The 144,179-nt window shown below is 41.2% G+C and overlaps 6 protein-coding genes across 18 annotated transcripts in view; 4 read left to right on the forward strand and 2 right to left on the reverse strand.

Annotated features, from left to right (window-relative positions):
• Positions 1–431: 431 nt before the first annotated feature.
• Positions 432–63,370, reverse strand: BBS12 (Bardet-Biedl syndrome 12). 4 transcript variants are annotated; one of them, XM_080590540.1, is made up of 13 exons: positions 63,163–63,370; positions 59,954–60,030; positions 56,734–56,871; positions 51,809–51,952; positions 36,141–37,296; positions 33,384–34,911; positions 32,587–32,761; positions 29,486–29,604; positions 18,911–21,540; positions 12,248–16,461; positions 10,567–10,688; positions 7,674–7,743; positions 432–6,208 (listed from the first exon to the last, which is right to left on the reverse strand). In XM_080590540.1, the coding sequence occupies exons 8-9, from the start codon at positions 29,590–29,592 to the stop codon at positions 19,383–19,385; spliced, it is 2,265 nt and encodes a 754-aa protein (XP_080446666.1). In that variant the 5' UTR covers positions 29,593–29,604; positions 32,587–32,761; positions 33,384–34,911; positions 36,141–37,296; positions 51,809–51,952; positions 56,734–56,871; positions 59,954–60,030; positions 63,163–63,370; the 3' UTR covers positions 432–6,208; positions 7,674–7,743; positions 10,567–10,688; positions 12,248–16,461; positions 18,911–19,382. The 4 variants fall into 4 exon arrangements, with proteins under 4 accessions (XP_080446666.1, XP_080446667.1, XP_080446668.1 ...); XM_080590541.1 differs by lacking the exon at positions 12,248–16,461; XM_080590542.1 differs by lacking the exons at positions 29,486–29,604; positions 32,587–32,761; positions 33,384–34,911; ... (3 more) ...; positions 59,954–60,030; positions 63,163–63,370 and adding an exon at positions 23,963–24,090 and having other exon boundaries at positions 10,567–10,766; positions 11,015–16,461.
• Positions 23,975–28,243, forward strand: LOC308194519 (uncharacterized protein). Its single transcript, XM_080590551.1, has 5 exons — positions 23,975–24,109; positions 24,548–24,703; positions 25,797–25,925; positions 26,025–26,162; positions 26,382–28,243. Exons 1-5 carry the CDS (start codon positions 24,107–24,109, stop codon positions 26,469–26,471), a joined length of 516 nt encoding a protein of 171 aa, XP_080446677.1. The 5' UTR covers positions 23,975–24,106; the 3' UTR covers positions 26,472–28,243.
• On the forward strand, positions 39,793–51,795 carry LOC308194521 (uncharacterized protein). 6 transcript variants are annotated; one of them, XR_013950632.1, is made up of 4 exons: positions 39,793–42,103; positions 45,821–45,888; positions 46,071–47,023; positions 47,117–51,795. XR_013950632.1 is itself a non-coding variant. In XM_080590553.1 (4 exons), the coding sequence occupies exons 1-4, from the start codon at positions 41,973–41,975 to the stop codon at positions 48,259–48,261; spliced, it is 462 nt and encodes a 153-aa protein (XP_080446679.1). In that variant the 5' UTR covers positions 39,793–41,972; the 3' UTR covers positions 48,262–51,795. The 6 variants fall into 6 exon arrangements, 1 of the variants encoding a protein (XP_080446679.1); XM_080590553.1 differs by lacking the exon at positions 46,071–47,023 and having other exon boundaries at positions 47,117–47,203; positions 48,086–51,795; XR_013950635.1 differs by lacking the exon at positions 39,793–42,103 and having other exon boundaries at positions 43,351–46,233; positions 47,117–47,203; positions 48,086–51,795.
• Positions 63,371–68,853: 5,483 nt separating the features above from the next.
• On the forward strand, positions 68,854–81,014 carry IL21 (interleukin 21). Of its 2 annotated transcripts, XM_080590549.1 has the most exons (4): positions 68,854–75,680; positions 75,806–75,841; positions 79,641–79,778; positions 80,226–81,014. In XM_080590549.1, the coding sequence occupies exons 1-4, from the start codon at positions 75,414–75,416 to the stop codon at positions 80,322–80,324; spliced, it is 540 nt and encodes a 179-aa protein (XP_080446675.1). In that variant the 5' UTR covers positions 68,854–75,413; the 3' UTR covers positions 80,325–81,014. The 2 variants fall into 2 exon arrangements, with proteins under 2 accessions (XP_080446675.1, XP_080446674.1); XM_080590548.1 differs by lacking the exon at positions 80,226–81,014 and having other exon boundaries at positions 79,641–80,209.
• A 28,572-nt stretch (positions 81,015–109,586) lies between these two features.
• Positions 109,587–142,962, forward strand: LOC308194522 (uncharacterized protein). The gene is made up of 4 exons (XM_080590554.1): positions 109,587–133,227; positions 133,337–133,375; positions 134,877–135,014; positions 135,804–142,962. The coding sequence occupies exons 1-4, from the start codon at positions 133,090–133,092 to the stop codon at positions 135,912–135,914; spliced, it is 426 nt and encodes a 141-aa protein (XP_080446680.1). The 5' UTR covers positions 109,587–133,089; the 3' UTR covers positions 135,915–142,962.
• Positions 141,305–144,179, reverse strand: part of ADAD1 (adenosine deaminase domain containing 1) — a 14,197-nt gene continuing 11,322 nt past the window's right edge. For 3 of the 4 annotated variants that reach the window (XM_080590545.1, XM_080590544.1, XM_080590546.1), the window contains exon 12: positions 141,305–143,303. In XM_080590545.1, the coding sequence (XP_080446671.1) occupies positions 143,190–143,303 (114 nt within the window). In that variant the 3' untranslated portion in view covers positions 141,305–143,189. Of the gene's footprint in view, positions 143,304–143,937; positions 144,134–144,179 lie in introns of all 4 variants that reach the window. The other variant, XR_013950631.1, reaches the window with a different exon arrangement.

The raw sequence follows: 144,179 nt of genomic DNA on the forward strand, positions 1-144,179 counted from the left end.
TTTGTCCAGAAAATAAATTTGAGGGTGGTCGCAGTCAGTTTCACAGACTACAATTAGTCAAACACAGTTAGTCAAACTGTGTTGGTATTAAGTTGCATTTTAAAATTTCAGAGCCAACATCCCTTCTCATTTCTACTGACATAAGAAAATTTGCTCTGGAGTGATTTGAATAAAAGAAAGGAGAAAGTGATGAAATCATTTCTTCATTCTTTTTAGATATTTACTTCCCACAGTTTGAGGTTTTGTCTTCCCTAGCCTCTCTGAAGCTACCATCGTGCTGTTCCTCAAAGTGGGGAAAGCTGCGTCTACCACACAAAGGAAAAGTCTAAATGTATTGTTAGCAGGTCTATAAAAGTCTCCCTGCATAGCTGCATGCAGAAGGAGGAACAGGACATGCACAGCATATATCCCCAGGCCACCTCACCTATTTGTTTAGAATTTATGATAACATTCTTTTTTTTTTTTTTTTTTTTTTTTTTTTTTTTAACTCATGCACTTCAAATAGCGCCTCTGGAAATCTAGAAAGCATGATTAGTCACTGAACAATGGGTCTTCCTTCTTCCTTATGTTGTTAGCTACACTTTTGCCATTTTTTTTAACATAAAAAACTCTGATATTTATTTTCAGATTAAGAATAAAATCTTGTGTCCAAATTTATTACTAAACAGAGTTATTTTCAATCTTAGGAGATAATTATAATTAAATTTACTTCATAGGAATTGTTAGCTTGATTACAAGACTCTTTAAGTCATTTCCTGTCACTCTTCCTTAAACTCTTACATTCAACATCCTTGAGCATAACTTTCAAAAGAAATTATTTGGGAGAATCTCCATTTTGCCTACCATTCCCAAATGCCAACTCCCATGTTACCTAAATTAAGCATCAATAAAGCATTTCAGCACTCTAAAACTGGAGACAACTCGAGCCTCAATCCAAATCCTTTAAAACTGTACTGGACTCTTTCGATTGATCACAATTGGTTTTAGGACATTTCAGACTTCTCACTAGAAGTCCCGGCCCTATACATCACATCATGTATGTGAAATAGCTTAGTTCTGGGTCGGCAAGGACAGTAATGTAAATACAGGACAGAAATACTGATTAAATGATTTGCATAAAAGAATTATAGTCAGCATAATTAGTAGCTTTATCCAGTCATTTTTAAAGCAATTATACTTAGCAGATGGAAGTAATTTTTCTGAAGGAGAAAAGGAGGCCCCTGAAATTTCACGAAGGGGTGAGCAAACAATCCTTAGCTGCCACATGTCCAAAATGCAACATTCTTCAACCTAGTGTTCTGGGAAAAAAAGCTGTGTGTTACTACATCATATGTTAGGAGGTGACAAAGATGAATAGTTTTGATTGTTAAAATTAATAAAGCGGGCTACCCTTGTTCTTTTATTCACATACAATATAAATCAGCAACAAATAGTCTCTATTTTTATTGCAGTCTCTTTATGTCAACTTTTTGTAATGTCTATTAAAAAAAATTAGCATGTATTGTGATGTTTGAATTACTACCATGTGGGATAATTGGAAACATAATTATAGTACCTCTCCGACACAAGGCTTTTTTTCCAGTATGGTTACACGCAAGAAAGGCAGATCATGCTGTAAGCAATGAGAAGAAAATACTGGAACAAACTGTAAGCAATTAGCTTAGTTAACTATATGGAATTGGCCAGAATTCAAATGTGGTACAAATAAGTATAAAAAAAAGGAGCTGCATTTGCTCACCTCATGTCTGAATTTGATCTGTTTGCCTTAGCATAGAAAAGCAGTAGTAGTTTGAGCAATTTAGCTGTAATCCTTGCTCTGTCAAAGTTAACTAGACTGTCAGTGACTTCAACCTGAAGAAGATCAATCTCAGAATAGTTAAGAATTTTCCCACTTTTAAAAGCATTATCTTCAATACATTATAAAGTAGATGCAGGGCACAGAGATCTGATCCCAACTGCCTTTTAAAGAAAAACATCCATCAGATCTTTGCTATGAAACTTGGGTGGAATCAGGATTAAGGTTCTAGGCCACAACAAAAAATTACATGTAATAAAGTAACACCGCACCATTCCAGATGAACAGAAGAAAATTCTACTATAGCATACTTCTGTGTTTTAAGACAGATCAAATCTTGTTGAAAAAAATCTTTATAGATGTGCAGTAATATAAAACAACATTAAGAATAAGCACAACTCAAAGGAGAGTTACACATAGCAAATGAACAATGATCATAATGAAATGCGTGAGACGTGCTTTCACTCACTGGAACACATTTTATGATTTTCTAATCTATCTATTCTCACTAGGAATCACTGCACATAAAAAGTGCATGGCTCAAAACCAGACAAACTCATAAATTACTTTTTAAGGCACAGAGTTTGTGAGAATGAAAAAAGGAATATTTTTCTTAGACATTGTACCTGTTGCTGGCCCCTTCTGAGGATACAGCTGCCTTTTGCGTGGCAGTTGTAGCATTCAGTGGGTTAGGGTAGAGATACAGCCATAACAACTTTCTTTCCATCTCCCTTTGGCGCGTGGTTACCCTTGTTAATTCCCAGTTCCTAAGGGTTAGGAAAAGACGAGACTTTTGATTGCAGGGACTATAGTCACAGCCCATGGAAAGTAGAAGCAAGCAGAAGTCATTTGGTACACCCAATTCCCTGCCCAGGCCAGAGACACATCATTTTTTCAGATGAGACGCAACCCGGCATTCCACAAAACAAAAACAACAACAAAAAAACGTTAAGCCTATGACACAATGGAGGAAAGAGGTTAGTGCTGAGGGCAAATTCCAAATATTTCAGCATGTTTTCCTGGATCGTCTCTTACGTAAGCCACAAAATCCAGTCTCACAACAGCCTGCTGAGAGCAGAGGGGAGTGGGCTGGGAGCTCACTGACAATACCAGGCACATGTGCGCATACACACAGCCACCGCACGCACAAGGCAACAACAATTAGCTAGACCACTGCAAATGTCAGCCAATTTATGTAATATCCTTTTACTCAGCATTTCGTATTCACTTAAGGGTGAAAAATCTCAATAAACTGTCTCGGGGGCATTGAAAGTGGGGGAAATTATTTGGATTCAAGTCCTTCTCTGATCATTGCTGCTTCTGGCTGCTTGATAGCCTATACATTACTTCAGTCAAACAACCAGTGAACAAGCAGGCATTTATTTCATAAGATTCACCGATGCAATTGGTGTTAACATGCTCTAATTGTTATTAACAACAGCTGAGCAGCTGTCATTTTAATTTGACTAAGCACAATGGCTCTGGGCTGCTGCTGCTCATGTTATCCCATGAGGCTACTCCAGAATCCAGTTTGCCCAGAGAATAGCTTTACTGATGGTAAGGAGCCAGAAATTACAGACTGGATGACATTAGTGCTATGACTTGCTGATTTAACACACCTAGGAAATAAGGGAAGAGCTGAGAGTATGAAGATGAACAGGCTAGATATAAATAATATCGATGTCTTCCCCACAGAACCTTTTAGTAAACAAATATGTTGGTGGTATATGTCCACCACCTTCAAACAGGACCAAGAACCTTACCTGGTCAGTGCTTAAGAATTACTTAGTAGATGGGTCATGAAATACAACTTTTGTCACTGCACTACATTGCTTTTCTATTATTTTTTTTAAGTTACTTTCATCTGAGACCTCCAGTTCCCTGTACTTTCTAGGAAAGTGAGCAGCAACAAGCTGTTACAAATGCTGCGTCTTTTTTAAAACAGGAAAGAAGGTGGAAGAAAGCACTTTCCCTACTCGTCACAAAACAGAAGAAATTTCAGTTTGGCTTACAATTGGAAACAAAAGCTGTTGTGATCAAACCAAAGCTTACAATGCACATCAGACATCAGAATTCTGAAATTAAATCATATCTTCTCACAGTATTGACCAAAAAAAAAAAGAAAAAAAAAGGTAAAAAATAAGATTAAAGTTCCAAAACCAAGCACAGAAACTCACAATGAAATACTTGTTACTTCTGTAATGATGTCATAAGGGTAAATAAAATAATCTATGCAGCAAGCACAAAAATTTAAATTATTACGTTTGGTTTTACAGTAATTGTGTTTACCACAGGCACCTTTATTGATTTAGAATGTCCATGGAAAATTCACTTGATTAGTCTTCCCTTAAAAGCCATTGGTTTACACTCCTCATTGAGGCACTTAATTCAGTTTTCCTTAATCAAAAGTTCTTAGTAACCCATTACATATTTAGGATTATCTATAAAAGGGACAGCATTTTTTAAAAGTGATGAGAGTTCCAAAATTTTGTAATGTTTGGTGTACTAGTTTGTAGCTGACTGGTCAAACCATTTTCCTGCAGCTATTTAAAATCTTCATGATGAAGTACTCTGTTTGTTCAGTCTCATAATGGATCTGATCTACATGAAGAAAAGTTTATTTTGGACAGTGTTGTCATAGTCATCTGTAATTCTAATGAGTACTTGTGTTTTTGATGGAGGAGGAAGATTTACCATATGGATCTAACCTCCAAAACAATGGTTAGCATCATTCTCTGAAAGATAGAGGCGTGTGTAGGCAATTAAAAAATAAATCTGGTTTACATGAAAGAAAATGTCCTGCAATAATCTTAAACATCATGTCAGCATCCATCATTTATTTACAAGATTTGAGATCTTTTCCTGTCTTTTCTTTTTCAGTAACTGAAGTTTCCATTTGTTACTTTTGCTCCTCCTGGAAATCCAGCAGTAAATGATAACAAAAATTGTTACTACAAATACTTAGATGACTTTGCTGAAAGTGTGTTTACTTCAAGCATGTACCAAGAGACATCAGATCCAGTTTGGCTTAAAGCTTCTGTCTAACATTAGATGCAAAATTTTCCTTTAGATAAAAATGAGATATAGGATATGTTACCAAAAAAAAAAAACACAACACCACAGGAAATGAGAAAAAAAGAGATTTAAATGTTACACTTCTTTAAGTGTAAAAAGATTAGGTGATTCAGTCTCACCATATTATTGTCAGTGATCCTTTATTTAAATGACAGCAGTTGATATCAACTGAATATAGCATTTTCAAGAACAAGAAGCAGATTTATAGACGTCATAAATGTAGCATATCACTGTGTGCCATTGTGTAGTATCTCTAAAAAGACTGAAAGCTCCAGACTTGCTGTAAATACCCCCTGAATTCTGCAGAAGTCTCTTTTGACTGAAATATGGAGCCAGTATTGAGCCAATGCCTGGTGAGGTGCCCGCTCCAAGAAACCCCACTTGTAGGGAATGTGCAGACACCACAGATCTTTGAATACACAGGGGAGTGGCCGCTAGTTTCTAAAAATAAGGTTAACATGTTTCTCTGCCACAAAAAATACGCGAGGTCTGATGGATTTCTATTTTGCTTTCAATTCAGAATTTGTTTTATTTAGAGATGTTTAATTTATAATTATATCATGCTGGCTGAATGCTTAGTTGTGTTATGGAACCCTGCCCAGAGATCCTCGATGCTGCAGCTTTTAACAATTTTTTCGCATTTCACAGATAGTCTGCATTTGCATTTTTCTTTTTTTAGTTCCTTTAAATATTAATTATAAGATTTAAAAAATGAAAAAGAAAGAACAATAACAGCAGTGGAACAGTTTTAGGCTTCATGTGATTAATTGCCTCTAGAATGTATTGTGGAACTGAGTTGCTTTAGTTTAACACAAACTCAGCAGCATGCAGATTATCTTGTCAAAATCTAAGTATAGTTTGAAATATTAGCAATATTGAATGCCTTCAGAGTTATGCCTGACATAACAGAAACGTGCTGTACTGCAACAACTACAAAGCCTCTCATAAGGAATAGCCATTTATTGTTAGTCGCCAGAGTGCAGTGGATCTCTACTGCCTCAAACATACCCAAGGCAACAAGCAGACTTGTTGGCTGAGGTAATAAAAACCTTTGAAAACCTACTTCAAGGAATCGGGTATGGGCTTACATGGTTAACAACAGATACAGACTGCTGGAAAACTAGAAACATGGGAATGGTGATTTTCTCCCTGATTGGGAAGAATGACAATACAACCTTTCCCGGAGCAGCTGTTTCTGAGACTGCACAGTCCATGGGCAGCTCCCTGTATGGTACCTTGACATTCCCACAGAAAATCCAGTAGTTTGAAGAGGTCATATGGCTCCCACAGGTGTCCCAAATATCACCAGTAGCCAACTTCTTGTAATAAACTTACGTACTGAAAAAGAAAAAAAAGATTCATAATATTCTATAGCCTGACATATGTTATTTCACATAATACATACTTAGTAAAACTGTCTTACATAACTCCATTTGGGGTGAAATTTCTTCTACAGGACTGAAAATTCCTGATTTATTGCAGCAAACTGCAAGTAGCCCAAGTTCCTCTCAGAAGCAAATACTGAGATCTTGATCCTAAATACTTCATACTTGAGATGTTCCTGGGTTTGGCCTGAAGTCCCTCACTTTCCTGCCAATTTCAAATATGATTCACAATGGAGTTTATTTTCTGATCTGTTGTAGTCACAGGACTTTGTTAGATGCAGAATACAGAGGGGATTTTAAGAAAATTAATTAGAAGAATTTCTGAAGTTGGCACGTCCAAAAGGATTTTAGAGGCTAGATCAGATCATGAGGCCATCATTTTTGTATTAATCCCTTCCTTCCATGCACATTTTGGAGGCGTAGGAAAAATCCTCTCTTGTCTGATTTCTAATACGGAAAATTACTCTTGTAGAAACAAGCTCTGCCATAGAAGATACACTTAGTTTGATTCTCCTGTCAGTAATTAACAAGAAATTAGAAGCTAATAAGAGATGATGACACAGTAAGGCAATCCAAGAATAAATCCTATACCACTTGTGATTCATTCCGAGAAAGTTAAATTTCAGTGGGACTTTTGCTATTGTTCTCACAGGACTGCAGTGAGAAACTCCGTGATTTCAAGCCAAATAAAAACGAGTAAATAAGTGCCTTGGAGCCACAAAGAATCCTTCTTTGGCTGCTGGCAACAGCACAGCACAAAATTAGCCTCTGCTTATGACGTTCGACCAGATGGGTGTCACCCAGGTGGAACAGATGACACATTAAACAACAGACAGTCTCTCACTCTCTCATTTGACCCCAAAAGAATGACAACGCTCAAATTTAAGGAAGAAATTACTATTATCTGCTATGCATATTATGCAAGTCATCCCGTCTACATTTAGAAATAGATACAGAGCAGATTGTGTGATATAGGTGTGATATAGGGGTTTTAACCACATTCATTTACCCTACAGGTATTATGGAAAGGTAAGTTGGTGGCCTGAGCATCCCATACAAAATAAAGCCATTTTGATCTGTCGGTAAAGAGGTATTTGGTTGCACAAACAGGAGGAGGGAAGATTATTAATTCAATTAAAAACAAACAAACAAACAATGAAGATATAAAGTGCTGGGAAAGAAAAGATACAGGCTAAAGATAGAGTTACCTCAGAAGATGTACAGTGCTTCTGCCTTTAAGAAGAGAAAGCAGCAGATCAATGCAGGTGGGCTTAAAGGAAGTAAATTGATGATGCATGTGGGAAGTACATTTTTCTGTGGATCCCACAGTTCTGGCCATACAGCATAACAGCTGATCAGGCTATTTATCTGATTATTAACAGCACATTTCAAGTATTTTGCTGAATGAGGCCCCTTACCGGGTCAGATCCTTGTCCTTAACGCTGTTTTGGGGAGTGGAGATATCCCAGTAAGGTGACAGCTCGGCTCCTGGGGATGACAAAACACGCACAGGAGAAACTCAGCGCAACACTGACCATGCTAGGAGACCATTTGCTGTACAGTGCATACAAGTCTTACAGGGTAAGTGAAATTTCAAACAAAGCTGGATTAGTTGAGTTAGAAACAGATTTAAACTCTGAGATGTCAAACCAGGTAACTTGTAGTATATTTTCTCCTCAGGAAATTTTTGTTGTTGTTTTATTTTTTTTCCAGATAAATGTTTTAAGTAAAACTGGTAGGTTTTCAGGGCTTCCTGCTGAAAGCAATGAATTCGTAAACAAGGGGAGCAAAATATGGTATGAATTCATCCTAGAGGAAGCATAATTAAGAGCACTTTATTTTTACAGCCCAGAGTATAAACCTTCAACAGCTAGAAACGTTTGCTGTTTTTCAAAGGCTGAATATTTCAAAAAGACTGTTTTCCATCCAGTATCACAAGAGGGAAATAACCAAGACCAAAATAATGTCTCACAGATTTTATTTTATGTATGAATCAACTAGTCTAAAGGAAATACTACCTTCTTTGACTGGAAGCATGGGAGAGTTCAAGGATACAGTATGTATTTTTAAAGAAAAAACTAATACACATGTTTGGAAAGGAAAAGGACAAGACTTAAGCTCCTGGCAGTACTTGCAGACATCCACAGACATTTTGAATAGAGGTATTCTTCTGGGGGCTTTCACCTTGTCTGAAGGTTTTGTATTTGTTCCAGGTCTTGCACTGTTTATTTTAAAAAGTCAAGTTATTCTTTCCTACTGCACTGCAAACTAGAACATTACTCCTGCTAATTTTGGGGACTCGAGCAAACAGGGTAGAAGAGCCAGGCACAGATGAAAGCATAATTCTAAAAAAGTAATTTAAGTTTCCACTTTAAAAAGAAAGAAATAAACAAGGAGAAGAGGTAAGGATTTTCCTCAAACCTGCAGCAATCAAATTAGTTAAAGTCAGTACAGAAAACACGACAAGGGGCAACTTTTTATGCTTTTGTCAGACCACGACTAATGAACAGAGATCTGACACTGAAGATTAATATTAAAGCCATAAATAATGATCTTAACTAAAGTAAGTGATCACAGATTATAGGGAATCATTTAAAACACATTAAAAAGAATTAGTGAAACTCCAAACACACACACAAGAAACACATACGCTGCAGTCTCAGTTCATTTCCATATGATTTAAAAAGAAGACATTCATTCCATCCTGCCAAGTATGCCAATTTGTATGTAGAAAAACCATTCTGCTGTGCTAGGTTTGCGCTGTATGTTATATGACTTCTGGTAGCTCTACTTGGCACACTGTAACTACAGTGGTTTAATCTTCACCCTATATTCCAAAAAAAGAGCTACTGTGTTCATTGTCAAGGCTTACTACTACCCTCCAATAATTACTCTGTCCTGTTATAATCCTTACAGAATACAAACTTCTGGTAACTCTGTACAGGCAAGCAAGGCAGAAGGCTTTTAGACAAAATCGATCAGCTTTATCAGATTTGCAAATCTGAAAATGTCTTTGAAGGTGAAAAAGCCGAATCTTAGATGACACCAAAACTTTCATTACTACAATAATTCTGGCTTGTGGCATTATCCATGGCCTCATTCTATTATGCGCTGTATGAACACAACCGAGTTTCTTCTCTACAGAGTTTGCAGTTTTAGAAATAAGAAACAGACTGATAGAGCTGAATTAAGATTGTCTCCAAAGCTGATCTCTACCTGACATTCCCTGCAGGGGACATCCTTTTACCACTAAGGATGCCAGGCTCTTACTCCACATCACGTTCTTCAGTGGAAAGGATGGTTTGACCTCCTGTATCTCTGATGCAATTTTTTTTCCAGGTCATCATTAAGTACTTAATTCCTGTTGCTGTCAGAGCTTATTAGAGGTTCATCACAGAAAGAGCTGCTTTTAATGAATGTTGCACTCCTCATCAGAATATGCAGTTCACGATTTTACATTTGTTTCCCCTGAGAAATAATCAGAAAGTGACCCTTTTCCAGCATTTGCAAGAGTGGGGAAAGACAACCATGTTTTTGAAATAACCTGTTTGTTAGGGACCGAGGCTTTTACTCCCCCAAGCAACGGAAACTCTACTGATGTTTTTAATGAAAAAGGGATTGATTCCTGTATTACTTTACAACCAAAGCATGATTCCCCCTTCCCCTTCAGCCTCCTGAGAATAACATATCACTGAAGGAACATCTTGTCACACATGCACATCAGCAAAAGCATCTGTAAATTCTCGTTCAAAAACTGAATTTGTGGTAGAGGCTCATAGCAACACATAAAACAGAAAGAAAACAACCTGACTGGCCTTTTAAACGAAAATCCAATTCATGACAAGTCCTATTTTAACTTGTTAACTGAGGTAATCGGACATGAACATTTGAGTGAGGGCAGGGAACAGAACATGTTATTTGTATAATGCTTCTTCATATCATGGCCACCTGTTAAATTCCAAGTATCAAGATGTAGGGCAGTCTAACATCCTATTTTACATATAATTAATTAAAGCAGCACCTCTTGGCACATACAGAAGTCACGTACTTTTAAATTAGCTCCTGTATTTTGGCAGACCTTCCTTAGGCAATTTAGCAATAAGTCTGTTTAATAATCAGACTGGAGCAGATAGGAGACACTGGAACAATCAACTTTAAGTCAGTTCCTCCAGCTTCTGCACAGTTACTCATTTTTGCCATGACTTACCACCCTCCCAGGCAAGTAAGGATCAATATACATTATCTTCTACTAAGGTTACAAGTGAATTAATGCACTCAGTTGCAGGTGAGGACAATAAAATCCTTCCTTACCTGTTGCCTCCAAACACCACACAGGGGGCTTATAGTAAGTTACTAAGAGCGTTTCTTCTGGCCTTGAAGCTCCTCTCTTCTTCCATAGTTTCACTGGTCTTCTGAACGGTTGTGAAAATAACCTGGAAGGCAGAAGGTTATTTTCAAGAAGGTGCTCTTCAAGCTCTGTTTGAAACAGTCCCTAGAATCCATCACTGGAGCTGAAATTTAAAAGGTATTCTTGTATTAACCACATATACTATTTACTGCTAATTACTGAGCTGACATTTGGTAATTCTGTTAAGTTTATTTAGAGCACTGTTTTGAGATGTCAGACGCTTTAAAAATAAAGGCTAGAATAACTGCACAGCCAGGTTCACACACCATTTTTTTTTTTAATAGTTAATTGCCTGGTATTTCAGATAAACAGAGATAAATTTGGGATCCTTTTCCAGTCAAGTTCTCTTACTGTTGATTCCAACTGAGTTTCTTGGCTTCTGGCAACCATCAACTTACTGCCACAGTTAAACAGCCCCAGAAAACAAGAACATGAACTTGAATAATAGGCTTGGGATGGTTATTTAAACCATGCTTACATAAACTAAGAGATGAAGGGAGTGAGAAGCAGGGTACTGAACACTGACTACCTCTTACATTGAGTGAGGCATACCCGAGGAACTGGAACGCTGGTATGAGCAGTGGCAGTAAATGAAATACAGGAATTAATACCCAAAACAAGACCTAATTCTTTTCCATTTTCTGTGGCTTTTATTTTTTTTTGGCAAAAGACTGTTCTTGGACAAAATTAGGATTTACTGATAACAGTCTGAAAAAAGAGATAGATGGTCTTCTGTGATGCTAACTGAGAAAGTATGTCTGTTCTGCTGCAGAATGCCTGTATCATAGATATATCTGCTTTCTACAACTCCTCTGGAGTTGCTTTGGCTCTCTAGCATTAACAAACAGATGTTTTGTTTTGTTTTTAAAGTCACATTTAGTCAGTGAAAGCAGTGACAGATTACACTTTGGAAATAAATCACTTCAGCAACTGTTCTGTCTTATTTTTAGTCATCTCTCAAAATCTGCAATGCTGGTTAAATATTTGGTCTCGCAACATAGCAGACAAAAGCTGTGAATAGCACTAGACTCCAGCCTACTGATTGGAGCTGAAAGTGGTCAGGGAGCAATCTTCCCACTATTTCTAAATAAAAACTGCCTGCTGTCTTTTATGCTCTTGCAATAATTAAAGAATAATCCTATTGTTTGGAGTATCACTGGGTCCCCAAGGAAAGAATTCCTTTCCATCTAAACAGATTTTTACTTTTTTTATTTTTATTTATTTATTTCAATCTCTGCAAGGCAGATTCCTCCCACTTGATTCTTCCCCTTCACATGTGCTCATTCGCCATCTGTGCATGATCATGGCCCAGCCTTTCCTTCCATCCCTCTGAAAAGCACGCAAGAATCCCTCTCACACGTCTCATGTCCTTGTTATATCCCCTGAAACAGCTCTAATGTGACACTACTGACCTGGACCCTATGCTGTAGCAATATTTCCTACCTGACCCTGGAGGGCAGACCTACCTGGGAGCCTTTTTACAGTATATTAGATTTAATAAGCAGAGTATATGTACCACGAAATATATTAGCACACATTAAATAATAATAATAATAATAATACAGGTGTCTATTCACCACTCACCAGAGGTACATTTCCCACTCTGACGGAAGACGTGTATTTTGTAGAGACATCAGGCAGCCAGCAATCCAGTTACCTTTCAACTAAGCATTTAACAGAATCATCCTCCCTAAAGGTGCAGCTCTGTGAACAGCAGCCTTTACCTCAGTGGTGCAACATCTCCGTACAATGCAGCAACCTCAGCTCTCATTGCTCTGTTCTACCTACATGCCACTATCGAAAACAACACCTCAGGTACCTTCCCACTGCAAGAGCTGGCTGCCATGCAGGGATCGTGGCCATCAGTGAAAAAACACGTTGCAGTTTTCCTGTGCCTCCAGTGGAGCAAGCTGTCTGGCAGCATGACCCCTATATTGCAGGTCCCGAAGGAGAGTGACACATGAACACGTGGCTGCCAAGGACGGTGCTGGCGAACACTGGGGCAGACCAACCACAACACAGAGCTGGGGCCACCTGGGGCCTGATGTGCAGGGAGAAGTGAGGGATCTATTTAATCCACTCACTCTGGGAAGCACCTGTTCCCCTGAATCCCACTGTACATCCCCACTTTGACTGCTCTAAGGACTGCTACAGCTGTTCTGCAGGGTTTCAGCCTGTAAATCTATGCACTCGCTAACCACTCTCCTACATGGTCCTGCCAAACCACCACTCTATTATGTAACATCCCTCCTCACTGCTCAGGATGTTCCTCATCCTGTCCTCCGAGGGGATTCAGTGCTTTGAACTCAAAGGCATTAATGTAAGGAGATGGTGAACGCTGTGGCCAGCGCTTGGCTCATACAGATCACACATTAGTTCTTCACTGTGCTTAGTGTTTACCCTGACAATGTCTTTGAAAAGCTAAAGCTAGAAATTCCCTTCTAAGAAAAACTGGCTTTTCAGAAGCCACTCAGCACTGTAGACACGTGACTACTGACTTCATTGCTGTTCCTCTGCTAAGTCTTGAAATGCACGCTACATGCCCGGAAAGGGAGTATTTGCAGGGGAACAGAAGTGCAGTTGTGCCTCAGACATTGCTCCTCTGCTTACACGCTCCTCTCTACTCCCCGATGTATCTGTAAGTATTGCAAGTATTTGCCAGAGGTTCCAGCTCTGATTATGTCCTCAGGGCTTGCTGTAAAGCACGTAACCGTTCCAGCTCTGCAGGGCACTGTGCGGTACACAGCGCAGAATCTGCAAAACCTGCGTGCATGGACAGCCACAAACACTAACACCAACTGCAGCTTTCAGAATTGAAACAGCAAAAATAACAAGGCTTTCATGAACATAATGCAACAAACAGAATCACAGTGCTAGCACCGCTGTGGGTGTTTCCAAATTCTAAAGAAACGGGTATTACTAATGGAATAACCAGATAGAAAGCCAAAATAGATGGAGCAGAGTGTTCTTTTATTTCTCCACCACTTAGGATCAAAACCAGTCTCCAGTCTGTCCACTTGCCTGAGTTTTTCTCACTCTCCCTTCAACTGCATCCCTACAAACATCAGGTTTTGGAGTATTTTTATCTGCAAAGAAAAATTCCACTGAGTGCAGATCTATCTACACCATGTTGACACACTGCAGAGAAAATGGTCTGGTCCTGCACCTGCACAATAGCTGATGCAGCAATGCTGGTGGCAAGTGGCAGAATTTAGTTTGAGATTTTTTGATTTTCCAAATGTGTGTCATACTAACTGCTCTAATTGTACTCGTGTGGAACTGATCTCAAGAGGATTGCTGATCTAGGATCTAAGAGACTGGGGAATAAAACTGGAATACAGTCCTTCTGCTTCAAAATGCTATCAGCAAATTATATTTCTACAACTGAATTTGAGGAAAGAGTTGTAGAAATAGCACTAGGGATGACCACGTTCTGGAAAGTACCAAAAGCTTAAAGCTTAGCTTAACTCCCAAGGCGAAGAATTAACACAAAGAACTTGAGCAAGGGGCAGAGTAATAACACAGTGCCATGCTTTTGAACATCCTGTCACACCCTAATCCCTTCAAAAAAGGAAACATATCCCATAAAACCTGTGGCTTTGACACACACAAAAAAGAGCATTTCTAGTTGGTCAGGATCGGATCCATGTTTTAGATTCACTGTAGAAAAACTACTGAACAATTTAATATTCCCCGACAGAAAAACTACTGAACAATTTAATATCCCCTGACAATCTCCCTCATGTACGTATGTACAGAATGTATCGCTTGTAATGTCTCTGTTGTTAAAGGTTCAGCCAAAAGTACCTGTTATGCACAGCACTCCTGGCAGCAATTCAGGCTCCAGTAACGGCAAGCACACCCTTTAAGTGGAAGCTCAGACCCATTTGAGTACAATGCTGGCATGTAACAGAGTGTTACAGAGTTTAAACACAGTAAGTTTTGTTTTTTGTTTTGTTGTTTTAATCAATAGTGAGACATTTAATGCATTCATTACCTGGCAGAGCTGGTGCAATTTTAGATGTCCTGCCTGAGCTGCTTATGGGAAGCTGACCTACTTTTCCCAGCAGAGGGCCAGTTCTTGATGCCAGCCTGCTGCAAGGTCCCCAGTTACTTTGATCCACAGCGGCCAGCCTTAGAGAAGGAAAATTCTTAACATCACAGGGCAAGACGCACGCTGGGAACATTTGTTGTAAATCAAACACTGGCAGGAGTAAATCAAGAAGTTCAAAAGCAAAAGAAGAGGTTAGCCAGCTTCCATACATAGACACCAGAGTAAGCTTATTTCTTATTCAGTTAGATGATGCTATTAATAACTCCAAACAGAGATGGGAGGGGGGAAGCTATGGGTGCTTAGAAAGCACACAAAAATAATTTATACCTGGTAGTAACATTTTAAAAAGTTGTGGATTTTTTTTGTTTGTTTGTCTGTTTTTGGAGCCAGTTTGTCAGTATCAGTTTCTCAAATTTACACAGTCTCACTAAGGACAGACCCCAGCATGTGAAGAGGGAACACGCCAGGCAGGTGGTGTTTCTAAGTAAAGGAACAAACCATGTTATTCCCACTGAATGAGGAACACAGGACAGCAGACTGATTTTTGAAATGTTGATCTGGTAAAAAAAATTCCACCCCAATCCCCACATTTGAATGCACTCCACAACAAACCGAAGCGGAGCTAGTGCAGCCCGGAAGAGCTCCCCAAACAGTCTGCTCCCACAGCCTCCCCCCAAACCCACCCAAACCACCGCGGCCCGATGCAAGCCAGCCCCAGCTATCCATGATCCCACACTTCCTGGCTAAGGAATGTGGAGTTTCACCTCTGGTGGAAGATGCCCAGCACCCCCTGCCTGCCTCCCGGACTCGGGCTGGGCAGGGCAGGCAGCACGGAGCTGGACAAGGCAGCGGGCAGCTCACGGGTGGGATGGCTGGCTGGGGCAGCAGGTGGCACCCACCAGGCTGCTGCAAGCCCCAGTGGTGCATTCAGCCTACTGCAAGCACCATACCCCCTTAAATACACACGATTTACTGCTGGTTTTCTGTGTGAGCATGTAGAAAGTCCAATGGGAAAGAGAGGGAACCATGGCAGAAGTGATTTGAGACACAGCCTGTCCCAGTTCTCCCAGGAAAATAGAAGTACAACAACAAGTAGGAAGTGACGGAGTGAGGGTGCCATACACCCGAACCCTGAGTTAACTCCGCTTAGGGATGGGCACACCTCTGTAAGGACTGCGGGGTTATTTCCTTCACAGAGCACACACATACGTGCTATCTGCGTCGTTAGCCCTTCTGCTGCTAACCTCCACGGCAGCCTCAGAAGCTACAGCTGACAAGTGCCGAAATACTTCAGCAGAGTCACACTAGTGGTAGCATCCTAGCTGCTCCCCCTCCGTGCCTACACAGGATTTTCTCCACTCCGAGCAGCACACTGGAGAAACCAGGCACCTGGCTAGGACAGGGTTTCAGCAGGGAGTCAGATCCTGTCCACTTCCTGAGCCAAGCCCTTCCCTAAAACCTCTTCTGCCTTCCAATACCCCAGGCACGTCGCAAGCAAAAACTTAGCTCCTCCATCACACCATACCCGACACAAACGACCTCTGTGTACCCTAGGAGGAGCATCTGCCAAGAGGGAAGCTGAAATCGCCCGTGGCAGCTGCTGGAGTAATTCCCGTGCTGAGAGTCGTGCCAGACGCGCACAGGACCCAATTCTGCGTTGCTTCTTTAGAGATGAGGTGCTGAGGAATCCACACGTGCACACCGTACTTCACATTGCCTTGAGGGCAGCTTGCATGTTCATCCTCTGTGCATATCAAAGAAATAATGTTGAGTAATCCAGGATGCAGTATCTAGCTAATTTATAAAACAGCCCATTTTGTTGGCCTGTAGAAAAGCAACTGTTAAATAATCAAAATATAACGTCCGAGGGCTTTTGAGAAAACCTCCGCGTCGCAATATTTAAATACACTGTTATGTACTTTTAAACAGCCTGATTGGAAAAATTACATCATTTGGGATTTTCTCAACATTTGGTGCGTCAGCTCTCGGTGTCTTAGAGCCCTATAAATAGACATTTGGACCACTTCAGTACAATTCATGTATGATTTTTTTCCATAATCCACTTAACTCTATTATTCAAATAGAGTGCAACTGGATCTTTTCTTGGGAACAGGGATTATGCAATGCTAAGTATAGGAGGTTCAAGAAAAACAGTATAAAGCCAAATCTGAGCTGCAAACATTTGAAAAGAAGCAGAGTTTCTCTGTATTTATTTATATGCTGGGCTTTGATTTCTTTCTCACCTAACACTCACTAGCTCCTTTTGCCTCTTTTGATCTACCAAACCGTTTTTCTCTCGTGTCTTGGTGTATCGAGAGCGTGGCCGAGCTCTTACACATCAATTGTCCAACTGATTAATAATGAAGATGTAATCGGAGAATGATTACGATTATAATTAACTCGATCCTTATCCTGCAAGGAAGTATGGTTTAAAATTAAAATTACAAGTCTGTACGTTACTGAAGAGATTTTGCCAAAACCCACTGGAGTTTGTTAGAAAAACAAAACATTTATGTTTTCAAATCAGAGATGACCAAATACTGTAAGCGTAGCTCTCTACACACAGAAACTATTTTCTCTAAAATTTCTGACAAGTAAGTGCAATTCACATGCTCCCTTAGCCTCTCTAGGAGCTTTCCATTTACACTAAATTAGAAAAAATATTAAATTCGGCAATGAGAACTCTCGATGCAACGTTTACCATAGAACACTACTTTCATAAACAAACACGCCTACATGCATCTAAAACATGTTTGAGGATGAACTTCGTTATCTGTGTCTTTCTTTGCCTTGCATACTGAATAGATCAGTTACTCGCTTAGTGTGAACCACTCAGGTAAACAGCACCATGAAAGACCTGCATATGCAATATGCTAGAATATGTACAGTGTAGAAGAAAGCTCCAGCTTAAAATGCATGTAGGTGGATTTTCTTCTTACTAAAAATTGAGTTAGAGCTTCTGGTCAGGTCAGGGCTCAAAAGCTGTTTCTAAGGATCCCAATTCCATCCCATGCTTAAGCATAACTGAGAATGTCAATTCTCAATTAGCAGCTCAGGATTTCACCTCTCCTCACAGCTCCCAGCTGTGCAGACTCCCAAGCTGTCTCAGGAAGGGCAATTTTTTGCAGAGCATGGTGTAGGCTATGGAGCTCTGTGTTACAGAGATGAAGACATCAAGGGAAGGATCACAGGGATTTGAGGTAGCTGATGGCTCTTCTCTAAAATGTCTTCTGGGGTGGGGACCTACAGCAAGGAAAGCCCAGAGGGAAAAAACAACCACTTCCAGGAGTAAATGAGTAGTGAAGGCTCTAACAATCAAGTTACAACCCCATTTTCTGTCTGCCTTTTCACTGATACAGGATGTGGAAAACATACACTTAGCCCATCCCGTTTCTTAGCTCTCACCACCACAGGACTGTCTGCCACCAGCAATTAAAAGGGATAAATTCACTATTTTAATGAGAATCAACTCCTAAGAGCAAGAATTCGCTTTAGTAATGACCATTTCCATTCTTTTTCCATCCCGTTTTCACCTGACTCATCAGACACTCACTGTCTGATTCAAATTGCCCATTTCAGAAAAAAAATATCCCTAGAATTACATATCTCTTTCTTGCAACAAAGTGCCACTTCTGAATTGCTCTGCTTTTAGACGTTAAGTGCAAGAACACCATACCATGGTTGTGCTTCAAACATCCCGGGAAGATTAATTTTCAGTTTTTGGCCAATAGCTGATACAACTACAGTATTCCTCTCAGCAAGGGTAACTGAAAGAACCCAAATGAAATAATCTAGAAATCCAACTTGTTATGTAAACCAGACTGCGTAGAGATACATCCACTCCATAATACCAAAAGGGGGGATTCAGCCTGAATTTATATCAAAGCCATAGAAGTTTCAAAAGACAGATATTTCAAAATGGAAAATATATTGCCCATACAAGTATGCGAAAGTAGGATCTACCAATACAATCTCTTAGCTTAAGCAGAAACAGTCATAAATTATCATAATCATAATTATCTCTTACACTTGTGACATACAGAAATGAAGAGCAAGGTAATAATTAAAAATTAATTACATCTTATATAACTCTCATATCACACAGACAAGTATGAGAATGTTATGTAAGAAATTCCTACCCTTCTTTAGAAGTAAAAGACATTAAATAATTCACAGGATACAAGTCCCAGTACCTTATACGGGCAGCACACGTTCAGAATAGGAGTTTATCCACGGAAGCAAACTTTTCTCCAACTCGACTTGACAGATACTGCCTCTTTCGACTTGACAGCACTCCTCTTTCTAATGAGAACAGAACGGCACATCTGCTCTGCTGAATGTTACGGACATCAGACTGGATTAATCTATCCATATAGACAATATCATTAATTAGAAACGCACAGCTGTAGTTAGAGGTTAGCCCACAAGTGAGTTTTGTTTGCTATTTAACTCATTTCTAGAAATGGGAAATTAGATCTACCTTGTTACTGTTTCACAGACAGATTTCCACTGTTCCACACGCTCAAGTCATAACCACACCTAAATGCTTGCTCTATGACTTGATGAAGAAATGTAGATCGTACCTGGACTTCTTCCACTCACTGACTCATGGACTTGTTAAAAAACAAAACAAAACAACAACAACAAAAAAACAGCCTACAAGTCCTACAAAAACATAAATTCACTCGACGCATGTGAATTTAACAGCTGATTACTTTGGGGACCCGAGATAATTTCAGCATCTGTTTGAAGCACCAGCAGCACCAGGTCTAGAGCTCTGCGCCACGCCTCTGTCTTGGCTGTAACGTTATCATAAACCCTAAAACCCTCTGCACTGCCTGTGAAAGGAACAGGTCCACCTCGGAACATACCACCCATTTGAAACTCTTTCAGTACATATGCTGAGGGAGAGCCACAGTCAGTTGCTTGTTTGAGGTGATGCTCAATTAAGGTCCGTGCCTCAAAAAGCGATGCTGCTTTTGCGGTGTTGCACATAATCGCTGAGAGGTACTGGCTCCAGCCACTTGCTAACGCCTGAAGCACAACTGATTTATACTCTGCTGAAGATGCTGCCAGCCAAGGGCCGTGAAATTCTTTCACAGGCTTTTTATTTGCTAGCTTTAAAGACTGCTCTGCCAGCGCCTGACTGTGACTCAGGCATAAGAGCTCAACTGCGCCCCCACCGAGGAAAACCTTCCCGTCACTGAGAGCGTGATGCAGTCGGTACACAAAAGTCCAGAACTGGTCTTCGACGAGCTGCATCTTTGCAGGCACGGCTGTAGTAAGCACGGCCGTGAGCAGGGCGATCCCTCGCACCCTTATCCTGACGGGCACCAGCTCACCCAGGTCCGTCGCACGCCCGTCACTGGCCGTCCACAGATCCAGCTGGGCGCCGCTCCCCGCGCAGGAGGCGCTCCGCTGGGTGAGGTACGTCACGGGCCGGGCTCCGCTGACCTCCCCGAAGGCACACAGCACCTTCTGAGCCACAGAACCGATCACCAGAATCTTGTTCGCCACGCACCTTTCCATTAAGTTTTCGCACACGTTCCCTTTGACCAAAACTAAGTTCACTTCAGAGCGTATTAGAATATCTAACGTAGTATTTAGCCACACGTCTCCTGGTCTGCCTTCCTGTAGGTCAGGACGGTCCAACACGGTCCTTACGTTACGTGGCTTAGTAAAACCTAGGTGACGATACTCTTCCGTTAGGTCACCATCCATCAGCAGAATCCGAAGGGGTTTGTCTCGAAAGTGTTTGATAATTGTGGCTTGTTCTGGTGATACTAAAGTGACAAAACCCGGGCAAACACAAGAATAGCTTTCAGGCAGACCAGGTAAACAGCATGTCACAATTTCTGCAATATTGAATTGGGAAGAGCCACTACATTCTGCTCTCTTGTGTTGATACGCAACGATGCTTTTAAGCAATTTCATGTTAGGCTCATTTCCATGGCTCAGAGCTCTTGCCAGGTGTCCTAAACCGTAACATTCACATGGATGTGCTGACTGTCCTGAGAGGCATACCCGAGAATCATCGAGCTGACTCGAAAAAGGGCTTGTCGCTAGAGCACCGAAGTATCTGCTATGGGTTAATCTTTTCTGCTTGCAGCTGGATGCAGTAACACCACTTCCAGAAATCACAGATGCATTGTTATCATCTGCTGATCTGACGGGGGAAGCTATTGATCCAAAGCCAGCCAAAGGTGAAACCAGGCCCTTGTTAAAATTACTGTCAGCTTCTTGATGGGAACAAGAATTTCTTGGAACAAGTTCTTTTGATGGAGAAACTTCTTTCTGAAAGCACAGAAAAATCTGAGGATTTAGAAAACTGTCACATGCAATCTCGTAAGTTTTACTGTTAGAAGTGTTTGGCCTAACACTGCTAGAACACAGCTCTTTATTTACATCATGTACTGATATTTGAAGACACTGGACTTTCTCACAGCAGGAGTTCAACCCCTCAGACATGACCGACACTATTGCTGAAACAGGAACGTTCTGCTGGAGACACTCCAGGATGGCATTGCTCCATGCACCAACAAGAAACAACAGGGTGCTCATCCCAGTTTTAAACTCCTTGTTTTGCGCCTGAATGGTTTCATTAAGAAGCTGTCCGGCAGCACTGGTTAAGTCCAAACTTTCTATCAGTCTGACAGCAGAACAAATCAACATGCTTTGGTTGGTGCTTTCATCCACAATGAATTTACAGGATTTCACTGGCCCCAGTAACGTTCTTCCAGTTGATGCCAAGGATGAGAGCTGCTGAAGTCCTATATGTCTTCTTGAATTCACATCCCTGAAAGCCATGGCCAGAGGGCAGCATCTGTGAACAGAACACAAACTTATTGTCCCAGCCTCACAGTACTCCAGAGGACACATCACAAAATAACTAAATTAACAGCTGAATACTGAACAGAGCTCTTCTGTGAGGCACTCTGTATAAAACAGTCCTTTATGCTGTGCATTTACTATGAGATACATAGTTGCTGAAATGATGCATTACTAAAATACCATGGATTTTTTTTTTCTGGCAGATAGTAAAATGCTGTTAATTCCAGTGGTTTCTTAAACGTGAAGCAGTCCAGATCTTACAGAACTACCAGTTCTCTCATGACTTGCTATCTGGAATTTCAGCTGTCTTCCTTAGGGCAAAAGTTCCCTAGGGCAGAACGGACAACTGCATGCAAAACTAAACGCTCCCTACAGATGCATCTTGGTACCAATAGCGATACCACTGAATTTACCCTCCAAATCTGGACAAACATAAAACTTACTTTATTACGAGTTTATTTTATTCCAAATTCTATTTATTCATTTAACATACATAAATACTCCATTTAATATGCATGAAAAGGAATGCCGTCTCTTTATACCTCACAAAGCAAACTGCCAAGACTTCTAGGTTTTCGTGTACTACTTGGTTTTAACGTGCCAAAAATACATCTTCTCTCCCTTGAAATACTCCCCATACCACACTCCTGTGGCAGACCGCATGGATTAAACTAAAGCGCCTTTTTTTTTTTAAAATGAAAAAAGTACACACACTAAGAATTAAAGTCATAGCTCTTACACCTTTTATGTTCAGATTCAAGTAATAATTCATCTCCCTAAAGGTCTCTTTGTAGAACTGTTGTAAAATCAAAACCTCTTTTGCTACCCCACTTAGTGAAAGGCCATCCAAATACTAATTCAAATGAAGACAAAGCAGGAATTTAAAAAGTCATTAGATTTAGGCAGTCAGAAATAACCACTGTGTGCTAACAGCCCCAAAGTTCTAGTCCAGCCTGAACTGACAAAAAAATTCTCTTTATTTACTAGAAGTATCTTCAAGTACCAAAATAACCATTAATCAAGAAATTTTATTTTTTTTAAAGTTATCTGTAATCAGTACTTTTGACTTTGAAGCTGCACTGAAAATCTCCATCCAACGTGCTTAAGGTTTTTTCTGGAAATTTTTCTTGGCAGTCTCTTGTGACAACAGTCTCAGCATGCTATGTATCCATGTGAGTACTCCCAGTAATACTGTTTTTTTAAAAGCCTGTTTTTTCTTAATGGGAATCTTAGTTTAATACCACAGCTAGTTTGTTTTGAAACAGACAAACAAAAAAATCATCAGCCCACAGAATCTGATAATGAAACCTATTTCCCCTACTTCCCTAAAAACTCATTCCAGTTGAGTTCTCATAAGGATTTACTAAGACAGTGGTTTTTTGACATCACTGTTTCAGAATTCAAGAAGTTCTCAACTACTGATGATTGCTTCTTGGAGTGTGCTTGCTTTGACAGAGAGAGTAGATAACCAATTTGTGGTTCTCTTCATAAAATTTGAGAAATAGTTAAGAGTAACTACGTGGACGCGCCAAATAATGCTGTGTTGCTCTCCAGAGGCCCTGGACACCCAGCTCTGTGCAGAAGGCCATGCTGCCGCTGCGTGGGTGGGAGACACGGAAGGACTGCTGGGAAGGGCTTTCCATTTTCCAGCACAGAGAACTTCGTGCTCTTCAACCAGTTCCAAACAAGGGTTCGGCTCAGCAACACGTGCTGCTGTTGTACCAGTATGGCATCGTTATCTCGATGAACGCGGAGCCAGGGCTGGTTATGAGCCAGAGCAATGTTTGTGCAGCTCCTTCTATCAAAGCCATGTGCTGCCACCAAATCTCAGTGCAGCCAACTACAAGCCACTTACCCAAAACCTTCTGAAATCGTAGTTGAAAAACGTGCCTCTCACTTTCACCTTATATTCATACAGTAAAACTGTCGCTTCGTTTGGGATGCCAGCCCATACTCCTGTAGGTATGTAAACCTGAACCAAATGGGCCAAGGGCTTGGCTGCAAAAACAGATTAAGGCATGGCACATGCTGATGGGACAGACTGTTTTTATTTCACTGCTTGCACAATCCGTGGCGTGCGTGTTCTCGGATCCTGTGATACTTCCCCACTTTGCCTTACGCACGTTACTTTGGCAAGCTCCTACTACAAGTTAACACGCGGTAGGAACCAACAGACCCCAAATTCAACTTTTCTCCCTCCCCGCCATCCCCTGACCTCTTACCTTTTTCCATCCCGTGTGAGGGTGCAAGATAACGAGCGGGAGGGGGAGGTTTTGGGGTCAAAATGAAGGGATCAGCCAAGGGAGAGGGGCAACCGCCACCGCCATGAGCCCAGCCCCCCCCCCCTCCCCGCCGTTGCTAGGTTACCGGCCCGGCCGCCATTTCCCTGCTACCCACCCCGCCTTCGCGCTGACCTCACGAGCCCTCCGAGCTTCCCATTGGCCCGGGCTAGGGAAGGGGGCGGCCCCCCGGCGCGCCCCAGCTCGCTCATTGGTGGTTTCTCGTGGCGGCGCTGAAGCGTCTTCCGCCCGGCGTTGGGAAGCGGCAGCGGCGGGCAGATGGTGAGCGCCGAGGGGCGGGCGGGGCCCGGCGGCCGCGGAGCGCTGAGCGCTGAGGGGCGCGGGGCGGCTGCGTTATAACTGTGTGGCCGTTAAACGGGCGGGACGGGGCTGGAACCCGCCCTGAGAGGCCAAAGCGACGGGCAGGAGGTGCGAGGGGCCTCAGTCACTGCCAGAGCGGTCACCTGCAGCCTGCCTGGCTCCTCTCTGACTGGCGATCTGTTTAAAACATGAAGGCCAGACGCTTCTTCCCTCCTAACAAAGTCTCCAGCTTGGTTTCTTTCTAGAATCATCCAGGAAAATGCACAAGAGACCCAGCTGCAATCTACCCGTTGCCATAAAGAACGTCTCACTTTCCCTACAGCTTCACTATGGCTGTTTACACGAGTTGTGTTTTGAATTTTCTCGAAGGGGTGATCTCTCATTCTTCTCTTTCTGAAGGCATCCAACTACAGGAAACCTGGCTTAAGCACAACCCAGCGGAAGAAAAGTGGCTTGAAACCTGAACTTACAGAAGAGCAAAAGCAGGAGATAAGAGAAGCTTTCGACTTGTTTGATACTGATGGATCTGGAAGCATCGACATAAAAGAACTCAAGGTTTTCTCACTGTTTTTCCTTGGATGGAAGTATCATTGGTCACAAAATCGTAGCTGCTTTTTCTGTGTGCCCAGCCCTAACTTGCTCTGTTTTAAAATGGCTTTAGTGTATGAACAACAGTAACGGCTTGCTCTCATGGCTGAATTTGGGGTGTATTTCACAGTTATCACAATACAGAGCAGGCAGGCTTCTCTAATACATGGACAGTTGGCGAGGTAGCTTTCAATATCTGAACATGTGAAATTTTTGGTGAGTTGGCACTTTCCACTAGAAAAGTGTTCAGCAAGAAAATTTCTGCCCTGCCCTGTATTTCCACTAGATCATATAGGAACAATGAATGTTCACAGGTCAAATCTTCCTCAAGTTATCTGGCGAACCAGGATTGGGAAATTACTAATAGTTTTATCAGTACTGAAGTCGTTGTTATAGAGCTTGGTTTTAAACAACATTAATATTAAGCACTACCTGTCCTTACAGTAGTATTTTGTTTGTGTTGTGTAAGCCTCAGAAAGTCTCTTTCCTTGACTAGCACAACACTCACCCTTTGATTTGCTGAGGCCGAGAAATTTATGGAGTATCGTCAGTTGCCTCCCCATGTAGCCAAAAGTGCCATGAACTATACATCTGGATTTCTTCTACTCGTGTACTGGATTGCCTAAGTTAACCACATGTAATCAAAACTAATAGGCATTCTGCCCTAAATGTCAGATGAAGTGAAATCACATCCCTGATCTCTCCCTTGGTGTCCCATTTTGAGAAACCAGCCCTTTTAGGAACTAAGCTGAAAATCAATCTGTAGTTCAGAGATGTAGTTGGAACTTTTACGTAATTCTGACAAAAAGTTTCCCTTAGTTTCAGAAATAGATCCATGTTCCCCATAAATCCAAAGACAAAATAAATCTTGAGTCTTACAAACATCAGACCTACACTACTAGTAACTGGAAAGAGGAAACAAGCAAGTGAGAGCTGTCAGAAGGTCTTCCTTGCAGTGAGCTGTCATTATAGTTTTGGATGAGGAAATTAAATGAGCTTTAATGCAGCTGCTGCCACTAGACTTTTGGTAGTCTCCTAACAGAATTGCTTTTTGGCACAGGTTGCGATGCGTGCCTTAGGCTTTGAGCCAAAGAAAGAAGAAATTAAGAAAATGATAGCAGATATTGACAAAGAAGGAAGTGGCACCATTGACTTCGAAGACTTTTTGGCTATGATGACACAAAAAATGGTAGGAATTGTTAAAAAAAAAATCTTGGAATAAAAAATACCATAAAGGGACATATCAATAGCAGGTGTTTAATTCATACACATTGTACTTTCATTTTAGAGCGAAAAGGATTCAAAGGAAGAAATCTTGAAAGCTTTCAGATTATTTGATGATGACGGCACAGGAAAGATTTCATTTAAAAACTTGAAAAGAGTCGCCAAGGAGCTGGGAGAAAACTTAACAGATGAAGAACTTCAGGTAAATTCTCACTTGCCAGAGGTTTTCTACTAGGAATGGACCAATCCTTGTGGGAAATTCATGCCTATACAAAAAGAGCTGAGAGGTTAGAAATGTGCGGAATAATCAAATACAGAGTCATGGTTTTGTAAGAAGTACTTCTGATTTGTTTTGTAATGAAAAGGTCTTGTGTTTAGAGTCAAGCCTCATGCCTGACCAGGTGTACAATATGTTTTGTAGGAAATGATCGACGAAGCTGATCGAGATGGAGATGGAGAAGTGAGCGAGCAAGAATTTTTGAGAATCATGAAGAAAACTAGCTTATATTAGTATTTGTTGCCTTGCTTTATGGCTGCTCTGAAAGATAACCGGGAAAAGACTTAAAAAATGGGTTTGTCTCCTCTGCATATTATATGCCAAGTCTGAAACGCCAGAATTTTGGCTCATTCTTCTTTTTCAGCAAAGTTAATCCGGGAAGGGGGGCTTCAGTACCCAAAAGAACTGTTCAAGTGAGGTACTGCAGAAATGAAAAGGAAGGATGAACTGAACCTGCAAGGTAAGGTCCCTTTAGCCCTGGCCCCCAGATCAGGATGTCAGTGATGCCATCTTGGATAAAGAATGCTGTGTCCTAACCATTTAACTGAAAAAAGTGAATGACATCTTGCCTAAGACATGAAGGTTACCACTGCTGCTGGGAAACACCAAGTCTGACTTTCCTAAGGCTACATAATAAAGAGATTAGCTTGTAGCACCTTAAAGAATGAATGTACAAGCACAGTATTTTTATTCCTTTTAAGGCTTTTAGGTTATCTTGTGGTATTTCTGTCCTTTTGTTGATTTCCGTAAAAGACTCTGAAATCAGTTGCATATTTATTTCTGTATGAAACACTGTATTCTCGTGGCGATTTGGTTTTGGACCTCAAGGGAAGCAAATGTAGGCAACCAGTTTTAGTTCTTCATTCGGAGCAGCGTGCCATCAGAAAGTGTTCTTTTGTTTAACTATTCCAACATCTGATCTGAAACCTGGTTTAAATGAGGCTCGCCTGCTTGGAGTATCAAAGTTTACTGTATAACCAGTCAACATCTTGTGCCATTGCTCTTACTCCCAAGATTTAAGTACCTGAGGAAGGCTCAGGTCTAGGGCATGCTATGGTAAATTATTTCCCTGGCTATTTACAGTCAAGTTGCAGGGAGAAGTGGCGTCTGAAGTGAAAAAACAGCTCACCTTAGACAGCTGTGAAACAGTGAAGAGATTTAGAGCCACGCAATCCAAATTCTTTTCAGACGTCATTATTTTTAATTAATTTCTAAGGAGTATTTTCAGTTTCTTGAGTATTTTCTGTATATGCCCTCACTCCAGGACTTAGCATCCATGCTACGACGACATGGCAGTGACGCACAATATGACATCTAACTATGCCCTCCTGCAAGGAGGGTTTATTCTTGGGTCCTGATTAGACAATCAGCTTCAAAACTGCAAGGAAATCCTATAACCCTTAGCTACCTCTCTCCCTCTAATAAGCTCTTTGAAGGAGAGTTTGTTACTGCTTACAATGGCAGCCAGGTAGCGAAATGTCAGGAAAGGTTCAATGGGAAGAGGAGGGAAAGGACAGAGTTTCACCAGTATGGGTTAAGATCCCATCCCTCTTTCCTCCAAACAGCTCCAGATGCTTCACAGCCACTAGCAAGGTTTGTCTCTAGAGAACTCTGTAGAAGAAAGGAAGAGACAGCTCCTGGACTAGCTCCCTATTACAGCTGCTTCTGTAAGGGCCCAGCAGGGGGAGAATTAGTTTCAGCAGTGGAACAGAGAAGTGTTCATTTACATTTCTTCCTGGCATACAGATGCGGAGCTGGCACATTCTCTCCAAGTCCTCCAAGTTTCATGCTCTGAACTACACTCTCTGAATAAACCCTCCTTAACCTATACAGAAGTAGGCTTAAACCTGTGGGGGAACAGGGATTGCATAGGGCCCTAAAAAACCAGAGATCTATCTGTGAAGTCCCCTAATTAACATGTTCGGTGGCAGTAGATGTAACTGTACGCTTTTTTTAAGTGTCTGTTAACTTTGTATAGTGTGAAATAAAACTGTTTTGCAAGTTAATGATGTTGTATGCTCACAATGAAAACTAAATTTTTCAAAAATAATTTTGAAGCATTAAGCAGTTTACCAAGTACGTTTTTGCTTTATCTTCTCTTTCTAAGAGATAAATTCCTAGGTGCAACAGTCTATCACATAATTCTTCTCCCTCTTCCACTACGCTGATTAAAAGTTTCTAGTACTAACCACTTATAATCAGAAAGGGAAATGTCAAGTTCTAGTTGATTATGGGGAATCCCAGCGCCTATTAGAGTGACTGTACTTCTTTCAATGCTGCCACAGGAAGAGATTGATGACTGTTGTTTACCTACCTATGATGCATGTCACGGCTCTCTTCCTGTTCTAATCCTGTTACTTTTCTTTTGAAAGTAGGAAAAAGACACACAGTCATACCTACTGAGGAGGAAATTTTATTTCTGGCTTGCACATTAATCTCTCGAGTCTGGAATGTTGGACGGTGCCTCAATTAGTGCAGAGGTTGCAAGTGGTAACGTAACAGAACAAGTGTCTCATGCTGCGTTAGTCTGCGTTATGGCGAGGGATATCTTGTCCCCCCTTCAGCCACAGACACGCAGTAGGAAGACTAACAGCAACACCGACAGCAGCCCACAGCCGTGCTGTGGTTCTCTGCAAATGATTTTTAGTGTCACTGTGAATCCTTCCCACACCTTCAAAAGTGTATTTGTTTACATCTTTATACATGGTGGAGGAAAAGAAGCGTTGCTGAGCCAAGGGCTGAGCTCAGAGTTAGGCTTTTGTGGGGAACTGAATTGCCCAGTCAAGTAATTCACCCTTTTACTGGGCTGGAGACACTCGGCTCGATGAGTTGGGAACATACCCAAGCAGATGTTTTTCCTGGCTCTGTTATAGTGACTGCTCAAGTAACTTACCCTAAATCAAGCAGTGTCACTAGACGAGGTGGATTACTTGCACCCCTCTCTTCCCGTTCACTCTATAGTAAAAAATATGCCTAACGCAAAAGCTGGGGCACTTTTAGGAGACTTGGATTGAATTCCTTTGCACTAAAGCACTGAAAAGGAGGCAAAGCAGTGATCTGGGTTTCCTTGCATGAAGGGACCCGTCCCTCAAGGCACCTGAAGCCAAGAGAAACCGTCACTGTGGGTGCAGAGAGCGGCACGTGATGCAGCGGGGACGGCTCCAGGCCTGACCAGAGGCAGGTGGCCGCAAGCCCTGTTCTTTGCCCCCCTTTACCCCTTGGTGGTGACAGGGAGGCTGGGTTCTTACCTGCGTGTGCAAGGTCCCCTCGGATGGACGGCTGCAGTACGTGTTTCCAGCTGGGACTCTCCCTCCTGCCACGTCAGTGAGGCTGGGTTTTCAGTTTGAGCGCTCATGCTGGTCGGATGCTGCACAAAAAGGAAAGTGGAACCGCAGTTTGTATCGGCGAGCATCTAAATATCAAAGCATTTAGGGATGAGAGCTGCTGGGGAGATAACGTTGCAAATCACTTCCAATGAAAAATGTCTTTAAACAAAAATGCACTGCGTTTTTAAGAAAATACAAAGTAGTTCAAGAGAAAAATAATTTACTTACAAATAACATTACAAAATATGGCAATTTTAAATTAATCTTTACTGCTACCTCCCCTGTGCAATTTGAAACTCTTCATTATCTCTCTGTCCCACAGTACAGAGAAAGAAACTTTCAGTTAGATTTGGAAAACAAAACAAAACCAAAACGCAAGGTGACAGTCTAATTTGCAAGGACGTTTTAATTAATCTGAGCTGGCAACTTCAGACATCGGACTGTTGTGCTTTCTCACATTCTTGAAGTCAGTGCAAGGAAGGAACTGCTTCCCGGTGCACCCGTGCCAAACGCGTGTAAAGCAGCATGCTAGCCAGGCACAGGTGCCTGCAAAAGCTCGAGGAGCAACCTTTCATTGCTGGAGGTGCCCACGGAGTTAACTGGAAACGGGTGCTATCGCTCACATCATTAGGTACGCATCTGGGTTTGGAGGAATAAACACAGGGCCGATTTCTAACGAAAAACCGATCGCTTCTTTTTAGGTAAGCCTAATCTTGGTATTAAAAACAGGGTGGGGGAAAGTAAGAAAAGAAAACCCTGGTGTACTTTCACATGCCAAGAAGCCTATGAACAGTTAGAGCAGGAGCCTAAATATCTCTGCATCGATGAGACACTTGATGTCAAAACATTTGCCATTTACAGTTTTGCAGAACAACTCTCATGTCCTGCAGACTGCCCGCTGCGGTCACACCACGTATCTGAAGCGTTAAGAACCCGTTCCCTGGGAACCTCCTTACTGAGCTGATACACATCGAACGCTGACGCAGTACCTTTGCTTTTCAGCACCTCTGGACATGGTGAGCAGAGTTCGAGAAATACTCAGGCAATGGAAAGTGTTCTGGGCCAGAATTCACCATCACCACACGCAGCGTGGAAACGCTGGCAGAACAGATTTTTCTGACATGGGTTAATCTTTCTGTGAACCTAACTCACATTACTATAAGACCTAAATTCATTCCATTCGCTGCTTGGTGCTTTTTGCAGTCTTTGCAAGCCTACTGGCCCAATGTAGGCTTTGGGTGGTGCATGTTTTTGCAGACATCCCTTCCCCCAAAATAGCAATGTCAAAGCCAAATCAGGGGCGTTGAGACCGCGTCCCAGTATCGTTGCTATCGGCCCTCCTGCTCACTCAGAACTTATTCTCCCTGCTACAATTTGTTTAAAAATTATTTCCCTACCCAGATAAAAAATGAGAAAGAATAATGCTCCTAAGATGCTTCAACACACAAGTTTTATTTCAAAATTTGTGACGTGCTAACAGCAACCAGCCGCAGCTGCCTGATGCAATTTACAGCACTCGGGCAGAGAGAGGAAATAATCAGAGTTACTGCGCAGCCATCCTTCAGCACGCGTGAGCCACACACAGGGCTCGTGCATCCCTCCTGCAGCAGGGACCAAACAGCCTGCTCGGCCTATGGCCTGGGGTGATCCTTGACATTTGAGGAAGGTATTCCTACGAGAATAATTCTGGAAAAAAAATCCTTTTTGCCATCCATATACACCTATCAATAGCATACCCGTGAGTGATCAGTGGAAAATGACACAAACACAGAGCCTGGGCACACCCCTGTCCGAATCACCCCAGCAAACGGGGCCACGAGCCCCCTTCGCTTCAGCCCAAAGGCATCAGCAAGGTCTCTGCTGAGTGGGCATACAAGTCTCATTTCATTTCTGACTTTCTGGGCATTGCACACGCTGCTCACCTCCAGGATGTGCTCCTACGTTTTTACTTTAAGGAAAGATGCACAAGTCTTTCATCTCTCCCCAAGGAAGTAAAGAACAGAGATCTGAGAGCGTGACACAGTCTCGCTAGAGGGCATCCAGTTACTAACATCTAAGATGAGTGATGCTGATTTCCCTCCTCTGTGGCTTTTAATGACGATCAAAAGTAGGCTAACAAACACCATCCAGCTGGGGCTTGAAATATGTGGTTGGATACTTTTTTTAAAAAAAGAGAACACAACAGTTTTCACACAAGTGCAATACAAAATACTGTAATTATTAGCTGGTTGTTCAGAGCTAAACCCCCAAACCACACTTTCTGAAACTCCCACTCTGTATCAATAGTTACAGACATGCTCTTAGGGGAGCAGGGAACTGAACTTGCCTTTCACACAGTCCCCCCGAGTGCTCTGCCCACTACTCTGTAAGCTCATTTTCTCTTTTGGGGAATACTGCTCTCAAATGGAACCGCTTCAAGCAGAGAGACAGAGACAGATCCATTGTGGGATGCTTGTGGCCTCCTCCTGGGATGTAGGAAAGTTGGAATGACAGTTTTGCTTCGAGTCAAGAGGAACAAGGATTTGAGAATTAGACCCTTGCCCCAAGGTGAGTGTGTCGACCTTTAAGAGAATGTCTGCGCTGGGATGAATGTGTCTTATCTCAATGGCCTTTTGGGGGTGGAGAGTGACCCAAGAAATAAGTCTTCAGGAAACTGCCTGGCCACAGCTCATAAGCAAGGCAGATGGACACCTGCCTTAAATTAAAGGCTGCTCAGAATATCTGGGGCATAAGAGCTCGTACTTATCTACTGCTGCAAAAAGATGGGGGCCCCATCAGGAAAAGACACGGAGTTAGGGTTGGTGCAAGACAGAGAGCCTGAGAAGTCTGACTATCCAAAACCTGACTTATGTGTGCCCGATTCCTTAAGCAGCACAGGCAGACAGAGGGCCTTAAGCCACGTCTCCCTGCTGAGTCAGGAGCCCAGCAGAGCTGGCTAATAGGAAACGTGCTCCCATGCAGTCAGCAGAACATGCATGAGCGGTTCAGACTTGATCACACATAGTAGGGACTGGGGCACCTACCTTTAAAAGCCTCTGCCCTTCTTCGACCTCTGCTCTTTGATAATTTTAGGGGTCCACTGGCATAGAGTTCGAGACCTAAAACTGTAGCTGTCAGCTTCTTTGGAGGTCTGGTTGCCACCAACACAAACTTGAAATTGCTTCAGACACTTTTTGCTGGTCTGAATGAGATTTGATGCTGTGAATAAAAACAAAGCAAAATTGCCCAACCTGAGTTGCAACCATGAAAGATGCTTGGCACAACCAGAGGCACAAGCATAACCTTCACATGCATTTACTCCCCCAATGTTTGATGCTTGTGCTTGGACGTGCATGCTGTATGCACGTATGCAAATCTCACCATCTTGCCACTACTCGAGTTCCACATACTTTTGATATGCAGAAAGTACAAATGCAAGCATACATTTACAAGTATCCTTAGGAAAGAGGGCGGATTTGCTGTAATATTTTAGTCCCATATAGGATAGGGTCTGTGCACTGTGGAGTTAGAACGGAGCAGAAATCTAGCCCCTACTTTCCTGGAGTGAAAACCCGGAGGGTTAAGTCCACGGACAAAGTTGAGGCAAGGGTAGGATGGATACTGCCACTCCAGTGCTATAGCTAAGGACCCCAAGGCAGAACTGCGCTGCCAGGCATCGCAGACAGACTCATCAAGCTTTTGAATAGCTAGCTTTGGTAGCTGTGGCAAACAAGTCCCTACAGCACAGGCAAAAGCAACATCTGCCCTGTAGCATGAGCACATCAGCATGTGGGGCTCCCAGATGGGAAAAGAACTTGCCACGTGAGCCAGCTGCAGGTACCTGGCATGGGAAGTCCCGGTACTGGCTTCAGGGGCTGCAGCAAGCTGGTGCAGTCTCAGCGAGCTAGCTCTTCTTCTCAAGGCCGCTGTATTCCCTTTGGAAGTTTGATTGGTTCTGGCTGGTGACAGAAATCTCAATACAAAAAGTACAATCCTCCCCTGCTTCCCTCAATGTTAAATACATTTTAAAATAGGTTTCCGTAGGAGACGCATAAAATGGCTAGCCTAGCCAGCTTGTCAAATTATTTTAGAGCACTCTGCCTAAAAATATAGCTTAGCTCAAATAAAACTAGCCAAATTTAAAAATCCACACTATTGTATGAAGTTCACACTACTGTATGAAGTTCTTTCCTATTACGGTTTCTTCTTCACCTGCCTCTACTCAATTTCCTCTACAAAGAGAAAACAGATGTATGCTTTCTTGTAAATTCTTCCAGACTTACAAATGAGAACCATGAAAGATCTAAACATCAAGGAAAAAATGATTGCAAACATTGCAAGTTTGATTTATAAACACAAGAAGGTATTTCACTAGGAACAAGCCACATTTACACAGACTTTTTAAATGTCATATCAGATCATCTCGATTTCAGATTCTCAAAATCTGTGTTCCCCATTTTATAAAAAAGAAAGCTGATGGGTCCAGATGTTTCCTCTTTAGATAGCCTATGCCACGATCAGACAAAGGTGAAGTCCACAGAAGTGTTGTTTCCACACACCTTTTGAATGCTTTGTGTCAATCAGTTCATACCATTTAGTCAGCTATGCAAGGTCAAAGATGATGGCTGCAGAGTAGCTCATTTTGGAAGGGGAGGTGCATAAATTTACCAAACATTTTCTTTCTTTGCCCTCCCCCCAAAGTTAATAAAATAAATGAAGCCCAGGTATAGATGAAGTCCAAAAGAGTGGGCCACGAAGAACTACTCTTTCCATCTTAAAAAGCTATCCATCAAACCAACATCTGTTTTTTTTCAGTTCATTGTTTCAGATTTCTGATGACTTTTTCTGCAAGTTCAAGTAGGCAGGATTGGTAGTCCCATGTTAAAATCCACAACTTTTTGCAGTGTTTCTCCCTGTGACTGATTTCCAAAACTGTCAATTACTCAGTTCTTGATGGCTAATTAGTTACACAAGCAAACAGAAACCAGCTTTGTATACAACACTGCCAAATGAACACAGGAAAGATTTTTCAGTAACTTTTTCAGTGCTGGTAGTCCAAGGTGTTATCGGTAGACCTAAAGGTGCATTTTGCAGAAACAAACCAAGATTTTTTTTTCCAAGATGAAAAGAAAAATTGAAATATGCCAGTGGATGCACAGTCTGTCTACAGCAGATGTATGCTTTTGTAACTAACATTTTCTGAAATCGGTGCAATTATTTTCTGTGAGCAGAAAAGTACTTGGAGTTGAGAACAGAATTTGGTCAACGTATCCCTTACCTGGCAACTTCTCAGCTTTCTCCTTCATATCAGGGACCAACAAAGTATTTAACAAAACGGCCGACAGTCCTAAGTATTATTTCTGTTCACGCTGCAAAACAAATAAATATTCATTGTTGAATCCTGGTAAAGTAGGTCACGACATGGGGGGAGTAAATGCTTGGGATCCTTGTGCAGAAAGCAATTTCACTATTGCTTACGTTATTAAAAATAGTAATGTTACAAATCCAAGAGAAAATACGAGTCGAAAACGCTTAGGTATCAAAATTACAGGAGCTTTTCCCAGAAATATAGCAACTTTGAGAGCGTGGTGGGAAGACGCAAGTATTCTCGTTCTTCCTAGTATCAAAACAAGATGTAATACACGTATTAAACAGGATATTATTTATTACGTGGGGATTTTTGCGTGAATATTCAGAATTCTCCTGACTATCAAGTGCCATGCAGTACTATGACTCACTAAGTCAAGATCTAGGATGGTTCAATCCTGACCACCTCCTGCTAAGGGCTGAGCATCATCTATTCCCATTGCCTTCAACAGGACCGAGCGGTGCGTAGCACTTCTGCAAAATTGGGCCCTAGACAATGAAGGCTTTAGGTATGGGCTTCCTATTTCCTGCAGTGGATTTGTGTAGGTGGCCTTGTTACCAGAAATCCATACTCCTACACAGCAATTTCTGACTGTGTTTCTGCAGAAATGACTATGATGAAAGGAATGAAATATTTTTTAAATAAAAATCATGTGTTTGTTTCTCCAAACCGATTAGAGTGTATCTTGCTGGCGAGATGAATTTTATCACCTCCTGGGTGGCAAAATTAAGAGCAGGATGGAAAACAAGAGGATTAAGAATTTCAGAGGCACCGAGGCACGGGCTGTTGGTGCATGAGGAGGCGAGAGCCCGTCTGTACTGTCCCATCTCCATCGCCAGCGGCTGAGTCACTGGCCCAGCCTGCAAAGCTCCTCGCTGCTGCATTTCGCAGCCAAGAAAATCCCACATCCTCCCAGTGGGTGTAGGAAACGCAGCTACAGCCTTTGGATGCGTCGGCACCAAAAACAAAGGGGAGATTGTGGTGTGGGCCATGTCCGCGGGCGTAGGGCCAGCACCCCAGGACCTCATTTCCAGCAGCCCAGGTCTTGGGGCACAAGAAGCCATCTGTGGGAGCTGGGGCAGGTCCCCACGGAGGGATCTGCCGTGGCCCCTGGGAAGTGGCCTCTCCTGTCCCACCCCAACCTCTTCCTCTGCTCTTTCGTGAGGGGCACGGTACACCCAGCCCTTGCCTGTCTCCCCCATGCTTTCACCTTTGGGTGCGAGGTCTTACCTAGGTCAAGCCTTGCCATGCTGCTGTGGAGGTCACCAGAAATGCTCCTCTCATCTCCCACCCATCTCAGCTCACTCTCAGCCACTCCCCGTGAGCAGAAGATGGAAGAGGTGGGTGCAGTCAGCCAGGGTGACCCGATCCCAACTGAACACTGCCAACGCTGCTTTAGACAGTGGCTCCACACACATACTGCTGGGAGAGCAAACCAGGATGGTGCTCACGGATCGGTGTTATTTCCTTCTCCAAGTTCCTCACGGCACTTCCAAGCTCACATTAAGAGTGTTGCTGCTCTGCGCAGACCGCAAGCATCCTGGGTCAGGCAGCCAGAGCCTGGCTCTCCGGTCTAAGTATTGCTCTTTGGAAAGAAAACACATGGGCAGACTGACATGGGTTTGCCTGGCTGTCTGGGCAATTGCTGCAGACAAGAGCTCCTTTGAGAAGCTGCTCCTGTAACGCTGACAAGAAGAGACCTGTCATCCCCAAATGTGTGCTCGTGCCCACAGGTGGCGGCAGAGCTGGCACCAGCAGGGATTGCCTTAGGAACACAATTAAAGAGCCCCCGTTAGCCCTCTGCAGCATGAGCCATCCCACACGAAGTCTCCAATGGCTTAAGAGCTCGGCAGGGGCTTCTCCTTTTCCTCCGGCACAAAGCTGCTGCCCCTGCACCTCCAGCACTGTCTTCCTGCTCTGTTTGACCGCTTGTACTTTTCCTAGGAAGGTCAGGAAGGGAGTACCATGCAGTAAACAAAGGAGAGAAAACCTTTTCTGGCATCCATGCCCTGTCACATTTCTTCCATGCTCACATTGCACAAAACAGGAAAGCACAGGCACAGGAAAACAGCTACATCTCAAGGGGAAAAATAAACCATCCTTTCCCAGCTCCATCTCAGCAAGCATTCTTTGACTAGACCAAGTGCCCAGACCGCGGGCAGACAAGAGAGCCTGCCTTTGTAATCCATGCCAACAAAGGAGGAGCACTTTACCACAGCCGGGTCACCACGTGGATGGTTCAGCACTGGATTACAACACCAACTTCTTCTTCAGAGGGGGCATCACACGGCCAGCTGTGCCATCGGCCTGGCTGGGGAGGAGGCAGCCACCTAGGGAAGAGCTGGTCACACCATGGGCTCCCCCTTCCTTGGGCTCATCACACTCACTGTGAAGTAAAACATTTAATACCCAATGTTTAATACCGATGACAGCAGGTTTGTTTTACAGGTACTTCATAGCTACCGCCTAGGATATTTCTGAATGCCTATGGCTGCGTTCTTGGGGTGAATTGGTTTTTACAAGTTGGAGTTGGAAAGACTGTACACAAGTAAATAGGATGTGAGCTGCTGCCTCATTGCCCTTAAGTTCAGAAGTTTACAGTGTTTTTTTCAAATGACCCCTGAAAACGTAAAGGTGGCAGATGAGTTCCCTGTAAACTAGAAAATAATCTGTTTTTAAAGACTGAAACACTGATTGAAACTGAATCTATACATTTAATGGAAAATGGAGGCTAGGACAGTATTTTTTGTGGCATAGTTGCCATCCTGAAACTTTCATAGTTCAAAAGGTGGCATAAGTCTTTGACAAAAATGAAATCGTTTGACACTTATTTCAGCAGTTTCCATTAAGAAATTGTCTCGTTCAAGGCACCATCTGTTTAAAAACATTACATCAACTTCTGTAGATTTTGCTTGATAACGCTCACCAAGTTCCTAGCAACTACCGCCATTTATTATTTGCATATGAGATTTTAGGGACAGAAGCAGAACAGAATAGCCCCGTGCCCTAGAAAGCCTTCAGCCTGAGCAGAAGACAACTGATCACGAACAGTACAGCAGAGAACACATAGGGCAGCGTCGGCCAGAAATCCAAGGAACATGAACATCCTTCTGATATTCTTTTCTTAAGAAAGAGTTTTCCAATGCCTCTGGGAAATCTCTGAAATTGGGATGCTTTGGAAATATCAAAAAACGTGTACTCTAAACACGTAACAGGAAAGCCGTAGAGCCTCGAAGCACAGATCAGCAAGAGGCAGAAGGGAACATACTGAGACTGAGTGGGAGATGCTAGTGAGGCTGTGAGTGCAGCACAGCCAGCCTTGGATGAACAGACATTTTACTTGCATTCAATGCAACAGAGCAGTGAGATATCACAGAAATTATTTAAGCAGAGCGATAGGCTTGGCAAATTGTCTTTGCAGCAGCACACAATGACTGAATGAAAGCCAAGAAGAATCCTGCAATAGCAGACACACGAGAAGAAAGTTTTCGTTCTGTGAATAAAATCTTTACGTTACTGAATAAACACATCCAGATTTAAGCATTCTCTGGATTCAGTGCTGTCTCTGTCAAAGATGATGCCCAAGTTGGAAGTCTGAGTGAGAAGCAAGATGCTGAGGCTTTCGTACTCAAACAGCAAGTACCGTCAACTCTCAGGTGTCTGTGGGTGCCCAATCCATACGCCGTGCTGCAAGTGCAGAGGCACTGCAGAAGTCCCTGAGCAGAGCCAGCACACTGAGGCATGGGTGAAGCAAATGAAGCTGTACAGCTCTCTAGGCCTGGAGAGGTCCAAACTCAGTTTTTGTGCTGTTAGGTAGGGCTGCTCTTAAATCACCAACTTGTGGCTTAGTCAGTGTGATGCCAAGCCACTTGGGTGCTTTTGCCCAGAGCTGCTCAGAATTTTGGGTTCCGACAGCACTATGGAAAGCAAGCAAAGGCTTTACAACCACGTGGAGTCAGCGTGGGTCTGGTGGCATATCTGCAACGACAAGCCTTGGTGGGCACCAGAGCGATGCCTGTGGAGACACGCAGGTGGCTGCTGTGGAGCCGACACGCCGGGCAGGCTGAAGCTGAGCCAGGTGTGACCACCTTGCTCCACCTCCTGCAGATGGCCACACACTGCACCCTCCGATACTCTGTCTGCTGCACGGTTCTGTCACAAAACGGGCCTCCCAGCCCCTTCTTCGCTTGGGCTGCAGCTCAGAGAGACTAGGGGTAAGCGCTGAGACACGTGAGCTATGCTGAGCTTGGGCTCACCAGATACTGTCTTAATCACCCTGGGGCTAGAAGCACCCAACATGACACTGACCTAGTAAGCATCTGGGATGGCTACGGTGTCAGGGACTGAACGTGCCCTCTTACTGTCTCGTGCTGGGTCACGTCCTCCACCGTGCTTCCTGTACCTCCCTGGGTCTAGTGCTGGGGAGCTGTCAGCAACCACAGCGCTATGACTAACGTGACACCGCGGCACGCTCGTGAGAACGGTCAGGTCCTCTCCGAAGCCAGACAGCCTGGCAGGTGGGACAGGACGGGCACAGCTCTCCCGCTGCCTCAGGAAGCCTGTGCAGCACGCAGCGGGGAGCTGCGAAGAGGTGTGGGCAGCAGCAGCAGCAATACACATGTAATATGACGGAGCACCTTGAGAAAATTTACAGCAAACTGGAGAGAAGTATTGCATCGGGGTTGCTGTGCCTTTTGCAAGGCTGTCCTCCCGGCCACATCCCACCCTGGAGGCCAGCAGCTCCCTGCCCGCCCGCATCCTTCCAGCTCAGTGAGCCGGGCTCTTTCTCCAGCTCATTCTGCACCGCCGCCTCCTCCCACACTGTGAGCTGCTTCGCTGCACCTCACCTCTGCCCTACACGGATTTGCACCAATTTCAAGAACCAGGTTGTTCTTGCAAAATAATACAATCTTTCAAAATAGCACTGGAGGCTTTTTCACCCGTGTCCTTTACGGTGGCGAGCTGACCAGATATAGCTACTACTGAACTGACGTGACGGGGTCCCCTCGGGGTGCTGCAACCTGCTGCTCGGTTTAACTGGGTTTCGATTTGACCAATGCAACCCACACGCGTGTGCTGCGGGGCAAAACCCACTGCTGGCGGATTACTGCGGGACGAGCTGCAGCTGATTTGGAGCACATCCCCAAATTCAGAGCCTTTCCTTCATAGGTGATGAAGGAAAGGGATTTGGCAGTTACACAGACAGTGAGTAACTACATAAGCACTCAGTAAGAATCCCTGCCTAGAAAAGCGTAAAGGAACCTCACCCCACACCCAGCTTTGGACGAGGGATGGGTGAACTGAAGCACCTTCACACAGCGAGATGGGCAGCCGAGCAGAGGCAGGCACCAGGTGCTTTTAGCAGGAGCAGATATGCTTGTTCTTCAGAGTCCATACTCTTACAACTCCATATATACCTCAAGATGCACTTCCACTTGTTTGCCCCCAAAGGGGGTCGTGGCGCTGGGTAGGAATATTTACAAAGCATCCACAGGATTTGGAAGCACAAGTTCTGCTGACCCTCACTATGACTTCTGACGGTAAATATCTGCAACACTTTTGAAATTTTCCTTTAAAGGTTAAAAACTGAATTCTAAAAGAGATTTAGATTAATTTTTTCAATTGGCTGAGAATGACACAACAGAAAATCACTTTAAGTTAGAAACAAGAGCCATTGACCAGACAGTGATGGAGGCGTGGTATATGGTATATATACCACATATACAGATACCTAAACCGTACCAGGAAAACTAGGGCACAGGGGAGTGCTGGAGAAAAGAAAAAAAAAAAAAAAAAAAAAGGGAACCACGATGGTCATTTGAGCAAGGGACTCCAAATCCCTTTATCACTGAAAAACTGAAAGGCATGAAGGTATAAGCCACCTTCAAAGAGGCGATGTACTCTGCATAGTTAGGTGATTGGCATCTCCCCCCTCCTCTGCTTTGCATTAACGCTATCTCCTGCAGCAAGGACACACCAGTCCCAAGGGAGCTCCCAGCCTTCTCTCAGGGCAAGTACCAGGACTGAAGTCCCTGCTGTAGCTTCTCCCAAAAATAATTTTACATAATTTCCCTGTTTCTCCCACTCCTCTCACACAACTTACGAAACTGTGAAAGAGTCGCTGGCTGTATGGGAGCTGAGGGCTCCCCAGCAGAGATCTGAGGGAGGAAAACTCTTTTCCTCCTAGCAAGGCAAGACATTGCCCTCTCTCACTCTACGAGGCAGGTGAAAGCAGGGCTCAGCTCATTTAGAATGCCTCCAGGCTCAGAGCAGAAAATGGATCTCAATTGCAAAATTACTACTTGCTAACACATCATCTATGCATCTTAGCCCAGGGTTCTGCATGCAAATCATTCACAAACCAATACTGGCTTCTGCAAATGATAGTCATCACCAGTTTTTCCCCAAGAGAGACCACTTGCCCAGGAATGGATCATGAGCAGTTCCCTTCACTCGGGAAGTCTGCGTGGTTGCAGTGGCTGGCACTGGATGGCTATGCCACACGCTGTCATTTCTTACTCTTTATCTGAGCGACAAGCTTTCTAGTTGAAGGACTGAAACACCAAGTGAGAGCTTACAAACAACACATCCTCCACATCTTCTCAGAGATCTCGTAACATGTTAAAATTCAAAAATGCACAAGCAAGAACACAGGGAAATAGTACAGTTTTCTGAAGCTAACAGCAGCGATATAATTTCAGGGACTGGCTTTGGAACTGGCAAGCTGAGGGTTTTGTTCAGCACTCTTCAACTCATTATTTCTTGAGCATCTTCAGCGACGCACATTTTCTGCTTTATTCTTTTGTATGTGTATTTTCTGCTTTATCCATTTACGTGGGCTTTCTTTCAAAGTAGTATTAAAGATCGAGCACAAGACTACATGAGCTCCTCTCATCCACTGGCTCAGGCCAGCATTACACATTTACGCAGTACATTTAATTCAGTTGTCAAGCTTTCCATTTGACCTTTGAAACACTGGCAGGCAGCCTCGGTCTTTTTGCAGCCCCACATCTGTCATTAGCGACTCAGCAGCTCATTGGATACCCTGTGAAGTCTGCAGGCATGCAGGAGAGCGCGGTTTTCAGTGATTATTTTCCATCAATGCTTTTTACTTCCTTTTTAACTCAAGTAAGTCTCTTATTAATGAGTAAAAGATGGAAGTCCCTGATAATTTCGTCAGCAGACCAGACAAGGTATGTTAATTATATATATGAAAATCGTGCTGCTAAAATGAGGCATACCACGCCACCTTATGACTGTATGTCTTTAAAAAAAAGGGGGGGGGGAGTTGTTCTCAATGTTTTTTTTTAAAGACCATTTGCTGATATTTAGTGGCTAATAAAGTAACAATTTGCAGACCTGTTTATGAATGCCTGATACACTTGTATCATGGCATAGCAATTGTGGCCAAATGCAATTTCCGTGGCATAACTGAGAACACAATAGCATGAGGAGAAACAGGATCGTGGACATGCTCAGCAGCTTGTGCCACTTGCACGATTCAGCCATGGGTGGCTACTTATTTTGCGTGGCTGTAGAAGTGCACGTGAAAAACTATTTTTGGCAAAGATTGATCTACTATAACAAAAGGATTTTAAGTGGTTAAGAAGTGTTTTTACATGGAAGTGTAAAACCTTGGGAAATGGTTTTGAGTACCTCCTTTTCATCCCTATCTCTTAAAACCAAAATTCGCTCAGGTATGAAGACGAGGAAATGGAGGAAAAGAGAGGTTAGTAGTGAGATGCTAAGGGTGAAAAATACTGGTTTTAGAGGAGACCATAGAGGCATATACCACAATACTACCTATGGCTCTGCTGCAGTTGAATTTAGTCCTTCCACATCAGGCAGCTTGAAAAGGAAATGTGAGGTACAGAGTAGAGCAGTTTCAACATGACCAGAAGCTGTCTGGCTCTCTGGAAACACAGGAAATTGCCAGGGAAGAGCAGTATGTTTGCAAAGCCAAGCTTTTATAGTTAAGAGCAGCAATAACTATTTTTGGACTTAAATAAAGTCCCTTGTTGAGTATCATTACTAGTTTTTAATCGCACAATTTTAACAGATTTTTCTATACAACTCTTGCTACTGACAGAAAAAATTACTCGCTCGATTTAACTTCTCATTCTTCGCATTATTTTGTGTACTATGTAAATACAGCATAAGCTTCTGTATATAAAAGAAATAATGTTATGAGGTGAGCTCATCCAAATCTCCTTCTGACTCCTTACAAACATAAACCCACTTACTTGCGAACAGCTGAAAAGCAGCATAGTATTGTTTCCATCTTTCTCTCACAACACAAAGCCCAGAGAAAAAACAAAAGCAACACAATCAAGAAAATCAGCAAGATTCTCATGCTGAGAGCCAAATCTTTCCAAGCCTGCATGTTTTTGTACCAACTCCTAGCACAAGGCCCCATTTTCCAAAACCTGTATAGCTCACCTCTTAATCTAAGTCCCAAGTATCCTAAGCTAAATGCACAATTTCTGGCTCTGCATTGCAAAATTCTTGGTCTTTGCAGCTTTCTGAGCATTACGAACTGCCTGTGAGGGGAAGCAAAAGGGCTTCTACAAATGCCTTAATAGAGGAGGTCAGTGGAGGATAAGGAAATCAGGGTAGAATTAATTGCTGGGATGAGGGGCAGGTGGGAGGGGAGTGAGAGGACACAGCCTGACTTCAGCATTCACAATGTAGGGAGAAGCTGAAAGCCCCTCACCATCAAACAGATATTGTCCCCTATGCACAGGCCAAAAAGTTCTGTCTTGTGCACGTACACAAACAAGAAGCTATGGTTACACAGATGACAAAAAATCCCCTCCCCACTCTTTTGAGGGAGTCTGACTCATGATTTTCAAATTTTTGGGGACTTTTAAAGACTTTTCTCACAGTACAAGCCATAGCCACAGCCTTGAAAAAGGAAAGGTGGGTGGGAAGGGCATAAACACACCAGCATCACGAAGAAAGGATATGTAATGCTGTCAGGGCATTTCTTAACTTTGTACAAAGGATTCTGAACTCTGAACAAGCTTTTTCGGGGATTTCTTTTGAGGCAAGGTAGAATTGCTTCACTGATTAGGTTTCCAACATTTAAAACAAAAGGGAAGCCTGCACTCCCTGTTCAGAAATCACGCGGACGCCTGCTCTTTGTGACCAGGGTAGCTGGGATAGCTTAATCTCTTTCCTGAGAGCATGAAGTTTTTCATCCTCTGGGTGGACCTGCCTCAGGAGGGACGGATGAACTGGCTCTGCTTTGCCATGCCACTTCCCCTGTAGCACAGACACCTCCTGTCCTCTTTTATTTATGTCTTTCTTCTGCCACTATTTTTTTGCCTTATTTTTCTCCTCTTCTGCTCCCACCACTGTGGAGCCCTGCCAACTCCTTCTCCTGTCCAGCCCTCTCTTGCCTTACCCAAAACATCTGCCTTCCAGCCTTCTTCTCTGGATCTCTCTTCCTCTGACACAATTGTTTTTTTCTGCTAAGGAAATTACAGAACAGGTTATTAAGGGGATATTAGGAGAAACTCAGTTCTGAAGTCACAGCCAACTCCTCCTGATGAAGAAGATATGGTTGGCCATGCTACCTTCAGCCACAGCAGCCTTGGTGGAAGGTGCTTCGGGCAATTTCCTTGTCAACCTCTAGAAAGACCCTACCAGCAAGATGCTTGGGGTTTGTCACCTGGCTGTGTTTGAGGAAGGGATTTTCGTGATGCTAGCATGGATGACACCCTCCCTCTCCCTCAGGCGAAACATGGCAGTCATGTTCCAGAGCCGTTCGAGGCTCTCCGCGAAAGAGCTGTGAAGATTAAATACACATGTATATTCTTGTACTCAGAAATGGGTCAATTATTGTAAGTGAATTTTAATAACAGCCATAATCACTGAGCTACCCGACATGACAACAACTGCCTCTGTAAGCCACAAGCAGCAAGTGCTGGGTAGAAGTAAGAGTGGGCATTTCAACATGCACTGGCTGCGATCTAGCCTCCAAAGCAATGCAAACAAAAAAATCCACTCCCTTTCTTCCCCCTAAAAGTAAAATCATTACTTTTTTTGTTTAGAATAAATCTCTCCAAAGCAGGCACTGAGCTTTTAGGAAAAACATTCCCCAAGGACAATTCCAGGTTCTCCCAGCAGGTCTTTCACTACTATCTTCTCTTGAGATGAGATGAGATGAGATGAGATGAGATGGGATGGGATGGGATGGGATGGGATGGGATGGGATGGGATGGGATGAGTTCTCTGCTACACATGTTCTCTTTCATGCAAATTTTAGGAATTTTGAAGCCCGCGTCTGCACATCTAAATTAAAAGAAATCAAGTACACTATTTAAGTAGTTAAGTATCTGGTCTGTAGCTGGAGACTTCTTCATTCAGATCTTGTTGTACCAATATTCTTTATTTTCTTTTTCTATTGTCTTCCTCACTGCCACATCGTCTCAGTATTGTATCATGCATTCCTTTTAGCAATCTTTACCTAGAAAAAACAACCACCTTCTGGTTTCTGCAAAACTTCATTCCAGTAGCATGTGTGCTAATGACCTGTGCTCGTTTCTCATCTTTAATAATCCCTAAAAGTTATGTTCCTATCCTAAACAATGCATTACTCTTTTTTCTTTCTTTCTAATTTAGCTCCTTTGGCAAAGGTTATATGTGGTTGATCAGATGCGTAGTAAACAAATGTTACTGTCAGTCTCAGTTCACTTCTGAGTAAGAGAAGCCCCCACAAGCCAGCCGATGTACCAATGTACAGGCGGAACCAGCGGTTAGACTGATATTGTTTTATTTTAAGAAGCCTCTTTGCAGACCCACTTGCTTCCTATACCAAAGAAATGCAGCACTGCAGACATGAGCTTTTCTCTTCAAACCATTGACAAAGGCAAATGGTTTAATCATTATTTTTTTCCTTTGCACAGCTTTCATTTCAGAACTGACATTTGCATTTTATGGATGAGTAATTCGGAGGGAGAATGCACACTAAAAGGTAAGACTACAGAACAGTGTCTTTTTGGCTTTGGGAGGACTCTAGTCCTTATTTAAGCTGATGTTTCTGCTTTGTATTTCTATGCTGAATCTGTCGAAGCGCCCATGTGCAGATCAGTGTATTCTGGATTAAGACTGATGGGTCCCAGTACAGTTTGTCCATTTTTATTTTTCCTTGTGTAGGTTGCTGAAGAGAGGAAGAAGATCTTGTGCTGATGATAACTTCTTCCAAATATTTAACTTCTAGGATGTAAAAGCAGATTTTTTCCAGCACAGAAATTCTTCCTGCGTATTTCTGATATGGAACAATAGTCCAGTGGATCCTGTAAATCTTTCTTTTCCTAATGTAAGTTTGTCTAGACTAAATATTAGACAGGGCTCTGCCTCTCACATGCCCTTCCAGCAAAGCCTTTCCTCCTTCATTATTTAATCAGAAAAGGATTACATTTAGGAAACTGCAAGAGGACCCCTTCCTTAGTCAGCTTTGACCAACTCTTCAAGACACAAGACTTGAGTCCTGTAACACCCCTCCATATCCCATAGTTTTAAAGATCCTCCTCCTTCTAGTAGAAGCTATACCTTTTGCTCTTTAGGCCTTGGCTTACCTCTGAAAAAATAATTCTTAATGGGAGTTGGCTAACTCAAAATGAAATCCTAGTGAAGATAAGACAGGGGATGGTTTTCCCCTAAGCTAGCATTAGTGTCTTTGGAGTGGCGAAATGATAATATCAAATGGTTGCACAGTATTTTCATGCTTCATGATTTCTGACGGATACAAATATGCAGCAAGCCTCCGTGCAGTGTGAATCAGTAGAATTGCATAGCCCAAACCTGTCTGACATCCTTAGCTACCCACACAAGTCCCCTGATCGTTAAGCACCCCGGACTTTTATGCTGCTCCCAGGTATTAAGCAGGAGCCCAGCCTCAAGCTTCTGCACCCTGCTGCAGCTGACATGACAAAATCTGCTTTGGCACTGACCGTGTTTGCCCCAGGCCGGTAACATTGCGAGCAAAAACTTCCTCAGTCATCTCCAGACGCTTTTGCAGCCTATCCACTGGCATAGGGCAATTCCACTGCTGCTTAGAAAGAGCATCTTAATCGAAGATAGCTGAAGCAAAGGCAAACGGCCACCTGGTATGTCCCCAAATATTTCTGCGTGGTGGAGGACTCCCTAAAGGGCAAATTTTTCCATTTCTAAAAACAAGAATCCTGCTCTTCTTATTCTAGGTCACTCACAGAACCACACAGATAACAGATCTCAGCAAAATGTCACTGAAGATAAAGTCCGGGGTTTTCAGAGCAGCGCTTCTGAAGGTAGGCACTTTATTTAGGTGTTGACATGCAGGGCACAATTTTCGCACACAATTTCCAAGACTTACTTTTGAAAGCATTGGCCCAAGTAGTACCATTATACTTGGATATTCAACAGGCGAGCAGTCTGAGTGTTGAGACAGGGAAAGGAAAACTGCAGTGGTCAGTTTTAACGGTGATTTGCAAAATAGGATGGAGCAGAGGCCACACCACAACATTGCTATTTTCTGACTGCCTGTGACCGCTCAGGACTGAGTCACCGAATCCACAGCTGCCCGTGCAAAGCAGCCAGCTTGTGGGCTGGAAACAGCAGGTCGGCTTTTATCCCGAAACATCCATCCCTTTTTGTTCCCTGCTCCACCAGGACTGAAATCTTTGTTGCAGCTGAGCAGCTGGCAGATAAGAAGGCCTGAACACGCACAACGTACCACATGCAGGGGAAAATTCTGCAAAACATAGTGCTGATCGTTGGCTGCATCGTAGCTTCTGTTTGGCACCTGATTGGTGCTTTCCTACCATCTCCTCCATGGTTCAAAAGCCAAAGCTTGGGAAAAATTCAACACTCACTATCTTCATTGGCCAGCCTATAAAATAATGGCCTTTGGCTGAAAAAAAATAATTATTTCTGAGCCATAATCACAATATCATTTTGTTTTTAAAGAACAGTTTAGCTTCAAAGCTCCTGAGTCCATCTCTGACCATGGGAGCTGTGCTGCGTCCTGGCATGCAGGAGGAAAAAAATGTAGACGTGTTTCCACTTTTCTCTGTGCTCACTTGAATAACTGGACCAAGGTCAAACAACCGCAGACAGAAGGAAAAATGATCACTGAACAGAAGTGGAAATGTGAAATACGTCAAATGATACTCTTTTTTTTCTGTCGTCAGAGGTGCTTGGAGATTGTGGCCACCAAGAAAAGAATAGACAGCCTGCAGAACGGGAGATTTCTGACGGTGAAGTCCTATTGGGGTTTTTTGGGACAGTTACATATAAGACACCAAAGGAATGGCTCAGAACTACTATCCCCACCTACAGTGTTTCTTTTCCTCTTCATTTACGGTAACGATGTTCAGGCAACAGTTTGGTTTTTTCAGTTCCCACTTACTATTCATTGTGAAACTTGGTAAGATTGGCCATGTTTTAATGTGACTCCACAAGTATACAGATAAACACATTTTTCTTCAACAGCTTGCTTCTATTTACAAACCTATCGCATTGTTTGGGTCATTCCTTAAGGCACATAGCATGGTTAGCATCATTCTGTCCTAAACTTTCTGCTATTCCTCTCACTTTATTACTATGTATAGAAAACATACACAAGTGTTTTCTGATACTTTGCCGAACAGCTTAAACACTGAGTATCAAAACTGATTGCAGAAATCATCCCTGGTACTGCAGGTGACTTAGTGACAGGCATGATTTGGAGCAAAGGGCAGATCTGTAGGAACAAATACTAAAGTAAAACTCCATGTGACAAAAGCAGCAGCAGTACAGCAAACTACAAAGATCAAGTGACAATCTGAAGTATTGCAGAGTTTTTAATGGAAGTAATTAGCTTGAAATCAAAGTTTCTACCTTAAGCCAGATTATATGTGCAAAGGAAAGGGATTTGTTCGGTTATGCTACAGAACCTTTCCAAACTGCACTGCACTGCTGCTATTCCTTTTACTTAGTAGCTGCAAAATAATTTGTTTTAGGTTATCTAGGACTTAAGTTCACAGAAGAACACATTTAAGTTGACTTCACAGTCATCAAAGTTTAGTGGCTTTATTGAATTCAACTGAGAACTGCATGGAATATCTGAGTCCGAGGCTGATAAGCAAAACTTGACCTTCTACAATACCAGCCAAGTAAAAACCCCTCTTAATGTCACTTCCAGCTGCAGTAGATAGATATCGTTTTTAATGCAATCTTGAACAAGAATTTTTGATGTCTGACAACTTTTTCAATATCCGGGAATTACCCACTGCTGGAAAACTTTCCAGTGGCTGAACGTTGCTTTGGTAGACAAGATTGTCTTTGACGATGGTTAAGGACAAATTTACAAAGTATCTCTCTCTATACTGAGGAGCAAATTTTATCCTCAGAAATTCAAGTGTGTGAGCAAATCAGATTTTGAATAACAATCTACTGTATGGGATTGCAAATTGTAAAATGGTACAAGAGAGAGAAGATCAGCCTACATTTCTATATTATAACTTCATTAAAAGAAGATATTCTTAAAAACTCCCGTTATGCAGTCTTGTTCTTCACTGTTCTTTCTAAAACGCTGCCTTATCACTGTTCACATGCTTGATATTCTCGGTGGTAGCTCCAGCGTCCAGGTTTAGTCATAGCTTATTCATTATTTGATGCTGAAGGGGTACAATTCTAAGCAAAAGACATCGCCTGGGCACCCATAAAAACAAGGTGTGAATGTCCTCATGCTCCCTTAAGCCACAAAACAGCCCAAGTTTGCACTTGCGTTTTGAAAACACTGGCAGTGAACAAATTGACATCAGCATGTGCCCAGTTGCTAGCACTTGTGACCACAATGCCCAGTGAGGCTTCTGGAGATGCAGGTTTTGACACTTGCACATGTAGAGTTGTTTACTGACAGCTTCTGGATATCCCAGCTCTCCAGTTGCTGAGGAAAGGGGCACTGACATGCACATGAGAAACTGCCAACACCCACCAAGAAACTGCAGTGCTCGTGGTGCTGTAGCTGTGACGACTTATGGATGTAAGTGAATCCAGGTTTGGGAAGGGAAGCTGTGGCTTGCCAGTCTGACTGAAGATCTCCCACTATTTCTTTTCAGGCTGAACAATTATTTCTGCTGTTGCTGGTTTTGAACTCAGTGCAGTATATCCAACTCCAATAATGGCAGCAAATTCCCCTGAACAAAACACACCAGTTCTCTCTTCCACGTGACAGATCTTACCCACCACTTTTGCTGCCTTACAGTATAGTAAACACACCTGAAGTTTGCTGTCTAGGCTCACCTTAGCATCTTTTCTCTAAGCTTTGTTGACCTCCACTGAACAGACATGCCGCCTTCTAGCAGTGTTTTGAAAAAATCACTCCACAAGTGGCACAAACACATTTGACTTAGAACACCATTAAGTACAAGCATAGCAGACAGACATACAAAATTACCTGGGAAACTGAAGCTTGGAAATGTGGATGTGGTACTTGGAGAAGCCTGGCGTGTCAATTCCAGGGCGAAATCTCAGCTGCCAGGTTTCCCATCTCACATGCCAATGTCATGCCCCCAAAAAAAGGACTGAGGTGGCACCAAAGGATTACGTGCATTGTAATGCAAGATATCTAACACATTATTACGCTTCACTGGGATTTACCAATTCAACATAAGCTAAGTAATAAAATGGCCACAGCTGGTCTAACCAAAGATCCAGTTCCCGACTTTTAATAGCAGTCAAACAGCAGAGGAAGAAGAAGCACAGTACCCGGGTGTGCTGCTGAAGCTACCCAACTCATTTAGCACTGAGATGAACCACAGGTCTCATACCCTCAGCTATCACGGCTCAGCTAAGGGCTGTAACTGCAGACAGTCATCTTGCTGTGCTCTACCTTTTCATGGCAAAACTCAGACATCCAAATTGACCGTACGCAGAGCAATGCTCATGATTAACAGTCACTATCTTATGCATAAGCCTGGCTAAGCATTCATTACATTCTGAAACAGGACTGAGACTGCCATTTCTGCCCCTAAGAGATGGGCATTTACTGGTGTGAGATCTCATAGTCAAAGAACACACTGAAGGCATGAAAGATACTGGTGTGAGATCTCATAGTCAAAGAACACACTGAAGGCATGAAAGATACTGGTGTGAGATCTCATAGTCAAAGAACACACTGAAGGCATGAAAGATACTTATCTTTTTTTTCCCCCATGATATATCCAGCTGGAAATTCAGTTATGGCTAAGGAATGCTAATTTGTTCCCACATGAATACAACTACACTAGCACACTAGGAAGAACGCCTCTGAAAAGCAATTTCCTCAGAACAAAGCACACCAGCTCTCTCTTCTGTGTTACAAATCAAATCTATCACTTTTGCTGTTTTATGCTAAACTTGGTCGATAGGTACTTCAAAAGTGTATCTAACAAAGTGTGCAGACTGGTAAAATTAGGTTAAGAGGCAGTTTGACTGGTTGGCAATCCTTACAAAGTCTGTCTGGGGAAACTGCCAATGCATATGCTTTATGTGTGTTGCAGATCTCTGTACGTTGCTGCTGCCATTGTGCCTCTGCCAACAGAGAAAGTTTGCCCTGTCAGCGGTGCTTTTGGCCACACTTGGTGCTGATTCCTCTTCATATTTCCACCTCCCACCAGCTTCACAAGAATTAATCAAAAGCCATTCATTGAAAGCTTTCACCATACAGCAGTTTTTGATTTCTGCTCCAAACAGCCTTCAACAAAGAGTCAAAGAGCAGGACCATTTGACCTCATGTGCCCTTTTTTTTGCCATCTCCCAACACCCACATCAGCACTGCCAAAATTATCACACCTCGTTCATGATAGGTCTTCATGGCAGCTTTTGTTTTGCTAACTTTTGCCACCCTCTTAAACACAGCTCCTCCAGAAGTCACCCAGTGCTGCACTGACCTGCAGGATGAGTGCATGCAGGGAACATGCCCCAGGGGCTGCCAGCTGCAGCAGGGCTCAGGAGGAGCATGGGCCACTTCTCAGCTCCTTTGCAGCGATGCTTGGTTACTTCACAGTCTTTTTGGAATAACTTTGGAAAAACACCTGTTAGGGAAATGCAAAATAAAGAGCATTTAAATACTGCATTTAAAGCTTTTGTTTAAATCCAGTGCCATTTGTTGGGAGCTCAAGGAACTTCCCTCACCCTCCCTGACCAGTCCCCAGGACAGGTCTCCAGAGGGCTCCCGCAGCTCATGCACACCGTTTGACTTCCACCAAAGCTGCTTTGTGGTCCTCCTCTTGGAGGACAGCGAGAGAATATAATAAAAGTAGACCGAAAGCCCATGTGAACAATGTGTGTTTTCACCTGGATTACAAAATGCTTCCCCCCGGTCACTACACAGAAATGGGAACATAACCTCACACCGCACCAGACTTTCGGTCTGATTTCACCAACGCGGTCATGAATTTGGGCGAAGGCAGGGAGAGCGCTGTCCCTGAAACCCCAACATACTGCACGTCAGCCAACAGCCCACCAAATCCTGCACAAACCCTGCTTGCCAAGGGAGTGCCTCACAGAGGCTGCAGAAGCTGGGGACCCAGCCTGAGGGGACTGAAACCCAGCAGTGCCCAGCCGAGGGAGCACCAGCAGCCCGCTGTACCGGGCACAGCTTCTGCACCCCAGGGAATGCACTGGCTCAGATGGTTTCTTTTTATCTGTTTTAGGTAAGTTACCAGTTAGCCTAGCTGCTTGGACTCTCACCAAGGCCTTGCCCTTGGTAGTGCTAAGGCAAAAACTCCTACAGTGTTAAGAAGCATCTCCTTTCACTGGTTTTAATTGTGCTGTATATTTATTGTGTTACTTGTTATAATTTCTTATACATCTACTTAAATTTTCCAAAATAGTCTGTAGTCTCAAATACTATGCTATACGTTCTTGATGATATAAGCAAAAATAGCCTTTAAATTTACCAACAAAATAAAGTCATCTCCCAGAATGAATCAATAAAACCGCTAGGCCATTTTCAAGTAAAGTGATACCGCATTGCCAGAATGACAAGCACAGAAGTGCCTCACAGATAATAAACCAGAACTGAATTTGAGAAACCTCACACAGACTTTCTACAGTGAATCATCTTTTTTTTCTTTTTTTTTTTTTAGCTGGGGGTTGAAGAAAGGGTGATTCATTCTATTCTGAAGTTGTTTTCTGTTTCAATACAATACAGCTTTGTTTTCTGCAACATCTTTTGAGCAATCTTGGAAGTGCAGAATAATAACCCAGTTATTATTAAATCATCCCCAGCAGAAGACAAAAACAAGTCTAGGGAAAGGAAGAAACATTTTCCCTCTGAGATTTAGGAATAAGTGGAGAATCAACGAGGCAGACGGAGACAGAAAAATGGTCAGTATTAGGTGAGAACTAGAGACATGGGCTTTAAAAACCACTGAGGCATCTGGGGCCGTTTCCTAGCCATCAGAGGAGTGCGGGGCTGGAGACACAGACACGCCAGACGCGTTGCAGGCACCGGCCGGTGACGCCGCAGCTGCACGGGGCGGCAGGAGCTGGGCCGAGGGGAAAGGAAGCGGTGGATGAGGACGCACCGATACCATCGATGCGGCACGTAACGCTGTGGGAGCACCAAGCCCTGACATGCTCGCAGGGCCGAAGTGAGCAGGAGCATAAACTGCAGGATAAGGAGGAAACAGAAGCTAAAATAACAAGCAGTAAGAGGGATAAGCCAGGTCTGGGAGAGTATCTCTTGCCCAGACGGGGAACCCTGACTTCGAGACTTGTAGCAAGGAAGCTGAAAGAAAACCACAAGCCCGCCAGCATGACTGCAGGCTGGCGCTAGCTGTGACTAATGCCATAGGTATTTTTATCGATGCTAAGAACATGCAGGTCCTGGGTCTTGCAGCAGGAGGTACACACAGGGCAATGAAGCCACGTACCTACGAATCTCTCAGCTATAAAGTCATTAGAAAAATATTGCCTGTACTTTTATTTTTCAGAGCCTTGACTAAACCGACTTATTTGGTGAAATTATCCCGGGAAAACTGTTTGTCAGGAAGGATTTCATGGAGGAGAAAAGGGTGGCTTGGCACCTCCATTGCAGCAGCCATTCCCAAAGGTGCTGGAGAGGATGCCTCCTGGCGAGGGCAAGACAAGCAGGCAGGGGCTGGGTAGGTGCAGGTGCCCAGCCAGGAGCTGCCCCTCTGCCGCTGGGCCCTGACTGCATCCCGCGCTCTGCAACCACCCAGGACTGTCTTTACCCACTTGCAAATCTTAAGAAGAAACCCAAATTTCAAAGAACCTTTTTGGTCATCTAACCCAGGGCTCAGCTCCCCACGGGCAGCTGTCTCCTGCAAGTGCACTGCTGAGTCACAACGCTGTTTTTCCAGACACGAAGGATGTGAGACTCTGCTTCACCTTTTTTCTCTAAGACACCCTCTATAACCTCATCTTCACCCCTACAAACTGCATATTGACGTGACCTGTGCAGTAAGTGTCCTATACCAATCTCAGACCCCTGGGTGTTGTTCTTACCTCAGCTGGTGACATCCAGCATGGACAAGACCACGTTCACAAGCACAAGACACAATCTCAGCCACATGGCTCCCCAGCAAACAACTGCCACCTCACATAACCAGGAGAAGGACATTTACTCTTTGGTGTGGGGGGGAAGATGCCAGAGGGCCCCAGTGCTGCCAGTGTAATGGTAAAAGGGCAAAAAGCAAGAAGTAAAAGAGTCTTCCTCACACAAGCAAGAACAGAAGGAGAGGGAGGAAAACTCAAGGGAATGGAGGTGAGAAGAAAATTCCAAAAACAGATCAAGGTACTTCTTCCTCCTATCAGAAAAGTCCCCCTAGGTCTAACATATAGTTCCTTTCTTTCCCTTTAGCCGTTTATAATGTGATCACGTTCACACCTGTGTACCTTGCAGACCCTGGAGAGCAGGGCTGCAGGAGAGGTGTACAGCAGCCTTCCTTTCCTCTGTTAGCATTGGCCCGTGTATGATGTTCCTGCATCTCCTGGAGGGCCGTGAGCCCTGGTTCTTGCTTTAGATTGCCTGTTCTCAGCACCTCTTGTGAATCAACATGAGAAAGAGACACCAAGTATAGATGTGGGGAAGACGAAGTGACCTCTCAGGGCTCCTTCCAGTCCTCTCCTAAGACTATGTCACATCCCCAATATTTCCAATGATGAATCCTTTTTTCTGAACGAGAGTGGCAGCAAAAACGTCCTCATGTGGGACCTAATATTTCTCCTTTTCAACCCACATGTAAGCAACAATCTTAACAACGGGAGGAGTTTGAAGAGTGGCTAGAATGTCATTCAGTTAGTTGCGTTCCTCTTCAAACCTCTCAATGTACAAACTCAGAGAATCACAGAATGTTAGGGATTGGAAGGGACCTTTAAATATCATCTAGTCCAATCCCCCTGCCGGAGCTCAAGCACCTAGATCAGGTCACACTGGAACACGTCCAGGCGGGTTTTGAATCGAGTCCAACTCCTGTCTCCACATAGGACCACCCAAAAATCAAGCTGTAAGCCTGAGAGCACTGTTGAGCTCTCCAACTAGGTACCTGAGGATTACTTAACCAGCGGTACATGTGGGCTGCGTTTCTTGCACTGATGTGATGTCTACGCGACCACAAGCCAGCTGCTGGGAACCTGGCTCAAGACTGATTTAATTCTAGCACGAAGTAAGCTCCAGCTCAGTTCCACCCACCCTTTGCAGTACAGCACTGCCCACAGGATTGCTGCAGCTCACAGACTCCAAGCCCTGCTTATTCTACTGGGCTGTACATCAAAAGTTAGGGTAACCCCCTCATCAACAGAGTCAGGGCTTCTGGAAAGGAAGCTGTGGAGTACTCTTCTCTACTCTTCTCCTTTTCTATGTCCTAGATTATGTACTTCAGTTAGGTCCAGTCCTCAGTCATGTAACAGATTAAATATTAATGGTTTAAATGTAATGCTGGGGCTTTTATTTTAATTTTTTCACTCGAAGCTCTTGGAAAAAGGAAAAGAAGTCACTTCCCCCTCTGACAGCCCAGGGAAGACAGGAGTGGCACAAAGAGCATGGCCTCTGTAACTGAGTGGCCCATGAGGTGCTAGGGCATAAACCACCAGCACTTAAAAACAGTTTGCACAAGATTTACCTGCTACAGCTTCTTCATTATTTTTAAACCTTTTACTGCTCATTTATTCCTTGTGTGTAATCTATTAGGATTAATTATTGATCTGCTCAGCATTACACTGTGAACGGAGCATACGGAAAAAGCAGCCCAGGAGAACACGGGTGTTTGTGCTGCTGTCCTCCACATTGAGTCACAGCAAATAAAACAACATCTGAAGCCTTGAGTGTAATGACCTTGTTAGCTCCCAGCTGCTCTCACGCACAGCCATGCAGCACATCAGCAACGGTGTAACCAGTGAGGAACAAAACACTATTTAGAACATGGCCACTTGAAAGGGGGAGGTTTCGGGTTATTTGCTTCCCTCCTAGATAATGGTCTATCAAAATATAAACCGCCCCACCCTAGTTTCAGAACACCAACGTGCAGTCCTAAGGTGGGGTAAACCAAGTGCATTCCCTCCCTGCCTTTTTTTAATAAACATTACTATTGATCTCCATTTAAGCAACAGCAGTTAAGCGAAACAAAACAAACAAAAAAACAACGTGAGGAGACCCACCTCAAAGAAAACCTTTCTTGCTATCCACATACAATAAATATAATCTATTTTTACATAAGATAAGGGCATGTTCCTGATATCTGCGTGTAGCTCAGAACCATGAAGTTACACGATGGTGAATGTAACTGCTCGTACTGCTGTCTGTCTGTCTCTCCTTTGGAGAGATGCTCAAGCACCTCTCGTGGCTTACCTGGAGGGGAGCAGACTGCGTTGCACCAAGGGTTTGGACAATGCCTGGCCTGGCAGAGGTCCATGTAAAGCAGCTTCCCTGAGCACCAACTCTTTTTTTCTAAAAGGCCACTGAGCTTACTCTGCATTGCTGCACTCTCTATAAAGAAGCAAAGAAACAAAATGTGGATACACTTCAAAAAACCGTTTGATAGCCTCCACCTCCTTAGATTTCTAAAGCAAGTAAAGTACCTTTCCATGCAAATGGCTGATTGCCACACAAGGCACTCTCCAGAAGAAAGCTCAGCCATTTGTCCAAGTTAAATTAGAGAATGGCCACCTCCTAGAGACTTATCTTGGTTCCTAAATAAATCCATTACATCTTTCCTCTAAGCATTCACATTTCCTTAAATCTCTACCTTTGCAGGAAGGACTAAGCATTGATTTTATGTTTTGTAAAAGGAGTGTGTGGATTTTCAGTTGAAAGACTTTAAGGCATTTCGTTATTTACAAGTAAGAAATAAGATGATACTCTGTGCTTTAATTTACTTCCTACTGTATCCTCTTCATAAAATAAAGGCTATACGCCTTCACAATTTTCCATTTACACGGAATTCTACCAGTTTAATCAAACTGAAACATAAGGTACTGTTATGGTCCTTGTACCTTCAGATTTCCTTACTGATAACCCACATACTATCCGTTAACCCATTGCATCATTCAGAAGAATAAACAACTTGGGCTCATCATACAGGAAGTTGAACAAAAAGGAAATAGAAAATATTAGTTTTCAAATATATATTTTGACCTCTGCACAGCTCAGACTGATACATTTTCACAGATCAAGGCTATCCTTCAGAAGAGCCTACTAGGTTCACTAGAGACAAAAAGCATTTCCTATTTTTATTTTTCGTCTTTGAAAACTTTCACATGTAAGCCATTTTGTTACCCCAGTCCCATCCCTAATAGATGGATCTGGTGGTTAATAAGGGTAGCAAATTCGGACTTCGTATTCTCTCATATCAAGGTACTGAGAACCACTCAGGCTATACCAACATGAGTATGCACTTTTCTACGCATCCTCCTTCTGGTTTAGCCATAGTGCCATATGCATGTGTGTCCTCTTTTCACAGACTGCATGGACTTGGGAAGTTAATTGCTTTAACATTGCTGAGATGATCACGAAGGCATTTTATCAGCTTACAAGGCTGAAACCAACTGAATATGAATTGGGTTTGTATGAATTGGAATAGCGTGGTGTCATCGCAATGTACTTGAAGAGCAGATGTCTTCACCCATAACTCCTCTTTTTTTTGTGCCTTTAAGATTTGGGATGCTGTTACCTCCTATCTCTAAGGGCAGCTTTTTGTGTGGCATTTTCTAATTAACAGGCTATCAATGCACCACAGTTGGCATGGTGTCTGAGCCCTGGGGAAGAGGGACAGCCACAGCATGAAGGCTGGCAGGAAAATCCCTGGTGCTCCCCTGAGCATCAGCTCTCATGCAGAAATGGCTAGAGATATTCCATACCTTCTGACGCCATGCCAGACCATGGCGTGACAGAACCAGGTACTTCTGCAGTGCCAGCGTGAGAATGGAACTCAGCGGCACTTTTCCTTTGTGTTTCCTGTTACGGTCAATGATGAAAAAAAAACCAAACCCTTACCAGATACTAGATGGAAATTTTAACAGCACCAGCCAAGGTGAAATTCCACCTAGATTCCCCAGTCATCGTTCAGGCAGTTTTTTTCTTCGGCAACAGACCACCAGGAAGAAGGATGTGGCACACTTTCTGTACTTAATAGAACTTGCTGATATAGCTATACTGTACCAACAGCAGACAGATAACCCATGGTTCAATTCTTCCAACAGAATGTATTAAAACCTTTTTCTAGGTAGAAAGAGCTGTATTGATAAAGGACATTTTCTGTCGATGTAATTACATCAACACGGGGTGCTGTATCTACTAGAAGTGCCCTCAGCCCTTCCTTATACCTTCCATACTTGTGTTCTAGAAGTTTTGTAAGTGATTGCAATACATTTACTGCAACATCTATTTTCCATTACACAAAGCGCATACCACTACTGCTACTATAAAATACTCTAGGAATCAGCTCAAAGCAAGTCATATCTTCTTGAGGCCTGGGACTTTATCCAGGCAGCATACTATGCTCCTAATTGGAGTGGAACAGAGAACTCCCAAAAGGAGCCGTTTGGTAACTCTTCTTCCTGTATTGTTCCTTTTTTTCCCCAGCTAATTGGGAAACGATTTTTTTTCCTTTTTTTCTTTCTTTTTAAGTAAGTTTCTGTGGGCTAAGGTGGCTATTGTCCATGCAAAATTGAATTAGGTAATAAAACTCCAAATACATTGTATTTAGCACCGCACCAAAATACCTTATTATTAAAGGTAATGTTAACAGACACATAAACAATTAAGATAGTGTAAACTTCATAACAGAGATTACTTTTTTAATTTCTTCAATGCTTTGCTAGACTTCATTATGGTGTGATTATTTTTCTCAATAATTTACATTGAAATCTAAGAAATAGGATGTCCAGGTTATTTCTAAAGCTGCTTGTGCAATATATCCTACATCGTAAGCAAACCTTCTTGCAAATGTATAAACACTACTTTGGGTTAAGTACTGGTTATTTTGCCATACACATCATTTTGTTCATATTAAAGACTGTTTTTTTTTTCAGGCACATCCATAAACCTTCCATGGGTTTGAATTACATTATTTGAATCCTAAGTTATTGCAAGGCTGCTCATGAGCTCTGACACTGATTGCTGCTGAAGTTACTGCAATAAAGGAATGCAACCAATAGATTAGTTTTGAAATTCTTTCAGGGACTGCCCATCAAGAAATCAAACACAGGCAGCAGATTCATTCTGGGAGCACTTGGTGGACATAGGAGAATTCCTTGACATCTAGAGGGGAGCCACCTAAGCACTGAGCCAGTGAAGCTGCTACTGCAGCCAGTACCACAGCCAGCCCAGACCCTGCTGGGCAGCCAGCCTGCCTGAGGTCCTCTGTGTGCATGCACTTACATGGGGGCATGCTGATACACTTAACTTTGAGCCCACTGAAAACAGCAGTTTTTCTCCTGGGAAAGCCTCAGAAGACCTCACCTTCCCAAATGTCAAAGTCCTACATGCAGTAGCTGATTTATTCTCTGCTTTCTTTCTGTACAGCATTAGCACAAGGAAATAAACACTTGTACTTTGCACACCTGCTCACCTTTTCTGATACATGAGTTTTCCTCAGCTGTAAGATATTTGCCATTCTTGCATGATGCTAAGTGGAAGCACTGGCCCCTGCAAGTAAAACACATGCTTAATGAAATATCGCTCACCACAGCACTGGACACTACGTATTTTTTTAAGTTGCTTTTGCATCTTTCACTCTAACCCTGGTGTAAGTCAGCTACATACGGAGGTGAGAGACAGCAAGAATGTGTAGGAAGTTTTCATCCTCTTTCCGTCACTCAGCAGAAGCATCTACATGGTTAACTTCTGGGGATGTTAACTGTATTTACATTGCTGACACTATTCACAAGTCCACTAGAGAGCAGCTATGCCTCACATTTACTGAGGTGTTTGGTGTTTTTTTTTTTTATTAGTTTCTCTGGCATTTATTGCACTTAACACAAATGACTAATCAGACCTGAAAAGCTTTCTCAGTACTAGACTGAGAACTGATGGAGGGGTGGACTCAGGGTGCTCTGATTCATACCAACGTAATCTCTCTCTCTTACTACCAATCTGGTCTTGTTCATACCAGTGCACAATACCAGTCTTAGAGAAAGCTCGGTCCATATTCTAGCTTGGGATATTTCCTTTATACTGAAGAAATGCAGAGCTGGGTTAGAGGCTTTTCCTCAAGCAAGCCTTGAGAGCCCCATATTGTGGCCTGCCCTGGACTCCTTCAGAAAGGGCAGGAGTACAGATTTTTTGGAAGAAGCCCATGGCAGCCATGGCGCTCGCTGTGCTTCCAGTGCCTAGCCTGGCCTTTCTGATCAGGGGTTAAAACAGGAATCGTTAATAGATAAATAAAGCTCTTATATACCCTTTCCACTGTGCACAAAGAGTGCTGTGCAGGCCCACAGAACTAGTATAGCACAGCAGTCCAATCAACCTGTATTAGGCCATCTTCCACTAAGCTTACAGATGTTAAATAATACTGAACAATGTTTTGCCTAAGTAAGAAGGTAAGCTTTTATCAAATAAAATATTGGCTTCTCTTGACTATTAATGTTTGAAAGTAAAAAAGTTAAATTTATCTTTCTGTAGACATCAGTGAGCAGGTTAGATCTAAAGACACATCAAATTCCAAAAGGCACACAATTTAATTTCTTCTAAACGAAGAAACAAAAAAAGGAAATAACTACCTGTCATAATAGCTGGCAAGTCCAGATTCCCTAGCCTGGCCTGGTAAGTCAATGAAACGTGCTCTGCCCTTGTTAGAAACAAATAAGCATCACTGAAGTAGAAGGACACTGCCTTTTGTCCAGCCCCCAGACCTAAGCAGATACACATGGGCGGTTAGGGTAAAGGGCCCACACATTCTCCCAGTACAAAGTTTCCCAGTTAACCTTCATGCCTAAAATTGTGAGGGTAAGGACTTATTTCCGAGTTTCTATATGCTGAAGGTGAAGTTTTCCTTGTATACTTAAGCAGTTACTTATTTGTCCTTCATTTTCTGGAGTACTGATTACCCACTGCAGACAACTGTAGCATTGTGCCCCACTTGTGAAAAAAAAAAAAAAAAAGGCAAGCACAGCTATGTTTCAGAGCCACCAGGCATGTGTATTAAATCATAAAGACCTAAGAAAGACAGATAATGACTGGTAAACTGGCTGGTTAGGCTGGTCACCCAAAACAGGGTGAGCATGGGCCCTTTTTGTTTACCAGAAAACACTTGCAGGGGCACAAATCGCACTGCAGTTACTGAGATGATCAAGCAGAAAAAGCTCACTTCAGATTGAAAATTCTGCATCAGACTATGAAGAAAGATTTCTTTCCTAGGTCATAAAAACAATTACAAACAAAACTTCAGAATGAAGTATTATAAACAGAAAACTGAAATGCTCACACAAAAGTGTCAGCATGAAATATTTTGCTGTTTCAATTTATTAGTTTTTACAGAAATTGGAAAAATCAATAAAATCAAAGAGAAAATGCTGAAGTACAGAGGTAAGAGGGAAAACATGTTTTGTTTGATCCTTAAAAGCATCAAACCAGAACTAGCAATAAAGGAGAAATCGAGGCAGGTCAAAGAATGAGTAAGGAGAGTTTCCATGGCATGTGACTATGTCAGAAGGTAAAATAGTTTAATCTTTGGTCAATTAAAGATGATTTAAGTGAAGTGAATGGTGGCTTTTCTCTCAGAAAAACTTAGCATGGCCAACTCAGAAAATGCAGAGTGCAATGGGAAGAAGAGAACCAGGAGGAAAGCTACAGAGCTTACTGCTTTCTGCAGTACGCAGAAATACTCCAAAATAATGTTCATCTTTAATCTTCTCCTGCAGCTCCGCCACAAACAGCAATCTGAAAGAACATCGTCGGACTCCTTTGATCTCCAGTTACTGTGTTGGAAATTGCATCTTTGTCTCCTTTCTTCCTTCAGGCCGTTTCTGACATTCTCATTCGAACATAAGCAAAGAGTTCTCAGCTTTAGTGTTTCCACTTCCCTTCATGTTGTCACCCATTGTGTAGCAACATCAAATACAATTATTTTGCAGACTCTGGAGTTCAATCAATATTTCCTTACTGTGTGGTGCATGACATAGACACACAACTACAGAAGATCAAGGTGGTGTGGCTAACTGTACTGTTGCCTGTGCACTCTCTGACCAGTCTAATGCAAGCTTCCTACTGATTTAAGCTCTTAATGTTTTATTTGCAGAGGGTGTTGAGGCCATGGAAAAGGTTGCCCACAGAGAAGCTGTGGATGCCCCGTCCTTGGAGGTGTTCAAGGCCAGGTTGGACAAGGCCCTGGGCAACCCGATCTAGTGGGTGGTGTCCCTGCCAATGGCCGGGGGATTGGGACTAGATGATCTTTAAGGTCGCTCCCAACCAGAGCTGTTCTATGACTCTGTTTTGGCTGTGGTTGGGCTACAAGTGCATACACAGTTGCTAGAGTGGCTCTGCAAATGACAGCAGTAGGTGAAGGTCTGGCTTGAAGGTAAAGGCTAGTTAGGACACTGTCACATCTACCCTCTCCTTCTCCTGCCTGCTGCTGTCACAGCCCTCCATGCCCAGTGGTGCAGAGACAACGGCCCTCGTAAATCAAATGGCCAGAATGATCAGAGTTAAAATGAGTACCCCGAAAAGGGGGAAGAGGATGACAGAAGAGGTGTAGCCTTCTAGGCTGTGGGGTAACAAAAAATACCCTCAAAAAAATAAAAAAAAAACAATATGAAGACACCGAGGGGCTTCCACTGTTACCTCAGTCATTTGCCCATGGCCTACAGCAGCGTTCCTCAGCTGGTAAAAGCACATCTCACTGGGAAGGCACCACGGCTGCCGCAGGGTCTCTGTACCCAGACCACTGGGATGGCTGGTCCAGTCTACCAGCTCCCTACCAGAGCACGGCTCATTTTTGGCTGCATCAGTGAGCGAGTTTGTTCCCTGGAAGGCAAACACAAAGCTGGTGGGTGGCTGGCACTGTAAAGAGGGGGAAAAAAAAGCCTCCTGTGGCTTTTGAGCTGGGTCTTCAATACTGGGGGATGCAGTCTGATGAAGGGGAGATGTAAGCTGCTGCTTCTGCTCTGCAGCACCCTACATCCATGACAGTCCCGGGAGGGAGAGGCATGCCTGGTGAAGGTGTGCAGCACTGGTGTATCACTGTCTATCCCTGGCCAGCAACAGGCTCGTAGGGTAGGAGGACAGCAGCCCCAGAGAGGCAAGTGGAAAGGTAGCGTAGTGGCTAAGAAACCACCTAAAAATGCTGCCAACCAAGCATCTGAAGAACTGTACGCTTGGTTACACAGCAAAAGAGAGAACAGGAATACACAGTTTTTGCTCGAGTTCAATTACGAAGTAGTTGTGTAATCCTTGTGATAATTAGAGGAACAGGATATGGACTGAAAATCCAGATATATGGAGAGGAATAGTGAATCTTAACATATTGCACCTGAGTAAATTTTGGATGCTCAAAAGATGGTTGGTTCTTCCTTGGTTGTCTGCATTTTCCACATTTGAAATAATTATGTGGGAAAATATTTTCAATAGCCTCCACTGATTTGGACTAGTGTCTTCAGTGCATCCTCGTTTTTCTCTCAGTTTCCTGTAAGTTAGTTCAGACAAACAGCACTGTCTGCTCAAGGAACCCCATGTCAAGTGTTAAGTCTGCCCATAAATAACAGGCAAGAAAAACATCATTCATACAGAAAAGTAACTTCAGACTGTAATTTTATTATTTTCCTGTATACTTATCTGCAGCTGTAGCTACAATAATTATTGGCTCAGGTTTCTGGAAAGAAACAAAAGCAGGACAAGACATTTTCCAGTAAACAGCACAATATTAAGAGTAAAAATTTTTTCCCCTTTATGAAAAGGAACAGGTCTATCAGGACCAATGACCAGGACCAATTAAAATCTAAAATCTATTGTTTTCTACTGATGTTTCGATATAGAAATTACTTAAAATTATTACTATGAATCTTGCCGGTCCTCCCTGAAGTGAATTGATAGTGGGTGGTCACACTTTCAATCTCTGCTTACACAGAAGTATTATATAATCTTTGACTAATGCTTCCAGACAGATTTTTGTACCCCACAAATGCAGAGTAGTTATTTTTCACCTAGGTATTCTATTTTTTTTTTTACATTTTAGCAAGAAACTTTGTTTTGTACCTTGCATGTTCTTTTTCTTCACATTTGCTTTCTATTCAGAAAATAGTTATTTGATCAGGTTTTTGATCGTTTTAAATACGTTTCCGTAGATTCACTTACCGTGTTTGGGCACAGGGAATGGTGTCTGTGCTTCTGGGAACTTACCTGACAGAGGCAAAACTTGCTGTTAGTCTGTGTGGTTCTGCTGCTCATGGCAGAGAAGGGATCATGATTTGCCAGTATTACAGACTTGGGTATCCATTATTGCCACAGCTCAGCTTTCTGGGGATTTACATGATGGTAGGTGCTCACCAGAGCAGAAGGCAGCAGACAAGGAAGAGACGGGAAACCAGGTGGGTCCATGACTCTCACAAATCCAGTTTGGCAATGCAGACATGGCGCGTTTCTTCTACAACTACACAGCACAGAGAAGCCAAGAAATATATTTTCCTCTCCTTCGAGTTCCAGCTGTGCATACCTGCTTTGTCCTTTGCACCAGCATTAGCGCATTTCAACTGGCAAAGAACTGAATCAATTCACGGGAATTAGCATTAAACTAAACTAGGAAAGAAAAAAGCACGTTAACTGATCTAGTGATGAATTATGTTTGTATGTGTGTGATTTCAACTGCTTCTGCTGCAGATCCATTAGTCTTGCATTTGCCTTGTGTATAAATTTACTAGTGTGTTTAGACCATCTGAAAGCCCACATATATTGCATGTTATCCTAAGTAGTACCAGTACCATGTTTTATTCTAAATTATCTGACTTCCCATAGCTAATTTCTCTATTTATCTTCACACTTGAAAAATACTTTCTTCTCACCCGCAACTCCCTGTATTTAATTTTTATTTCCTTCTTAGACCTTAATCATAATCAAGAATATCTTGATTCTCCTCCCTTTTAAGGTCAAAACAGGTTCACAGCATATCTTAAAACATTTCCATTATTGTTTCCACTGAATGCAGGGAAAATATGTTGACTTCATTAAAAAAAAAGAATAAAATTAAACCAGAGATAATTTTCATAAATTAGATGTACAGATTTCACAGCTCAGAAACAAGGATGTCAAACGTGTCCAGCTTGTATAACCTCCTACACAGAAACCACAAGGTTTCAACGATAAGTCACTGAAACCACAGCATTCAGCTTTTTATCCAAGACTGCCTGTACCGAATGGGTGCTGCTGCTTCAGTGCGATGACTGATCACACAATAGTTTTTCCAAGGTTCGCTTAAGGTGCTGACCTGTGAAAAAAAATGAAACTCATTATGCAAAGCAACTGTGCTGTGTAGCTTTTTACATTTCTTTCTGTGTGCATATGAAAGATATAACTGGGGATGCAGGCACATACATTCATGTCTGTTATATGTCTGGTTATAGATGAAGGCAGAGAGAAAGGCTTCTGAAAAAGTTTAGTGAGAGAAGCTTTTTATTTCAGAGATAATGCATTTAAGTTTTATCTGTTAAGGACTGTATGAGGCAGTTAGCCCTGAGCACTCCCTAACCTCCTGTAAATAAATCTGCTATTTCATCGTTTAAGTATAAAGTCATAACAAGGTGCATTATATTCACAGAGTAATTCATGTATGAGAAATAGGATAGTTAGCATTCTAGACTATATACAGATAATAATTCTATTCTACTCTAGTAATTCTATTCTATATAATTCTAGATCGGTATAGTTGCAACCACATCAGAGACTTTATTGGTATAACTGCCATAGGGAAAAAAAATTTAAAAAATTAGCAAACCAACAATACCTGCCTGAGTGAGAAAATTATACCTGCAAGTTTTAAATAGAGACCAGTCTGCAGAGTTTAAGATTTCCTAAATCCTCTTCCTTGAAATGATTCTGTCAGAAACCATATTTCAGCCACAACTAAAGGACTTAATTCTGTTTGCACTGGCACTGAAGTGCTGTTCCTGGAATGCTGTTGCTCAGTGATACTCACTGGCCCCCTCAGCCTTGTGTGCTAAGGAGGTACTTGTTGCGTAGGCGATCCATGGTTTTGATCAGCAACAGAGCCAGTAGAAGAGGAGTTTCTGACTTCTAGCAACTCACTGCTGTTTGTAAATCTGCCAGTTGTGCTAAGGAGAAAGTAGAATTGATAGTGAAATGATTCTGGTTAAAACAAAGCAAAACAAACTCTCAAGCTGTTTCCGAGCGGGATTTTTAACCTGGATCATTTCATTGATCCAAGCAGCTTTAACAGAGGCTCCTGACAGTGTGATACACTGTGATGCAGAGCCACAACTGTGGTGGTGACCTGGAGTAGCAAGTTCTTTAAATGGCTTTGCAGCTGAAGAAAGCACTTGCATTACTACATCCAGAGATTTACAGAGGTGGCTCTGGCCTCAGCCTTCCCTCTGGCTATGCAGCATGATACTGCAGTGTCTTTTCTGCTGCGGGAGCTGAAGTGTAAATGGCATGTGATGTCTGATCCAGTGGCTCGCAGCACTCATCGCAGTGGTGTACATAGAAGCTGGTCTGCAAGCTGGTACGTGGAGTCACTTCAAGGGAAGGTAGACCACATCCTCCAGTGCATTCTCACGCTGCTGCTCTGCCCTCACCAGATCTTGCTGTACTACAGAAGCGCCCTAGCATGGTATGACATGACAGTTCCTGGGCCTGGGAAACAAAAAACGTGGCAGGAGAACAATGTTAATGAGTTTACAGAACTTTAAACCAGCATTATCATTAAATAATTCTACCAACAACTGAGTATGCACGTAAACTTTTACACATATATGAAGACTGGTTCAATCAAAAGACTGCAATATTTTCGTAATACATGAGAACCAGAAAGTGAAACTAGTTAGAAATAAAAGCAGTACTCAGTCATCTGCTTCTACCAAGACGTGCCCAAAGGTAAAGCATAATAAAAAGTGAAAAGCTGCATTTGATTTTAAAGATAACTTAATGTAGAATGTATTTGTAAGGAAGGTAAAATTCAGTGCAGACTTGCTGGAGAGGAGGGGAAAGAGGCCATAGTCCCTCACCATCTGTGCCCCATCGTTTGCTCCAGACCATATAACAGAGGAACAGTTGTACAGCTACAGAGATCCCACACCAGCACAGCAGCCTCACTAAACCTGGAGAGTGACTTCCAAAATAATCAATATCAAGCCTTTAATTTTGATAGTGAAACACAGGCTGTAATGTCATGCTGATCACTATGCAAAGCATGTCAGGCTATAGGAATGTCCAAAAGCCAGCGGAGTAGTTACGCAACTCACAAGTTGCCAGAGACTGCAGCATACTCTGCAACAGACTTGTCCATCTTGAACCTGTAATGGTTTGGTTTTAACTTGTTTGATAGCGCTGATACTGTAACATCAAAGCAACTCTCTTCTAACTTTTGTTCCCTCTCTTCATTAGTGTTAATGAATGAACAAAGGCAGCACTTTGTATTGTGTCATTCTGCTTCCTCCATTCACTGTCCAACAACTGCATATATCTCTTTTGATTTTTCTTTCTGAACATTTTGAATGAACATGACATTTACTTCTGGGTTTCAGTACTACCACATCACTGCTTTTCACACTGCAGGCCATGCTGTCTCTTACTGGAGTTGTCAGGAAATGCGTTACATATAGAGAGCAGTTCTGTGGTAGAAAGATTGCATGCTGCTTGACCACGTTTCCTGAGAAGACCTGCCACCAAGCAGCAGAGCTGCAGGAGAATCCATTGTTGCAATACCAAAGAGGAACACTGACTTTTCTCTTTTTTTGCCTCCACTTCTACTTACACCTGTGTCTTTAAGCCAAAGATCTACCTTCTGCCCTCAAATTGCTAAAGAAACCGTAGAACCTTGACTTCCTGTGAATTGTTGCCTTGTCTTCTGAAACTGGCTGTCCTTTAGTAACGGGCAAAGATTATTAGTAGTACTGTAAATAAAAATGAAATTGCCCTATAAAAGCTGGAATACAGCAGAAACACAGAAAAAAGCTTTAATCTCTTATCGTTACAAAGATTGAAGTGATAATGCCCCATGCAGGAGTTTTTAGCTGAGATGTGAAAGGACTATATGACGTGGATGCCTGCACTGGCAGAAGACTAGACTCAGTGACCCAGCAAGGCTCCTTCCATCCTACATGCAGAGAAAGGTGTGACCCAGCAGCTGGGAGGCTGCTCCAACATTAAAAGGAAGACTTGCAAGCGTGTGACCACCAAAGGACAGTTCTTCTCAATATCTCGTTCTGTGCATAGCTGGCCCAGGCTTGTCTCGGGCTCTGGACGACAACAGGGTGTCTTCTCGATACAGCTTGTCATTGTTAGTTGATACGGCTGCAAATACATCAAGAAGATTATGTGCATAACAATCATCATTGGGCTGACCTAGGAGCAGGATGCACCTGGTATTTAACATATACACATTTACTGTTAACGTTAAATTGTTCTGCTTTATAGTCAGTCACCCACTTTTGCTGAACAAGGGAGAACTAAGACAATAAAGCCTTGTACAAAGCAAACGAGGCAGTATAGGAACATTTGCAAACAGCTTTGCATTTCTCTAGCATCTTCACTAGCTGAACCAGTTTCCAAAGCCTAGATAAAACCCTGAGCAGGGCTGTGCTATATTCAGAAAGATTTTGCCTGTTCTTGAAAGCTGGTTCTACTTTCCATCCACCAAGTCTCTTTCATTCTTACACTGCCTCTTTTCTGTTACGTGGCACTGTATCTCAGCCTTAACTGCAATCGAGAACCACAGATTATAATGTTAATGTTGGTGATGTTTGCAACCAGAAGTGTAAAATAATGATTTTTAAATCTGGAAATAGCTAGAGGCTGAATGCAGGCATGCCCACAGTACATAGGTACCAGCTCACAGCTCCCACCACAAACTGCTGATAGGGGGCTTCCCTGGCGCTCACAGAAGTTCTCTGCAGACAGCAGAAATCCGTCCAGTGATTTCTCTGTACTATATAGGAGGTTATATTTTTATCTTCTCAATGGCCTTTGGCTTTGAAAAATGAATGGGACAGATATGATTTTTTTTTTGGCTTCAGGATTGCAAACTAGTTGTGCTCCAGTTGTCCATCTTCTTTTATTAGTTCAAAGGCACTAGTGCTGGGGCTAGTAGAGTCTCATATTTAGTCCTCGCGTGGAAGACATTCCATGCATTTGGGGAATTTCTTGCTCCTGAGTTTTATCTGGTTGGGCAAGTATGGCAATGGAAGTTTTACTGTATTTCTCATCACAAACAGGAGAATAAGAGAGTGATTCTGTTCTTTTAGTGTTCATAAGCACGGAAGAGATGGAATACAATACAGATACTTTAATTTGACTTGTCAATGATGTACTCTACGATTTTACTTTATAACCCAGCCAGGCGAGTGCTTGTTGTACTCCTTTCCTTGCTTTCCAGCAACTAGAAATTGTCTTGAACACTCAGCTCAATGTAATCATCCTTCCATGATATAAGAATCTTCCATAATAAAAGCTCTTGCTTGGCATTCCTTTCACGTTCAACACATTCTTTCAGGACAGAAACCCACAATCTCCTGTAACAGCTGTTGTTTATTCCTCTAATTCCTTCATCTGCTGCATGGGACCTTTTATTAGCCAGTGTTAGGCCCACCTCTATATGGATTAGAAATTGCTTATAACATAACTGTGGAGAAGCATTATGGAGAATCTCAGTGGTTTTATAGTGCTACATGTAGTCTGTTAATTTTTCTGTGTCTATGCACCACATTCAGAGTTGTAATTATTCTGATTTTTATAGTAAATAAAAATTGGAGTTAGTAATATTTTTTCCCTGCTTTTTGTGGTTTGATTTCCTCTTTTCTAAGCAAGGCTAAGATGGAAGAATTATACAAAAGCTACAAATAAGAAAATAAGATTTAGAGATGGCAAAATGGACTTGCAGAGCTGTCACAAATATTTTGAAAAATAGTTTTCCTTAATCTGATATACAGAGGTCCTCTTCCAAGTCTCTCATTTTCCAGCATAACTCTCTCCCCTACATTCCTCCCATGTCGCAGACAGTATCTACATGAAATGCCACATACATAAGTTACAAAAATTCTTTGAAAGCAGCCCTGTGAGTTACAGGCTTCTTTTTTGGCTGAGCCATAGCAATGACTAAGCTATGGGAAAAGCCTCCATTCAGCTACACTGTAAAGGAAAATGTGGGTGGGGGGAACCGGGCTTTCATTCAGCACTTAGGTGTGGAGTGGCAATGTCGCAAAGAGGAAAGAGGAAGACAGCCTCGTGGGCCAGGGATGGGAGATTTCCACTCTGCAGCCAGCCCTCCAGGGCCAGGCAAGCGATGGTGTGAGAGAGAGTGTCATTATTTGACTCAGCATGTTCCTAAGCCACAAAAGAGAAGTGACGTATACACAAAGCATGTTGCTTGCTCTTATCTGATAAGAGGGATATCAAGGAGTTTTCTCCACTGCCTAGACATAAAGGAAGTTCTTTGTCCTTATATTTCACTTTCTCTGTCAGTGTGCCTTTCTTCAAGCAATTATTGTGCCTTTACAGCCTCTAACACAAAACAGAAGACTATATGGTTTTAGGGAAATGATATGCAAGCACCTGCTACCACATTACCAAATACCTGTTGTTTAGCTTCCCATTCTAATGGCTCCACCAGCTTTATAACTGATTTACCATATAATGGATTTAATTGAGCATTATTTCAGATAGAGCCATCTCACCAGTATATCTCCAACAAACCCACGGATTATCCTGCTGAACCAGTAAATGAATGAGGTCTGCCGTATTTCTGTGACGCTTCTGGGTAGAAAGTGATAAAGCTTCACTTACTGCCTGCTGCACAAACTGCCTCTGGTGTTGTGGTACAGACATTCCTTCACACGGAAGGTTTCACTGTAAAATATGCAGTCATCTTCACCACCATCTACCTTTCACATAAAAAAATTTCATCTCTAATACCATAAAGTGCCTTTTACGGTGCAGTACCATACAAAAACAGCACACACAACCTGCCAGCCATCAGCAGGGTTCTCCCTTAGTTTGCAAACCATTAAGTAAACCTAAATGTGAAGGGATAGCCACTGCCCAACAACATAGCTTTGCTAAAAGGAGAACCTTGCAATGATACAATCTCCTCAAAACAAAGAGAGAATTTTGTAACAGTTCTCATCACACTTGAGCTTGGTTCAGCGAATTTAAATCTGATTTCGTCTACCATTATAACTTCTGTCTTTCCTAAAGCAACAGCATCTCAGGACCATCCAGGCTACAAAAATGCTAAGCCTCACAATTATCTCATTGTTTTTGTTATTCATATTGTATCTCCAGAAACAGCGGTATTTTAAGACCTGATCACTGCATTAGATCCCTAATTATTACAATTTTGGGAAAACATGAAAGATGAAAATTAAAATGGCTGTTAGCTACACAGGTATGATTCTACTATAGAGCTGTAGGATCTTGGTAAACGTGACTGTAAAGGTCAGGGCCAGTATCTGGAAATGACTCCCAGAGATACAGCAATATCCAGAATGCATCTGTGCATTACTCTTGTCCAGCAAACCACCAAGGACCAACAAAAACACAACATTAGTCCATAGTAGGTGAAGCATTTCTAGCTGGTATGATAAAACATTATAGCTACTGCACAATGAGATGTTGGGACCTCATCCAGAATAACATCTACCATTTCAGTGAAGAAAGATGAACTGGCGGTGTGCAGGGCAGAACTGATGGGATGACTGGGGAAAGGTACGCTAACCGACCTTGTTTTGTCTAGCTCAGGGTCAAAGAAAGTATGACTGCTCTCTCTAAGCTAAGCAAATGAGGAAGCATCGGGCAGGGGAGAAAATGACTTAGGTTGAAGAACAACATCTGCATAAGAACAGAAGAGGCCAAACGAACAGTCAATGCATTTAGGCTGGAAACAAGAAAGCTCCTGAGCTAAATACAGAGAAATTACACACCAGCCACAGAGGTAAACACAACTGTTAAATAATTATGATACATTGTCATGGCAGGGGACAGGAGCTGATGCCCTCAATGTTGTCCCTTCAAGTCCTGCATTTCTGAAAATATAAGGAGAGCGCTAACCAAAGTTTGTGAGTGGTCCTGAAGTTGCCTCGTCAATGCCGACTCTCTGCAGTAGCATCTCTGCATGAGTAATTGCCAACCATCTAATGAGGATATGGCTAACAGAGGCAATCCCACATCCAAATGGAAAGTGTCCAACCTATCAGTCACATACAGCTGCATAAAATAAAAGTAGCCAGGGCTAACACTATCACCTACAGTAGCTGGGTTCAAAGGAACTCCTCAAAAGAATTCAAAGTTGAACTCCTGACAACAAAAAGCAGCAGCATGCATTACCACCAGCCTGCTCCTTTACTATTAACACTTCTAATGGCATAGACAAAAACTGGACTGAGAATACAATGCATCTTGATAACCTACAAATGATGATGAAGGTTCAGTTATGGTAAAGAGGAGCAGACTGAAGTAGAACCTTCTTGTAAAAACACTACTATCAGAAGTCATCGCTCCATGCCCTCAGCAGCTTTACACCTTAAAAAAGGTGCTTAAAAAAGCAGCTTTACACCTTAAAAAACACCTTACCCTACAATGCTTCACATGAATAAGATGGGGAAAAGGGAGACAAATTCATGGTTTATCAAACAAAATGTCTTTATTGCTGCTGATTTCCATTAATGAACCTTAGCTATAAACTAACGCAACTCTGGAATAAAACCTGAGACACCCCCCACTTCACAGTCCAGCTGGGCTGCTTATCTAAAATGATTTCAAAGTACGTCCCTCAAAAGTGACATGCAAAAAATGATTGCACTACCTTTCCTTCAAGAAATTAAAATTTAGACTGTGATGGAAGAAAATTTTTCTTCTTTCTTGTTTCTGTTCTCATTCTTCAGGATTTCTGTTCTATCAGGTGTGATCAGCTATCCCTTTCACCAGGAGAGATTTTGTGCATGCATACTTGAGAGCGTGAGTGCATTTGTGTAGACACATACACACCTATAAGAATTATTCCTTTAAGCTATCCAGTTTCTTAAAGATTATAAATGGCTTAAGCACAGAAACAGTGTACAGTGAATAAACATACATATACAGAAGACAAACTCACCTGAGTATGCCAGATAAATCTCTCACCAGCTGAAATGATCATTTTGACATGAACAGCCAGAAATAAGTCATCCCACTTGACTGCCCAGATTCACCAGACAGGTAAACACAGAAGCATTTTACACAATGCTAGCTTATTACACTAGCATTCTAGCTAAAGACAACATTAAATTGAAGTCCATACACTGTAGATTTTGTAAGGCATCGCCACAGCCACATGGAATCTCTGGACTTTCAGAGCCCAAGATTTAGGACACTTAAGCACCTTTTTATTCACCATAGTGAAGGTGTCCAGGTGACTCTATCTGCCTTCTACTAGCTCTATATACAAACCTTTCAGTGGTCATACCACAGTGTTTACAACCATTTATTAGTGATAATACGTAACAGCCACTTAAAGTCATTTTTCCTCCTTGTGATGAAATATTAGGAACAGTGATTTTGAAATCATCTGATTCCTAGAGGTGGCAGAACAGTAAGTCCCTAGTGCCCACACGGAGCCCTTCTGAGAACAGTGCAGCTCAGTGAGAGTGACAAAAATTGGGCTTGGGCTGGAGGAAACTGATCTAAAAAATTAAATTAAATAAATACATAAGAGCACATTTGAGAAGAGTACCTTCAAATACCTTTAACTTTCATGGAACTCATTGAGGAAGGAGGCATCTGTGGAAGTCCCCATAAGAGAGCATTCCTTACCAGCATTTGTTGGAAAAAAATGCTGTCATTAGTGCATCATCTTTCAAGTAATAATCTCAAAACTATTTCCTCAAAAGCAGCCTATGTACTTAATTACAATAGGAATTAATTTTGAAGGAAATCACAGGAGTATGCCTTATTTCTTAGATCATTCTGATGGTTTTATTCTGGCTTTAAATTTTGTGAAGTATATATTTTTAATGGATTTCACACCAAACAAATGCACTTCTACATTCTCAAAAGAGTTCTCTGGTCTCACTGTCATATCTACATTGAAAGGGTTGCATAAAGTTGCAAAACTAACCTCAAGCCTAACTGTGGCAAACTTAACTGAACATTTAGCTGCCATAACCACTGGTCTACTGACAGCCACAGAATGGTAACGTCCTGAGGGACTCACCGGGATTTAGCCCCTGATCCTCCAGTATCATTTCCATCTGGGGAATGGACATGGTATGGGGATTTACCTCTCCCATGGCAATGCATCTCCTTGAGCTCAGACTCCTGCAAATGCTTTTCACACCCCAATGGACATACTCTCTAAAATGCTATTATAATATCTGGAATTAGATTGAAGTAAATATAAAGTGCAATTCAGCTCGCTTGAATGCTAAAACGAGCTTTTACTCACAGCTGTCACAGAAACCAAGCACAAATGTAAAAGTGGCAGTTCACAGACATCAGGGGAACAAGCTACACATCCTTTGGAGCTATAAAGTAGGAAAAATACATTAAAATTGTTAAAAGAAGTCCTGCCATATTTCATCAGCATGAAATGGAGCTTCAGTTGGATTGGAGAGGTTCATTGCTGCAAGAAGCAGGAAAAAAATGCAGAATCTTTGTTTACCTGGGTCTGTGGTTTCTAAGTACCTACTTTTTACTACGTTCATTTCTTGACTCAAAGCGAAAATGGGAATTCACCCTTTTCTCTTTTTTTCCTGTCCAATGTGCAGATGGGGCACATTTTCATTCACTCCATCAATCCCTGCCCCCTACGCACAAGCTCACATACATACACCTAGCCAGTGGAAAAGAAAAAAAGGTTACTCATTAATCCATTCTACAAAGCTTTCCAAACTGAAATGGGTGGGTTTTACATCTCCAGCAAGGAGCAATATATAGGTAGCCATGCAGCATACCTGAGCATAGCTCAAGCATTCATCTTGGATAGCACAACTTTGCTCCTAACGCATTTTAAAACAAAACTCATCAGTATGGAGAGGATGATTATTTTCTGTGTGCTCTTCTTCTGTTCCAGTATGGTTCTGACTGCAACTCCACAAAAAGCAATGAAATACAAACAGCTTGTAAAGACAATTGGTCAGTTAGAAGAGGTAGTGAAAGATAAGGTAAGAAAAGTATTTGTCCTAATACTGAACTTATTTTCAAGCATTAGATATTGCTTAGAATGTAATTTTTGAGGGATATTACTGCAATGTTAAACTTTTCTAACTTAGATTTGTTTTTATTGTAGGATGTTGAATTCCTGCATACACCAGAAAACCCTGTGGTGAGACTGCTTTAACATTTCCTTTTAATTATATCAAATTTATTTTGTATTGGTTAATTCCACTGACAAATGGCAGATGTCTTCTTTTTTGTATCTCTGACCTAGAACTCTTAATGCAAGCTAGTTTGAAAATGCTTTGATAAAAGTTTCTCATTCCTGGGTTTTTAATGTCAGAAGTGTTTATATTATGCAATCTTAATTAGTAGGTTACTACTCTGTGTGTATTCTAGCACACCCACAGATTCCAATTTGTACATATTCCTTTTATTCAACGCTAAGAGTAGGGGATTCGTACAAGACCTACATGACTAGCAATGCTCTTGGGGACGCAGTTTTGGGGAGAGGAAGCGCCTCCAGCTACCATGAGCTCCAACCACACTAGTATTATCGCTGCATGGAGCCTAAAGGGAGCCCCCTTTCCCTCCCACCGTAAGACCGTATTACATAGTGCTTCCTTGCATGTAGTCCCACTGGTTGCTGTGAGACTGCTTGTGGGCAAGGGTTGTGCTATCACGTAGAACAGGAGAAAAAAGTGCATTCTGCAAGTATTCTCTTTACATTATGACTAGTTAAAAGAACAACTACAGGTCTCTGTAGATCCCTTTTTGTACACATTATTTACTTAGACATTTTTTAATGGTGATATTTGGTGTAACCCAAGGTTAGGAACTTCTTGGTAAGTTACATTAGACTCATAGAAAGTGTGTTTATGCCTAACAGTGGCAGGATACGGGATTTACACCAACATTAAATACTAAAACCAGTAACATATTAGCTTAGAAACTAAATGCATTCTACCTTCTTTTGGTAATCCCAAACACACAACGAAGGTCCAAAACTAGCCACAGCTGATATAATGTAATACTTCTCCTGTTATCTGCTGTCTTAAATTTACCCATTATGTTTGGTTTTGGGCACTGACAACTATTTCAGAAAGCAAGCAATTTTGATTGGCATATAAAAGTATTCACTACGTGTAGTTATTAAAAAAACAACTTGCAGAGTATAAAGCTATTTACGCAGGGCTTTAAACTTTCTTGCAAAATACTAACAAGAAGAAAGGAAAAAAAACTCACCTCATTTCACACAGGTTTCATTAGCCTCGTCCTAGGGTTTACAGTTGGGCGCGTTTTTTACTTGCCAAAAGCATAGAGAAGCATGACCAAAAAGATTGCTAGAAACAACTCATTGCTAGAAACAACTGCAATGCAAAAATGTAATGCACCCTAGCTAATTGCTGTTTTTTTCATTAATACTCTTTCTAACTTGTAGTGTCAAAATGAAAAGAATCAGATGATTAGCTGTCATTTTACTGCAGAGTTTGCTACTACCTCCGAAACAAGCAAATAGAGCCAGTGACTAATCGCTTCATCAGTGTTTTTTTTTTCTCTCTCTCAAAAAACATGGTCACCTCAGGAAGGAAGACAACAGTTCATTTGCAGCTTAGGGCTTTACAGGCTGCCTCTGGGAGGTCCTGAGTACCTCCATCATAAAATATAGGAGATAACGAATTCAGGTATTTAGAAGGTACTCAGTGTGACAGAGGTTTGATCTCTGATGAAAAGCTAACAGTAGGAATTACCAGCAATCATATTAATAAGGTTTTCATCCTGCGTGGTGAAATTTGCATTTACTGAGTTGTCCAAATGCTTATCTATGAATTGCAGCGTGCCAAAGTTGCACTCATAACTAGGTAACTGGGTAAATTTATACCTGAATATACGAAACTGGATTTAACAAGAAGTCTTTCATGTAACTGTATTTCAAATATCAAAATATTATTTATATGACAAGCTGCTTATGCCAGATTTGAATTTAACCTTGAATATGAACGAAGAAGACTACCTTTTATAATATCCAAAATTTAGTGATTTATCACTATTGGTTTTGACTTCCTTGAGCTTCCTGTGTGTGGACTGTTAGCCCCACTTCAAACCCACACCATTTCCCTGTACACTCAAGTGTGAAATTATTAAAAAAAAATACATTAGGAGGTAAGAATAAAACAATAGGGGACGTCAACTCAGGAGAAAACACGCTGAGGTTGAGAAAGTAGTCTTGAGACTGAACTGGTTCAAGACAGGAGGGAGAATACGATCTGCTGCTGGTGACAGCTCTTGCAGCTGAAGCCAATGGCACAATGCTCACTTACATCACATCAGCATCTAACCCCGCTGGTTGCTAGTTCAGGAAGTACAGGCTTTTCAGGGTAATCTGTACAATTAAGAGTCTCGCGCAGAGCATTTCTGCAAATTCTCCCTGACACTTACTTTGCACGTTTACCTAGCGCCCCTCAGACATCACCAGCAGCCCACATTTTGAATGCCTCTTCATCAAAGTGCTTAATCCATTGCAAGACAAACAAAATGCAGTCCTTGTGGCCCTCTGACTGTCGGCCTGCTTACAGTTAACTGTTAACTCAGCAAAAGAGAAAAAAAAGCAGCATATATGAGAAATGCTGGTTTCTCAGCTCATCACGGATGAGGCACAAAATGTTTTCAGTTTCAGCTGGAAAATCGATCTCTTTTAAAAAGAGTGTTTTTTTTTTCCAGTAAGCAAGTCTGGTTACGGTAAGAAACCTGAAACAAACATAAATGTGTGGTTTTTAATAAAAATAAAATGTATCTAACCAATATAAGATGTTGCTATTAACATTTGCTATAGGCAACATAAACGGAGGTTGCCTTGTCCTTGCACAAGCAGCGAACTGCTGTGGCATCTAATAAACCAGACGAGATTCAGCTTTGGTAGTTGGTATGCAAAACAAAGATGATGTCTTTGGAGCCTTTCTAACATGCATAATCAGCATTTCTAAATGTTTCTTTCTTTGGAAAATGGAAAACATGTTAGAAATTGGCTTCAGTAAACACTGCTTTTCTTTCTATATTGACAATAGGTTGGTTTTGGTGGTATTTTCCACAGTTGCGTGCCCAGCAAGGAAGACAGCCACTGCACAGGAAAGGAAATTCTGGAAAGCTTGTAGTCTGTTAGCATAATAAAAATTAATACGTAACTGCAGCATGAAAGGAAAAAGGCAGTTGCTCTAATTCCAGATAATTAGCAGCAACAAAAGAATTACACCACCATCATACAGCATACCAAGTGATGGCTTCTTTTTCAAGTTAGACAGAGATGATGCTCACTGGCCTTGACTCAGGTTTAACGTGGCTCTGAACTTCCTGCAATTTGGCAAGACAATTTGAGCTCGGAGCCTGGCTCCTTATCCTATCTCTCATCCTCACTCTCTCTTTTCTCTTAAGTAAAATTACTAACTTCAGCGCTTCCATGTGCCATGTTATCAAGGGAGAATATTTAAGTAGCATTTTAAATCATGCAGGTCTATGTCAGTTCTAATTAGTAAGTAGATAATATGAGAAATGGCACAAAAATAGGAAAAAAGAAGTATATTCTCAGGTGTACTATTGAGGAACAGCCCTGAGAGAGATTAGGAATATTTTTAAAAGAAAATATTCATGCCTGTGCTTGTGAAAATCTGCTGCATATAATGGGATCTACTCTTTAGTAGCATTTTCTTTTAGTTAATGTAATGATCAAAATCCAAAGGGAGATTTTAGGCATTTATATGATGAGGAAATACTTAAGCAATTATCAAAGAACAGGCAGATAAAGGTTAATGATCTCTTATACTTCTAAAAGTAACTTAAAACAATTAAAGGACCGTTCAATCTTCTCAATGAATACCTTGCATAATTAAATTTGAGCATAAATCACAACCTAACACGTGGAAAAAATGCTGCAACATTCATTTAAAAATTATTCCTTGTGTTCTTGCCCATAGGACGAATGCCTGTTCACAGCTGTGACCTGCTTCCAGAATGGCACACTGAAATTACAGCCAAAGAACAGCCAAGTAAACTCTAAGTTCATCAAAACAGTTAACATCTTGAAAAGACCCATTCTCAAAGACTCTGGAAAGGTAGGATCTCCTGACAATGCTCATAATCATGACCATTGCTCCCTACTTTCTGTAACAAATACCACCTACAACAGTGAAATTGTAAAAGCCAAGCATGTTAGAAAAACAGATCAGTCTTTTATTACTTCGGAAATTAAAAATATCCATTGTTCTGCACTTCCAAGAGAGACATTCACTCTGTTCCTATCAGTCAGTTGTGTCTATGCACTTTAATAATGGCAACCATGTGATGGGCAGGACAAAAGGATTGGGATTACTGCAAAAAATGTGAATGAAAGGTGTAGTTATTATTTTCTTTCCCTTTATGAAATAGCCTGTCTCTCAGTTCTTCCATTTGTAAAAAGCTTTGATTACAAAGATTACTGCTTGATCAGTACGAAATCTTTAAATATTATTTATGACTATGATGAGCTCTTTAGAAGTGGCATGAATTTCTTTATATTTCAGCAGTGTGAGTCTACATGTGAATCTTACGAGAAAAAATCCCCCAAGGAGTTTTTGAAGAGCTTCTCAAAGTTGATGAAAAAGGTAATCAATCAGAGTTGACTCCTTCTGGTTTTTGATGTTTTGTAAACAAGAACCGATGTCTGTATTTTCCATTATTCCTAATGTTGCGTTGTTTTCACAGTTTTTCAAGGAGTAATGCAGGACACATGAGACCTGAAGGCTACAGAAAATCTACTATTTAAGGCAGACACTATATTATTTAAGACAACGTGAAAAATGTAAATATTTTCCATTGCTACTGTGCTGTGCTCTGTGTGTGTGGTAAGTGAAAGCTTCTCCCCAGTATGAAGGAGGCTTATTTGGATGGCTATTCATAAGACAGATGCTATTTTAAAAGTGATCCGAGCCTCACCTTACAGTGAAAATTACATTGTAATTTCACAAAAATAGGTTCACATAGGGGACTTAACTATAACCTTATACTGAACTAGAAATACATGAGATGGCTGCTATTCTATTTTTGCATTCATCTCGAATGAACATCATACAGAAGTGTCTGAAACTTTTTAAAGAAAACAAAACAAAAAATTATCAGAGGCTTTGAAGCCTCACGAAGTACTTACTTAGATTGATTTCCTTATTTAAAACAATACCACACACACAACTTATTTGTAAGTTCATAGATTGTATTTTAGCTAACTAGAGAAAAATATCCTGCATTTAACTCTCACAGAACTACTGGAAAAACATTTACAGATTATACAGTATGATATGGGTCTGACCTGTTTCCATGTTGAAGTTAATGGCACATTTGCCATGGGTTTCAACTTGTTAAGTCAAAATCTCCACGCGGGGATGCAGAATTTTGGGTGGAAAAACATATCTCTGGAGATGGAATTCCACCTAGGCTCCTTCAATTTAACAGGCTAAATGCAGCAGAGGCATGACTGGCTGGATGACTGGCCACTGTAAGAGAACCAACAAATACAGTAATTGATGATTATTCAGAGTGAAGCAGCCCAAAAGCATATTGCTCTTTCTCAGAATATTTTACACTTATATTCATGCACCATAACACTATTCTTTCTGTTTACTCTTGATTCATTTTAGTGGTTTTAAATTGCTTTTTTTTTTTAAACTGTCAAGTTTTTGTTATGTGGAAACTTCACTGTTTGCATTTCAGCATTTTGAACGTTTCTGCGGAAGTTTGGCCAGAGATAGCATTGAATTATTACTATTTTTAAATAAAAACAAGTATCACGGCCCTTAAAACTATTTCTTAGTACGTTAATTATATACAACAATATTCTGCTTGCAATCATTCTGTACCTCGAGACTTCCATTTACCCCCCAAAGAGATATTAGCCCCACAAGAAACTGCTCTTGGAAGGGAGTGTAAAGACTTCCAGTAAAAATTAACCTTTCATTAAACTTTCTCGTTACTTAGTAGAAATGTGGTATAGAGAGGAAACTGGAAAAATACATTGAGTGTTATGACGGAAAATTGCAAGCTTAGTTACCTCCAAAAATAATGAGGTACTAATAAAAACATTTCCATTCCTACAAATGTTAGCCTAAGGGAAAACTAATACAAAAAGCTTTTTTTTTTGCCTCTACATTTTCACTGTCCTGAAATGTGCATCTCTTCAAAAACATATGTCGAGAGGAGGAAGGAAGATCCTCACGGCAACAGTGAACAAAGTTTCCACAGTGAATTCTTTTTTTGCCTTGCATCTCCTTGTTTCTGGCTGATGACAATTTTGATCCAGATTGTCTTTTATATTTTTGTTTCAAAAACCAAAAAATGTTTTTCTTCTGAGTAATGTTCTATCATATCTCAATATTTCCACATTATGGCATGAAAATTAATATTCTAAAACTGAACTGACACTTGGAATTAAGCTACTTAGTTTAAATAGTGTCCTGTACCCTTTTATCTCTATTTCTCTGACTTTATTATGCATAACATCCCTTAATGACCAACTGGTAAGCAATATGCAAAGCTGCTGCTGTTACTGCAATGGAATTTAGAGAAGTAGAGAAAGTTAGGAAAAAATTGAATTTCTGATTTGGATCAGAAACTGAGGAAAATATGAGAGAGAATAGTTGAATGTTTTTTTTGTTGTTGGCTAGAAAGCCAACAAATAAAATAGCACTTCTCATTCACTTCATGGCCAATATTTTAGGGAAGGACCTTTATTTTTGTACCAAGTATATAGTATATATTTTTTATTTGTAAATGTTTTTCCCAGTAATTCACAATGTGCATTCAAACCAATATTCTAAAAAAGCCCTTTAGAATTCTTGTTGTGCAGGTGAAATGGAATTAGCATGCCCTGTCACGAACATTGTACGTGACGTATTTATAAGTAATCATTATAAAGCACTGAGAAGCAGCATTTGTACCTGGGACAGACAACTTATTAGAGAAAAGCCTTTAAAATTGCCTCACCAGAATATCATAAGCTAATTAGTTACTCTTGCCTACACTGAAACAATTGTTGGGTTTCTGTACACAAGGCAGCATGTAATGAAGTAAGTAATGTAGCTATTTCTGTTTAGTGACTTGCTCCACTGTTTTTAATCTTGAATCTTATCACACCAAGTGGTTAAAGGTTGCTTGGTTTGTGTTTGTTTTTTTAAATTATTAAACTCGTTTGTAAACTAAGACCATTTCTTATACCCGCAGAACAACTTAATCAAAATGCTATTCATATGACTGAAAAAAAAAATAGTGAGAAGCTGTAACGAATGTAACTTAGAGAGTTAATTGTCCCAAGATGTTGGAGAGAACCATATTTACTGGATAATCCAGTCCACATATGTATTGGTAAAAATTAATCACAACATTATCATTGTTGATCTTAGTTAACGCCACTTCTGCGAAGCATTAGCACAATCGCTCTGGAAATCTCTGTACACTTAGACTTGCATGATGTTGAGGCCTTGTATTAACTTTTTGATTTGTCAAAGCTATGAAAGATTGCGTGTATTATTCAGGGGTGTGCTATTAGAATTCTAAATAAGAAACGTGAAATCAGTGAAGGACAGATCAGTCTTCAAGACATCATCTTGTTCAACACTGGTCTCTGGCGGAACTGAAGATGCCCCAAGAGGAACCCACGATGTCGGAAGGACTGGTTATCACAATTTCTGACCTGTAACAATCTTGATGTATTTTTACTTGTAAGATGAACTCTCTTTGTACTAACTGCACTCTTTACAGAAACGATCCATGTTTCTTTAGCTGCGTACATAGAGTAAGTCCTAAAAGCTCATTACCTCCCAGGGAGGTTTAACAATGTATTTATGATTTTGGTCATAAGTGTCCTTTGCAGGCACTTCAATATGTGTTTTAGCATGGTATACACAACTCTGTATAATATATACTTTTCCTGAGAAGATGCTTTATTTTTATACTAATTGTCTCATTTAATTTAATTATTTATTGCATTTTGTGAATGGAATGTTCATACTAAGGACTATGTGGTCTGATTTATTTATATGCCTGTGATATTAAATAATTTTAGCTAATATGATTTTCTCTTTTTTGTTGCTTTTTGTTTGTTTGTTTTTTAAAAGAGCTTCTAGCCATTCCTACCCTCACAATAACTCATAAGACCACTCAGCGAACTTCATTAGCCTACTCTGTCATAGATGTTGTCAGATCAGATCAAGGACATGATATACAAAGTTTTTCTTCCCTCGAAAGTAATGAGTATGTGGCAGTCCACAAGATAAGGCATTTTTATTACCCATTACATATGGAGTGAAGTCTCCACCACTACAGGGTACCTTCCAGGGGAGCATGGTGTTCAACACACAAGCCTGCATATGCCCATATAGCTTAAATTTTGTTGACTGCATCAAGTTCTGATTGCACACTTAGTACTGTCAGAACATCCATGCTTTCAATACACAAAGTAAACATTAATTTACTGATTTAAAATTAATGAGCAACCGTTCTATACAATTGTGAAGAAGGGGATGCTATTTTATTATTATTTTTAATTGTGCTCATCTCTCATTTAAGAATCTTTTTTAAACATTGCCTTTTCAGACTTAATAAAGTCCTTCAGGCAAACTCACAGCACGTTCAATCACTTCACTGAGATTTCCTTAGACTGACATGAACAAAAATCCAGTAACTTCATGTTTTGAGTCTACACAATTCAAATACCTCATTTGCCTGATTAAAAAGTGAAACACCTCAAAACACAACGCTAGAAGTAACCCAGTCTGTTTTTCACTGTTCTCTCTCTTCTCCCTAACTTTTCTCTTGCTTTGAAATGTACATTCTTCCTTTCCCATTCCAATTTGATATGTTGAAGTTCTCAAAAAATGAGCATTTTCTGCTATTACACTTTATAAGGATAGCTATAGTTCATCTTTTATAAAAAGGCTTTTCCCCTAAAATGTAACAGAAATGGACTTGGATCCAACACTAAAGCAGAAAACTCTAACAAAAACAAAGACAGATCTTCTTTTATTCATGAAAAAAATCCTTCAAAAACAAACATGAAAAGAAAGCATCATAAAACTTCACATTTGAACTGATCCAGGATAGAAGTAGATATGCAGGACAATGCTGCTATGATGCGTCTCCTGAAGACAGGCAGTTCTGCTCCTCCCAGAAGATATTTTCCTCTCACAAAAGAGCCAGCAAACTGACTCCCAAGGTGCTGCATTAACTAGATGCATCCTGCTGGCTCCTTAACAACTCGGTGGTGGCAGATACCTGAATTTGAAGCCCAAAGCGCCCTGTAGAAGTCTTCAAAGGGAAAAAGCAATCGGATTGGGTCTAATCCAAGCAATCGCTCCTATCTTTCCACACAAGACAATAGTGGGAGTCAGAGATCCTGGTATTCACCCCAAGTCAGCTACAAGTCAAATCTGAGTCAAATATGCATATACCCTTTTATTTCCAGGTATAACATGAAATTTTGAACATACAGAATTCTTTTATTTCTTACTTACATGTCTCAGTATTTTCTTCTACAGCTATAATAACATTAAAAAATATAACAAAGAAAACATTTGGAGTAGACATTTCACAGAATCATTGAATAACCTGAGTCAGAAGGGACCCACATCATTGTCCACATCAAAGTCCAACCCCTGGCTCCACAGAAGACTACCTAAAAATCAGACCACGTTTCAGAGAGCCTTGTCCAAATGCTTCTTGAACTCTGGCAGGCTCGGTGCCGTGACCACTGCCCTGGGGAGCCTGTGCCAGTGCCCGACCACCCTCTGGGTGCAGACCCTTTCCCTAACCCCCAGCCTGACCCTCCCCTGTCCCAGCTCCATGCCGTTCCCTCGGGTCCTGTCGCTGTCCCCAGAGAGCAGAGCTCAGCGCCTGCCCCTCCGCTCCCCTCGTGAGGGAGCTGCAGGCCGCCATGAGGCCTCCCCTCAGCCTGCTCTGCTCTGGGCTGAACAAACCAAGGGACCTCAGCCGCTCCTCACACATCTTCAGATCTCCAGACCCTTCACCATCTTTGTAGCCCTCCTTTGGGCATTCTTTAATAGTTTTATGCCTATGTTTTTTTACTCCAAACCACACACAGTGCTGGAGGTGAGACCGCCCAGCGCAGGGCAGGACAATCCCTACCCTCACCCAGCTGGTGATGCTGAGCCTGGTGCACCCCAGGGTACGGCTGACCCTCCTGGCTGTCAGGGCATGCTGCTGACTCATATTCAACCTGCTGTCAAGCAGGACCCACAGAACCCTTTCCACGGGGCTGCTCTCCAGCCTCTCATCCCCCAGTCTATATGTATATCTAGAATTGTCCTGTCCCAGGTGCAGAATCTGGCACTTACTGACCATACAGCTAGTCTTCAAGGTCTCCCTACTCATAAGGGAGTCAACAGCTCCTCCTAATTCAGTATCATCTGCAAACTTTGTTGGTATGCATTCAAGTCCTGTGTTCAGATCATTTATAAAAACACTGAAGAGAACAGGCCACAAAGTGGAGCCCTGGGGAACCCCACTAGTGACTGGTTGCCAGCCTGATGTAACCCCATTTACTATAACCCTTTGAGCCTAATTTGTCAGCCAATTGTTCACATGTGATATGATGATTTTATCTAGCTATATGTCAGATATTTTGTCCAGAAGGAAACTGTACAAAACAGTATTGAAAGCTTTGCTGAAATCCAAAAAGATCACATCTACTTGTTTCCCTTGGTCAACAAGATGGGTGACCTTGTCATAAAAGGAAATTAACTTAATTAAATAGGACTTTCGCCTTGTGAACCTATGTTGGCTGTGACCAACGACTGAATAGTCTTTCAAATGTTTCTCATTAACTTCCAGAATAACCTCCATAATTTTAACAGGCACTGAAGTGAGACTGACAGGCCTGTAATTACCAAGGTCTTCTTTCATACCCTTCTTGAAAACTGGGGCAATATGTGTCCCAGTCAAATGGGACCTCTCCAGATTCCCAAAACAATGGAAAAATAACTGAGAGAAGTCTTGTGATAACATTAGCCAGTTTCTTCAGTAGCCTGGGATGAATCCCATCACGCCCCACAGACACTTACGTGCATTCAGCTGGAGCAGCAAATCCTGCACATGTTCAGAGTTGGCTGGGAATTTATCATTCCCAGAGTCATGGTTTTCCAACTCAGGGTACCCGGGGTCCCACAGCCCATTATCAGTGTTGAAGACAGGCAAAGGCGGCATTAAATTTCTCTGCTTTACCTATGTCCCTATTTGTGAGGTGACCAACCTCATCAAGTAATGGACCAATGTTATCTCTGGGCCTCCTTTTGCTGTTACCATATTTTAAATATATATACATATATATATTATATCTATATATATGTTTGCTTTTAAAGTCTACGGAAACTGAAAAATAAATACAGATTAAATATATACGTTTATCTTTTCAGAAATATTATTAGTAGCTAATGTACTAAGTGTCTCTCCCGCGTGCAGCCAACAGTGTGTGAATAAGAACCTTGGCACTGCATTGTGGAAAGCAAATAGCCTGAAGTCCTGTGGCAAGGCTATCTCATCTTCCTAAAAACGTATTTCATTCACGGTCTCTTAACTCCAATTATAATGACATAGGCATCACAGAATCTGAAAGAGATCTCACAGCTTTAAAACAATACTTGAGGCTTCCAGTACATTCAGAACTATTTGCTCAAGCAGAGAACACATTTACGTTACGCATTGTATGGGCATCTGCTCTGCAATAGAGAACAAAAGAGCCTCCAAAACCAAAGACAATCATACTAACACTAGAATAACTCAACTATTTAATCCCGCTGAGAAGTCTAGGCACAATTTTGCCCATATTGACCCACATATCTGTGCATTGACACTGCTGTCGGAACCTTCTTTCAGATTAAGAACATCTCAAATACAGTAGTTTGTACTGCATAGACATGCTATACTCTTTCTCTCAGTAGGTTTTGTTTGTTTTAAACACCCCCATAAGCATATAGTCCCAATGGCTGTCGGGTAGGGGCAACAAAGCAAGTCTGTCCTATAATGTTCTTGCTTTTCACTTGTGCTGATGATACATATATTGTAAAAGGAACAAAGTTTAAAGAGAACATCTACTCAAACATTTTTTTTTTTTCCTCTAAACTAATAATCTGAATTGCTGTACTGCCACCTGTTGATAATTTTATGGAAATTCAGAACAATTCTACATAACAAATAGATGAGCTGAAAGAATCATTCTCATGGCAGTATGCTTTGATGTGCACTACATAGAAAATTATTTTCTTCACTTCCCATTTTATTTACCCCATTTCTGCTTATACAGCTGAATACTTCCCAGCATCTTTTTCTTGTCCAATTACATTACTGTTGTAAGACCACGAAGTACACGTTTAAAAATACCAGAGTGAACGCAACCAAACAATTACTCAAAAAAAGTTTCCATTTTCTAGGCTTCAGAGATGTTAAAAACACCAAAGATTAGGGCATTACTCCACTCATGCTGGATAATTTGTTTATTTATGATGGAAGCTTTCTTTCCCAGCAGCTACTTGCAGTGTGGTCTGTGGGCAGTAGCATTCCCAGATAACAGAAAACATCAGAGACAATAATCCCTCCAAATGAATGAATATCTCCAAAACGTTTTTTCTGGAGCAACACTGATCACAATGAAGATTTGTATGCTATGGCAAGAGAATACCAATGCAGTCCTCAAAACTCATTGCTGGTACCAACTTGCTAGCAGATAACTGTTTATACGTACATATATAATTAACTGAGATCATCTAGAACATCTGTCTCTCTGTATTTTCTGTACATTGAGTTTAAGACTATCTTCCTAAATTATGAACTTTAAAAGGTTAGCAGGGAATATTCTCACTGTTCTTATCACTGCCATTAGAAGGGAGTAAGATTCCTACTTCTGAATGTACATAAATGCCAAATATTCATCATATCCTGCCTTTATGCAATTTGCCATCCTTATGTCCAGCAGCCTCCCCTGTGATTCTTCAATCACAGCAGCGTAAGGGAGATGTTGTTGGCACAACCCCTAAATGCTTGTTACACCAACAACCGATTTGGGAATACCATTTCCATAAAGACAGTCATCTCTTCAGTCAATCCTTCATGCTCACCACTAGCAAGAGGCAACTTTGGTACTGCATTGCAAATTTCCACTATTTCCAGTGCAGTTCATAACTGCCAGCAGCAAACTGGTTAACCGCATAGCAAACAATAGGAAATGTGATAAAGCACTACTCAAGGTATCTTGAGTCACATCACATTACTCCTAGATGCCAAAAGCTGTATTCTGATCACGTGACATGCAGACTGGTGAAGGACAGATTGACAAGAGACTTGAAGAGATCAAAAGCAAGCACTGGTTTCAAATCACAAGAGAAATAACATGGACATCTTAAATATCTTACAAGGAATACAGAGAAGTTGCAATTTTCCTCTGAATATTTATCATGTTCTCAGTGCTAAGTTACAAGATTGTAGAAAAACTCACCTTGCTGTCTGTGCTATGACGTATGATCTGTTCAGTCCAGAGTTGCATGGTCATCCTGAGCAGGAGCACCTTTGACAGCTTCCATCTATCTGGTGGAGTACTCTCTCCGCTCCATTTAGCACACAAACACTGGCAAAGAAAGGTGTAACAGCTTTCTTGGCACAGCCACCTCTCCTCAATCACTATCAAGTCCTTCCTCTGAGGGGAGGTGAAGGAGCCAGCACTAAGTGCATGACTTGTGAGCAATCCTGTTGACACACTGACCATGTGTTTCTTGTGACACAGGTCCCAAGGCACCCACTGCACATGGTGGTCTCTTAGGTCACCTTTTCAGCAAAAACTTCATTCATGCCAACAAGAGGTGTGGTGTCGCAGCTGGAGATGGCAGGCAGGGCATCTGTCCTCCGCAGAGATCACCATCACCCAGCAGGAGACGGCCCTGCCACAGTTCCACTGACCTCTCGCCAGTCGCTAAGTCAGATGAACTGGGGCCAGGACTTCCGAGTAGTTGTGGAGGAGAACCAGACTTCAGCACTACCTTTCCCTTTGGAGAGAGAACATAGGTCATTAATCAGCTAGTTTGAGCCACACTCTGGCACTGCTTGTGAATGCAGCCCATGACCCTGGTCAGCTTCCGGAAGACAGGTTTTGGACTTCTTTTGACCAGGACTTAAACCTCCTTCTGGAGAAAGGATGTGCAAGGCACAATTTGCATGAAAGCCAGGTCTCACTCCTCCATTTCCAAGCCCTGCAGATTCTCCCACCCACAATGCGCCATCCTGCAAAGAGTGCACTGATGCTGACTCATTATTGTCTTGGAGGAGTCCTCTCTGACTAGCGCTTCTTTACCACCGACCCACAAGATACTACTTAAAACCTCTGATTTACTTTTTTTTTTTTTTTTGGTAGAACCTCTTGACATGCAAAAGCACTCTGATGGAACAAGCACATCCTTTGGGGCCATGGAGATAGCTTTCCTAGCTGAGCTTCTACTGTGCCAACCTTACGTCCATATGCAGGCTGCCAAGACCAACTTTTCCACAGGATGGGAGGCAGCCCTTACACACATGTACGCTCAGCACCCCAGGCTGCAGTCCTCCTTCACACACCTCCAGTTGCAGAGTACTGAATGCACTTCTCCCTCACCTTTCTATTTACAGACCATCAGCCGAGGCTGAATCATGTTGCAGGTCCTCCCTTCTGGCCTTGGCCATGCAGTCCATCACAGGCAGCACCACAAAGATCCTGATTACTGTAAAAAAATATTTTTGTTCCTCACCAGCCATATCCCAAGCAGTCTATAAATGAATAAATTTGAGATGTCTCACATCTATGAGGAGTAGTCAGCATTATTTGAGTGTTCTACTCCATGCCAACATCACCCTCCTTATTTTTACACTTCTTATTATATTTCACATTTATGTACTTTTCACTAGTATCCCCATCCCCTTCACTTCTTCCACTTTTTGGTCCTGTGAGTACCTGGTTTTCCGTAAGTCTACTTCTCTACGCTTTCTCCCCACTTTGGCATGGGACATTCTCTTTGTTTCTTCTCTAAACACAACAGAATCCATGAGCTAACCCTAAGGAAAGTCAAAGACAGAACTAAGATGTAGGACACCCCATAATGCTTCCCCAGACTTCATTTTCTGCTCAGACTTCTTGACCGGATACGCTTTCTTTCTACTTAGTAAGATCCAATAGACTTCTAACGCTTTATCAGGTTTCCTTCCGAACATACAAACCTCTCTGAATTCACAGCACAGCATGGCATAAGTTCCACACAATGCTTAACTCATTGCACATGAGCCTTTGATTTCATCTTGGCTGCTACTAGCTTTATTTTAGACTCTCCCATTTCCTGTTCTGGGAAAGATAATGTATAAAGGATTGTTATCTACTCATGCTCCGGCACACACAGACCAGACCTCTAGGATACCCCCCTTTCAGGTGTCTCTTCTCTGTGTCAAGTTCCAGCCTATTTGATTGCTCCGTTTATGGAAGCTTTTCCTTAGTTTTGATCATAGTTGTTGATCTCCCGCCATTTTCCAGGTCTGGTACACACATTTTTGTATTAAGATCTGGACAAAACATACAGATAAATAAAAAAAAATAAATAACTGAATCATTTCGGTTGGAAGGGACCTCTTAAGATCATGTAATCCAACCCTCCAGAAGCAGGGTCAGGTAGAGCAGGCTGCCTAGGACAATGTCCAGTCATGTTCTGAGTACCTCAGACAACCTGTAGCAGTGTTTGACCACCCTCAGAATAAGGGAGGTTTTCCTTGTTTTCAGATAGTTTCATTATGTGCCCGTTGCTTCCTGGCCTGTCACCGGGCACTACTGAGAAGCGTATGGCTCAATCTTCTTCATTCCCTCCCATGAGGTATTTCTACACAGTGGTAAGGTTCGCCTGAGCTTTCTCTTTTGAAGGCCAACAGTCCCAGATCTCTCATCCGTACAAAAGATGCTCCAGTCCCTTACTCATCTTTGTGGCCCTTCACTGGACTCTCACCAGTAGCTCCATGTCTCTCGTACCGGGGAGCCCAGAACTGGAAATGGCACTGCAGCTGTGGCCTCTCCAGTGCTAGGCAGACAGGAACAATGGCCTCCTCCCTTGACCTGCTGGCAACACGCTGTAATGCGGCCCGGGACACTGTCGGTCTTCTTTGTCACAAGGATGTATTGCTTGCTCAAGTGCGGTAAGCATAGTGATGTTTTCTGTCCTGTTCTCTATTATTTTCTCAATTTCTAATATTTAACTTGCTCTTCTGGCTGGTCCTGAGCCATGAGCTGAATGTTTTGTGGAAGTTATCGGGTTACCTGCAAGTTTCATTCATGTGTGGTTATGTGCAGCTCAAAGTCTGCCGTTTTACATATGAAGCAAGGATCTTCCCTGCACAGACATTCACATGACTTTATGTCATTCAACACTGAATTTCATCATTCCTTTGTCCAGTAAATTCTGCAAGGTCTTTCCAGAATTTCTTATGATCTGCCTTTGTCCTCACTACTCTACCACACGTGAACTTTCCCAATGTTATCTCTGTTACAAGAATTGCCTTGCATTTAGTTCTGTCTTCTGTTTGCTACCTTTTAACCAAATAGCTTGCCATATAATGATTTTCCTTTCAAGCCTTAGAATTATTACCTTTCAGGAGATACTTTTGTCAGTTTTGTCGATCCAAGTGACTAGGGCAGTCAAAACACCTTTATCTATATGACTGTTAATTCTGTCAAAGATTTCCAATGGATTTTTTAAGGTAGGGTTCTTCTTTCCTAAAGCCACGGTTACTCTTCTTAAGCAGATTACATTTATTCGCGTACCAGCTAATTCAATTTTTTTCTCGTAACATCTGCCAATTTTCCCAGTTTCCCCATGGAAGCTCTTTTAAACACTGGCTTCCCATTTGTCACCATTCAATTCTCACATATCATGGCATCTTGAAGTGCGAGGTTATATACCTTACTTAGCAGTTCAGCTACTTGGGAACTCCTGGGTGAATACTGTCAGTGGCCTGCTATTGTTTGTTTTAAAACTCTGTCCCATAGACCCTTTTTAGCCACTTCAGTTTCAAAGAGATCTTTTGATGATTTCCTCGTGAAGAAAGTTGCCAACATTCTCACTTTATTCCAAAATGAACCTTTTGGCTTCTTCTACACAAGTAATGAACTAGTTTGCCTTTGGCAGTCTCATCTTCTTTTATCAGTCTTTTTTGTACTTGATCATTATCTTACAAACTCTTGGAACATTTCTTTCTCCTGATATATGTGAAAAAAAAGATTCAGTATTAGTTTTTGCTAGATGTTTTCTTTTTTTTTTTTTCTTTGGGGGGTAGGCACCTGTTATTTATTTATTCTTTTTTTTTCACATTACATCTTCCATTTTATCTTCTTTTCTTTTTTCTTCATTGAAGGATGTCAGCAGCCTTCCTTGCCACGCCAGTTAGCCTCATTAGCTTCTCCTTCTCTTTTGCCTTTTTTAAGACACTGAACACATCAGTGCTGTGTTCACAGTACGGTGTTCCCCTTCACTAACTGTATAACGACCTATCAGGATTTCTCCTGCCCTTTTAGCTTCTTTGCAAAGAGCTTTGTCATTTCTATGTCACTCTACCTTTTGAAGATGAGCTTATTCTTAAACCTCTCTCTACACTGTTTCATGTCCCTTCTCCATGCCAATCATTGATTCTCCATCTTCTTTCATTCTTCTTGTTTCCCACATTTGTTCTCCACCTCCAACTCACTTTGTTCCTTCTGTTATACTTTCTCCAGTTCACTCTTTCGGTTACACTTTCTCCACTTTCTTCCTTCTGTTATGATCCCTCCACTTTCTGTTTTCAAGGATTTTCAGACATTTACACAATGTGTAATGCAAAACAGAGTAAGCTGTACAATTTTATTAAAATGGAGAAACAGTTGAACGTACCTTTAAAAGGGTCAGCAGGCATTAGTGTTAAACTCCTTATTTATCTCAACTGCTGTTTATCAACCACTGCAAATTCATAGAAAAAAATAAGCTTGGCCATGAATTCACAGCAGCCTCTCTAGGCTGAACAGCACTGGATCATACACAGTAGAACCTATGTACAAGGACATCAGAAGCATTTTCATTTTTAAGCCACAGAAGGAAGGAGACCACTTACAAAACAGATGTAACAGAAGACATAGGGTGTTTCATATCAAGCTTATCACAATAGATCAGGCAAATGTGTTAACACTACGAGGGTGCAGCCTTCTCCATCCATTCTTAAAACCTTAAACCAAATATAGATATAACTAATGAAAAAGCAGGCAAGGATGGAGCTGGTTTACAGTAAGACAGGGACTGAATGGAGGACAGTATCTACAGGGAGTAAAACACAGAAAAACATGTGAAGTTGGTACATCAAATCTAGCATTTCATCAAATCACGAAGCAACTCGAAGTTTATGACTGCCTGAATGGGTGGTAACATACAAATGCAAAGACCAAATCATGGCACAAGAGGGCAGCAGGCAACTGAAAACGGCAAACAGCCCTCCCTGCCTTTAACACTTTGTATTTTTTTAAATTTAATCTCTCTAACCCCCCACATGTAGGGAAATAATATTCAGAAATATAACTTCACTGGAAAGAGCAACAATGCTCCCATTTCTGATAAATAATTAATGATCAAAAGTTACAAAGTTGTTTTTTTCAATACAAACTAAGATACTTTAGGATACAGGTACCTCCTTCTTAGGAGAAAAATCTAACATTTACCTGCAATGGCCTGAACTCAGTGGAGCAGATCTGATCATCCCTGAAGACAATTTTCTTGGGTTAAGAGGACAATGTCTACACAGAAAATATTAACTGCAATAGGCTAAAAACAAGGAAGAATATGAGTAAAACAACAGAAAACATTATTTTATGCATTAGGTATTTTTAAAGCGTATTGTCGTTGTGTTTGAGGACCTCATAAATAATTAATCTGATCAGTATTATTGTTATTCCCTATTTTACAAACAGGGAAATAATCCAGGCACAAAGCCATTAGACGGCCTTCCCAAAGCCTTATATGCACTCTGTATCAGAGGCATACGGTAAAGCCAACTGAAGCTAATGAATCCAGCACTGCACCTTTGCCAGGTATGGAGGAAGACACCAAGTGTCCACATTCCTCCTAATGACTCATGTAGTATCCTACGAATACTTTTCACAAGGGGATGAGATACTGTGTTCAGACAACGTGCACTTGGTAATGGCAAAGCCAATTTTAAATTCAGGTGGAATACGTAGCATCTGTAAGGAAATAAATTACCATTTTCTACAGTTTTGCTGCCTCTGACACCTATTATCTCTCTTTTCAAGACTGCTTAATAAGTGGAGTATATAAAGACACCAGTAAACACGTCAACAAAGGAAGAAACATCTGGCTTAACTGCTGGTATATTACAAGCAACATCAAGAAAACTAAAGGCCATCTGCCTGGATTCTGTGAGCAAAGAACACACAGGAGACCCAGAAAGCCCACCACAATTTACTCTGCCACTTAAACACATTCTGTGATGAGAACGAACATTTTTCATTTTTGCAAATTGATTTAATATATATTTTTTTAAGTTCATTTTGTGGAAAATACCTTGATATCAAGTTTACTTTAACTGAAAACAGACATGAACCTACATGGAAATACCACTACGAAGTTTTAAGACAGTCTGCTGTCGGTTCCCTGTTGTGTTCTCTTTCACAGAGACAGTTCTCCAGTTCAAATGTTAACTGCTAAGTAATTTCTATTTCCTCTTCCCACATCAACCTCTTTCCCAGCCCTAATTTACTCCCTCCCCGTTCGTTTTCACTCTTTCCTCTACCCTCCTTCTCTCCTTAGATAAAATCAGTTTAACTAATGGTGCATGACATCTACAACCATTTTGTGTTAACACCTGATAGGAGATAGCATTAGCACATCTTGCCCAACCAAGTCACAAGTCCTTCAGGGTTCAGAAAAGCACTGAAATTATTCTGTCACCACCGCACTCTGCTTTTATAAGAAAGTGAAAATGGCATGTTAGCAATACATAAAACCTTTGCTGTTGGGATACTGAACAGCTAGAAAGAATCTGTTGTCATTGCTAGCTTCTTAGCTAAATACAGCCTGTTAAACAATCATAAAATGGCAGAAGCCATCTGTATTTTGGAATATACTCATGAAAGCTCTGAAACATCAATGCCATACTGGATGATTAGGAGAAATAGCACTTAAAACCAAATATGCATATAAATCACAGAATAACAAGCCGAAAAGAGCTCTTTGCTATCCCTGGAAGCACTGCACTCTCCTTCTAACAGCTTCTAACACATTTTCTCTCTGACAGCAATCATGAGAGCCTGCCCAAACCAAGTGCTAATTTTCGCAAGGAAACACAGCTGGCCCACAGTCGGCACGCAGTGCGCCGGGGCAGGAAGTGTGGGAGGGCTCAGTGGTTAGCACACCTCCAAGTCAGCGCTAAACCTGGCCTCCAAGGTGCTCAGCGCTGCAGTGGCCACCCTTGGCACGGCACAGCACCGCTGCTCTCTGGCCGGGGAGCTGTCAGCCCACTGCTGAAATGCTCACCTAGTGCCTGCAGCCCAACAGTACCTGCCAAACATTCCTTATCGACCTGCTGCCTGCGTTCTTGATAGACACAACGTTTCTGCTCGCATGCTCAGTTTCTTCCGGGGTCCCACGCTCTGGCAGCGAGCTGCTACACTCTACCCACCATGGTTTTTCAGTTCCTATGTTTACAGCAGTATTTTTAGACAAATGTACATCATCAAGTTTTGTTTGGAGACACAAGCATCAGAAATTCTTGTTCCTCCCCTAACCTCTTTCAACTCGCTCAATCCCAACCCTTCACTGTTGTCTTAGCTGGGCAAATGTATCTGTGCCACTGCTCTTCAAACCTGATGTGGGTCAAATTAAAAAAAGCCTTGGTCCCTTTGGAAAAAAAATGAAGTATTTGTGGGGGATCAGTTGGGTGGTATTTTCTTTTTGACTGATCCTTTCCACCATGGCCCTGCAAACAGCTGAATAAATACCAAGTAACAATGTGGTTTGGCAGTAATGGTGCTGAAGAACAAACTACTTACTGCATCAAGCTCCTGCTGAACTGGAGCAGGGTTCGTTTTAATCCATTCCCAGTTCTACCCTCCCAGGAACCCCACTACGGTTGCATTTTTTGGGTGGGAGGCTTGGGGGAACGTGAGGGGGCAGGTTACATTTGATCTGCATCTCATTTCCCTGGCCCAGAGAGATGCACTGCACAGCCATGTGAAGCATTACAATGGCACAAACAGCCAAAGGATGGGATCGAGAATCGAGCATCCAGAAGATGAGCCCAGTCAGCTCAAGGAGTGCTCACTTGTCCTCCTTAAGCATAAACGTTCTGCATCATAGTAAGACTTTCCTTAAAAAGACTTTTTACAAGGCAAACTCAGAAGTAGAACAGGCTGGGAATTTTTTAGTGAAAAGTTTTTCCACTGGAGGATAACAAATTTGTTGAAACTGAAACTTTTCTTTGCAACTTTCACTGAAACAGTTTGACAAATCTTTCAACAATAACCATTTCTCAGGTCCAGAGTGGAATTTCTGTTAAAAACAAGAGCCAGCGCACCAGAGCAGACAGCAGCTTTCTGGTGTGGGGCATTCAATAGGGAAGTGACTGCTGGAGTTGGGGTCCAATCCCTGTTCTGCTTGATTTGGCTTGTGTGTTTGGACATGCTCCACCATCATCCCTGAGGAGGTGCCTACTTAACAGGCTAATGAATGCCATGGAACAGCATTTTTTTAAATTAAAATAGTTGAAAGTGTCCAACTTCATTTCAGCGTGACATAGGGGAAAAAAATGTTAAAATTGAGAAAATGGCATTTCTGTGAGATGGGAAAGTATTTTCCAGCTAGTTCTATCTGGTTCTCATAAGCTTTATCTCATGGTTGACACAATGCTCTGGCAAATTTCCCAGTCTGATGTACGTACCTTGTTTACCCTTTAAGTAAAATGCAGTGGGCGGCACAGTGATGAATGTCAGACAAAGAACAGCTGAGGTCTAACAGCACCAACAGCAAATCCCTTTATGGAATAAAACAAGCTGGAGGTTGAAAAGTCAATGGGAGAACCAAAGTGGATAATAATCTAATTTAAAACTTCTCCATGAAAGTTTCCATATGAGTATCAATCCATCAATAACCCATTTCACAATCAAAAGCACCCAAGGTGTTTTCCCAGCCCCCACGGATGTCCTTATTTTCCACCAAGACGAAGCACCAACACAAGTAATTCACTTCAGCACCAAGTCAGATATCAGCAGTCACATGACTTTGGATAACTCATGCTCAGTTTTCAAGTTAAAGAACAACGATTTATGCTTTAAAATATATCATAAACATATTTCAAACTACTTCAAACTTCAGACGAATAGCTCCATACCTATGGAACACTATTTTATGCTTTTAGTCATAAACTATGATTAAAATCGTGGTTCTTTCTGTTGTTCTATTTGAATGTTGCCCATGTACCAAAAATTATCCAGACATGGGTGACTTGCTAAACATCTCACAGTTCACATAATGCAGCATACACATGCCCCAAATCCTCTTAACCCTAGAGATGGATAATTAAACAATTTACGTGAACGTGCCATATTTCACTTGTCACAGGCACACTCTTTTACTGCCTCTCCAACAGTTAATACTGATTAGTTAGAGAGCATCTTTAAAGAGCTAGGACTACACTGGTAAATAAACAGGACAAAAAAAGATCAATATTATGACGTGAAAAATAATGAAGTTGGCAGTATTTTACTCATCATGTAGCCAGTGTCATTTCAAAAACAGCATTTTTCCTTTAAGCACTGTCACCAGGCCCACACATAGTCTATAAGTGGTGTTATACAGTAAGTAACATGATCTTTCAGTTTAGTCCTTAGTGCAAGAAATTACATTTATATTTCTGTAATTATTTCTAGCAGATGTTTTGGAGATCTCTCTCTCTAAGCTCAATATCTGAGGATGTGTTTTTGTAGGGGTAAACTGAAATACTGGTAGAGGGGAATTTTCAAAACAGCATGGTTTTGAGCCAGCTTGACTTGTACACTCTTCAAATCCCACTGCAACAACAGTTGCAGAAACAGTAATTCAGTGCTACTTACCAACTTAATTTTTTTTAATTCTTTTGACATTATTGAGTTTTTGGAGTTCCAAATTTCCCCTTTCACCACACCCAAGTTCATGGATACAAATAAAAATCTGTCATGTTGATGGGCTCTAGCACATCTCCCTGAACGCAGACAGTGGTTAGATCTCAGACTCAGACTTGTGATAACCAAAATCATACCAGATGTGGCCCACTTCTCTTATATTTTTTTATTTACATGCATTTTTATCGATTTCAGCTGTTTTGCAACACAACAAACATGGAATAGCAGCTTCCCTACCACGCTTGCAGTTGTGGATTGGATGACAGTTTTAAGACCTTGCTTGTAAATCCAAATTGGATGTTTGTTTGTGTACCTAAGCCTTTTAATTGATTTCTAACACTGAATATCATTTTCAGACCTGCCCAAGAGTAAGTTCTTGTCTCAGCTATCCAAGTGTAATTCAAATTGCCATTTGAAAGTGAATTCAAATGTGGCATACAAAAATCATTTCCAAAGGAAATTCATGCAAAGTGTTCCTAGCCTCACAAAACCCTTTTCAACAGTATTAAATATGTTTGTAATACTCAGATTCCTCCAAACAGACTGTCCAAGTCATCAAACACAAAAACAGTAACATACACGTTACTAGAGCTGCCTGAAAATATTAAGAAGGCAAATTAAGAGAAAGCTAAATTGCCAAGCTTTCTAACACATCTTGATATAAGAGCAGTAGGAAAAGCAGTAGGAAACCACTGGGAGATCCAAAGTATCATATTGCTTTGTCTCATCTAGCAACACGTGTATTACAGGATTACATTACAGCCATTATGACACCTCAGAAAGAAGAAAAGCAGATGAAAGAACATTTAGGGAAGCAGCTTTTAAACTAGTGAAAAACTCGCTTGTAATTTCAAGAGTTTTCAGCAATTTCAGTGATTTTGTTCTTTATCAAAACCACAGCTCTCTGCATAACGGTTGTTCGCTGTGAGGCAGGATCTCCTATGTGTTCAGCTGTTTTATCTGTGCTACATTCCCATCAGCAAAGACTTCCTCTCCTCTAGAATACATGCGAGAAAGAGCAAGAGGGGCTAAGAAGAGCTGAAGACACAAATGCTGACACGCCTCACAGAACAGGCACAACTGAGAAAGAGTGGTTGTTTTGTGGATTGTGTCCTCTTTATGCCCTAGCATCTTAATGAAGGTATCTTATTGAACACTGTCAGTAGTAGTTTACTACTCTAGTAGTTTACTAGTTGGACAAAGAATACATGTCCAATTCACTTTCTCTCACTATGTACACAAAAGATCTGTTTTAAACTCACAGCATGATTATTTGCTAACGCTGTTTGGCTTGTGCCTGACACTGCCTCTGTGTGCCGTCACTGAAGAATAAATTAACCACCTCTTTCAATCAGTATTGTGGAAGTAATACCAGGTGGACTCATTTAATGTTTTTATTTGTCCTGTACCAACCGACCTTCCTAGTAATTACTCTCTATTTACTCCTGATTTTGCACTCTAAGGTTTTTAATTCTCATTTTATCCTGCAAGATTTAAATGAAGGGAATAGGTTCTCACTGGCAAAACAGAAGCACCATGGTCAACATCTCTCAAAAAAGCAAGTCTTAGTAGTGTCAGATATACAGCAAACTGGGATAATTTCACCTGACAAGAGAAAGTTGCTTAGACGTCCCTATTACAGCTACATGGATTTCCACTCTAGAAGTTAAACGAACCTGGGAGGTGGTCCCAAGCAGGCCAAAGGAGGCTCTGGATGGAGATATTGCTCGTGTCTTTCTCACTACCAGTGTGCCAGTGGCTTAGTAAGGCAGGCTCAGGAAACAACCTGATGGGATTGCCCCTGCTGTTTCCATTGATTGCATTCTCCATAGAGGCAGCCTCAACAGATGTATGCCATCACACACCACTTCTGGTCAGAGCAGACTACAAGAGGAGGCTGAGCAGCGAGTTAGCTGTGCTGGCTGAAACTCCCCAGCCTTGTCAGTTAAGGGAACAGCAGCTCACCAGGAACCAATGTGACATTTTGTGCCTTTGGAGGAGGAAAGGGTAGAAGGACTGCTGTCTTGTCATACATCTCACTTCACATATATTATTTGCCATTACAATAGTGAGCTTAAACCAGAGACTGTAAAAAATTAGTAATATGATTTAGTTGTTTCTTTAATTGTTCTTTAATGGTGGGACCATCTCATCTAAAGGCTCTGGAAAGACTATTCCAAGATCATCAGCTTCATTCATTTCTTCACTGAAAAGGTTGTGGAGCATTGGAACATGCTGTCCAGGGAAGTGGTTGAGTCACCATCCCTAGAGGTAATTAAAAGATATGTAGATGTGGTGCTTAGAGACACGGATTAGTGACAGACATGGCAGTGCTAGGTTAGCAGTTGGACCTGATGATCTTAGAGGTCTCCTTCAACCTAATGATTCTATGATTATCTCTGGGAGAAACCAAGGCATTGGTTTTGGATGCTTTTACCAGAAAACGGTCATGTCCGAAGACGTTGCATTCAGTAGAGGCAACAGAACAAAATACTGTACATCAACTGCTCAGTAAAGGGAAGCTTACCTGATGGTAACTGCTCCTGTGCAAGCCTCTATCCTATAGACTGCAGCAGCTTAACTCCCAGTGGAAGGAGAAAATGTCTGACTGCCTGAGGGTATCTAGCCATGGCTGTAGTGTTAAGCATGTACGAGTTCTCAGGCTGAGGGTTTTCTTAGATTTCGGTGATTGCAGACAGGCTTGACAGACTGGTATCCTGGTATAAATGCACTGCATGTTTCTTGACTCCTGTAAGTGGATATGAAGCAAGAAACAAAATTTTTATGACATGGGATTTCAAGTTCCACAATTTCAAACTTCCCTGGCTGGTACTACGATCTAATTAGAATTCTATAATTCCAAGGAGAAGTTTTCTCCCTTCGTGTATCTGTATCACTCTAGTTAAAAGTCTAACCTGACAATGAGCTGCTAAGATAACAGGACGCTTTGTGAGACAAAGCTTAGCATGTAGCCCCTCAGCAGGGGATCACAGCAAGGATACATGCATTCAGGAAGCATCCAATGGTTAATGAAAAATAACGTATCCTGAAATCTCAGGCTGAAATGCTCCAGTGTGGAGCACACTTGGCTCTACAGGGACCCTTTGCTGACTTTCTAAAGCAGCCCAGTCAAGTGTCAGTCACCTTTACACCACTCCTTTAAACTACCATCCTCACACCTGTGTCACGGGGGTTCTTCTGCTTCCATTTACTTCTCCCATCCTCAGCAGCAGGCTCTCTGACTGTCAAGCTCTGTCAAACTGATTTCTAGACTACTGTCTCTGGCCTTCCTATCTGCTATAATATCCAGCCCTCTAGCACAAAAGAGAGGAAAGCAGCAGATTCGTGAGTTAGCATGTGCATCACAGTGTAAGTAATGTAACTGTCAAGTAACAGGCTGCAGTCTTCTGCATACAATCCCTCACCTTTTGGAGATGCTAGTACATCAAAAGCTGTTACACATAATAGCACAGATAAGTCTATTGCTTCTGGTAAGAGTTATTTTTCCTCACAGGAAAAGCTGGGAGCAAAGGAGTTGATTTTTCTCTTCCTCTCTTGGGAATTCACTTAGAAATCATTAAAACACTACAGACACAACATACGAGATGACTGAAACACTGCAGGAAAATACTGTAGCCATTACTTTTTTGCTGTGGAGCAGCCCTGGGACAGGTTTGTACAAGATCAGGGGTAATGACAACCACCTTCTCTGAAAGCACTGGGATTTGATTCAAGTGAGAACAGCTGGTGCTCCATGCCATAAAGAGAACATACAGACTAAACCCTGCATATAACAGATACCCATATTCAGCAGACAGATGAGGAGGCACCAGTAGGTGGTGCCCTAGAACAGGTACTGCAACACCTCCTGAGGTTAGCTGAGCACCACGCAATGGCTCATCATCCTCAGCAGAAAGCAGTTCCTCTGCAAGGTGCTCTTCTTACCAGTTAGTGTCCCTGAAAGTCAGGAGCAGATCATTTCGGTTTCCATAATTATCAATTTCCAAAGTACCAATTCACTTAATGAAAAAAAATGCTTTTATTAAAAAATTAATCATAGGAAAAGCTTGCAAACAGCAAAGCTCCTTTACAAGAAATCCTTCAGAGAATATGACTAATGTACCTGTACTTTTTAAATATTATAAAACACTGAGTCAAGGCCTACTCATTTTCTGATTTTTCTCTTTTGTTGTTTTCTCTTTACAAACTTTCAATCATTTTCTGGATGGAAAAAAACATCAGACTAGTTTCTGAATACAAGTAAAAGTCCTTTCACTTTTAATTAGAATTCAGGATTCTCACAAGTGCTGCAGTGTAAGAGGCCCCTGTTGCCTACAGCAGGAAGAGAACTGCTTTTCAGTGCACTGCTTGGTACATCTGGAGTTCTCCCACATCCAGTGAGTTTGAACCCACTTCCAATGAGCTTGAGCTTTTCTCTCTGCATCCACTGATGTACAGAGGATGCCCAGATGCACACAGATTTAAAATAAATGTTTGAGCCTTTGCATGTATATATTGACAAGAAAGAGGCAAACTCTTTTCAGTGTTAATCACTGCTTGTGTGCATACTGAAGATTTAGTCTGTGAGCTCCTAATCACTGGTAAAATGGCAGTTACCTGAAGCATATTTTAGCATGGTTTAAACAGCTTAGTATTAGAAACATAGAATGGTTTGGATTGGAAGGGACCTTAAAGATCACCTAAGTCCAACCCCCCTGTCATTAGTACTCTCCAATTCCTCAACATTTTTGGGATTCTATGCTTCTGTACGAATAATGAATTGCATAGAAAAAGGAATATTAAAATAATATTAACATGAAAAAGAGAAGAACTCAAACGTTATTGCTTGCCAATGCGTTTCCTGTGCAGACACGCTGCAAGGGCTTTAATTCTGTATTTTCTGAAGAATGGCTACATTCATTGGGTAGTAACAATGTACCTCATCTCCCCTCCTAGGAGCTGCCAGAGCTGATCAGCTTTTCAGTCTTCACACCCAGATCCCTCATGCCAGTGCCAGAGCCCTCCTCAGTAACATCCTTCTGCCCAGCTATGTCCACCAGCCTCCCCACACCCGAAGGCAGGCCCCAGACACAAGCCCTCACCTTTCTTGGAGCCCCAAGCCTCCTGCCGCACCCTGTGCCCTGCACCCTAAAGGCATCCCTCCGAGTCTTGTCTCCCCACCGCACGAGCACCGCTTCCTCTCCCAATCCCAGTTGCTCTCCCTCAACCCTCCACTACATACCCCATTACTGTTCCCAGTCTGCTCTCCTCTGCAGCCAGGGATAGCTCATTTTCTCTTCTCTATCTCAGTCAAGCGCAAGGAACACTTCAAGTAAGATATGAAGAGCTTGTTTCCTAACTCATCGGCCTCCAAAAAAGAATACAACTTCTTGGCGCTAAACCATTTCTGCAGAGAGGGAGACTGGAAATAAATTGAAAGGAAAAAAAAGGTTAAAATATTTAGGAACTGAAGAGTTTTAGTTTCATCTTATAGGACAGTTTGAAATATTATTGAAAACAATGCAAATTTAAACAAAGAATTATTTTTTTTTCCAATATTGTTTAAAATCTCACAACAAAGTATGGTGTTTTTTTTCCAAATTTTTTTCCTTAGAGCTTTTTTTTGATGATTCATGCAGATAGTCACTAAGGTAAAAAAGACTCTATTTAAACAATCATTAAATAATACAATACTTTGTGCTGGCCTTATTTTATGAAGTGGCAGACCCATTTTTGCTTGCTGTTTCAACCACACAGAATAATGACTTCTTTTCACTTTTGTAATTTCCAGTTTCAGCATTAAATTAGATAGCCTAGCCTACTTTAAGTTCCCCATTAATGAAAGAATAATCCATAGAAAACAGTGTGTGAGAAATTCAACGAGTCTATAATAATAATGACCTATAGTAATACTAATTACGCTTTTGCTAACTTGTGCTGAGTATTTATGCTTCCTGTTTAACATCAGAAATTTGTCTCCCCCGGATCTTGGTTTCATTCTTTGTATTTTTCTTAGGCATTTAAATGGAATCTTTTGACATTTTTGTTTAGCCACATACAGCTAAGGTTTTTGGAGGCACAGTAATAAAACTGCTTTATGAGACAGCCATAAAGTATACAATATCTTATAAAATATTCCTCCAGTTTCTTTGAATGTAGAATTTGAACACTTATTTTCACAGATATCAGACTTTGTTATACCTCATGCACCAACTGGAGAATTAAGTCTCACATTTAACAAAGGGATTTCCCCTTTCTTTCCCTAGGCACTAACCACATGTAGAATAGACATAAGCTATCGATTACATGGTCCCTGTGTTGTATACGTAAACTCCCAGTGAATCAACAGGACTGGAAAAAACCACAGCGCCTTGCAAGGAAGACACACAGGCTTGCCTGCTAGCTCTATGATCTGACTGCTGGATTGTTGGCTTTTTTCCCCATCTTTTTAAACTATAACTATACAGACTCTGTCATGTAATAGATCATGAAAACCAGAATACGTTTAATAACCATTAGTGAGCTCTTTATTACCACAGAAGCAGTAATCACTAGTAAGAAAGAGCACAAGAATAAAGAAGCAGTGGTAGGGAAAATCATTATAATAGAAAACACTCCAAAAATAACATCTTGAATGTTACTAGAGGACCTAGGTTGGGAAGGTAGCAGTACTGCCCCTCTAGTCAACAGTCCCTGGATGAGGTACTACTATCTCAGTTTGAGAAAGCCTGCTAATGGTCTGAAGGTGGATATACAATTGGCTGACCAGGCACTGTTACAAGCACTCTTGGCACATGAGAGACTTACAGCACACTCAGGACAGCGTTATTCTGCACAGATGTAAAATTGTGCAAGTACTCCTAGTAGTCAAAACCAGACTCGCTCTCAAGATAATGCTGCATAGGAAGAGTTTCGGTAGCGAGGCAAGAAAACCCAACTTTTGCTCTCTACCTTCACTCTAAGTCCCATGAAATTCCTTGATAAAGATTTCTTATCGCAAGCTTCCAAAACCTGACATAATCAGTGTAACAGAGACCAGCAACAGACCCTCAAATCTCCTACTCTTAAACTAAAGGCAGTGAACAAATCTCAAGTATGAGATGTCACTTTGAAGACCGTTCTGAGACACAACACTTTTTTTACCCTTTATACAGCACTGTAGTGTTCATATCACATACTCTCTCTTCCTCTTGGGCTATGAACTGGAATTTAACTTTGGACCTTGACAGACAGAGCAATGACATCTACCTTCAAGAGCTGCTTACAGGATTACGCAAACTTTTACACATCAGTACACACATTAGTGTACACATGGAGTAATTTTACACATTAGCATTATCACTGCCTAGTTGCTAAATCAGTAAGTTGCAAACAAGATAACTAACCGCACCTTAGATGCTGGTGTATAAATTGTAATTTTTACCTTTGCAATCTAAAAGTTAAACGTAATAAAGTAACAAGATTTTGGGGGGAATGAAGGGAGATTTCCTCTAGAGGGGTAGGCTTTTTCAGAACTACATGTCACCCTTACTACTATTGTTAAAGCTAAAGTGCATTATTTTATCACCAATTCCAGTGGGGAAAAAGAGAGCCAACATTAGAAGATATTTCTAAGATAAAATTTCCAAAGCTGTACATTACAATGAAGCAAATTATCAATGCAAAGCACTTCTTGGTTTCTGTGAGATCAGGATTAGGGCTGGATTATTCACAAGTAGGCACAAAGTTCCTGCAAAAAGTAGTGGTGAAATTTCATTCTCAGGTACTCACAAGGAAGATTAAAGCAGGACTCAGCAACCTCCCCTGGTAACAGGGGAGGCAATGTCATAGCTAGAATGACAACATGGGAGTTTCTAAACCACATCCCTGCTTAAAGTCAGAGTTCACCACACCAGGCAATCCTACAAAAAACCTGTCAGGATTGGACAGAACGGAAGAAATTACTATACAGTCATCTAGGAGAGCAAGAAGCATTAGACTGTGCATCCAACTGAACAGGCATGAGAGGAAAAACCCTGAATTACCACAAGCAGGGATATACCATACACCATAGGGGGAAACCCCTGTGTTCTACATATGAATCACATCTGTTAATAATGAAATTATAACCCAAACCACAAAGGGTATTCTGTGTTCACTCTGACAAACTTTTTTTTTCTAATTAAAAAGGTAGAAAACGGGGTCATAATGGTTATTTTTCTTGCACTCTAAGAGAACACTGCCTCAATCCCACAGACATGGAACATGATGTTTGTGAGGTACTAGTAGATCAGGCTTTAGCATGGGAAGACAAGCTAGTATTTCAAATGAGTATTCAAAACAAAACTCTAGACAGTTTTCTTGGTGCTTAAATCAAGGATAACTACTTAGCCTAAAGTAACGGACAGAAAACAAACAAACAAATGAGAAAGCACAGCACCCTTCACTGTACTAGAGCTACATCATTACCTGAATCAGAAGCCCCTGGTCCTTTACTCATACACTTTTTTCTTCTCTCACATTTGGTCGTTAAGCCACAGGAACGGCCGCTCTGTGAATGCCCTGGGTCACAGGGCCCTGACTGGGGTCTCTACATATCACCGTAACCTAAGCTGTAAAGTATTTGCAACACGAGGGAGAGCATCTGAAAACTCCAATATTTTTAACTATTTTTTACGTAATGCTCATGAACACAGCTGTAGAGAAAACTGCTGCGGAGAGCCTCTACATGTCATGGTCCTAACTGATTCAGAACATTGATTCTATCCTTGGTAAATGTAGCCTATGAAATGACACAACCTTTCTCCATTATCTTCTTAAAACACCTCACCTGCATGTTGTGCTCCACAAGCTGAATGATTCTCCCGAAATTACAGTCGTTAATGGCACGAGATACGCAGCAACGTCTTATTTCACAAACAAATGCGCAAAATTTCAAGCACTGAAAGATTCAAGGTGAAAATCTCCACCTGAAATTTGATGCAAATTTCCCTTACACTCTATTTCTGTATTACTATTTACCCTGTGCACTATCAATTTGGATCTATCAAAATAACAGGGTTTCTCCAAGAACCTACCAACATAGTTGAAGTCTAGGTTTAAAGTGGAAAAGCAGTGGACTCAAATTTTGAAGCCTCAACCATATTTTTGAAGAAGTGATATTTTTTCATTTGGGAATAAATGCAACAAGAGAAAACAAAGCAAAACAAAACAACCAACAACCAATCCAACTACCACGATCTTTTGTAACGGTGTTTCAAGAAAGCACACTGAAGACTATGCAGTTCTCTTACTACTCAGTATTTTCTACAGAATTTGAGTCATGTTTGATCTTCCACATGAAGAATCACAATTGTTCCAACATGACAGTCACTTCTGATGCTTTTGGCATCTACTAAAGTAAGAAATTTGGCATAACGTCTACAAAAATGAAGAAAAGAGGTGCAATATTAGGACAATCCTATAATTCAATAGCTCATTTTCATACCTCCTACAAACTAGAAAATGGATTCTTGGATTAAAAAAGTCAGAAAAAACCTCTCGTGCCTTCCTCTAGATGTTGCCATCTGAACAAATGGCACCTTCCCAGGAAGGAACTCCTTTTCTCCTGCCACTACTTCTTGCCTCTACTTAGTAAGTTTTCACATTTTCTTGATTTTTTTTTCTTTAAAGACAGGTTTTAATGTCTACTATTATCAGGTGGTATCAGCTGTCTTTTAAAAGGTATAATGACTTGCCTCTGCGATCGAGGAACGTGATTTATTTTTTTTTAAATCAAACCTCTCATCAAAAAGGGAAGAGAATCACCCATAAATACACGTAACTGTAACAGCCTCAATCTTCAGATGTTCATGCTAACGACAAAGTTTTACTGTCCAGTACCACAAAGGGAACAGGACGACCCGTCAGCATTAAATCTCTTTTTAAAAGAGCCAGAATAAAAACCTGAAGCTAATTTCATGTCAAAATACATTTTGAAAATAAAACAAAAAAAAGCAAAAAACAACAAACCAACCTATACCACACTTAATCACAAAATCTTTTGAAATAGGAGTTGTATCACAGAGGTAATGTTTCATTTCCTTCTGGAAATGTCATGAGCTTTTCCCCGGGGTACTCGAAGGCTGATCAAAGCCATCCATTTTGCACAGAAAGCTTATTAGAAGAAAAGACTTCTAACAAAGTAGAAATTACAAGCCAGTGGCTAAAGTCTACTACTTTATTTTAGTATCTGGCTCAAATTTCCATACCTCCATTTAAGAATAAATAGCTCGCGATAGGTCATACTGCCCATTAAAGATTGAAAAATACTACAGAAGAATGATGTGCAATAAATATATTACACAGATTTAGCATTAAAATAATAGCAAACATCTTCCAAGAGTCTAACAACACGATCACATCTTCACTTCTCCTCCTCTAGCCTCAGTTTTTAATGAATGCACTGGATAGATATGAATCCTTTATGCCTATTGTGATAATATATGGCAGCCGTTTCATACACTCTGCATCTATGGTGTAATTATCCCTCTACGAAATCCTGAAGCACCCAGGAGAATTGTGTCCTATTTGTATTGGTAGTACTAATGAGTGATATTCTGCATCAGATTGAAGTATTTTGCTTATCTCTTTTCCAGAGATGGAAGGTGCCTTGACATTTTCTGTATGCATTTTTCCCCACCCACTCTCCCCTCCCGTCCCAGGCTCTCTTCTGCTGCAGTGCTGCCTTTCAGGAAGCACCACCTTAACATTGGGATGTAAACATCTGGTCCATTCCATTGACAGCTCATCCCATAGGGAAAACCATTAGGTGAGTACAATCTAGAAAGGTACAGTCATTTTTAGACTTGTTGCAGTGACTGGTATCCTCTGTGGTTAAAAAGGGAACTTTTCACCGATCACACGTTCACTGTTCCCCACTTTATCTTACGGAAGCCAGACTTCCATAACTCGGAAGAGCAAATCCAAAAGATATTTTTCTTAAAAGCTTTAAAATTCAATAGGGATGAAATGACACGTTCAAGGGCCTCTCTGCTCCTACTCATTTATATGAAAACCTTCGCATCACTAAAACATTTAAACTTGGGTCTGAACAGGGCGAGGGCGCGCAATGCTTACTCTCTCACGCATTCGGTTACGGAATATATGACTGAAGCTGCTATGATGCATTTGACACCAATAAATCACTGTCAATCTTTCCTTCAGCAAGACATGGAAAGTAAAAAGTACAGTAATTTGAATAATGGTGGGAAGACCAATACCCAAGCAAATTTCTCCATCCCTCTTGCTTCCATTGACAAATTTGTCAATAAGAAACCCCAGAGAGCAAGTGAAAACTCAGCACTAAATTTTCAACTTTGCTTTCCACAATATCGTCTACTGACCTTCATACCTAGCGATCGAACAGGAGAATCATGCAAAATAATTATAGACCATGTGCACAACTCGTATGCAATTTAAACTCAAACTCTGTGGTTTAATAGACTTCTCATATTCAATCAAGATTGCAAAAAATAAAGCGAGACTAGAATAAACTCTAATCAGATCACTGTGGTCCTTTCAGAAACCTCTAACAGCATGATCAAAGTTTCAGTTTCCTGAACTTTTTATTACTGATGAGCAAACAAAAATGGTAATATACAGATGTAGTGAAGTTACAGAATTTGGATATGGTAGTCCACTTTGCTCAGATTCTAATTTGCTGCACCCCCAAGCATTTTTTCTCTTGTGAAAATCAGTCATGGTCTTTCTGCTACTACACTGTTCAGTCCTGCCTCTCTGAGAACTGCTTCCAGAGCTGCAGAAATGCAGAGACACTCTTCTCAAACTCCAGCAAACCTAGCAGTGCAAGACTTAACACCTGAGCCCTACAGAACACAGTGTTTCTAGGGATTATTGCCCTTTATTACTTAGGAGTACTTTCGATGTAATAAAACAGCTGTTCCTCTCCTTCTGTCTTTATAAAGGTAATACAATGTATTTGGATTTAATTTGTCATGACTGAGCATTATTGTAACATGAAAAACTAAATGTTTAAACACATCACGTGTTCTGGGTCTGAGGAGTTTCACATCCCTCATTTTGCCAGGCAAGTACTCTCTGCTGCTTTGGAATTCAATGCTCCCAGTCTCCAAACTGGCTTAGCACTATAGAAACTTGCTCCCCCCATTCCACCACAAACCTTGGAAAAACTTGCTTTTACCAATTTTTCAGGGCATTTTATGTCGTTCTTTAGGCATTAAATTGTGGAGTTACAGTATAATTTATGAGTTCTGCCTTTAGACCAAGTGATGACAGCGAGCTGATATGGGTGTTACACTAATCATCCAGATCACAACCTAGCTAGAATGCACAGCATCTCCTTTCCAGCCCACGCAACTGCATTTCCTTTCTGAGAAAACCAAGGTACAGGAGGGAAGGTGACGCACATATGGGTCTTGCACGGGTATGGGGTCATGACGTGGCTGGGGCACACATGCAGATTTAGAGGCATGCGCTCATTTAAAGCTACCATAGGACTTGAATTATGAAATAGGCTACTAACATGCTACAATGTACAAACTCTGTATCATTTTCTACTGAGGTATTTATTTCATTGTAATTTTTCCACATACTTTCTACTTCCGCTAGAATTGGGTGCAAAGAATATCCTAGATACTGCTATCTTGCACAGACGAATTATTTGGTGGAAACTTTCTTTTAGCCTTTCACAGCTATGAGGTCATGTCCTAGCCTTTTGCTCCAGCTCAGCACCAAAACTCTCCCCTTTGTTTGCACAAAGGTTGCAAATAACACCGCATGCAGCTAATGACTAATCTAGCTGCTTCTCATCAGTCTCTGCTCTAGGCTTTAGACAGGAGAACCTTCTTTTCAATCCCACAAATGCCCATTCCATTGCTTTTCTGCACTTCATTAGTGCTCAGGTATCAGTGTCACGGACCCTTTTTACTATTGCTGTGGCTAGCAAAAGGCTTCCTCAGCCCAACAAGCAAGGGAAGCTGGGTCACAGAGAAGCTTCAAAAGAGGGAAACTGTCAACACAGACAAAAATCAAAGGAAAACACACTCCTTATTTCATTGCAGAAAAGACTATGGAGCGACCACGAATGACCAACTGTGGAAATCACCTGTATGAATCAACCAACTTCTCTAATGACCCAGCAGCAAACACCCTTACCTCCCAACAACTGCACGGGAACAACTGTTCAAGCATGCAACAAATCACCCCCAGCAAACAGGCTGCTTCAGACAGTACCTCTCGTACTATCTGCTCGAGGGCAGGAAGGCTCTGCAGGAGGATCTGGATAGGCTGGAGCGATGGGCTGAGGCCAACTGTATGAGGTTCAACAAGGCCAAGTGCCGGGTCCTGCACCTGGGCCACAACAACCCCAAGCAGAGCTACAGGCTGGGAGGTGAGTGGCTGGAAAGCTGCCTGGCCGAGAGGGACCTGGGAGTATTGGTTGATAGTCGGCTGAATATGAGCCAGCAGTGTGCTCAGGTGGCCAAGAAGGCCAACAGCATCCTGGCCTGTATAAGAAGCAGTGTGGCCAGCAGGTCTAGGGAAGTGATTGTGCCCCTGTACTCGGCTCTGGTGAGGCCGCACCTCGAGTACTGTGTTCAGTTTTGGGCCCCTCGCTACAAGAAGGACATGGACGTGCTCGAGCGAGTCCAGAGAAGGGCGACCAAGCTGGTGAGGGGTCTGGAGAACAAGTCTTACGAGGAGCGGCTGAGGGAGCTGGGGTTGTTCAGCCTGGAGAAGGGGAGGCTCAGGGGCGACCTTATCGCTCTCTACAGTTACCTTAAAGGAGGCTGTAAAGAGGTGGGGGTTGGTCTGTTCTCCTACGTGCCTGGTGACAGGACGAGGGGGAATGGGCGAAAGTTGCGACAGGGGAGTTTTAGGTTGGATGTTAGGAAGTACTTCTTTACCGAAAGGGTTATTAAGCATTGGAACGGGCTGCCCAGGGAGGTGGTGGAGTCACCATCCCTGGAGGTCTTTAAAAGACGTTTAGATGTAGAGCTTAGCGATATGGTTTAGTGGAGTACTTAGTGTTAGGTCGGAGGTTGGACTTGATGATCTTGAGGCCTCTTCCAACCTAGAAATCTGTGATACTGTGATACTGTGATACTGTGTGATACCTCTGAGCCCAAGTTCCTGTCATCCCAAGGGCTTTAAAAACAGAACAAAAATGACACTCTTAACCTAAAGAGAATGTCAGAAATTACATCGAAAAAAGCTTGAGTAGAAGTAATGGTAAAGGATTTGGCAGAGCTTTTAATAGTCTTAAGATAAGAGAAGACTTTTACCCCAACTTAAGTCAAAAACACATGGAAGGAAGAAGGATCAAAAGAAATTATCCTAAGTGCAGAAGCACCTCTACAGCTAGAAATGACCACAGAGCAAGATCACACTTTAAGTAAGACTGTAAAACTGAGGTCTAATTGCTGAGAAAGAGAGAAACAGTTTAGGCGTATCCTCCTGCCAACTTATACAAAATGACAGCTATATAGGCAGAATTAGATAAAAAGAGGGTTCCTCACTGAAGGGGGGCTCATGTGGCCTTAACTTTGCAATGGGTATGGTCTGCCTGCAGGTAAAAAAAATACTTTTGCTTCCTCACATCATCATCTGAAACTTCATCCCTGACAAGCTGCTCATCTAATAATGTTTTTAGCATCCTAGAAACATGAAAATTTCCATATTAAGATTCCATCTACCAAATTCATTGTGATTCCATGACTATTTTATTTACTGTATTCCATGACTGATTTCACATTCATTTTACTGAAAATATCCATACACTGGAGTACTTTGTTTTTACTGGAACTGGTTCCTTGAGCTCTTTTTGATTCCTACCTCCTGTCTAGGGGTTAACAGTCAACTATGACGCCTGGTGGGCAACAGCCAAATGTTCTTCCACGCTACGGAGAACTGGCACACAGTACTCCCCCAGCTATGAAATATACCCTATGCAAATACACATGAATGCTGCGCTTTGAGATCCTGATGGTCTGCTAAAATCTTGCCCTTCTGGATTGCTAAATTCCAGGAAAATTCTGCAAAGTGGGGCTGCAGAGCAGGACCTAAAGGAGCTGTCTCCTCAACTTCAGCCTTCTCTTTCTCATGCCTATATTGTCATGACTGTCCACTCAATACACAGATGGAGAGAGTGGTACAGAATCTGCTGTATTTATTCTTCACCACAACATATATAAAACAGCTCTGTTTTTTTCCTTTTTTAATGTTGTTGTATTTAGAAGTATTTGCTTTAAAAACAACACTAACACCAAGGCAAGGCAAAGATGAAATGAAACAAGAACTCCAAACATTACTTGCTTTGGACTCAGACTCCAGAGATCTGTGGTTATCCTGAAGTGTTTTTCATACTACAGTGTGGGATTGCTAAACAGATCCAGAATATCTAAAAAGTAAAACACTTCAATGACATTGCAAGCATACAAAGAATCTTTGAATTTGAAGATGATAATATACACATTACCTGATTTACATCAGCTGTTCTGTAAGTAAAGAAATACAAAATTTTTGCTGGATTAAATTAAATATGCCATTGGTATCTGCCCAAAAATTCACACAGGCAGATACAGGTGAACGAAGATCTGATGAAAGGATTCTGTTGAAAAGCGTGCCCATTTCTGTGGGCACAAGAAAATAACTATGGTATTTTATCTGGTGTTTGACTTAGCAAGATTTGGATTTACCGTGTTCAACTCTCACTATGAGCACTAACATGATTCAAGCAGTCCAATGTCATTGAGAACGACTGAACAACGATGATTCACAGTTCATTAATTCAATGGAATTTCAATGAGGAAGATATAGCTTGTACCCTACGATAAGTGCACAGTGTGGTGGTACCACTCAGCCTAAATACGAGAAGTACTCCAGAATATAAGTCACAGAAAGAATAGATAAGAAAAGTTATCTTTGCTAGCCCTTCAAAAGCAGCTGGGTGAAATTGCACCTTCCGTATCTTCACTTCACGAAGAGATGGACATCTTGAAAAGCTTATCAGTCTGTTAAAAAACAACAACAACCACCACCAAATACCAGTAACAACAAACCACCACCACCAACAAAACATTAACCATTATGGCACAAATAGGATGTCTCAGAAATAACCTGCAGGATTATTATATATACTGCTTCATATTGTAAGTGGAAGCATCAAGTCTCTACAGGGTTACCTAAAAAAAGCTCAGTGCTAACACTTATACTATTCAGACCTTGATCAGTGTAAAAATTTAGATTTGATCACTATCCTGATGAATTTATAGCAAATCGACCGATTTGGTGATTTTTCTATAAAGAAAACACTTGGGTCACAGTTACTGACTTTAAATGAACCATACAGTGAACTCCCGTGCCTCAACAGGAATAAATAAACAGGAATAAATGCGGTGATCTAGATAGGGGAAAAAAATAACAGTAACAAAGCATTGCAGACACGTGAAATTCAGCCTATTAGAGCTTTTGTGTTAGGAGTGAAGCTGGCTTTGCTCCATCTATTAGTAATGAAACCATTTTCAACATGAGTGAAAGGGAAAGAACCAGGAACATTCCTTAGCTCTGAATAAGCCACTGACACCCACTGAGGATTTTCCTAGCAAATGATATATTTTTCTTTGGTTTAATGTTCAAATTCAAGTCATGCCAGGCCACTAATATGGAAATCTGCCTTCGTAAACATCATTAAATTTGCGTTTTTAATCATTATTTCTGTGGTGTAATCCTTAAACTCCCACTCTGAAACCTGAAAGAAATCGCAAATTTTTCTTTTTTAAAGTTGATAAATGAATTTATCTACTAAAGCAGTACCACAAATCTCACGTGTTGCATTTGGGACAAAATGGATGTACTAATGTGGCAGAACTTTAAGTGCCATATATGCCAAGTGAAAAAGCAACCATAGCCTCATTTGATCAGCCTCCAGGATTCACTGACCATCATTATGACCATGAAAACATGACCATGTTTCACTCAGCATCATTATCAACAGTGAAGACCACAGGATCACTGAAAGGTTTGGGTTGGAAGGGACCTTAAAGCCTATCCAGTTCCAACCCCCCTGCCATGGGCAGGGACACCTCCCACCAGACCAGGTTGCTCAAAGCCCCATCCAACATGGCCTTGAGCACCTCCAGGGATGGGGCATCCACAGCTTCTCTGAGCAACTTGTTCCAGTGCCTCACCACCCTCAGAGTAAAGAACTTCCTCCTAATCTAATCTAAACCTACCCTCTTGTAGTTCAAAGCCATTACTTCTTGTCCTATCCCTACACTCCCTGACAAAGAGTCCCTCCCCAGCTTTCTTGTAGTCCCCCTTTAGGTACAGGAAGGCCGCTGTCTGCTGTAAGGTCTCCCCAGAGCCTTCTCTTCTCCAGGCTGAATAACCCCAGCTCCTTCAGCATGCCTTCATATGTGCTCCAGCCCTCTGATTATCCTTATGGCCCTCCTGTGGACTCACTTCAACCACCATTTTAAGGGTCCTGTTACAAACAACAGCTGCAAATAATCCTTTCCAACCCTGTTTCAAAAACACCTACTGCATCTGACACTTTGACAGGACCAACAGAGGATGCCCATGAAAAAAACTTCTCCAGTATACTCTCTCATTCACCTGTGATTTGTGGCTTAAGAACTTCCTGAACAAAAGGCAGTATCTCTGTTTTTGAAGGAATAAGATTGCTACTGGAGGTATGAACTTGTCTAATGGCTTTCTGAAGCCATGAAGATTTTGGTAGTCACAACATCCTGTATCAAGGAGTTCCTCTGCTTTGACTACACGGAGTTGGAAGAAGGAAACCTTGGTTTCATTTGGAACCCAGCATCTCAGTTTGTTTCAGTCCCTTTTCGCCCTCTGTAAGCTTGCTGACTTTATAGGCCTCTAATATTTTTCCTAACTTAAATCTCTTCTTTCTTGAAGAGACATTTACAGTCACTTTAACTGTCTCTTGCATTTTCGTTCCATAGCTCATCTGCTTTGCCATCGTCTGTATCAGGATGCAAGACAGAAACACACACTCTTCAAGATGTGGGTGCACCTCACATTTACAGAGCTGTTTTGTTCTCCTTTCCTAACAGTACCTACCATTCTGCTTTTTCATTAATACCAAGTACTACAGTGAGATTTGAACTTATCTACTCTAATGCCAAGATATCCTTCTGGGGTGACAGCAGCTACCTTTCACCCAAGTAAGATCAGAGCAATTTTTCTAAAGTTCCATAGTTCATATTTATCTACATTCAATTTCATCTCATATTTCACTAGTCACTCAATACTATGATATTCTTCTACAGTTCTTCAGTGTCAGCTACCCTTAATGACACAGCAGTCTGTCACATTTGCCTTGTTCCTTTTACTCGCCATTCCCATTATGTATCTATAAAGCAGCGAAACTAGCACAATCCTTGTAGGATTTCACTAGTGAACTCTCTCTGCCAGGATACCTAATCATTAATTCCTTCAATTTTTGTCCTTTGAGCAGTTTTAGCTTCATTTCTCTTTGAAGCCTGAATAAGGAATCTTGTCACCCACCTCCTGGAGACCCAAGCACCTATGTTAATTGCTTCTTATTGGTAAATACGCTGAATTCAAAAAACTCCTCCCAGATTTCTGGACTATAACTTCCCTGCACAAGGGACCTATCGTCTTTCTCCTTACACATCATATTCATGAACCCATTACTTTATTATTTTACAGAGCAAAGCTCACTATTCTACAAGTTCCCTAGACCCCTCTTGCAGCTTTTCTCAGAAATGCACATGAAGTTTGCCACCATCTACTCCAACGATCAACAAGTTCTAAGCATGACATTCCTCACTGCAGTTATGAGCCCAGGCACTCACAGCTTGAGCTCCTTCAACATGTCAGTGGTTCTATGCCTCCTCTACTCACCTTCGGAATACACTTTTTCCTTCTAATAGGCTCTCTTACCTAATATTTTAACCCTACCAGCTCTGCTAGTTTGTTTTTTGCAGAGTTTTCTCCTCGCAGAGACTTTTTGGTTCATTGTAGGCATTCATTTTGAGCCTTCAGTACAACGTTTTGATAGATAAAAATGCTTTTGATGTAATGGTAAGGTAAGCATAGGTACCAATGGCAGACTGACTTGGAAGAAAAGACATTTAAGATGGCACACGAGCCATCAGCTCTTTCCTGTCCTGCACCCTATCTTCCCTTCCCCATCATGATAGACATCTTTTGCAAAATATGCTCCTCTTCGCCCAAACACAAAACGAACATCATCTCTTGTATATGATAGGTGTAGACAGTCACCTAAACATTTACTAGGAAGAAGGCAATTACATTTTTGTTGTTGGTGGTGTTATTTTGCATTTTAACCTCATTTTTAGGCCACTAAGACCTAATAAAGTTTTATTAAAAAGAGACTTCACATTAAACATGAGTTGAAGTGTTGACATCCCCAACTGGCATCCAAACTACCTGTATAGTCACATTAGCGGCGTAGCTATGATGCATGGGGCAGATGACAGCCAGCTTCTACAGAGAGTAGGTGAAAGGCTCAACAAAGTACCTTCATCAGCGATGGCACCATTAATCCACAGAGGCCAACGCAGGGCCGCTACTTCACATCTTCACTAATGACCTGGACAATGGGATGCTGGTGTGCTCTCAGCATATCTGCGGCAAATAAAAACACTGGGAAGAATGTCTGATGGACATGACAGTTGTGCTGCTATTCAGAGGGACCTTGACAGGCTGGAGAAATGCACCAACAAGAATGTCACCAAGCTCAACAAAGGGAAATGCAAAATTCTGCACCTAGGAAGAAATAACCCTCCCCAGGAAAAAGAAATCTGAAGGGGATCTACCTAGGTGTACAACTATCTCACGGCAGGAGGAGTAAAGAAAATGGAGCGAGACTCTTTGCAGTGGTGCCCAGTGACAGGCCAAGAGACACAATACAGGAAATTCCACTTAAACAGAAAAATTTTATTTCTTAATTTGCATTTTAGTATTTTAAATTGTCAAACAGTGGAACAGGCTGACCAGAAGGGCTGTGGAGATGAAGCAGCCTGGAGGTGCTCAAAACCTGACTAGCCATGACACTGAGCAGCCTACTGCCATGAGCAAGGGGGGTTGACTAGACAATGTCCAGAGGTACCTTTCTAACCTCAAAAATTCTGTGGAAATAAACCCTACTGTAATAGCTAGCTTCTATTTAGTCACCTGTCCCTTCCCCTTCCTCCCATGTCGCAGCACCTGTGGTGTGAAGACGACAGTCAAATGCACAGCATTTCCTTCCATTCCACAAGCTGTAAGGGAAGTAATTTGTTGAGCAGGTAACAGTCAAGGAAAATGAGCAAAGAATGGAAGAAATGCTATTTTTGGCTTGAGTAGAACTAGTGCATAGATTCACCTTCTTCATGGCAACTGAAATAAGGTTACGCACAACCTTTTCTTAAGAAGCTTTCAACTTTGTTAGGTTCTTGAGATACATTTGATATTTATTACTATTTCATTACTTTGTTCCTCTAAGAATTAATTTATAAGGCACAGGTAGAAAAAGACAACACTGTTCAGCATTTCTTTGAGACACTGGATAAAAGAGACAGATTAATTTACTTCCCAGCAAATACCGTGTTTAGCCACTGCTATGTTACATTCAACTAAAAACCACACACAAAAACAAAACATGAAAAAAATAGGAAGAAACACAATGGCACATGCAGATCACTCTAGGCTCACATAGCCTTCCACACTTTAGGGCTTAGAAGTACAGCAGAAACAGGTAACCACCTAGCTCTGAATTTCTGAACATCTCCTTGCTCACAAGTGCACATACCCTGTTCTCAGAACTTTTGAATAAGGGGCTCGTACACTACTTGCCTCTCGCTAGGTAAGATGATGGAGCCAGGTTATTTTCAGAGGTGCCCAGTGCCAGGACAAGAGGCAATGGGCACAAACTGGAACATCAGAACACAGTTCTACTTGTGCTAACTCTTATTTACAGTGTCACGAACTATTTAGTTGTCTTGAGCAGACCAGAAAAATGAGTAAAAACGTTATCTTCCAGACACCAAAAAATTACTAAGTCCTCAGAGACCACAAACAACAGGTTCGGGTGTAAAAGAATCCTCTTTATGACTATTACATAAATCATCTAACAAGAGCAATGAAATGGAATTCCTTTTACCTCTGAACCTGGAAAAAAAGTTGAGATGACATCACCTTTTCAGTTATTATTTCATTACAGAAATTCCTAAAATTAGATATCAAGAAACTAGACTCCATGTCACACTTCCTCAAGCAGAATGGCAGGTAAGTTAGATAATAAGTGAAAGCTACACTATTCTCTCTAAATATTATTTTTCACATTTATTTTTTTCCTGGAGGAAAATACCCAACTCATTTCTGGAGCTAGGTTAACTTCTAGCAAAATCTTTCACTAACTATTACAAATACAGCATAGAAGTTTAAAAATGCTATTTTCCTCAACTTACGTTACAAACTGCATCTATAGGGACTGTAACAAGCATCCTTTCATTACTGAACAGATGGGAGTCTTGCAGCAGCAAATAAAAGAAACATTTATTGGCAAGTAAAGAGACTGATTTTTCATCTGCATCTAAATTAAGTCTTCATTCTAGAAGGATGCTGTTTTCAGGCTTTTGCTTACATTCTAAAATATATTGAAGAAAAAAGCAGCACAGCACAATTTTTTTTTTCAGGATTTTAAAGATCAGAGCAAAAGTAAGGGCTACGAAGCTGGTGAAGGGCCTGGACCACAAGTCCTGTGAGAAGAGGCTGAGGGAACTGGGGTTGTTTAGTCTGGGGAAGAGGAGACTCAGGGGAGACCTTATTGCTCTCTGCAGCTACCTGAAAGGAAGGTGTGGGGAGCTGGGGGTCAGCCTCTTCTCACAGGTAACTAGTGATAGGACTGGAGGGAATGGCCTCAACTTGCACCAGGGAAAGTTCAGGTTGGAAATTAGGAGGCACTTCTTCTCAGAAAGAGCAGTCAGGCATTGGGACGGGTTGCCCAGGGAGGTGGTGGTGTCACCGTCCCTGGGAGTGTTCGAGGAAAGGTTGGACGTGGTGCTTGGGGACATGGTTTAGTGGGTGACATTGGTGGCAGGGGGATGGTTGGACCAGATGATCTTGGAAGCCCTTTCCAACCTTAATGATTCTATGGGAATGGCAATACCCAAGTTCATGTCAGCATTACACTGAAAGCAAACCTAACACTACAGAGAATTAAAAAAAAAAGAGTATTTGTGCGATTCCTTAAGAAATCAAGAATGTGAGCAATAAACATTCAGCGTAAACCGACAGATTTGATGACAGATTATAGTCATATTTTGAATGATACGATACAGGTCATTTTCAATTGATAAAATCTATTTGCTTTAAAAGACCAGTGTGCTGTTGAGAGCTGGAGAAGCTTCACCAAAGAAAGCAAGACAATATGTAAAAGACAAAAGAAGATACAGCCTCTATTAATCTGATGATCACCAACCAGAAACATGATCTTGGAGTTACAGTGCCATGCAAAGGTCACTTCTGTGTGCAGCTGATGTCAAAAGAGCAAATCTGACATCATAAAATGAAGTCATACAGAACAAACCAGAAAATACTATCAAGCCACTGCATTAATAAATAAATAAAGATCAGCTCCAGTCCCCTCATCGCCAAAGAGGAATAGCAGAACTTCAAAGGGCTCCCAAGAAAGGCAACGAGAACAATCAAATTTCTGTTCTGTTGTACAACAAATAAGAAGGGCACGAGATAGTCTAGAAAGGAGATAATTCTTGCATGCAAAGTTCTACAAAATTCTGTGTGTCTCAGTACAGACAAGACCACTCCCTGCCTCTTCTACTACGAAAACTTAAAGGCAGTGGCATCGAACAAACTTAGCAGAACCAGGACCAAAACACAAGCAAAGCCACGCTAGGTAGACTCCACTAGTGGGGAACATGCCAACCATTTATGCTGTAGATGCTAAGAGTTTGCTTGGCAGGGCCTGGATATCCACTGTGGGTTAGGAAATACAAAGGAACCGCTTCTGAGTAATTCCTCTGAGCTGAAAATAGCTGGCACTCGGGAAGATTCTGAGGAGCATCATATGCCCCAAGAGTCTGACCGTGGCCACTCCTGCAGAAAGAATAATGAATTAATTTGATACCACCTGATGAAACATGGCTCCAGAATTTAACGAAACTAAACTACTTCTTGTCATGGTGTTCCTATTTAGAGTACTTCAGAACAAATCCTTTGTATCTTCAGAACAACTTCTTTAAATTCAACAGGGTCTGTGCAGACAGAAGGACTGGCTAACGTGGACAGAACAAGACGAGCAGTTTCTGATCAAATATTCCTCCTGTGCTTACGCTTCCAACACTCAAGCAGGAACTCACATCCTCTAGGAAGTACTAGAATACTGCAGTGGCTGTAACTGTAGACAGAACAATTTAGTGTGGGTAAGCCCCTGATCCTCTCCAGTAAATCCCATGTAACTAATCCAAACCAAGTGGGAAAAGCGGGCAAAAAGAAAACAATCAAAAAAATGAACTTTAAAAGAACAGATACATTATCATAAAAATGCCTATAAACAATGTTGAGCCTTGGTTACTGCTCACCAACACCAAGATTGTGGCTCAATAGCTTTTGTCCCTATCTAGTGATGAATCTAGGCCATCTGCTTAGCATGTGCATTGTCACAGCATCCAGTAAGGTAAAACAATATTCTTCGTTTGTGGTTTGTTAACATCCTGTTCTGTTATAATCTGACACTGGCCTTTTGACCTAGCAGGAAAATTTTAACTTTCATTTCACCATATATTTCTTAAATCCAGAGACTGAGAACAGTTATCTACAACTCTGGTGTGTGTCCCCTTGGAAGGATTTTGTGTTTTACCTGTGTATACCTGCCTCCTTCCCACTGTAAAACAGTAACACTGAAAAACAGAAGTCTCTCTTCAGTTGTTTTGTGTTTTTTTTCAAAAGCTAGAACGAGAAGAGAAAAATGAAAGGATTTCTGATTGCACCAGTATTCCTGAATAGATAACTGCAGAACTGAAACATATAGCCAGCCCTTGTTAAAGCCTGTTTATAAAACCTGAGCACTAGAAATGCAGAGAGGAATCACTCTGTGGCTGACTGCAAATTGACAAAGACCTGACACTGAAAACTTCATACTAAGTCCCCTATAGCACAGTGTATCCCCACTTGGATAAATACTAACTACAGAAGTAAAGCAAGTATTGTATTATCAGTGCCAGGAGGTTGAAAAGTAACTTATGCTACTAGTGCTATCATTCTATCATTAAGTGACACTGCATCATGGGGCACACACCCACTCTGTCAAAGAAGGGCCTACGCAGACCACCTAGACTTCTTCAAGGGACCACTACAGCAGTTAAAAGACACAGTAAAAAAACCAGAAGCTTTAAAATCAACGAGATGATTCTCTGTAAATTTCCCATTTTTTTTTTTTAAACTTATGCAAACAAAGGCTGAGAAGCCACATAGAGAGCAGCATTAACCAAATCAATAGTATCAGACAATTGTATTTCCTCCTTTTAGATTGCTTGCATGGCTAAAAAGCTATTATGATTGTGAATCCATCTGTAAAAGCCAGCTGGTGCTTACACGTTGGGAGTTTGAAACTGGAAGCTTCCCATTGCAGTCCTTGTCCATACTGCTAATATCTAGCCTGCCTTTCCCTGTTGCTATAAAACCAGGCTCAACTCCATCCCCTCTGCCATAGCCAAGCTCACCACCACCCATGCAAATACACAGTCTGGGCAAAGACACACTGTCTGCAGCTCACGCTAATTCCCCCAAGAAAGCATTTTGGACCTCCATCTACCTACCTCTGTACTAGAACCTTAAGCTGCTAACAAGTTCTCTTCACCTGAGCGGACAGCTTGCTTTCTCACAAAGTAACTAGTCAGAGACTAGCCTTACTTGGGTAAGGCATGAAGTCACCTGCCATTCGTGGTTCCAGGACACAGGGTGGTGGGGAACGACGACACATCCTCTCTTTGATTTATAGGTCAGAAAGAATTTCACTTAGCTCATCTGTCCCAACCTGTCTGTTTTTGCACATGCATGATGACAGCTGTCATGGACACCGGACAGTGGCATATAACGTTGAAGAATTATCCTTACAGCCTTTCCTAGCTGGTTATGTTTGTTACCTAACAAGCAGTATTTAAGAACACAGCTTGGAGCTCTACATCACACAACATCTCACCTGAGATAAAATCCAGTAACTGTGTTTTTCAGCATAGCAGCTTAGAATTTCTCTAGAGCACCTCAAAAGTAGTCTGTGGTATCTTCCCGAAGTATTTGAAGGAAAAAATCAAGGTCAGACGTTGCATGGTGACAGCAAATGGCGCAACAGGTTTCCATGTGGGGATGCTTACTGGTGAGAATTTCTTAAGTTTTTGACACCACTCACCAAACAAGGGTCCAGTGAGATACCACAGATTGATTCTTCCCTGAAAACACTGAAGTATTTACCTGCTTTTGAAAGGAAAGTATTGAAGAAAGCACTCTCATCTCTCGCTCTGAAGTGTCCTTAGCCCCTAAATGGCCTCCCCTGATCCCCAATGAAACCAAGTACAGTTCCAATGAGCTATCTGGAGTGTCTGACAGATCTCTCTTTCTTCCCAGCCACAACAAAGAACCTCTTTGTCTTAAGCCCACCAGGGCTAATACACTGGTTTCCAAACAGCTAAGTGTCACCAATGCTTACTCCTAAAGTTAACTTACACCTAGAACGTCACCTTAGCATTTAAGAGTTGGTTTACATCAGGAGTGCAACATCTTTAGAAAACATCTCCAAAACAAAACAGAGGATTCATGTCACTTTCACTCTGCAGTTCCTTCCTATCGCGCTGCACCAGTAATAGTTAACCCACAGTGACACCACTCAAGAACAATGCTCTGATTTAATTTCCTTTCTTCAGAATACCTCCCATTTTGCTTTCCTTTGTTTTAAACAGAGAAATACACAACATCTATGTCCAGAACACACATTTCTTGCTGGAAACCATAAAGAACAGGAACTTGAAAGACCTACTCAGCTTCCCACCCATATGCCAACAAAATCAGTAGGCCAAACTCACAGAGCTGTGTCTCACCAGCAGTGCATTTGTATCAGTCTCTACAAATTTTCACCTACAAGGAAGTGTGAAACAAAACTAGCAGAGGTTAACACTTGTATTGTTTTGCGGGTGTATCAGGAACACTTTTTTGCAGATTTCTGTGTGTACATCTAACTAAATGACAATTGGTAAATAAGTTTTGATATTGGCAATACTTAGTGTGGAGACAGCTCTTACAAAATCCATTTGGATCCAAAAGGAGAAAACAAACAGGATTGATCGTTCTTGTAAATGTATGCAAGGCCTCCTGAAGACAGGTTATGCCTACACAAAAAGAACCCACTGAAGTTCACCCAGAAATCCTGCAAAAGTTAAATTATTTCCTGTGTAAATACAGCACACCATCTTATTCTGTATTAGGTCCAGTCCTAATCTTTACCTTTATTAATCAACCCTACTTAGACTAATTCGTTTTCTCACTCAGTCTTGCAATTACCCTGAATTTTACCATAAAATGGAAATACTGACTCTGAAGCTCATGATCTTAATAAGTTTACTTTCTGAAAAGGAGATTTTTTCCCTTGTCACTATTCTTCATATTGTGATGTCCTAATTGCATTATATTTACAGTGGCCAACAACTAAACAAGAAAAGTTATGAATGGGCAACAACTACTTCATACCATTACCTGGCTTGGCTTTTTAGTTATTTCACATTCTTGTTCTATAAGTTTGTAGAGCAATTCTTACACCAACAATTATGTGTGCCACATACATATTTTAGCACGTTAGCTTGAAAGTCACCACCCTCATGTGACCAAAAAAATGCTGATTTATAAGAGGTCCATAAAGATCTGTTGGCCATAATACATGCATGTGGAACCCATTGGTTGGATTGTTAGTAGGTACCATCAACTGTTCATGTAAAAAAGCCAACGAAAAGCCCCATAGCACGACACTTGTAACTGTCTACTGCTTAGGCTTCAAATGATTGACCACACTTTGAACCTGATGATCCAGCCAGTTTTTCCATCCACTCTCCAACCCCCATCTCCACAATCTCACGAGGCTATCAACAGCAACTGTACTTTCTAAAGTTGAAATAAGCAACATTCACCGCTCTTCCTCCACACACAACCAGTCAGTTCATTACAGAATGCAGTCAAACTTTGGCAAATCTGTGCTGGTGCAGTCACCTTCTTGTTCTTCAGTTCTCCAAAGCCTTACTCTGTAACTTCCCCAGGGACAGTGGTGACACTGAACAGCCCCTACTTCTTCAGATTCTTCCCCTCACCCTTTACTTTTTGTTGTTGCTCTTGCTTTTTACTTGTCAATGGATATCCACAATCACCATTGTCTTTGGCTGTCTGTATTTCATATACCAATAGAAATGAATAATCAAAACACACTGCTACCAACAGGAAATCTGGTAATGGTGAGTTATGTCAAATACTCTGCATTTGGTAAAATTTGCTTCAGCAAGTTCAATTAGAGATGGTCCTCAACATTTCAAGAGGAGCTTTCTCTCAAGGAACCCCATCATCAGCATTCAAGAGGCAAATGGTGCAGAAATAATGACATGCGCAGAAAAAAATGGACTGAGCAGACATGCATGATAAGACACCACTTCTCTAAAATGACAGTCAGGCCACGCAGATCTCTCTACGCTGTTCAGGAGCACGCACTTAGCCAAAGCTAATAGTGGCAATGGTGAGCACTAAGGCTCCCTTAAGTCCTTCACCTCAAAACTTTAACTAAATCCACACCTATCAGGCAAATACAAACAAGACAAGACTTAGGAGGATAGAAACTCGTGTCAGATAATTTCTAATGAAAGGTTTAAATTTACTTTCCCCAAGGAAAGACTGATCTATAATTACAGAATCACAGAATTGTAGGGGTTGGAAGGGACCTCAAGAGATCATTGGGTCCAACCCCCCTGCCAAAGCAGGTTCCCTAGAGCAGGTTGCCCAGGTAGGCGTCCAGACGGGCCTTGAATATCTCCAGGGAAGGAGACTCCACAACCTCCCTGGGCAGCCTGTTCCAGTGCTCCGTCACCCTCACCGTGAAGAAGTTCTTTTGCATGTTGGTGTAGAACTTCCTGTGATCCATCTTGTGGCCATTGCTCCTTGTCCTGTCCCCACAGACCACTGAAAAGAGGCTGGCCAAATCCCTCCGTTTCCCACACTTAAGATATTTGTAAACATTAATAAGATACCCCCTCCATCTTCTCAAGGCTGAACAGACCCAGGTCTCTCAGTCTTTCCTCATAGTGGAGATGCGCCAGGCCCCATATCATCTTTGTGTCCCTCTGAATTATTAGAACAGTTTTTATTTTTTAGAAGTGGTCCATACTGATGTTGGTCCTTTCAATGAACAATGACTTCAAGAACAGGCTTTGTGAGGAGATTCCCAATTTTCAAGTATTTTCAGATCCATTTAGTTAAGTTTGCAAAGCCAAAAGCTTTGTTGTTAAAACTGATATTCTTGAGGGAAAAAAAATGATTTCCCCTTTTACTGGAAGGAATTCCTTTATTTGTTTTTTCTGGTTTGCACTTTCTTCTGAAACAGTGGGTACTTGCCCTTATGAGGGATGCTATTCATATAGCTAAAACCACTATTCTTCTAATCCAATATGACAACTTCTTGCTTCTTATTTTACCCCTTGCTTCACGTGTCCCTGTCACACAAGCCATCCAAAGGATACTTTCCTGCACCCTCTACATACCAGTCAAGATGTTATCACATGCATTGGTGAATCAGCAAATTAACGCTATAATCCTATGAGAATCAAGTAATAAATTAAATTCATTTAAGGATTTCTCCTGCCTTTTCTTATCTTTCCTTATAAACACAATCATCAACTCACTCCTGTAAATACTAATACGTTACGGAATTCCTTGCATTTATCTGAAAAGTGTTCTACTTGCAGTATCTACTAAAAACGTGCTGCAAAAGAGATGCAGATTCCTGACTGTAACTGATATTGCCATGGTTGTTCTTGCTCAACAGGAGATACAGCAGCCAACTCTTTAATAGTTTACAGATTTTGAGTTTTAGGATCATGGGGACTTTGGAAGCAAGTGCTGCATCCTACATGGCATACTAAACCCTCACACTTCAGTGCTATTAATTTTTTTTTAAGCTTCTGTTCTTTCGTTATTGATGTAGCTCCTTCTATAGAATCAATTCTCTATTTCTTCAAGGCAGGTGGGGTCATGAGGCTCTGCTATGGCTTGAGTGAAGAGAAAAACTAAGGAAAGGCAGAAGAAGGAAAGAAAGGGCTATCTTCTTTTGATGGCTTAAAATCAAATGAAGAACAACTGCTACTCATCCCTTTATTCAAATCTTTACTTTGACATGTTTACATGCATATCCCTACTGAACAGAATACTAAAGGGGATATTGCTTAGTACTGTGAGATCTGTAGACAGAGTATGATCTCTACTATTCCAAACTCTATAAAAGGGGCATAGAAAACATGAAGAGTGTTAAATCAACAGCCTGTAGTCACAAGTTGATGGTTAACACCTTCATAAGAGATATGAACGCTGTTGTGGTTCCTAGAACTCTTATTGACAGTAATACTGTAAAAGCGTGCCACTGCAGTAGGAGTCTGAAAAACTCCTGCACACGAACTAAAATATACCAAACAAGCCAAACACAATGACTCTAGCTGAATACCACTTTGTTCTGGTGATGGAGAAAGGAGGCAAGCACCTTGATGAACAAGTTGTCTAATACCTCAATGAAACCACAACTTCTCTCCAGAATTCACCAGTCATCAGGTTTGTAAGGAAAAATTATGAAAAAAATTGCAAGCTTTCAGTTCAGAAAGACACGCAAAAAAAAAAAAAAAAGAAAAAAAAGAGCGCCAAAACTGAGAAGAGTCAGATCCTATGTAAAATCTTTTCCAGTCTTTGAAGTTGTGCAGGTAAGGGGTTTAGTCAGTGTGATCATTATTTCATTTACTTTAATTTCTAAAAGAGAAAATGAGTCTTTATTCTTTTTGTTAGGCACAAGTACTACAAAAAGTATAAACAATCCACTACAACAGCAAGACATAAACATTCTTCTTTCCCAGCTCCCTCGATCCACAACTATGCTTCCCTTTAACATATTTGCATTACTGCTAATTCATCTTTTTGAACATTTAGGTAAGGCTTTTGATATGTTCCTTGAAACTTTTTCATTATTATTTTACAGTGTTTTTAAATGTCATACCATAATGTTGTTTTAGCGTATCAATATTTTATTTAGAAAGAAAATGAGATATAAATCACCTAACCTTTCATAACTGGGCATTAGAAACAAAAGGAAAGAAACACGCTCTTACATGGTCACTGGTACCTGCCCCTGCTACTTTTTTTTAAGGCAGGATTTTGAAGTCCAGCAGTGCCAGCACTACTGTATCTTGTATGATTCCAAGGCAATTTCCTGTTAAAATACAATCAACCCTGTAATGAAGCAGAGAGGGCTGTATAAATCACTGTACCTCTGAATAAAACCCCAGGTAACTCCTTGCCCAGGAGAATGTAAGAGCTCAGATGGAATGGAATTACTGAAATCTGACCAATGCAGGAAGTCCAACACCACCCAGAGAGGAAAATCAAGTGTATTTAAAAGTTTCAGGACAGCATCATATTCTTATCTAAAACAGCTATCCGTTTTTTGACAGTATATGAGCCACTAGCATACACTGACCTACTGGTCTGTAATAATCTGGAAGCTAGCACTGAAGTGAAACATACAGAAGTAAAACAAACCCCATTTAAAAAGGCATACAGAGAGTAGAAACAAGGAGAGATAGCCTAGGCTGGTACAGAGACATTGCCTGAGCAGCCAGGAATAACGTTAGGAAAGCCAAAGCCTGTTCAGAATTAAATTTAGCCAGGGACATCCAGGGCATTAGGAAAGGGTTCTACAGGCACATCAGCGATAAAAAGAAGACTAGGACAAGAATCTGGGGGGTTGGTGGATGAGAAGCCAAACATGAGACAGCAATGTGCACTTGCAGCCCAGAAAGCCAACCATATCCTGGGCTGCATCAAAAGCAGAGAGGCCAGCAAGGTGAAGGAGGTGACTGTCCCCCCTCTGCTCTGCTCTTGTGAGACCCCACCTCGATTCCGGCATCCAGCTCTGGGGCCCCCAGCACAAGAAGGACAGGGACCTGTTGCAGGGAGTCCAGGGGAGGACCCTGAAGATGATCGAAGAGCTGGAGCACCTCTCCTACGAAGACAGGTTGCAAGAGCTCAGGATGTTCAGCCTGGAGAAGAGAAGGCTCTGGGGAGACCTTACAGCAGACAGCGGCCTTCCTGTACCTAAAGGGGGCCTACAGGAAAGCTGGGGAGGGACTCTTGTCAGGTAGCGTAGGGATAGGACAAGAAGTAATGGCTTTAAACTGTAAGAAGGTAGGTTTAGATTTGATATAAAGAGGAAATTCTTCATTCAGAGGGTGTTGAGGCACTGGCACAGGCTGCCCAGGGAAGCTGTGGATGCCCCACCCCTGGAGATGTTCAAGGCCAGGCTGGATGGGGCTTTGAGCAACCTGGTCTGGTGGGAGGTGTCCCTGCCAATGGCAGGGGGGTTGGAATTAGATGGGTCTTTGAGGTCCCTCCCAACCCAAGCCATTCTATCATTCTGCGATAAAAACAAAAAAGATGTTTTGGACACAGACCTATTCAAAAGTAATAATATGACTGAGAATTATTGGGAGGCTCAAACCATCATGTCAGCATCTCAGTGACACACAGAAGACCACAGCTGACTTACAACCTTGGTGAGTACCACGGCCACAAGCATTCTGCCATTGTCCCTGGGGATTCCTTATGACTACTTGTGGTCAGATTTGGTTGTCTTGCACATATACACCGAAGACAGAACAGTCTTTAGGAGTGATCTAACTACTTTGGGAAACACTTAGCTAGCACTTTGAAGATTAAAACTTCTACGCAGGACAGGTTCCCAAAACTTAAGGAATAACGCAAACATGAAGTCGTGTGTTAACATTAACTGAGTGTGTGCTGTTTCTGGAGGTTACCCATATAATCTACATTATCTCCCCCTCACAGAGGGCATCTGATAAAAACGGTCAAAGCAAGATCCGTTGCTTTCTCCTTCTGGACCACAAAGCCTACAGCAAAAGGTTAAGGGAAAATTAATCACTCAACCAAAGTGAAAATTCCTGTGTGGGGGCAATTTATTGAATATTGCATATTCAGATCTTTTCTTCTTTTTTAAGTTCTCCATGACTTGCAGAAGGGAACAGTAGAACACTGGGAAAATACAGCAATAACCTAAGGCTGGTTGGGCTGTGATTTCAGCACCGATGCAAAACCAAATACTCCAGCACAAAGGAAGTGCTTGGAGCAACCTCTAACCTAAACTACAGTAAAAGCTACTCCAGAGATGCTTCAGATTCAGAATCTCAAATTCAGCTGTTCCAAGTGTATTTCCACAGAATACTTTATAAAGAAAAGGAAAAATCTCTATAATTTTATAGAGCTGAAAGAGCAAAGACTGAATAGCATAGAAAACAGCGAGCAGCAATTGTAATTTAATTACAAACAAGAATTTGTTTTGTGCCCAGTACTGAAGTATTTCTTAACGCTTTAGACTGTCAAAACACATTAACTTAAACCAAACAACTAAAACCCTTCAATAAAATGACCTAACTTTACAAGCACTCTGGTGGAAAGTTCACAACCTATTGCTCAGCAGCTGAGCTCTGCAGCCATAACTCCTGTTTGAAATCAGTTGCTATCAAGATTAAATACAAGAGACAAAAGATAAACTGCCAGGAAAGGTTGCAAACTGCATGTCTACTATATATTGCAAGCTTCAATACCTACTAAGACTTCTGTATGACTGCATGCATTAAATGCTTGTACTTATTTCAAAACCAGGAAATGAAGAGTTCTCCAGGAGCTGGGATCATACTGCTGATTAACACCAGGTTAATGGTTTGTGGACAGTTACATAGACACTAAGAAAAAAATTACAGTAATGTACTGTATCTAACCCAAGCAAAAGCATATTCTAACTGACGCTGGACAGAACTGCCTTCCTCCCCAACACACACGTTATATGGTCAGAACCTACAGAATTGTTCTCCACATGCAGTTTTATATGCAACAGATGATGAAGCAGTCACCCACCCAGACCTCCTCATGCTGAACGTTACAAAGCAGACCCACAGTCGTGTACAAAACCCGAGTTTATCGCACATGGCTTCAGCAGCAAAACGCATGAAGCAGAAGCAGTGTGTTTCACATAACATTAGAGACTTCTGGGCAGCAGGGGGAGTATTTAGCTCAGAACTACACTCAGTGAAGAAAACGATCAATTTTAAACATTGCTCATAGCATTCCCAAGATTATCAGGCAACAGTGCTTTGAATCAGGAAAGAAAAACAATTCAGCAGTATTGTGCAAGAGTCCAATGTCAAATGGACTTGGTTTAACGTCCCAAAACAAAGAATCCTGCTAGAGGTTTTTTTCATACACATTTTATAGTGGATCGTATGAAGACTGACCTATGCGTCTCAGCTTACGTTAACTGTCTTTGCAAAAGATGACAGGTAAAACCACCTTCAAACAGGAAGCCAACTTTCTTCCTGTTGTTTAATCAACAATTACTAAAATGAGACTGTTTCTTTCTTCTGCACTTCGACAATGCCCCAGGATTTGTGGAAGGCCAAATATATACAGATAAACAAAGTGGTTAAATCTTTAGAACATTTTGTGTGCCAGTAGTGTACTCTATGGCTTATTCTATGGGGGAGTGGGACAGCGCATGAGGGAAAAAGTGTTTCATGCAGAAAGCACAAAGAGACTGCCAAAAGTGAGTGTGGGCTTCTCTTTCCCCAGTGAATGTAGGTAAAATCCCTCTTGCTTTAAAAAAATTCCAAAGTGTCATCAGGGGAGGAAAAACAAAAGTAATGATTCTTGCCATACAGGTAAAGCATATGAAAAAATGTGTAATAAAACCTCTTTTACATGACGCCCCCATCTTTTTCCCTCCAGAAAGAAGAGTATAAATACACTAAACAGCTTAATGACAACTTACCAGCTCTCATTATCTATCACAACTGAAATACTAGCATACAGACAACCAGAACACTGACAAGATGTGCAAAGTACTGATCTTCAGCTGCCTTTCGGTAGTAATGCTTATGACTACAGCTTATGGAGCACCTCTATCAGAGAAAAATGACACTCTTACAACTTTAATAAAAGATTTAGAAAAGCTGGGAACAAGCATGAAGGTAAGTGGATGGTTTTCCTGTATTAATTCTTTACTATTTGTCTTTTCTACTTATTTTTGTCTATGAACTTTGTTCACAAAAATTAACTTTTTCTCCCTCTTCTCTACAGAAGATTAATCTTGAGCTCTACACACCAAATGAGAAACAGGTGAGTTCAAGCTTTCTGTCTTCAGAAGGACTGCTAAGATATGGCTATTTTAAAGTTATGTGTTATTGAATTAGACCAAAAAAATTCACTTATCAGAAGGCCCGATACAAAAGACAAATCTGAGCTGTCTGAACTTAGTGTGAGGATAGCATAGTTTCCTAAAAGACACTTCTGCTTTTGAATTGTATTCTCAAACATGAACAGACTAGTGTACACTATTACCTTCTTGGTCTGTACAATATATATCACTAAGTTGTGTTACATTCATTTTGCTTAATGCACACTTGAATACGCACAAAAAATACTTTATGAATCATTTAAATGTTGTATTATATTTGCAGGAGGCAATATAGTTGTATCAATACTAACCCAAGAACAATTTTGAAAAAGAAGCTAGACTTAGAAATGGTTTTAATAAAATATCTATATGAAATACTCGTATTTTATTGAAATAAGATGCAGAGATACTAGTAGGTTCTGTTTAAGAAGATACAAATCTTGTATATCCCATCAATAATGGAACTCAGTTATGCTCTACCTAATTATTTTCAGGAGCAAAACTTAACCAACCCAGCTTAGATATATTTAGCTGTACATTCATGTTTTATGGTATTCACTTAATACCTAAGACTTAGTTCCACAAGAAAACTGTCATCGTGGCTGCTTTTTTTCTAAAATATTGTGCATCTGAGCACAACAGCATTCTAAGTACAGCTGGACTACAAGCTGTTCATCAACAGGCTGCTGATCTGTACTGATTTTCTTATATAGTGTGCAAGTATATCAATTAATCCTTATGCAAGTTAACTACTTTGACCCTCCAATTAAACTTTCAATCCAAGAGAATTTTCACTTAACAGTAATTTTGTTTGAGTAAAGATTTAAAGCCAGATTCTGCAACCACTTCCTTATCTGAGTCATTTTTCTCATATTCTGGCAAGATCAAGATGTAACTACCTCAGAGCTCCAGTGCTCAAACGCAAATGTATGAGGCTGATTAATAACTTATCAGAGTGCCTGAAATAGCTTTTAAGAGTGATGTGTAAAGATACTTACCCATATTCAAAAGTGAGATTGGATAAAACTAGAGAGAGCAACCAGAGTGCATTGACTGAAGATGGCGCTAAAAAGGCTCTTGTAAAACTTGAGAGGTTTTACTATTAATTAACCCTTTTCCTTAAGACGTGATTTCCACACAACTGGGAATAAGTCTCAGTTTAGGAGCTAATATAACAGCTTCACATTGTCATAAGATACTCCAATGTTCAAAATGTCCCACAAAGATTGTCTACATTTCAAAAGCTACAAGAATATAACAGAGGACTAAGGCCACGTGTAAAAGCTTAAAATGTGATTTTAAGGGGAAAAATGAAATATACATCTTCTAAAAAACAGCCTAATTCCTCATACAAGGATAAGAATGTGTAATTAAAAAAAAAAACAAATTCAGTTGTCCTCAGTAACAATTTTACATATCTATTGATTTTGATGACTGTTTTAGGAGTGCAGCTGGCAAACTCTACAATGTTACTTGAAAGAAATAGTCACCTTGGAGAATGAAATTGAAGATGAGGATGAAATTGAAGATGAGAACGTATTTAGTGTTAGGAATATTGAAAAGAATCTCCAAAAACTTACGGTAGGTAACCTTTTTACCTAATTATAAAACAAAACAAATAAACAAAACCACACGTTTTAGTGCTAGTGAAAAACAACATTAGAGTCAGCATTTTTATGCCTCGAGGTTTGTGTGTTATGGTTTCTAAAGCATTCAGGATTTTGTACCAAAATATGATAACGTTAGACTATTTGACAACATCTATTGATGTAATAATCCAACACAGTAAAGCAGGTTTGAGCCATAGTAATTATGCAAGTCAATTAAAAAATAGGAAATTTGTTTTCTTTGCTGAATCGTGTAAGGCACCTCATGCTTACAAAAACTTGTTTTTAGAAGGGTAACAATTATTTATATAAGCCATGGCTTAGAAAACCATGCCATAAACTTATGACTCTAAAGGGCCCAATAATAAATGTAAAACAAATAATACAGAAGTACACTTTGATGAACTACATAACTAAACTCCATGGCTAAGAGATCCTTTTATCACTTCAGAACTCCTCCTCAGGCTACAAATTAAGATTTGCATCCGCTGCAGTATTTATCATAGAAAGTGCATGTGTTTAGCTTGTAATATTTTTACATTTAAAAGGATCTCCCTTATAAGCAGCGTCCTTCATTGTACCATCCCTTAACAGCTGCCCACTGGAAAAAAAACAAAACAAAACAAAAAACAACCTCCTGAAATATTAAGGGTTTTTTTTCTTCTTAAAAGAGAAACTTAGCACACAAAAATTGACCTATCATTGTCAAAACCAGCTGATAACATAGCTGTCTCACCAATCAACAAAAATATCTGTATTGCAGGACCTAATTCCCCCAGGAACGGGATGCAAGATCTGTGAAGCTAATGACAAGAAGGAGTTTCCTGAATTTCACCGAGAGCTGACCAACTTTCTGAGATCTATGCTAAAATAAGCAGTTGACCATTTATATTTTTACTGCTACGTTATTTATTTAAGTATTTAATTACAAATAATTTATATATTTTACCCTGGGGCTAACTAACTTGCTGTCCATTTTGGGACCACTGTATGCTCTTAGTGTGGGTGATAACGTGTCTGTTCTAAGATCACATTTGATCCTTTCTGTAAGCCCTACGGGCTCAAAATGTATGTTGGAAAACTAATTGGTTCTCACTTTGTCAGTAAACTTAAAATGACAACTATTTATTGAAAGAATTGTTAAAAGTTACTTGTAGATGGTATTTAATAAATTTCAGTAAATTATAAAAATACGTTTAGAGTCTTCTTTATTATATGATATTGTCTTTCAGTGGTGACTCACTAATCTGCTTTTTCTTAAAAAGAGGATTTTTAAAAATAACATTACCAGTATACAAGTGTTCACGTACCATACTCAAAACAGGGCACCTGCAGACAATCCAAGGCTTTCCAATTTCTTAAAAGTGATATAAAATACCAGTTTATGCTGGCATACAGCATGAAGAGGTGTAGCATGGAAAAACAGAATAAAAAGTATGAAATTCCAAAAAAAAAAAAAAAAAAAAAGAGAACCTCCAAGCTCCAAACTTCTTTGCGACTTGTTCTACTTAGCCACACAGTCTTTCTCCTATATTTTTTGCAGGATACATCTCTCATTGTTGCAAGGAAAATATGTGGTACTCAAAAATCTCCAGACGCAGGGCAACATTACTAAAACAATAAAGCACCTGAAATCACAGCTATACAAGTAACTTAGGTGCCAACATCCCAGAACTCTTACATAGCCAATTCTTTCCAGCAATGACTGACATAACATTGATGATTAACGTATAAATCCAAGTGAACATATACTACATTCATTATTCACAAAAATCTTTTTGTGGAACCTCGGAAACGTGCTTACTTGAAATGAAGATGGAGTCAGTCATGTGACACTGTAAGTTTTATGCAGAAGGAGACTAAGAGGAGCATCTTCTACAATCCAAAAACCACCACGACATGCTAACAATGCAAATTGTAATGGATGAAAGTAAGCCGTACTACAACAGTTATCATTTTATCATTTAGTCTTTGATGTGTTTTGCTGGTGGGTGTGGTATGGAGTATTTCGAGTCATACTTAAAAACAGACTAACAATGGAAAAAACAGCAGTTTTCTTGAGTGCTGCAAACAGAAAATAAGCCTTAATGATAGCTTTCTGCCAAAAGTTGGAAAATACTTACAGAGCTGATATCTGTTGCTCTACTTAACTTCTCTTCCCACAGTCAAGTGCTTTGTCCCCACCCACAAGGACTCTGAAAAGCAAAATACTGTCAGTCATCCTAGCCACAAACAGATCAGCTCCACCCTCTTCTCAATCAGATGCTTTCCAAATGACAACCTGTAATAACAGTAAGACCTAAATACAGCAAGACACAGAACATCAGAAAATAAGCAAGAAATTTGTAACAAATTCTTTCTCCTTTGTCAGCCTTTATAGAATACTAGCTCTTTTTACATGATAAAATCTTAAAAGCAGCATGCAAAAAATTTTAAAAAAATCTTTAAAACAAAGTGGGACAATATTAAAAGACACAATAAGCACTGAGCCTATGAGACAGCAGTAAAGAGAGCCTAGTCTTAAAAACACCTGTAAGAACCTAAGAGTGACCTACACGATACTACTGATGGACTACTGAATACTACTAGCAGTTATAGGGAGCAGAGGCTGGCACCTCCCTCCCTGCTTCCCCTCCTCAGGAGATGCAGAGGGCAGGGATGTCGCCTGTCAGCCTCCTCTTCTCCAGGCTGGGCACCCCACGTGTCCTCAGCCTTGCCTCATCTCTTCCCACTGAGCTGCTCCCCAGCCACTCATCTCCCAGTCTGTATACCAGTGTCTGGCATTACTCAACCCCAGGTGCAGAACCTGGCATTTTCCTTTGTTGAACTTCATGCTGTTGCTAACTGCCCAGTGCTCCCATTTATGTAAAACCTTCTGCAAGGCCTCTCACCCCTCCAGGGAGTCAAAAGCACTTCCCAGTTCAGCATCAGCAAACTTGCTGAGGATGCACTCCACTCCTGCACCCAGGTCACTGATAAAAATGTTGACCAGGGCTGTCCCTAAAATTGAGCTCTGGGGAACACCACCAGCAGCTGGCCACCAGCCAGATGTAGCCCCATTTAGTACATCCCACTGAACTTTACCATCGAGCCCGTTCATCACCCAGCATAGGGTGAACCTGCTTCTCTCACAGTTGGACAATTTGAAGAAGGATGCCATGAGAAAACGGTATCAAAGGCCTTACAGAAATCACGAATATTATGTCCACCACCTCTCCTTCATCCACCAAGCAGGTGACCTTGTCATAGAAGGGATCACAGAGATCAAGTTACTAACGCAAGACTTTCCCTTCATGAACCCATGTTGACAATGCCTGGTAACTGCTTTCTTCTTCAAGTGCCTTTTGATTCACCCCGTGACAATCTTTGTAACTTTTCTAGGGACTGAGGTTAGATGAATAGATCTGTAGTCCTCTGGGTCTTCTCTCATGCCCTTTCTGTAGATGGGTATAATGTTGGCTAGCAATCTAAGCTCTTCGCAAGTCAGTAGTTGAAGGAAGTTATTTATCTCACGTTAACAAAATGCACACTGAAAAACTATGTAAACACAATCATGACATCCTGTAGAAAAACTAAGGCAAAAGGTAGTGCAAAAAAAACCTTAAGAACTAAATGTTACTACTTAGACCTAAATTTCTTTTGCCATACATACACTTTATGATGAAAATACATACTTTCTTTTATGTACGGATCAACCGATGTAAGCAATGCTACCAGAAAAACACTACAGATTTCAAAGACATAATACAAATACTAGTATTGGTATGTTTAATGATTAAGTATTTACTTAACTGAAGCTACAAAGGCCTACAAATATGTAGACTATTAACCAGCAATTTCTTGACTGAAGTAGGTTTCCGAGTAAATTTCTGATCAAAACTTAACATTATGATGAAGATTCATACTCAAGTTGCTGTAATTTTTCATTCCACATGAACGAAAATAATAGTCTATTTTAATACCTGTAAGTCTTCAGCATCTTGAGAAACCGTACTCTAGACATTCATTTCTAAATTCCATTTCTAAACAAAAAAAGGCAGTGAGAAAGATTACAAGAAAAAAAAGTTCTGTGTTGATTTTGTTGCATACAAAACAGTAATTATTGTTTCTAAGGGTTCTTAAAAATTCAGTACTAATATGATAAGAACAGTTTTTCCTGTGCGTTATCCATGCATATATTAAAATACATAGAACTTAATACTGAGCTAGAAAATAGAACAACAGAAAGCAAGTGTAGCAAACAACAACACAGCAGAATCTTGCAAAAAACTATTATTTTGGGTCAAAGACAGACAGCGGTGGTCACTACATTTCTGCGTGCAAAGAGGTTTAGACTGCCATGACATTACTGTATGATACGGCTGGGTAACATGGAGTTTAACAGAAAAGGTAAAAGCTTAAGCAAAATGAAAATATACTGCAGGCAAAATGTCAGTTGGGCAAAACTGACAAAGATTAGTTTATGTTTGTTCACAGAATTTCTAGAAAAAACGCACAACGGATTTCTCACTGAAATGCGTATGTTTGCAAACACAACATTTGAATACAACATTTATGAAGATCTGGCCAATGAATAGATCTAGTTTCTTTTGATGAAACTAGAGGTGTACTTTCCTACCGGTTTTGCAATACTATCACCAAAGTCCATTCAATTGCCCTTTGACCTACTGTTAAAAAGTAAAAAAAAAATCTTATATGATTATCAATACTGTCTTATCAATATTTGTAAAATATTGACAAAAGTTCTGCGCACAATAAGTAAACTCTCCCATCTATCAAATGTGCAACCGATGGTAGGTAGTATCATATACTTTAGTAGCTGCAGGATCAGCTTCTCTATTTGCCTAATTCCTAAAAGAAATCTCTGAAGAAATAGAGTATTATACTGAAAGCATCTGAAAACGCATACCAAGGTGAACTTCAATATACGTAACTTTTCCTGTAAATTGAAAACAAGCAAACAAAAACAACAACAACAAAAGACCCACCTCAGTGGAATCCCATACAATACAGCTTCTGAAAGTAAATCAATAAATAAATAAAGGCTCCCAAGTAGCCATCACATTATATGGGCCCCTCCCAGGGCTGTCCTGGCAGGGCCTCCAACCCTGGTTGCCCAGCCATGAAACCCATCAGGATGAGTCAGTGAGAGCAGCTCTCCTTGGACTAGGAGGGTTCACTGCCTAGGGCTGTGGGACACATGGGATGAAGGGCATGAGCATTTGGAGATTGCACAGGACTTACTATAGGATGTTTTGGGGGAAGAACCAAAGGCCTGAAAACTGAGGTGTTTAGGTGATCTGGGGAAGAACAAACGTGCAAAAATAAAAGGGTAAGGAGATAAAAAGAGCCACTCACATATAAACAGTATGCTTGCCAGCACGTCTTATGTTTTGCACTTAATCACCAGGGTCTGTTGTAAAATTCCTCACCGACACATTCCTGGGTGAGGGCTCTCCATTCTGTGTGTGTGCTTGTGTACAGCAATCCGCATGCCCACATACAGGGCCACTGTGTTGTCAGAGCAAGTGCAGGTGTGCAAGAGAGCATGTGATTGCCAGCAACAAAGAAGCTGGACAAGCTGTTGAGTAGACCGAGGGGCCTAGGAACAAGGGTGTGAATGGGGCTGTAAGGGACAGCTCTGTGTAAGAGCACCTGTGTATCTCTAGGGCCATGAGCACAGGGGGTCAGCTGTGTGTGAGTGACAGCATAGATCCAGGGGTGAGAGCAGAGAGGGGCCAGCTGTGGGGAGCGGGGAAGTCCCACCAGCCCTATGACTGCACCTGACAGTCTGTACCAGCAACGGGCACAGAGCTCTAGCCTCTGACACGTGCATCTCCAGATGCCAGAAAAGGGAGAGTAGGGATCTAGGGGTAACTACTGGGCTGACACTGTCTGCACACAGGTGCTGGAGGAAGCCACCTTGTACATATCCACCTTCTGCCCCCCAGACCTCCTTCTCCAGGGAGAGGCTGAGCTCCCACCCTGAGGCTGCTGGTGCTGTCTTCATATGAGTGCTCCTGTGTGCCCGTCTACAATCACTGGGGCTGGCTATGGATGTATGTGGTATATTTGCCTGCCAGGAATACATCTTCAACTACTGGAGGTGCAGATGCAGCCTTGCCTCTCAGCATCTTGGATCCAGCGTGACTTGTTTTTCCTCTAACAGATATGGCATCCTAGGTACCTGGAAACTTGTAGAATCATCTCTACCTATGTAATTCCAAAAAAAACTTCTGTAAGAAAACAAACTCACAGGACAAGTATGTGCTTAAATTTACTAGCTCAACGTATGCTTCATCTGCTGCTAATTAAACAATGAACAATCTAGGTATGAAAATTTTATCCATGCAGTTGTTATTACATAACATTCCAAGGATACAGCTATCATACACATCATAACACATCTTATTCACAACACAACCTCTCTCTTTGTAGAACCTAACTTTCACAGATGTTCTAGGGTGCTGTTCAATTAATAAAAAGTCTTAAGTACACAAAGAAATCTAAGTTACTTGTACATATTTAACCCTTCAAGTTTAATAACAGAAAATACCTTGGTGATGTCTCAGAAGAGGTCTAAATCCATACAGAGATACTGTCTGAAAGTATATAAAAAGCTAACACATGGACAAGGAAATTTAAGAGAGTTTTAATACCTCCTCCCCCCTCAAGACAGTACTACAATCTAACCTGGAACATGATGGCCACTGTCAGGCATTCTTTCAAAGGAAAAACTACGTGGAACAAACATTACGTTGAGCAGGCATCCCCTCAGGAAAAGAAACAAAACCCCAAACCCTACTAAATTAAAAGGTTGTACCAGAAAACAAAATAGCAGAATAGGTCAAAAAGGTCAAGGATAGAATAGTTACAAGTCAGTAAGTTTGACAGAGGGCCCTCCGTCAATTGAACATTTGAAACTTGAAGTTCACTGTAAGACTGCCTCCAGTGAAGACTCCATATACTAGTTAGAAAAACAGATTAAGAATAAAGCACTGAAGAGTTTTTTTGTTTTCTAATTCTTTTACAGTAACAACCCAAAACGTAACTACAGCACTGTATTATTACTGACGTGTGAAAACTTTTATATAACAGCTTCCCAAACTTGTATGAAATACAAACATCAACGTAATGAAAACGTAGTATCTAGTATAAGTACACTGGTATTTCACAACAAACAAAACCCGACTTTTATAATTAACAACAACTTTTTAAACATTACCAAAATATTACCATAAGATTATCATAACTTAAAAGAAAGCAATTTTCCTCTCAACAGGCAGTATTTTTTAGATCATTATAAAGACAATTTTGCAAGGACGAATGAGTGCAGTGATGAAGTAATCTGCGGAAGGAGGTGTCCAACTAGTCTCACATCTCACAGCTGTTGGGGCAGCCCACCGAAGTTGAAGGAACCTTGTTTCTGGTAACTTCTATGCTACACCCCACTACTCTTGTTTACAGCTTTGACACCTTTAGAATGCTTTAAACCCACTACTAAAAATAGCGATTGTCAGAAAACAGTTGATAAGAGCCTGATAATTCAGTTTGACATTTGGAAGTACACAAATGACTTTTTAAACCATTCTACCACCAACAGTAGGTAGTGAACTACAGGACACTCAGTGAATGTTAAATACAAAAAAAAAAAGAACAATTCCACCAAAGGATGCCTACAGATAAAGTACAAATTGTCAATGATTCTCACATTGATATAGTTTTTTGTTTGTTTTTAAGAAATTCCACTTCTACTGATTATTTTTTTCTTCAAAGACAGACAGTTATGAAAAATGCAGGGGAAAAAAAAGGAGAAAAAGAGACTGATGCACAGCAATCCTGAAACTAACAGGAAAAACATGTCAGTGACTCCCCCGGGGAGGGGGGGGGGGGGGGGGGGAAGTGATGAGGTGATGCCGGGAGGTGAGGCAAACCAAAATAGACATGCAATGTCTATTTAGATACTCCTACCTGTGAAAAAACTGTGTTACACTCAGCTTAATACATGTATTTAAACTGATGATAGGAAGCTCTAGAATGATTTTCTCCCTGTGAATATGAACCCAACAGTTAAACATTTTACTAACAAGAACTGCATTTCACTGAAAGAAATCACACACACTAACTTCACACGCAATCCGCCTTGCAGTTAGTCAATGAACTGTTCTATATGCGGAGACTTCACAATCCAGGATCCATAACCATGTTGCTCTAAGTAGCTGTGCAGCAACTTTTTAGCTTCTTGATACGATTCAGACTGAACCTAAAAAATGAAAAAGTATTGTCTTGAGATCCTTCAAGATCCATGGTCCCAGAGATCTGCATTCTTCAACACTGTCACATAATATGCGTGAGAACAAACCTCACAGAAAAAAACGTGAACAGATTTTACAATTCCATTACTTGCTGACAGTGAAGTAGTGTTACAGAAACTAAGAACTTAATATTTGTATATTTTGGGGCATTTACTGGAATAGGAGAATTGTTCTGTTAAATACGATGTGATCTTTTTTTCCCCAGCATCTTTTCAGTTCCAATATCATCTTTACACAGAAAATAAATTAACATTCAATGTCACTCAATGAACAAGAATACAGAGGAGTAAGATTAGACTATGTACTTCCAAGCAGGGACATGTGTGAGTAAATTTTATTTACAGCAATCAAAACCCATAGTAGCTCCTTTAGGTCATTTCTCTGTCTTTTTATACCACAAAGAAAAGCTTAGAAATTAGTGATAATAAATGATTCCTACTTTCCTTTCCCTCTGCAAAGTAAGAAATCCTACACAAAAGCACTCTGTGGCAGAAAAATATTTATGTATGTATGAACTGAATATAAAATAGTTAGATTAAAAAGAAAAAGACAAAAAAACTTCCAACATGAAACTAATCTTACTGTAAGCAAAATGTCAAGCAGCCTTCAAATGCTGAGACAAAATATGAAAGATTTTCATAGAGGATGCGTCGAGATCAATTTCACTTGACTTTACTTGAATACAGCAATTTCAGAGATTCTTAGGCAAAGATTACGGGCAATAAAGGAATCCAGATGTTCATGTGAAGTCTTCCGCAATCCAGAAGATCACCCCAGTCTACCAAAGCAGTTTTGAGAGAAGCCTTTCAGAGATTTAATACATT

The sequence above is a fragment of the Anser brachyrhynchus genome, assembly GCF_964034855.1.
Source record: "Anser brachyrhynchus genome assembly, chromosome: 4".
Classification (NCBI taxonomy): Eukaryota; Metazoa; Chordata; class Aves; order Anseriformes; family Anatidae; genus Anser; species Anser brachyrhynchus.

Bases quoted from the DNA above. Each gene is read 5' to 3' on its own strand.
- LOC308194519 (XM_080590551.1), top strand. The intron at 24,704-25,796 runs GTTTTCTCACTG...TTTTTGGCACAG, and splicing joins TCGACATAAAAGAACTCAAG to GTTGCGATGCGTGCCTTAGG. The intron at 26,163-26,381 runs GTAAATTCTCAC...TATGTTTTGTAG, and splicing joins TAACAGATGAAGAACTTCAG to GAAATGATCGACGAAGCTGA.
- BBS12 (XM_080590541.1), bottom strand. From the start codon at position 29,592: ATGAGCGCTCAAACTGAAAACCCAGCCTCACTGACGTGGCAGGAGGGA. The intron at 21,541-29,485 runs GTAAGAACCCAG...TTCTGTTCACAG, and splicing joins AGGGGACCTTGCACACGCAG to ATGCTGCCCTCTGGCCATGG.
- LOC308194521 (XM_080590553.1), top strand. From the start codon at position 41,973: ATGCAGGAGAGCGCGGTTTTCAGTGATTATTTTCCATCAATGCTTTTT. The intron at 45,889-47,116 runs GTAAGACTACAG...TTCTTATTCTAG, and splicing joins GGGAGAATGCACACTAAAAG to GTCACTCACAGAACCACACA. The intron at 47,204-48,085 runs GTAGGCACTTTA...TTCTGTCGTCAG, and splicing joins TCAGAGCAGCGCTTCTGAAG to AGGTGCTTGGAGATTGTGGC.
- IL21 (XM_080590548.1), top strand. From the start codon at position 75,414: ATGGGTGGGTTTTACATCTCCAGCAAGGAGCAATATATAGGTAGCCAT. The intron at 75,681-75,805 runs GTAAGAAAAGTA...TTTTTATTGTAG, and splicing joins AAGAGGTAGTGAAAGATAAG to GATGTTGAATTCCTGCATAC. The intron at 75,842-79,640 runs GTGAGACTGCTT...TCTTGCCCATAG, and splicing joins ATACACCAGAAAACCCTGTG to GACGAATGCCTGTTCACAGC.
- LOC308194522 (XM_080590554.1), top strand. From the start codon at position 133,090: ATGTGCAAAGTACTGATCTTCAGCTGCCTTTCGGTAGTAATGCTTATG. The intron at 133,228-133,336 runs GTAAGTGGATGG...TCTTCTCTACAG, and splicing joins AGCTGGGAACAAGCATGAAG to AAGATTAATCTTGAGCTCTA. The intron at 135,015-135,803 runs GTAGGTAACCTT...TCTGTATTGCAG, and splicing joins AGAATCTCCAAAAACTTACG to GACCTAATTCCCCCAGGAAC.